Genomic DNA, 123592 nt, shown 5'->3' with positions numbered 1-123592 from the left:
TATATATATATATATATATATATATATATATATATATATATATATATATATATATATATATATATATATATATATATATATATATATATATATATATATATATATATATATATATATAATATAAATTTTCACCACCATAGCCTTTATATTAAGGGGCAATTGTTTAAGCATTGTAGTTCTGATGAAGTTATGGGATAAAGAGAATAAAAAAGTGACTTGAAACACGTCTCAACACCAAATAATAAATCGAGAACATAAATACAGTTTTCCTGTTAACTTGCAAATTATCTGGAGCTTATATTTTCTGGAAATGTTGTCTTCACTTTTTAGATGCCACTAAGATATAATCTATAATATATATATATATATATATATATATATATATATATATATATATATATATATATATATATATATATATATATATATATATATATATATATATATTATATATTTATACACACACACACACATATATATATATATATATATATATATATATATATATATATATATATATATATATATATATATATAGATATATATATATATATATATATATATATATATATATATATATAGATATATATATATATATATATATATATATATATATATATATATATAAATTGTATATGTATATATATATATATATATATATATATATATATATATATATATATATATATATATATATATATATTCACAGATGGGAGCAACAGCAAGCACCTCCCTCCCTTTAAATGCTCTTCTTTTATGACCTTTCAGCTAGGAAAAATATTAATCACTTTCAAAACATTTTATTTGTTTCTATGCAAAATGCAAACCATCATACTTAAAGTAAGTTAACTCACTAATTGGTAGGTTGGAAGACCTCCCTAGAATTAAATGGGTTAGTTCTGTTTTTCCCTGTAAATGTTAATTTATCTGGTCTCATACGGGAGCAAAGGGATTACTCCAGCAACCTCCTATCCATCTATCATTTGTATTGCAAGGCTGATAAGACCTTGCCTGTCTAAAATGATTGGTATGTGGTTAAAGGAGGAATCCCTTCCCCCGAAAGGGATAGCAGTCCTGAACAATATGCCTGATGTATAATGACCTACAGATTGGTATATATTCCACCATCCTCCCCTTCTGATGAGGAAGAACTTCTCTAAGGTCTAAATAATAGGGCTCAGTGCAGTTTACCAACGTTATGTCAGATCTAGCGAGTAACACTTCCATCAATAGAGAGGCAAAAAAATGGAGAAGAGCTAGTCATTCTGCCTTCTTTCCAGACTACTGGGATATGTTAACATATACAAGATGTTTATCGTCTCACATGGGAGCTGGGCTTGTTACACAACTACTTGAGCAGCCACCACAAAACCAAACACAAATGCATCAAGGGAAGTTGAGGCACTCCTGGAGATTAAAGGGCATGAAGATGGTCTGGTTTATATACACCCCAACCTTCAACACTTAGACAACTGCAAGATATCTCTTGAATGCAAGAGTGAGTCCTAGACCAACTTCACGAGTTCCAGTCCTAGATGGTACCTTAATCTTCACAGCAATCATGATTTATGCATTACGGTTTGACTCACAAAGTATGAAGAAATTGTCTTCCAGGCACTTACTAGGTTCTGTCAGTGCTAGGGAAGAGTGGCTGACATGTAGGTCTGAGGTGTCAGGACTTCTTCATATACGACAAGAGCCCTCAAAAAACTTAAAAGCATTTCCTTTCCTTTCCATCAGTAGCTTTATGTAAAGAGGAGATGGAGAACGGCTCAAAGCTGGGGTTGTGCCATAGCAGGTTCTGAGTCTGGCCATGTGACATGGCAACAAAGTAAGAAAGCTCCCTTCACTGCTAGGAGTGGGAGACTAAAGCCAAGAGACTATGTAAGTTGCATAAACTCTTTGTTGGGGGCCAGATCCTTGGCTGAGGCCTTCTAAAAGGCTCAGACAGATACAAGTGAGAGCCTTGAGAATGAGGGACATGTCCCCTTCTGGGGCCTAAGGTACCAAGATCAGCCAACTGTTCAATGTTCCTCACGAGCACAGGCAACTCCTACAAGGAGGACTAGAACAGGGGAGAAAACATGGAGAGCTTCCTGTTTGGTTGTGTGGTGAGCAGATCAAACCCCAGAGAACCTCATGAATCAGAAGCCTCTTCATTATACAGGGATGTATGGCTCACTCTAACTTACAACCCTCACTTGGTGACTAAGTGTGTCAGCTAGTCCATTCCTCTTGCCAAGAATGTATTTGGCTGAAAACTATGGCATAGAATGCCTTCGCAATGTATATCCGCTTCGTCAGCTTACAAGGGAGCACACCTTGCCATATGTAAGCCATTATGGTGTTGTAGCACTGACCCACCAAATACCTCCTCAATGCTCTTGGAATGCTAGCAGCTCTAGAAAACCTGCTAGCCTCAGAACTTCGATAAGAAGACGATGCTTTTTCTGACCTCTCCCCTGAAACGACCAGGTCATTAAGGTGTGAGCCCATCCCCTCTTTTGACACATCTGAGCACAATTGCATATCTGGAGGCAGAGTCAATAGCCAACATTCACTTTTAAAAAAAAAAAAATAAAAAGAAGTCTAAGGGCACAACAATACTTCTCTGTTCATTGTGGCCCAAACAAAGTGAAGAATTTTTTATATTTTAGGGGCCATGGCCCCTCACCCTCGCACTCACTTGTCACTAAATTGCCTTGTTAAACAACTCAATGGCCATTCAGCTCACGTTGAAATCATATTCTCTACTTTAAGGACGATGGTTTGTATTACTCAAAGGAACAAAAACCTTCCAGTATGCACTTCTGAGTGCCTTTTGATATTTTGCAAATACACTTTCTCAAGTTTTACATATAACATAGGCTAGATCTCTCGTGCTATACCTTTAGCACATTAACCTGGAATGAAACTTAGCTCATCATGTTCTGTGCTATATGACAGGCAGCTAAAGACCACTAAATTATAGTACATCATGTTACAGCAGATAAAATGCCTTTGTATTGTCACCAAGCAACATTTTCATCTACTGTTAACAGAACAAGTTATTACTTTCCTATTCTACATAGACACCTTCCCCAATCATAAAACCGATGTTACGTAAATGTCTCTTCTTGAAAAGAAAATAATGTGTGAAAATATGGTATTTCATGGTGATGCTCTTCAAATATTGTTTGTTTCTTCATTATACAAGTTTCAATACCAAATAATGTACTTGTTTGGTAATTAATACCAATAAAATGTTTACGTTAAAAAAATAATACCCTGTATTCTTAGATAAAGTGTCTAACGTACCTGTTATCTGCTAGTCAACAAAACAACCATAAAACAATGAAAGTATGACTTTTATAAAAATAAAAATCAAGGAAAGCAAAATTGCTGTAAAGTATTAATAAAATTTATATTGTGAAAAGGATATGACAAAATAAAAATTGCCTCAGATTCACTCTAGAGACAAAATGGGATGCGAACCAACTAGAAATTTTCAATGTAATCTTTATACTGTATAATACTTACTTGTACAGAAATCAATCTAAACAATTGATCTTTTTTTACAAACTACAGTAACTATCTAAGAATATAGTTTTGCATTTAGAAAACTACTTTCATTAGTTATCTTACATAATAGACAATTGTCTGTTGAATTTTACAACTATCTTGGGTGGGAATTTCAATTCAAGCAATAAACATATGTATCAATTTGAGAATTTTCAAAGACATCACTATGTTTATGTTAAAAATTTAACTATGGATAGAGAACCTACCACCTAATTTCCTTGGAGAAACTTCAGGTTGTCTTCTGTTCAGTATCCTTACTAGGCGTTAATTCTTTATGGCCATCTGGTACTTTTGAGATTTCCTGATTTTCCTTCTCTTCGTCATTTTTCAATACTTCTGCCTTCTGGTTTTTTTCCTCTTCCTTTTGTTTTTCTTTATCTATTTCCTCTTGGTCCTTTTTCTTTTCTAAATATATTTTTTCACAAAATTTCTTATGGATACCCCAATGCAATTTTTGACAAAGAGTAGTACAGTATCGAACGGTTTTACATCTGGAACATTTCTTGATATTTTTTGACTCGTCTCCACAGGCCATACACCCTTGTTCATCATGGAATGCTCTCTGCCCATTCACACAACCACTTAAAGTCCCTAATGCCCAAGAGTCACCCACCCTGGATCCCGAAAGATTTTGGACTAATTGTATAAATAAGGGCATTTCAGGATGAGGGAAAGACTTGATGGCATCCCTAATATAATATTCTAAGTGTTCTTCAAATCCATCTGAAGAACGTGCTCGAAGCCATTTTTTAATGATGCTTTCATAAACTGCTGTTTTCTTTTCTTCGTTCATTTCTTTTGTCATCTTCTTATTTTCTTTCTCTAAAGTCTTCAAGACATATGAAAGGTAATGAAGTTTGATGCAAATTATCTGGAAAGGAAGTAAAATATTGAGACAGTCCAATTTCGTTCATGATAAATTTTTTCTAAAAAACAGTCATGCCACAAGACCATTTTATCTTACAAATCTATACAGTATTATAAAACAATCCCAAATTGAATGTGATCTTAAAGTCAGACCAAAAGTCCAAATGACAAAATTTCAAAAGCAAAACTGAAACCTCTACTAATAAATAACCATTAACAAACATTTATTACAATGCATACCATTGTGAAACTTATGCCGATAGTTTATGAAAATAAAATTTACTTCACAGACAAACCATGTAAGAAAAGATGACCAAAATTAAATTTATTATTTCAAAGCAACTTATAAGGATTACAGGGATATACACAAGAAAATACCAGTACCACTTCACAATGAAGGCCAATTTTAAATTGAGAAGACCCCCTTCTGCCTTGGTCAACAATAATGACAATAAATGAACTATATAAAAAAAAGGTAGTATACTTTTAAACTTCTTGTAGTACAGAAGTGCAATAACACTTGCTATGTTATGGTGAAATGGCAAGCCTTAGATAAGGTGGAATATTTCATCTTACAAATCTATACAGTATTATAAAACAGTCCCAAATTGAGTGCGATCCTAAAGTCCTTAAAGACCAAAAGTCCAACTGACAAAATTTCAAAAGCAAAATTGAAACCTCCATAAATAAATAACCAGTAACAAGCATTTATTACAATGTATATTATTGTGAAACTTATGCTGATAGTTTACAAAATTAAAGCTTATGTCAAAGACAAATCATGTAAGGTAAGATTACCAAAATTAAATTCATTATTTTCATGCAACTTAAAAGGATTACAGGGATAACACAGGGAAACACCAGTACCACTTCACAATGGATGACAACTTCAAATTGAGAAGACACCTTTCTGCCTTGGTCAACAATAATGATAATAAATGAACTAAATAACAACAGAGGCAGTATACTTTTAAACTGCTTGTAGGACAGAAATGCAATAACATTTGCTATGTTGTGGTGAAATGACTGCTAGTCTACTCATGAATAAAACTATCCTATTAGAAAACTGAGTGAGAATTTATGTGTACATATAGCCTGTACAAAATGCAGGGGACAAGCACTTGCAAAGATTTTAAAACGGCATGATTGCAAAATACTGTGGCTGGAATTGACTGGATACCGCAGAAAAGTCATATTATGAATGAAGAGGTTGTACTGGTTATAACAGCAGGTAAACAGACTTTAAACTAAAAGTCTGAGATACTATAGGGGCAAGGAAAGAGACAGAAAATTTGTAGACATGGAAGTATCAAAGCATAGACCAAAAAAATCATGAATATTGTCCATGCATGAAGACACGAAATAAGATGGGAATTTACAAAGAAAGGGCAAAAGTCAGGAGAGAATTAATATCAACTTAGTATTATGAAGAAAACATTAAAACATAAAACACTTTGATAGGGATACTATGCTTACAAATCAAAGACTATATAATGGGTTACAGGCAGCAGTGAACCTTTGGAGATGCACTTTTAGGTTATACTTGAGATCTTTTCGTAGCCTCCCCTCAACTCCAGTGATAATACTTGTCATCTATGACTTCCCATATATTCCACAAACCCTCTGCTATTTATAGAGGTGACTTACTCTTAGGAGGGAGGAAGTCCTCTCCAACTGGCCTTGGTCATGAACCGGGGTCCTCTCTATTTTGACCTGTGATCGATAGTAGAAGGAACCCAACCCTCGCTAAAATCACGTACCAATATTAGGTAATGCCCTGATGGTGGCCTGCAGAAGCTTTTGTGTGAGTGGAACTAACATGTGGCTTGTCTTTAACATAGGAACTCGAGTACAAAACCTATTGTTCTTGAGACTTATCCAATACCCTCCCTCAACAAGGTATTGGGGACGTAACAAAGAATTATTCCATACTTAGGAGGCACATGGGAAATAAGTCTTACCTGCAGCGAGGTGAGGTCAGCTATGCTGAGGCTTGCCAGGGTATGGGGACGCAACAGTATTAACACAATACTAGGTACACAAGAGAGCATGGTTTACCTGCAGTGGTTTGAGGTCAGCTTGTGCAGAGAATCCAGGCTGCTGCTTTCCCCAAAAGAGGGGAGGATGAAGAAAAGAATAAGAGCCAGTCATACCTTTTCATTCACACAGACTAATCCTGGGTAACAGAGCCCTCAATCTTCTACTACTTGTCCAATAAGGAGCTTGATGTATTGGACCAGCTGTTATGAAGCCACCACAGGGCCGATAGAAAACATATCAAGCCTCTTGTGGGTCACGTCTTGCAGGTAGTGGGCTGTGAACATAGTCTGATGTTTCCATACCCCAGCTTGTAGAACATGCGTTACAGAAAAGTTTCTTTTGAAGGCCAGGGACGTAGCTACGCCCGTGACATCGTGGGCTCTGGGGCAACGTGAAGGAGGAGGATCTGGATTCAGGGCATGGTCTAAGACCCTGCGAATCCAAGCAGAGATGGTAGTCTTGGTTATCCTCCTCTTGTTCCTCCCTGTGCTGACGAATAGTGAAGGCACACAAGGATGGGCTGCTGCTGTTCTTTTGAGATACAGCCTCAAACGCCTCACTGGGGAGAATAAGAGATGGTCTAGGTCGTCTGTTACAGAGCGTACTCGAAATCTAGAAGGAGTCGAATCGGGGACCCGCCACTCCTGGATACCGAGTCTTGGCAGCAAACTCAGGGACGAAGCTGAACGTTACCTCTCCCCATCCCCTTGAATGGGCGAAAACAGTGTAAGTTGGGACCGTCGCAACCCAAGGACTCCTTGTAAATGGATATACAGCGTAAAGCAAGAGCTGGGACGAGCTGGGTGGAGAGAGGTAACTGGTGTGAAGCACACCCAGTGTAAAGGAGCGCGAGCCATATGGAATCATCGGGCCATGAGTTTTATATATTGCAAATACCCTGTATGTGATTTTTTATCTAACAGGTATGGCGGTTCTCTGTGTGGCGTGTAAGTGAAATCGCGAAGGGAGAACTCACTGCTTGGTAAAGTATACAATACAACACAGTTAATAAATTCTATTTAGAATATGAAATGGTTTACTTTTTTGTACATACAAAAGGACTATTTATCATGATAAAGTACTATATATGACTTTAAAGCTTATTTGTAAAATTTTTGAGGACAAGGATGATAAGTTAATGTCCAGTTTACTTATGTACATATTCATTTCCTTTTAATTTGTCATCCCTCTCTCACTGTAAATTTTTGTTCCTGTAATCCTGTACTGCAGACTATAATGCAGTAATGGGAAAATTTTCAAATATGTACCTTGTAAAACACTGTAGTGCAAATTTGGATTAGGTAATTGTGTTATAGGGCACTGTTGCCAGTTATGAGATTTTTTCGATGGGAGAATTTAGAAATAACCATGTTAATTTGGGGAAGTTACAAATTGTTTTCAAATGTAGTTTTATTACATTTTATATAATTATGTGCTGTAGAGTTTTACTAGATCACCCCTCCCCCCTTTAATAATGTCCAGGCAAAATGCCCTACTTTTTGTGGGTCCTGCAGCTTTGGTAACTGTGAAAAATGTTCTGCAGCAAATTAAAGAACCCAATCGTTTTGCTGTAATATTTTGAAGGTTATTGTGAAAAAAGTGTTTGTGACTGCATTGAGAACAATTCCCTAGAATAAGATGATCAATACTTGTGGTGATCTAGGGTAATGAATTTTTTTTTTTATTAAATATATATGTATATAATGGTACAATTAGCACTACTTTCGGTAAAGATCTGTTATGTTAGATCCAGACTCAGACTGAAATTTTAAACATTGTTTTGGAGCATCTAGGGGAATAAAGACAGATATTACTGTCGAGTGCTTCTGCCTTGGTCTTGTATATTATAATTTATATCACCAGTATGTAATATAAATTCAATATTACACTAGTCATGTCCACCTGTGCCAGGAACGTAGAGTGGAGGTAAGACACAGAACTTTGATGGGTGAGTGGGTTATTGTTATGTAATCCAAACCACAATTGCAGTATAATGCAAAATGTGTAGGCAACCTTTATTTATTTCCAATCTATAAGCCAATATTATTATTTTTTTTTCCTTTTTGATATAAATGTTTTTTTTTTCTTTTTTATTTATATTGTGTTTCCTTTCATAAGGTTTCATTCCTCAGCACTGTCATTAAATAATGTACCAAATTTAAAATATTAAGAAAGCCTTACCCGAGTTGTCACATTTGTTTGAACCTCTTATTTTGTAGTTGGGTTCCTCTTGCCCAGAAATAAAAAGGGGTGGTGCCCAGTGCCCATATCATTTCTATTTCTTTTCCCAGATGAATTTGTCTGTGGCCATTGCTTACAGCTGTATGGTAGTGGAATAAGGCCGGCATCCTAATGGACCGGCCGCAAGGTTTAAAAGTAGCAGCCCGCTAATCACTACAGCAAGAATCCTCTTGCTAAGTACCCCAGAGGGGTGAATGAGCTCAGTTGAAACTCTGCAGGAAACCAGCCTACAATTCCCCAGGTGGGTGAGGAATTGCAGAGGAAAGATCAAAATTGGGGCACGAGACCGACTGAAAGGGACCCCTCCAGCAGCTTGGTGGGGAAGGTCGTGACCGAATCCTGTGGAGGCAGCTGTCTGCTCATACAGTGCTCAAAGCTTCAACAACTTCACAAGGATATCCTTAGTGGGGGAACCAGAAAGCCCCATGTTAGGCCACAAATGATACAAATCAGGAAAGAGACTCTCCATGGGTGGAGGGTGCTGCTGTTCTGCTAGGAAAAGCAGTGGGGTTCTCCAGCCAGATGGTTGCCTAGGGGTCAAAAGGACACGGGTCTTACTCGATAGGCCCCGGGATGAAGCCGATTGGGAAGAAGGGAGGGTAAAAAGTGCCAGAGAAAGAAGTTGGGAGTTCTTCAACCTCGAAGAAACCTCAAAGAAGACCCTAAGGGTGAAGAATCCCTTCTGGATTTCTTCCGTCATCTACCGTACCGCTCCCACCGGGAGGATAGCTATTCCTGACGCTTGTCACATGGAAAAGCCTGTGTACATGAGTGTCATCTACACACAGAGCAAAGACAGTGAGGATCTGTCTCTATGGCAGACATAAACGTTTCGCAAGAGCGGCCTGCTATATCAAGGCAAACCCACATGGTCGCAAATCCTAAAGACCAATCACAACTGATAGACCAATCACACCTGAAAGATCAATAACACCTGTAAGAGAAAAAGGAAATTTTAAAAAGTTTACGGCCAGTAAATAATGGGTTAACGGGAGAGTGAGAGAGCACATCTTCACTCTAATGAGCCAAAAACAAAAGTGAGTTATCTCACTAGGGGTCTACCATGTTAACTAGCGGAGGGTCGTTGAAACCCGGCAAAAGTATGGCTAGATTCCTAGATTCCAGCTACGCTTAAAACATATGTACAAAGTAAAGAACAAAAGTTTCTTATTTGTGTTGGAACAAAAGGCTTTTATAAAACAATGGATACATTTCATAAATCTACTGTAGAATATTCAAGCATTTAGGAAAGCAGGAATAATTTTGCTTGTCATATTACCTCATTCACATTCTCAGGCCGCTTATTCTCTTTTTCTCTCATCAGGTTCAAGACTTCCACTGCCTTGGAAATGTTGATCTGTAAATCTTTGGATTTCTCCACAGTCAATGCAATTTTCACGGGATGTAAGTTCACCTGAGAAAATAAAACCAGAACTTTAAAAAGAAATCTGAATATTACACAGTATTAATATTAACAAAGAACCATAAAGTATTACTTAATAATAACTGAGAATGCTGCCAGAACTTAGTTGGATTAAAATACTGTATACCATAATACTGTACATACATATACCAAGGCACTTCCGCCAATTTTGGGGGGTAGCCGCCATCAAACAAATGAAACAAAAAAAGGGGACCTCTCCTCTCTACGTTCCTCCCAGCCTGTCAAGGGACTCGACCGAGTTCGGCTGGTACTGCTAGGGTGGCACAGCCCACCCTCCCCTGTTATCCACCACAGATGAAGCTTCATAACGCTGAATCCCCTACCCACCCAAACCTTGGCCTTCCTCTTGTACTTCTCCCATCAACTCTTGCATTCATCACCTTTTTTAGCAGACAGCCATTTTCCTTTCTTTCAACATGGCCAAACCACCTCTACACATTCATATCCACTCTAGCTGTCAACTCATTTCTTACACCCGTTCTCACCCTTACTTCTTCGTTCCTAACCCTATCTACTCGAGATACATCAGCCATACTCCTTAGACACTTCATCTCAAACACATTCAATTTCTGTCTCTCCGTCACTTTCATTCTCCACAACTCCGATCCATACATCCCAGTTGGTACAATCACTTTCTCATACAGAACTCTCTTTACATTCATGCCCAACCCTCTATTTTTTACTACAGTACTCTCCTAACTGCCCCCATCACTTTGCATCCTTCATTCACTCTCTGACGTACATCTGCTTCCACTCCACCATTTGCTGCAACAACAGACCCCAAGTACTTAAACTGATCCACCTCCTCAAGTAACTCTCCATTCAACATGACATTCAACCTCGCACCACCCTCCCTTCTCGTACATCACATAACCTTACTCTTACCCACATTAACTCTCAACTTCCTTCTCTCACACTTCCTTCCAAATTCTGTCACTAATCAGCCAAGCTTCTCTTCCTTGTCTGCAACCAGTACAGTATCATCCGCAAACAACAACTGATTTACCTCCCATTCATGGTGATTCTCGTCTACCAGTTTCAATCCTCGTCCAAGCACTCCGGCATTCACCTCTCTCACCACTCCATCAACATACAAGTTAAACAACTACGGCAACATCACACATCCCTGTTTCAGCCTCACTCTCACCGGAAACCAATCACTCACTCTATCCTAACACATGCTTTACTACCTTTGTAGAAACTTTTCACCACTTGCAACAACCTTCCACCAACTCCATATAACCTCATCACATTCCACATTGCTTCCCTATCAACTCTATCATATGTTTTCTCCAGATCCATAAACGCAACATACCCTCCATACCTTTTGCTAAATATTTCTTGCATATCTGCCTAACTGTAAAAACCTGATTCATAGTACCCCTACCTCTTCTAAAACCACCCTGTACTTCCAAGATTGCATTCTCTGTTTTATCCTTAATCCTATTAATCAGTACTCTACCACACACTTTTCCAACTACACTCAACTAACTAATACCTCTTGAATTACAACACTCATGCACATCTCCCTTACCCTTATATAGTGGTACAATACACGCACAAACCCAATCTACTGGTACCATTGACAACACAAAACACACATTAAACAATCTCACCAACCATTCAAGTACAGTCACACCTTCCTTTAACATCTCATCTCTCACACCATCCATACCAGATGCTTTTCCTACTCTCATTTCATCTAGTGCTCTCCTCACTTCCTCTCTTGTAATCTCTCTCTCATTCTAATCTCCCATCACTGGCACCTCAACACCTGCAACAGCAATTATACCTGCCTCCCTATTATCCTCAACATTCAGTAAACTTTCAAAATATTCCGGCCACCTTTTCCTTGCCTCCTCTCCTTTTAACAACCTTCCATCTTTCACTGTCTCTTGAATTCTTGAACCAGCCTTCCTTACTCTCTTTACTTCTTTCCAAAACTTCTTCTTATTCTCTTCATATGAATGACCCAATCCCTGACCCCACCTCAGGTCAGCTGCCCTCTTTGCCTCACTTACATTGCGCTTTCCTTCCACATTTTTCTCTCTATATCTTTCATACTTCTCTACACTATTACTCTGTAGCTATTCTTCTAAAGCCCTCTTTTTCTCTTCCACTTTCACATTCACTCCTCATTCCACCATTCACTGCCCTTTCTCATGCTGCCTCCAACAAACTTCTTGCCACACACATCACTTGCAATCCCAACAAAATTTTCTTTTATTACTAACTTCCACTCCTCTAAATTACCAGTTTCTCTCACTTTCACTTCATCATATGCCATTTTCAACCTTTCTTGATATTTACTTTTTACCCCAGGTTTTATTAGCTCTTCAACCCTCACTAGCTCCCTTCTACATCCACCTACTCTATTCCCCCACTCTTTCGCTACAACTAATTTTCCCTCAACCAAAAAATGATCCGACATACCGTTAGCCATACCCTTAAACACGTGCACGTCTTTCAATCTTCCAAACATCTTTTAGTTATCAACACATAATCCATTAATGCCCTTTCTACTACTCTTCCATTTGCCACTCTTACCCATGTATACTTGTTTTTATCCTTCTTTTTGAAAAAGCTAGAACTTATCACCATCTCTTGCTCAACACACATGTCTACCAGTCTCTCACCACTCTCATTTTCACCTGGTACGCCATACTTCCCAATGACACCTTCTAACTCTCCAACGCCCACTCTAGCATTTAAGTCACCCATGACAACTACATAATTCTTTCTACCCAGTCCTTCTACACACCTAGTTAATTCATTCCAGAATTCATTCCGCTCTTCTTCACTTTTCTCACAACCTGGCCCATACGCACTGACAAAAGCCCAACATTCCCTACCCAACCTAACTCTTACCCACATTAACCTAGATGATATCTCCTTCCATTCCACTACTTTACCTGTCATCCATTCACTCAGCAATAAAGCCACACCTTCTCTTGCTCTTCCCCTTTCAATCCCAGACACTCTACCAGACATTTCACCAAACATCACTTCACCTTTCCCTCACACAAAGCCAATATATCCATCCTTCTATTCCTAAACATACTTCCAGTCTCACATATTTTACTCTCTATCGTACTACATCCACGCACATTCAAACACCCCAAAACTAGTGCGGGGAGCAGTCACTCTCCCCCCAGCTCCACCTCTTTGATGTCTCACAGGATTATAATACAGGAGAGGGGGTTCCCAGCCCCCTCGTCCCATAATAGATAACATATATTCACAACAACAGCCACCCAGTATAGATCCAAATAACCAACTTATACAAGCAATTACAGTAATAAAAAAATTTTGTTAGAAAATATCATAACTGCATCCAAAACATATAAATATGTTATTTTTATTAATAAAATAAATTTTTGAATGTACTTACCCGGTGATTATATAAGCTGCAGCTCTGCTGCCCGACAGAAAAACTCTACGTTCAAAATACGCCAGCGATCGCTATGCAGGTAGGGGGTGTACATCAACAGCGCCATCTGTCGAGCAGGTACTCAGTACTCAATGTAAACACAGAACCAATTTTCTCCTCGGTCCACTGGGTCTCTATTGGGGAGGAAGGGAGGGTCCTTTAATATATAATCACCGGGTAAGTAAAGTATATTCAAAAATTTATTTTATTAATAAAAATAACATTTTTCAATATTAAACTTAGCCGGTGATTATATAAGCTGATTCACACCCAGGGGGGTGGGTAGAGACCAGCATTACTTGTTTACATTATTATGAGCTAAGTATTTTGTATTTCATTTTAGCAGTTATTCAAAATAACAAACATAAAATAAATAAGTACCTGGTAAGGAAGTCGACTTGAACAATTACTCTGCCTTTTTAAGTACGTCTTCCTTACTGAGCCTCGCGATCCTCTTAGGATGCTGAGCGACTCCTAGGAGCTGAAGTATCAAGGGTTGCTACCCATACTAAAGGACCTCATCAAAACCTCTAATCTAGGCGCTTCTCAAGAAAAGAATTTGACCACCCGCCAAATCAACCAGGATGCGAAAGGCTTCTTAGCCTTCCGGACAACCCAAAAAACAACAATAAAATACATTTCAAGAGAAAGATTGAAAAAGGTTATGGAATTAGGGGAATGTAGTGGTTGAGCCCTCACCCACTACTGCACTCGCTGCTACGAATGGTCCCAGGGTGTAGCAGTTCTCGTAAAGAGACTGGACATCTTTAAGATAAAAAGACGCGAACACTGACTTGCTTCGCCAATAGGTTGCGTCCATTATACTCTGCAGAGATCTATTTTGTTTAAAGGCCACTGAAGTTGCGACAGCTCTAACTTCATGTGTCCTTACCTTCAGCAAAGCATGGTCTTCCTCATTCAGATGGGAATGAGCTTCTCGTATCAACAGTCTGATATAATAGGAAACTGCATTCTTTGACATAGGTAAAGAAGGTTTCTTAATAGCACACCATAAAGCTTCTGACTGTCCTCGTAAAGGTTTAGTTCGTCTTAAATAGAACTTAAGAGCTCTAACAGGGCATAAGACTCTTTCTAGTTCATTTCCAACCAAATTAGAAAGGCTTGGAATATCGAACGATTTCGGCCAAGGACGAGAAGGTAGTTCGTTTTTGGCTAGAAAACCAAGCTGTAAAGAACATGTAGCCGTTTCAGATGAAAATCCGATGTTTCTGCTGAAGGCGTGTATCTCACTGACTCTTTTAGCTGTTGCTAAGCAAACGAGGAAAAGAGTCTTTAAAGTGAGATCTTTAAAGGAGGCTGATTGTAGTGGCTCGAACCTTTCTGACATAAGGAATCTTAGTACCACGTCTAAATTCCAACCTGGTGTAGCCAAACGACGCTCCTTCGAGGTCTCAAAAGACTTAAGGAGGTCCTGTAGATCTTTGTTGTTAGAAAGATCTAAGCCTCTGTGACGGAAGACTGTTGCCAACATGCTTCTGTAATCTTTGATTGTGGGAGCTGAAAGAGATCTTTCCTTCCTCAGGTATAATAGGAAGTCAGCTATTTGGGTTACAGAGGTACTGGTTGAGGATACTGATACCGACTTGCACCAGCTTCGGAAGACTTCCCACTTCGACTGGTAGACTCTAAGAGTGGATGTCCTCCTTGCTCTAGCAATCGCCCTGGCTGCCTCCTTCGAAAAGCCTCTAGCTCTTGAGAGTCTTTCGATAGTCTGAAGGCAGCCAGACGAAGAGCGTGGAGGCTTGGGTGTACCTTCTTTACGTGTGGCTGACGTAGAAGGTCCACTCTTAGAGGAAGAGTTCTGGGAACGTCCACCAGCCATTGAAGTACCTCGGTGAACCATTCTCTCGCGGGCCAGAGGGGAGCAACTAACGTCAACCTTGTCCCTTCGTGAGAGGTGAACTTCTGCAGTACCTTGTTGACAATCTTGAACGGGGGGAATGCATAAAGGTCTAGATGGGACCAATCCAGTAGAAAGGCATCTATATGAACTGCTGCTGGGTCCGGGATTGGCGAGCAATAATTTGGGAGCCTCTTGGTTATCGAGGTTGCAAAGAGATCTATGGTAGGTTGGCCCCATGTGGCCCATAGTCTCTTGCACACATCCTTGTGTAGGGTCCATTCTGTTGGGATGATTTGACCCTTCCGACTGAGGCAGTCCGCCATGACATTCATGTTGCCTTGAATGAACCTCGTTACTAGAGAAAGGTTTAGATCTCTTGACCAAGTGAGGAGGTCTCTTGCGATCTCGTACAACGTCATAGAATGGGTCCCTCCTTGTTTGGAGATGTACGCCAAGGCCGTGGTGTTGTCTGAGTTCACCTCCACCACCTTGCCTAGAAGGAGGGACTTGAAGCTTTTCAAGGCCAGATGAACTGCCAGTAGCTCCTTGCAGTTGATATGTAACGTTCTTTGATTCGAGTTCCAAGTTCCCGAGCATTCCCGACCGTCTAATGTCGCACCCCAGCTCGTGTCCGATGCGTCCGAGAAGAGAACGTGGTTGGGGGTCTGAACAGCCAGGGGCAGACCCTCTCTGAGGTGGATGTTGTCCTTCCACCAAGTCAGTGATGACTTCATCTTCTCGGAAATGGGGATCGAGACCACTTCTAGCGTCTTGTCCTTTTTCCAGTGCACAGCTAGGTGAAATTGAAGGGGACGGAGGTGCAGTCTCCCTAACGCGATGAATTGTTCCAGGGATGAAAGCGTCCCTATCAGACTCATCCACTGTCTGACTGAACATCGGTCCTTCTTTAGCATGTTCTGGATGCATCCTTGGGCTTGACTTGTTCTGGGGGCCGACGGAAAAGCCCGAAAAGCTTGACTGTGAATCTCCATCCCTAAGTACACTATAGTTTGGGATGGAACCAGTTGGGACTTTTCCATATTGACCAGGAGACCCAATTCCTTGGTCAGATCTAGAGTCCACTTTAGATTCTCCAGACAGCGACGACTGGAAGCAGCTCTTAGAAGCCAGTCGTCCAAATAGAGGGAGGCTCTGATGTCCGCTAAATGCAGGAATTTGGCAATATTCCTCATCAGTTTCGTAAAGACAAGAGGAGCCGTGCTTAGGCCAAAGCACAGGGCTTGAAATTGGTAGACAACCTTCCCGTAAACGAACCTTAGAAAAGGTTGGGAATCTGGGTGGATGGGGACGTGAAAGTAAGCGTCCCTTAGGTCTAAAGAGACCATCCAGTCTTCCTGCCTGACCGCTGCTAGAACAGACTTTGTCGTCTCCATGGCGAACGTCTGCTTTGTGACAAAGACATTCAGAGCACTGACGTCTAGCACCGGCCTCCACCCTCCTGTCTTCTTTACCACTAAGAAGAGACGGTTGTAGAAGCCCGGGGATTGATGGTCCCGGACTTTGACTACCGCTCCCTTTTCTAGTAAGAGGGACACCTCTTGCTTCAAAGCTAGTCTCTTGTCCTCCTCTCTGTACCTGGGAGAGAGGTCGATGGGAGACGTTGCTAGAGGGGGTTTGCGTACAAACGGGATCTTGTACCCTTCTCTGAGCAACTTCACAGATTGTGCATCTGCACCCCTTTCCTCCCAGGACTGCCAGAAGTTCTTGAGTCTGGCTCCCACTGCTGTCTGAAGAATGTGGCAGTCAGACTCTGCCCTTAAAGGACTTGGTACCTTTCTTCTTATTCCCACGTCTCCCTTCGGCACGAGCACCTCCTCTGCTGGAGGCTCTGCCATGAAAGGGCGGAATGAACTTGGACGCTGGAGTGTCCATCCTGGGTCTAGACACGGTAGGCAAAGGGGTGGCTTTGCGGGCAGATGACGCAACCAGGTCATGCGTGTCTTTTTGAATCAAGGAGGCAGCAATCTCCTTTATCAACTCTTCTGGGAAAAGGCACTTTGAGAGAGGAGCAAACATAAGTTCCAATCTCTGACACTGTGTTACTCCAGCTGACAAGAAGGAGCAAAGGTTTTCCCGTTTCTTGAGGACCCCGGAAACGAACGAAGCCGCAAGCTCACTGGAACCGTCCCGTATGGCCTTGTCCATGCAGGACATAATGAGCATGGAAGTTTCCTTGTCAGAAGGGGAGATCTTCCTGCTCAACGCTCCCAAACACCAGTCCAAAAAGTTAAAAACCTCGAAGGCTCTGAACACTCCTTTCATCAGATGATCTAAGTCTGAAGGAGTCCAACAAATCTTGGAGCGTCTCATGGCTAGCCTGCGGGGAGAGTCTACTAGGCTTGAGAAGTCGCCCTGGGCAGAGGCAGGAACTCCCAAGCCGAGAACTTCTCCCGTGGCATACCAGACGCTCGATCTGGAAGAGAGTTTCGCAGGGGGAAACGTGAATGCTGTCTTCCAAAGGTGCTTTTTGGACTGCATCCATTCTCCCAACACTCTTAAAGCTCTCTTAGACGAGCGGGCGAGGACGAGCTTCGTAAAGGCAGGCGCGGATGACTGCGTGCCTAAAGCGAACTCAGATGGAGGTGAGCGTGGGGCCGCAGAAACAAACTGATCAGGATACATCTCCCTGAACAGTGCAAGAACTTTCCTAAAGTCCAAGGAGGGTTGCGTGGTCTTGGGTTCGTCGATGTCCGTATGCGGGTCGTCAATGTGTGCAGCGTCGTCATCATCAGAGAGTCCATCATCTGAATACTGAGGAGGAAGCGGCAAAGGAGTAGGAGTTGGCTGGTCAGCTGAGTCCGGCAGCACGGGTGCATGTGTGACTGCACCGGACGCAACGTCATGGAACTGTTGCCCAGTCTGTGAGCTGGCAACTACCATAGCAGCGCGGGGGCGCAAAGCGTCTACTCCTGACTGTCTAGTCTGCTGTGGGCGAGTAGTGGTAACCACACTGGGTTGCGGAAGTTGACGCACCGCGTCAAAACAAAACAACTTAGGTTGTTGTTGTAACTCGCGAACGTCAACGGAAGGTTCCGTGTGTCGCTGAACGTCAACATGCGGCTGGCAGGGTACACTGGAACGCATGGGTGGCGGGACTCTCACAGCTGGAGTGCGGGAGAAGGTAGCCTCAGCGTCCACTGGACGCACAACCGTGGGTGGTTGTAGGCTAGCGGTTGGTGCAGCGTCAACCTTCTCCGCACAAAAGTCCTGCATTAATGACGTCAACTGAGTCTGCATGGTCTGCAGCAAAGACCACTTAGGGTCTACAGTAGCAGGTGCGGCAACAGACGGTGTTACTGCCTGATGCGGTACCGCTTTGCCTCTCTTAGGAGGTGTGCAGTCATCGGAAGACTGCAGCGAGTCCGAACTGACCCAGTGGCTACAACTGGGCCGTTGGACTTGCGCGGAAGGGACCGACTTGCGTTTAAGAGGCCGTGAGACCTTGGTCCATTGTTTCTGTCGAGAAACATCTTCCGCAGACGAGGAATAAATGGGCTCTCTTGTCTTCTTGTGGGTGGGACGATCTTGGATAGATACGTCCGAAACCACGGAGGGAACGTCTGTTCGCTGATTAAAGCCTCTCGAACCCTTTGGTCGTACGACATTGCTTCTCCCCTGGGCTTGGGAGCTTGCAAGAGGTCCCGGACTAGGAGGACGACAGGCACGAACAGACGAACCCTCAAGCGCAACACTATCCACAACACTTTCCACAACACTACCACTCACTTTGTCACTACCCACTGCACTCTTACCCTTCAACTCCTTGACGTCTGCCATGAGTTGGTTACGGTCACTCGCCAATGACTCGACTCTCTCACCCAGAGCCTGGATGGCACGCATCATATCTGCCATCAAAGGATGTTGAGTGCTAGAAGGGGGATCAGGAGCAACCACTACAGGGGAAGGAATAGGTTGTGGGGCATGAGGAGAGGAAATATCAACGGAGCGAGATGAACTTCTCCTGACTCTATCTCTCTCTAGCCTACGTGAATATTTCAGGAATTCGAGAAAATCGAATTCCGAAAGCCCAACGCATTCCTCACATCGATCTTCCAATTGGCAGGTTTTATCCCGACAATTGGAACAAACGGTGTGCGGATCGATAGAGGCCTTCGGAAGACGCCTTGAACAGTCCCTAGCACTACACTTTCTGTATTTAGGGACTTGAGAAGGGTCAGCCATCTTGAATTAGTCAAAGGGGAATTCAAAATCTATCCAAAGTCGTCAACAAATAATCCAAAATCAATAAAAGAAAGCAAGGATGTATTGAAGATAACCTCTGCAAAGCGAAAGCTAATAACTAGAAATGTGTACTTCACCAAAATCTGTGAAAACCAATCCAGTAAGCAACAGCGAATTTAGTAGGTCTTGCCGGTGGCACGACAGAGAGAAAATTGGTTCTGTGTTTACATTGAGTACTGAGTACCTGCTCGACAGATGGCGCTGTTGATGTACACCCCCTACCTGCATAGCGATCGCTGGCGTATTTTGAACGTAGAGTTTTTCTGTCGGGCAGCAGAGCTGCAGCTTATATAATCACCGGCTAAGTTTAATATTGAAAAATGGAATTTTCATAATAGAATTATTATCAATAATACTTAACTGTATAATTTAGCTAGAACTGAATCCCAAATACTGCCCATTTTTTTAACCAAATTGGCAACCTACACTGTCAGCTGAACCAAGAGGTCCCTCACTTTTCTCGTCAGTTAAGTAATACTATATGTGAGGTGGATGGATGGGATTATGTAAATTATACAGTAAGTATTATTAATATCAATTCCATTATGAAAATTCATATTAATAAACATTACTTTAGTATAATTTACCTAACCCAATTACTATATTGACAAGGAAGGAACTGGAAGAATTTCCTACTTTTTGGAACAGAGTAGGAGGATCGAAGAACAGAGTGAGAAAAGACACAAATTTAAACCTGAACAACTCTCAGCTGTCCAGCGTGTACCGTGAAAACAAACGGCAAGGGAGAACTGAAGGTCAGTTCGCAAGGTTTACGGCAGTAAAACCAATTCAGAAGGGGGGGACAAGCCTAAGTCCAAACCACCCCACTGGTAGATATGCTAAATACCCCTGACAACAAACCGAAACCAGGAGAAAAGAAGCAGAGAGGGACACTCACCCCGTTGCCAAAGAAGAAACCGAAAAAGACAATCCCCTCGGTACCTCACCAAGCGCCGACCAAAGGGAAAGCAATCGGGTTTCCCCATGGTGAAAGAACGAGGCCGCATGTAGCCCAGTTCCCTCTCCCCTGAGAAAGAACAATGCCCAGAGACAGGGGACATGTCAACCAGAGACAGAGACAAGAGCCGAACCCATTCCCCCTAAAGAAACTAAGGCAGCGAAACACACAAAGGACTCAGATAAAATCAATTTTGTTAGCTAATGAGAAAGGAAGAGACATGCCCCGATAAACTCCACAAAAAATTGAGCGCTATCGATTGTTACCCGCCTGACATGTCTAGCAACATATGCAAAGTTAGTGTTGGAGCTTACCCTCCCTTTTGGGGAGAGAGAACTAGGACGTCTCGCCTTCCCTCTCGGGCAACTCCCTGCAGACCCTGTCAGGACCCCAGGGGATCACCAGCACAAGCGTCTGATACTGCTTCAGTCAATGATGGGGCGGGTTATCACACCACATCCCAAAGACACCGACCAAGAACTACTAAATGCCATCCACTCTTGAGAACTGACCTCAAGAGAACTCAAGTGGGAAAGAGTTACTACTCCCAATAATTGAAGTTTGGATGGGCTAGATATCTTAGCATTATAATAAGTTACATTACTATGAATATACAGTATATCGCAGTTCCTAATGCATTAGCAGATAGGACTGAGCAAGATACTCGTGTAAATTCCTATACAAAGAATATAAAAAATTTGGAAGTAACTTGCATTTTTCTAATGTACAAACCTTTAGCTATTTAATAAGGATTATCTTTTGGCAGAGCTGGAAGACTAGCCATTAAGAATTTAATGCGAGGTGGCAACCACCCAACCACTAGTTAATGGGAGGGTGGTGGGGATACTGTTGGTAACCAGGTAACCCCACTCATTTAAATAGTGGTAGTATCTTACCACTTTTGACTCTAAGCAGGACTTATGGGGGACAGGTGATGGAGGGACAATTCTATTAAATAGCTAAAAGTTTGTACATTAGGAAAAATGACAAATTCGTAGATAATTTGTATTTTTCCTAACGATACAAACCTTAGCTATTTACATGGGGTAATTACTTCGGCGCAGCCGATGACGAGCCATAAAGTTTTAACGAGGGTTTCCTACCCCACCGCTAGTTAGCGGGGAGGTAGGGAGGGGTAGCTAGCTACCCCTCCCCCCTCACACACACCGGTGATTAGCTCACTTTACTTAGAGGTAGGACTTATCTTGGGGGACAGGGCTGGCGGGCACATAACTGTAAATAGCTAAGGTTTGTATCGTTAGGAAAAATACAAATTATCTACGAATTTGTCATTTGTTCCGTAACTGAATACAAACCACGCTATTTACATGGGGTGACTTAACCCTTAGGAAGGGAGGTAAGTCCCCTGCCATACCCGGGGGGCCCCGAACCCGAGTTCATAAAGCAACACAAGGGTTGGGGCCCCTGCACCTCGCAGGCAGCTGAGGGGCTGCTGCGGCCTACGTAAGTTGTGTGTGAAGGTGAGCAGTGACACGTCCTAGGAAGTTGACCTGGAGTTCTTTAGAAGGAAATCTAGGCTAGGACTACCCAATACCACCTAATCAGGGTATGGGGACATGACAGTATTACAAATTAATACTAGGAATACAAGGAAATATGGCTTACCTGCAGAGGTTCGAGGTCAGCTGTGCAAAGGACCCAGGATGCTATTTTTCTCCAAGGGAGGAGAGGATGAAGAAAAGAAAAGGGCCAGACAGATCTTTTCATTCACACAGACTAAAACCAGGTAACGATGCCCTCAACCTTCAACTACTTGTCCAATTAGGAGCCTGGGGTTAGACCAGCTGTTGTGCAGCCACCACAGGGCCGATAGAAAACGTATCGAGCCTCCTGTGTGTCACGTCTTGCAGGTAGTGGGCCGTGAAGGTGGTCTGACGCTTCCACACCCCAGCTTAAAGAACCTGCGTCACCAAAAAGTTCTTCTTGAAGGCCAGGGACGTAGCCACGCCCCTGACATCATGCGCCCTAGGGGGCCGTGACGGAGGAGGGTCAGAACTCAAGGCTAGGTGGATCACCTTGCAGATCCAGGCAAAGATGGTATTCCTGGTGACCCTCGTCTTCATTTCCCCGGTGTTAACAAACAAGGCTCACACCTGGGGGTGGACTGCAGCTGTTCTTTTAAGATACAACCTCAGACTCCTGACTGGGCACAGTAGGAGATGGTCTGGGTCATCTGTTACAGAACGAAGACTCGAGACCTAGAAGGAGTCGAACCTAGGGTCCGGCACTCCCGGGTTCTGAGTCTTAGCAACAAACTCAGGGACGAAGCTGAACGTTACCTCCCCCCATCCCCTTGAATGGGCGACGTCGTACGAGAGACCATGCAGTTCGCTGACTCGCTTGGCCAAGGCCAAAGCTAGCAGGAACACCGTCTTCCAGGTAAGGTGGCGATCAGAAGCCTGGCGTAATGGTTCGTAGGGAGGCCTCTTAAGAGACCTGAGGACTCGAACCACGCTCCAAGGAGGAGGTCTCACTTCCGACTGAGGGCAGGTAAGTTCATAACTTCGTATGAGAAGAGACAGTTCCAGCGAGGAGGAAATGTCCATTCCTTTGAGCCTGAAGGCAAGACTTAAGGCTGAGCGATAGCCTTTCACTGCCGAGACTGAAAGGCGCATTTCTTCCCGCAGATACACAAGGAACTCCGCTATTGCTGGTAAAGTGGCATCGAGGGGAGAGATACCCCTTCCACGACACCAACTACAGAAAACTCGCCACTTCGCCTGGTAGACTCCTGCGGATGACCTGCGCAGATGGCCAGACATCCTTTCCGCAACTTGTTGCGAAAATCCTCTCTCTTTGAGGAGATGCTGGATAGTCTCCAGGCGTGAAGTCGAAGCGAAGCTACGGCTTTGTGGAAGATGTTGCAGTGTGGTTGTTTGAGTAGCTCGTGACGTGGAGGGAGCTCCCTCGGGATTTCCGTGAGGAGCTGCAAAAGATCCGGAAACCACTCTGCATGATGCCATAGCGGAGCTATCAAGGTCATCGAGAGATTGACCGATGTTCTGGTCTTGTTGAGGACCCTCCTCATCAGACAGAACAGGGGAAAGGCGTACACATCGACGTTGTCCCACCGTTGTTGGAAGGCATCTTGCCAGAGGGCCTTGGGGTCCGGGACTGGGGAGCAGTACAGCGGAAGCTTGGTGTTCAACGCCGTAGTGAACAGGTCCACAGTCGGGGAACCCCACAAAGTCAGGACTTTGTTGGCTATCCGAGGATCCAAAGACCACTCGGTACTCACTATCTGCGTCGCTCTGCTCAGACTGTCGGCGAGCACATTCCTCTTGCCTGGAATGAAGCGAGCCGCAAGTGATATCGAGTGGACTTCGGACCATCTCAGGATCTCTATTGCAAGATGGGATAGCTGTTCCGAAAAGGTACCTCCCTGCTTGTTGATGTAAGCCACTACCGTGGTGTTGTCGCTCATCACCACTACGGAATGGCCCGCTAAGACTTGGTGGAACTTTTGAAGGGCCAGGAAAACGGCCCTCATCTCCAGCAGGTTTATGTGAAGGTACTTTTCTGATCCTGACCACAGGCCTGAGGCCTGTGGTTCAGAACGTGGGGCCCCCACCCCTTGTTTGATGCGTCCGAAAACAGCATCAAATCCGGGGTAGAGACGAGAAGATCCACTCCCTTTCGTAGGTTCTCGTCTGCCACCCACCACCTGAGGTCCGCTCGTCCTGCAGATTCCATGGGGATCAGGATGTCCGGGGAGTCGAGTCCTTGACTCCACCGAGACTTCAGTCGCCACTGAAGGGATCTCATCCTGAGGCGACTGTTGGGGACGAGACGGGTCAGAGAGGAGAGGTGGCCGAGGAGACGAAGCCACGATTGGGCTGGGAGTTCTTCTCGATTGAGGAAAGGTTTCGCAACCTTCCTCAGCCTTGCTATCCTTTCGTCTGATGGGAAGGCTTTGTGGAGATTGGTGTCTATGATCATGCCTAGATATACCAGTTTCTGCGAGGGTTGCAGAGAGGACTTCTCGAGGTTTACCACGATCCCCAGATCCTGGCAAACTTCGAGGAGCTTGTCTCGGTGGCGAAGAAGGGATGCCTCCGAGTCTGCCAGGATCAGCAAGTCGTCCAGGTAACGAAGGAGACGGATGCCGATCCTGTGAGCCCATGAAGAGATGATGGTGAAGACTCTGGTGAACACCTGAGGCGCTGTGGAGAGACCGAAACACAGCACCTTGAACTGGTAGATCTTGTTGTCTAGGCAAAATCTCAGGTACTTCCTTGAAGACGGATGGATTGGGATCTGGAAGTACGCGTCCTTCAGATCCAGTGTGCACATGAAGTCTCGTGGTCTCACTGCAAGTCTGACCGTGTCTGCCGTCTCCATACTGAATGGAGTCTGTTTGACAAACCCGTTCAGTGTCGAGAGGTCGATGACTGGTCTCCAGCCTCCAGACGCCTTTCTCACAAGAGAGTCGACTGTAGAAGCCTGGGGACCCGTCCACAACCTCCTGGAGAGCGTCCTTCTCCAAAATGGTCTGGACTTCGGCACGAAGGGCCTGCCCTTTTGCCGATCCCATGGCAAAAGACCTCAACGACACTGGATTCGCTGTCAGGGGAAGGAGAGATGCTGTGAACGGGACGCGATACCCTAGAGAGATCACGGAGACCGTCCAGGCATCTGCCCCGAGTTGCTGCCACCTTGCTGCGCAACTCTGCAGGCATCCCCCCACTGGTGGACACGCAGGGGGATTGCCAACCCTAGCGCTTCCGACCTCGGCCGGTGCCTCTAGGGTTCTTGCCTCCCCTGGAGGACTTCTTTCCCCTCCTGCCCTTGGCAGGAAAGGGCTTAGACACCTTGGGCTTCGCTGCTATGGTCGTCGTCTTCGTGTCCTTGGCAGGACGGGGCTGCTGGACTGCCGGAGGCTTGTAGGGCTTCGATGTCAGGGCCCTATGGATGAGGGAATCCTGGTTGGATCTCCTACACCTCTCGGCAGTGAGCTCCACGTCCTTAGGCTCGAACAAGCTCTTACCGAGAACGGAAGAGTGTCTGAGCCTGCAAGACTCGGCGCTGGGAATCTTATGATGGAACCTCTCGGCAACAGCGTCCCGGCGCTCGAGGATCGTGTTGGCCCACAAGCTCGAGACTTGGTGGGACAGAAACTCAATGGTCCGAGTGCTCGAGAGGAGAAAGGTTTCCAGCGCTTTCCTGGTGCTTTCCTTGGAGAGGTTCTCAGATCGCACCAGGATGCCCAGAGACCCCAGCCAGATGTCGAGCCATGAAGTGGCTTGCATGGCGCACTTGATGACCTTCTCCTGGCTCTGGATCTCAGTGGCTGAGAAGGACACGTGTCGGTTGGAGAGTCTCTCAAGAGGGACTCCCCCTGTGAGTCCTTCCACGGAGTGATGCAAGGGAAGGCTCAGCGAAGACTCCTCGAGGATCTCAAAGTGCCTCCTCTGATGGACTCGAGGAGGAGGGAAGAGCTTATTCCCAGCACTGGATCTGCTGGAGGAGGCAAGCTCCGCGAGCTGGCCCTCGATCTTGTCTCTGGCACTCTTCTTCCCTTGAGACCAGGACAATGCTGCGCTGGCCCTAGAGGGTTTCTGAGTGCCGTAGACGCGATCCAGGACCGTGTCCTTACCTTCACGAGGTGGGACCTCAGGGTCTGGAATCCCATTAAGGATCCTCATGAGAGTAAGGACTTGCCAGAACGCGTGTTCTGACTCCTGGTGCTCGCCTCCTGTCGGACTTGCAGCGAAGTCTCCGGACCCCAGAGGCTCTTCCTGGGGGGGGGGAGACGTGGACATCCTCGACGGCTCTGGGCTGTTCCTGTCTGATCCTAACTGACGATTTGGGAATTGTCTTAGAGTCCTTAGGTTCCCTCCTGGGCGGGATACAGGACTCTAGAAGCGAAGGAGGCAGGTCCTTCTCCACCTCGGGATGAGGAGACCTCTCGGGAAGAGGAGGAACGTCCTCCATCGGTGCGATGGGGGAGTATTCCTGCTCGACCGACTCTCCTGAGGAGGGGTAATCCTCCTCCGCAGGGGAGGGCGAGAAGGTCTGAGGGGGAGTAGGAGCCTTGCGTAAGGATCTGCGCGGGGACAGCACAGGCCTTGGAGGAGGATCCACGGGAGAGACTCCTCTCTTCCTCTTCAGGGGGAAGAAGCTGCCGCTGGCTCGCGACCCGAATCAGAGAAGGCTGGCTTAATCGCCTGCACGAGAGCTCTGAGTAGGGTGTCGAACCAGGGCTGTCGACTGACAGTAGCGCTGTCTGACACTCCCTCTGGAGGGAAAGGGACCGAGGATCCCTAAGAGGAGTCGACAAACGAGGGTTCGCCTGCAGGGCTGTAAGAGAAGAATCCCTAGACCTGTCCAAGGAGCGTTCCCCCTCTGGCGAGCGCGCTGGTCTGCGCTTGCGGGGAGGGGAACGCGACAAGGAAGAATCCGCCTGTCGGCGATCGCGCTGGGGCTCATGTGTCGGGCCCTGAGCAGGGTTGCGCGCGAAAGGAGGGCCCGAAGCTGGGAAATCGTGCGCGTGCGCACCTGCGTGGGCGGGGGCGGGCGCGAGGGCGCACAGGAGGGTGGTCAGGAGCGATGGCGACAGAACGGGAGCGTGGGCGCTGGGGCGCACAGCAGCTTGAGCGGGAACATTGTCGCGAGAGCGCGTAGGCGATGGTGTAGGCGTGCGGTGATCAGGAGCTGGAACGGGAGGGCGAACGCGCGGGCGCGCAGCAACCTGGTGCGGCCCCGGAGAGCGTGATATAACGGGAGCGCCCGAGCGCGTGTCCGGGAGAACCGGCCGAGGGCGCGTTAGCACTGGAGCAGGGTCGCGAGCGACCTGGGGGCAAGAGGTTTGGCAACGGTCTGGCAAGACCGGTCTACTCGCCTGTGGAAGCGCTGGTTTCGCTGGCGATCGTGGGCGCGCATAAGGGACAGGTCACACCGGGGTTCGCTGCTTTGGAGGTCGCGTGGTGCGAGCTGCGTGAGGCCGCTCTGGAGTTAGTTGAGCAGCCATCGCTGTCTTAAAGACAGGCACGGGGCGTGTAGCAGGAACAGGGCGCGATTTTGGCGCGTCTGGCACGATCGTATCTGCAGTAGATACGCGCGGTTCCAGAGGCGGCCGTGAGCGCCCGTGCGCTAGCTTGGCAACCTCTGGGGCGACGAGCTGAGTCGTCGCGACGCGTGGTCGCGTTGGTGCTGGAACAGGAACTGCGCGCGGGCGCGCATCGCGAACCTCTCTCGTATCGCGAGCCTCCCTCGTATCGCGAACTTCCCTAGGTGGGCGCGATGGGTCCAAAGCGACACATGGGCGCGTTGGAGTGCGCGTGAGCGCTGGAGCTGGAATCGCGCATGGACGCGTATCGCGTCTCTCCCCCGCAGGGCGCGACGAGTCCGCAGGAACCTGAGGGCGCCTGTGCGCCAACTCAGGAACCTCCTGGATCGCGCGCGATGAAACAGGAACAGGGGGGCGGCGGAGTGCTGGAGGGCGTGTGGGCGCAGGATGCCGCTGGGGCACCGGTGGACGCGTAGGCGCCATATCAGGAACTGGCCACGAGTGCGCAGGTGAGCGCGGCGGCACTATATCAGGAGCAGGGCGCGTCTGCGCAGTTGGGCGCTTGCGCGCTACTTCAGGAACTGCTGGAGGGCGACGGGGCGCCGATGGGCGTGGGCCTGCAGGGGAACCCTGGCGTACAACAGGAACAGAGGCGCGAACGCCTAACGGTGAGCGCCGAGACGCTTTGTCAGGAACATCAGGAATAACAGCAGCAGAAGGGAGCGCAGGCGGAGCCTTACGCTTAGGGGCGAGAGGCACAGTTTCGCGCTCAAGACCCTGAGACCCCGAAGGGCCTGGAGATTGCGCAGTGCCAGTCTCAGGTGGCGCGTAAAACGCGTCAGCAGCTTTAGATGTTGAAGGTCTGGGCGACAGCTCACCTTGTCCCGAAGGACGACCATCTTCCAAAGGGGATCGCGAACGATCCCCGGAGAGGTCAAGGTTGGTAGCAGGCAGGTCAGGAGAGTGGCGAGTCGTCTCCTCCGCAGAGGACTGTGGTGACGACGAGCCGAAGAGGCGCCTCTTAACCCCTTTAAAGGGGGAAGGAAGGCCTCTACGGCGAAGGGGAGGACGAGCCTTCCGCCTTATACGCCCACGAGGGGCCGTGGGATCAGCAGGCTGACCATCAATAGGATCAGCAGGCTGACCATCAATGGGCCTCTGAAGAGGCGTCTCTACCAGAGAACTCCCCCGAAAGGGAGTCTCAATGGAAGGAGAGACCGTGGGACTAAGCTCCTCCCTCGAAGTATGTTCGAAGGGGGAGACAGAGCCTTCCGCTACCGCAGTCACAGGAACGGGTGTTTGGCCAGACCCACGGGATGTTTCCGACACAACATCATCAACCACAGACAGAGGATCTATCTCCGCTGAGGTTGACGATTGTTCGGCAGCCGCACCCTGATTGATCATGTCAAACAGGGCTTCCTTGGAGGGCAAACCCTGCAGCCCCAAGGAAGCCCAAAGCTGAAAAAGATCATTGTTAGAAACAACTACCTCCTCCGAGGGGGAAGGGGCAGCCGCCACGCTATGGGAGGCAACGACCTCTCCCTCACCACGGGATCGGTTAATGACATCAACAACATTACGATCTACGCTACCACTCGCCGGCCTCTCGGAAGAGGCCGCCCGAGCGGGAGCTTCGGAGGAGGAATGGGCGGTGGAAGAAGAAGACTTGGGATTTTCTCTCTTCCGAGAAGCCTCGGTAGGAGAAAGATCCTTTTTAGCCTTCTTCTTACGTCGCCGGGCAAACCTCTCCCACTGGGAGGTAGACCACTCCCTACACTCAATGCACAAATTAGAACTATCACATCATTGGCCCCTACACTGAGGGCATAAGGAGTGAGGATCCGTTTCCACGGCCGAAATAAAGGTCCCACAAGGGCGGCCGGGAAGTCCAGGGCACGTACGCATAAGGAGAAATAGAGGCCAACTTCATACACACACTGAAAAGAAAATGCAAACAAAATCATGGCAGTCAACAAAGAGGAGAGCGGTGACAGGTCTGTCGTCTCTCCGAGCCAAAAGTAAAGTGAGCTAATCACCGGTGTGTGTGAGGGGGGAGGGGTACCTAGCTACCCCTCCCTATCCCCCCGCTAACTAGCGGTGGGATAGGAAACCCTCGTTAAAACTTTATGGCTTGTCATTGGCTGCGCCGAAGTAATTAACCCATGTAAATAGCGTGGTTTGTATTCAGTTACGGAACAAATACAAATTACTTCCAAATTTGTCATTTGTTCTGACACTGACAAACCTAACACTATTCAATAAGGATGACTTACACTTTAGGGGGCGGTAGTCCAACCTCTGGCTTGGTCATTGACCCAGGTATGAAAACTATACTAGGGTACACAAGAAAAATGGTTATTACCTGCAGATCGATGAGGCCAGCTTGCAGAGGACCCATGGTGCTGTTCCCCAAGAGAGGGAAAGATGAAGGAAAAGAAAAGAGCCAGTCATTCTTAACATTCATACAGACTAATTCTGGGTAACCAATACCCTCAAGCATCTGCTACTTGTCCAGCAAGGAGCCTGAGGTATTCTAAACCACCTGTTAAGCAGCCACCACAGAACCAATGGAAAAAGTATCCATTCTCCTACAGGTCCCGTCTTGCAGGTAGTGGGCGGTGAAAGTGGTTTAATGTTTCCAAACGCCCGCTCGCCCGCTTGTAGTACTGTACCTGCGTCATAGAGTAGTTGCGTTTAAACACCAGGGACGTGCTTATGCCTCTGACATCATGAGCTATAGGTCAACGAGTAGGAGGAGGATCAGGATTCAATGCAAGGTCGATGACCTTACGAATCCAGGCTGAGATAGTGTTCTTTTTTATCCTCCTCTTGACCCTCCCTACGCTAAAAAAAGGCGCTGACACGCGAGGCTGAGCTGCTACCGTGCATTTAAGATTTTATCTCAAATATTTCACTAAGCAGTTGATCTGGGTCATCATTAACAGAGTTGCCAAGGGAACATAGCCGAAACTAGTTACTGGGTTCACCCCGGAGGAATACCCCAACAAGTAACCCCGAGGGTGCTCATCTGCATTTGCTCACGTTTGTCCACAAATGCAGGCTGAACGTAAGGTGGGCAAGCAGAGGCTGAGGTCACAACATCCAGAAGCACAAGTGTTTACTTTGGTATAAGATCTCCGGAGTCTCAACCCCTGGGGAGGCATCTGTGGGCTCCCGCTGTCCCCTACAGACGTAGGACCCTGAGGAGCTATTCCTTGCACAGGGAACCTGTGAGCCCCCAAAAAATGCCAAAGCAGAACCACCGCTTCGGCAAAATAAGAACCCCCTACAACGGAAGTTGGCTCTTTTTCTCTAGGGGGAGCAAAGTTGACTTCTGAACCGATATGTTGTCCCGGGGTCAAAGGGCAGCTTCCGGAGGAGCCCAATTGAACAGAGTCAGATGGCGAGGTTTCTTCGCCTTCAAGAATGACCCTGAAGGAGAAGAATCCCTCTTTGCCTTCTTCCGCCACCACTGGAAGGGTGGCCACTAACAACACTCAACACAAGGAGACGCCTGCAGGCAGATATAATTTCTGCATGCAGGATCGGTCTCCAATGCTGACATAAAGCTGCTGCAACAGTGCCCTTCTAGTCCAGGATAAACCAGCACAATCGATCCTCACGTCAAGCACACCTGAAAGAAAAGAAAAGTTTCAAGTTTTAGGCCAGTTGTTTAATGTCAAGTTTGCGGGAGAGAACAATGTCTGTTCTCTTCAGAGCTGAAATGAAAAGTGACATATTGTTACTAGTGTGATTGTGAGTAGGATGGCAGGTCTAGCCCATGCTCCCCACCCCGGCTAACCTCGCTTAAATGTCTTATGGCTAGTTTCAACAGTCGCCAAAATATATCGACCTTGTGAATGGCAAAAGTGTTTGTATATAATGCCGGAACAAAATCGACTTAAAAGGTAAAATTTTTCATAGCATTGTGAAAGATTTTGACAAATTTAACTGCATTACAAAAATTATTTACAAAATCAAAATGAGCACCCAGTATTACCTGTAAAATTAGATCGTACAGAGGTTTCACCATAGTTGACATTAATTTGGGTTCTGTATCTAATCCCTGAGGAGAGGCATAATACGAAACATCCTTCAAAGGAATATAATTATTAATAAGCGCAACAACAGCATGATTCCCAACAAAAGCAGCCATTTGGGCAGCAGTCCTGCCTAGGGTATTGACATGGTATGGCCTTGCATTGTTCTCAAGGAGAAGTTGTACAGTCTCGATATCTCCCGACAGAGCAGCAAAGTGAAGAGGTGCATATTTATGATCATGACTATCATCATTTACATCTGCTCCCTGAAAGGAAAACAAAGTATTATTAAATTCATCTACTTGAGGCTACAGTGTTTCAATTGATTACTAATATTATCATTATTAATATAATTATTATTATTATTAATATTATAGTATATCAAAATATTTTGCAAATATATTAAAAAAGTTTCTTATTACAGAACACTTTAATCTTGAGGGGCATAATAACTTATATATCAGTCTATTAAAATATGAAGTATGTTTTTCACTCTAGGTCCATTGTGTACATCTGAGAGACTAAAGGGGACTTATTGCGCATGCATTTTTTCCCATGGTTTGGGAAGCTTTCTGTGCATTTACAATGACGTATTTGTCAGGTGGTTTTTTTAAACCAATCAACAGCTTACAAGTACTTCTTCATAAGTTCCTGGATGTTGTTCTAAAAATGATATTTTCATATTAAAATAAATTTTTGAATATACTTACCTGGTGGATATATATATAGCTAACGTCTCCGACGGTCCGGCAGCCGATTCAAAACTCGTGGGCGATCGAGGGGTTGGATTGCTGGGTGTACACTAGCGCCACCATTCGGCAGGATACCATCACTATTCCAAAGTTCTCCAGGTCTTCTCTGCCCGTAGGGTCTCAAGAGGGGCGGAGGGGAGGGCGTTAAATTATATATATCCACCGGGTAAGTACTGTATATTCAAAAATTTATTTTAATATGAAAATATCATTTATAAATATCTAACTTAGCCGGTGGATATATATATATATATATAGCTGATTCACACCCTTGGTGGAGGGTAAGAGACCAGCATTAAACATTGTAGGAATATAGCTCAAGAGTTTTGATACAAAACAAACTTAAGGGTTCATACCTGATAAGGAAGCTGACTTTAATGATACTTTGCCTCATTAGTCCGCTATCCTTATGAAGCCCAGCGATCCACTCAGGGGGCTGAAAGACCTCTAGGAGCTGTCATATCTGGGGTGAACACCCCTATGACAGGACCTCCACCAATACCCTTGATCTGGGCGCTCTCAAGAAACAAGCTTGACCACCCGCTAAAATCAAATGATTGCGGAAGACTGTCCCAGTCTCCACATACAACCAACAAGATAATAGTTTCAAGAGAAGAAAAAAGGTATTAGGATAAGGGGAATGTAGTGGTTGAACCCTCACCCACTACTGCACTCGCTGCTACGAATGGTCCCAAAATGTAGCAGTACTCGTAAAGAGTCTGGACATTCTTTAAATAATGTGAAGTGAACACAGATTTACTCTTCCGGTAGGTTGCGTCCATAATGCTTCGTAAGGAACGATTTTGCTTAAAAGCCATTGACGTTGCCACAGCTCTGACTTCATGAGACTTTACTTTCAATAATCGAAGGTCAGTCTCACTGCAGTGAGCGTGAGCCTCTCTAATTAAGAGCCTGAAAAAAATATGATAAGGCATTCTTAGACATCGGTAAGGAGGGCTTCTTGACCGAACACCATAAAGACTCGGATTCACCACGTAAATTTTTGGTTCTGTCAATGTAAAATCTAAGTGTTCTCATAGGTCATAGGACTCTCTTTATCTTATTACCAACCACATCTGACAGGTTGAGGATCTCAAAAGATTTAAGCCATGGATGGGAAGGACGCTCATTCTTGGCTAAGAAACCATGCTGCAAAGAGCATACTGCCTTACCAGTACAGAAGCTGACGTTCTTACTGAAGGCATGAACCTCACTAACTCTTTTTGCAGCAGCAAGACTCACTAAGAAAAGTGTCTTGAGATTAAGATCTTTAAAAGAAGTTAAGTGCAAAGGTTCAAAATTTCTCAGACGAGAAATATGATATTTTGATTATAAAATAAATTTTTGAATATACTTACCCGGTGAATATATAGCTGCAACTCTGTTGCTCGACAGACAACTCTACGGAAAAACTCGCCAGCGATCGCTACACAGGTTGCGGGTGTGCCCAACAGCGCCATCTGTCGACCAGATACCCAGCTCTTATGTAAACAAAGACTCAATTTTCTCCTCGTCCCACTGCGTCTCTAATGGGGAGGAAGGGAGGGTCATTTAATTTATATTCACCGGGTAAGTATATTCAAAAATTTATTTTATAATCAAAATATCATTTTTAAATATTTAACTTAGCCGGTGAATATATAGCTGATTCACACCCAGGATGGTGGGTAGAGACCAGTAATATATGTTTACATTTTATGAGCTAAGAGTTTTTTATTTCATTTTAGAAGTTATCAAAATAACAAAAACAAAATAAATAGGTACCTGGTAAGGAAGTCGACTTGAACAATTACTCTGCCTTTTAAGTACGTCTTCCTTACGGAGCCTCGCGATCCTCTTAGGATGCTGATCGACCCCTAGGAGCTGAAGTATCAAGGGTTGCAACCCATACAACAGGACCTCATCAAACCCCTAATCTAGGCGCTCTCAAGAAATGACTTTGACCACCCGCCAAATCAACCAGGATGCGAAAGGCTTCTTAGCCTTCCGGACAACCCAAAAAACAACATTAAAAAACATTTCAAGAGAAAGATTAAAAGGGTATGGAATTAGGGAATTGTAGTGGTTGAGCCCTCACCCACTACTGCACTCGCTGCTACGAATGGTCCCAGTGTGTAGCAGTCCTCGTAAAGAGACTGGACATCCTTTAGATAAAAAGACGCGAACACTGACTTGCTTCTCCAATAGGTTGCGTCCATTATACTTCGCAGAGATCTATTTTGCTTAAAGGCCACGGAAGTTGCGACAGCTCTAACTTCGTGTGTCCTCACCTTAAGCAAAGCTTGGTCTTCCTCACTCAGATGTGAATGAGCTTCTCGTATTAACAGTCTGATAAAGTAGGATAAAGCATTCTTTGACATAGGCAAAGATGGTTTCTCAACTGAACACCATAAAGCTTCAGATTGGCCTCGTAAAGGTTTAGTGCGCTTTAAATAGAACTTAAGAGCTCTCACAGGGCATAAGACTCTTTCTAGTTCATTGCCTACAATCTTCGATAAGCTGGGAATATCGAACGATTTAGGCCAAGGTCGAGAAGGCAGCTCATTTTTGGCTAGAAAACCAAGTTGTAGCGAACATGTGGCTTTTTCTGACGAAAATCCGATGTTCTTGCTGAAGGCATGAATCTCACTGACTCTTTTAGCTGAGGCTAAGCATACCAGGAAAAGTGTCTTTAAAGTGAGATCTTTCAGGGAGGCTGATTGTAGCGGCTCAAACCTGTCTGACATGAGGAATCTTAGTACCACGTCTAAATTCCAACCAGGTGTAACCAAACGACGCTCCTTAGTGGTCTCAAAAGACTTAAGGAGATCCTGAAGATCTTTATTGTTGGAAAGATCTAAGCCTCTATGCCGGAAGACCGATGCCAACATGCTTCTGTAGCCCTTGATAGTGGGAGCTGAAAGGGATCGTCCTTTTCTCAGGTATAAGAGAAAGTCAGCTATTTGAGCTACAGAGGTACTGGTCGAGGATACAGAGACTGACTTGTACCAGTCTCGGAAGACTTCCCACTTCGATTGGTAGACTCTAAGGGTGGATGCTCTCCTTGCTCTAGCAATCGCACTGGCTGCCTCCTTCAAAAAGCCTCTAGCTCTCGAGAGTCTTTCGATAGTCTGAAGGCAGTCAGACGAAGAGCGAGGAGGCTTTGGTGTACCTTCTTTACGTGTGGCTGACGTAGAAGGTCCACCCTTAGAGGAAGACTTCTGGGAACGTCTACTAGCCATCGAAGTACCTCGGTGAACCATTCTCTCGCGGGCCAGAGGGGAGCAACTAGCGTCAACCTTGTCCCTTCGTGAGAGGCGAACTTCTGCAGTACCTTGTTGACAATCTTGAACGGTGGGAATGCGTAGAGATCTAGATGTGACCAATCTAGGAGAAAGGCATCTATATGTATTGCTGCTGGGTCCGGGACTGGTGAGCAATAGATTGGGAGCCTCTTGGTCAGCGAGGTTGCAAAGAGATCTATGGTTGGTTAGCCCCAAGTGGCCCAAAGTCTCTTGCATACATCCTTGTGGAGGGTCCATTCTGTTGGAATTACTTGCCCTTTCCGACTGAGACAATCTGCCATGACATTCAAGTTGCCTTGGATGAACCTCGTTACTAGTGAGATGTCTTGACCTTTTGACCAGATGAGCAGGTCCCTTGCGATCTCGTACAACGTCAGTGAGTGGGTCCCTCCTTGCTTGGAGATGTACGCCAAGGCAGTGGTGTTGTCTGAGTTCACTTCCACCACTTTGCCTCGAAGGAGAGACCTGAAGCTTTTCAAGGCCAGATGTACTGCCAACAGCTCCTTGCAGTTGATATGCATGATCCTCTGACTCGAGTTCCACAGTCCTGAACATTCCCGACCGTCTAATGTCGCGCCCCAGCCCACGTCCGATGCGTCCGAGAAGAGAACGTGGTTGGGAGTCTGAACAGCCAGGGGAAGACCCTCTCTTAAGATGGTACTGTCCTTCCACCAAGTCAGACAAGACTTCATCTTTTCGGAAATGGGGATCGAGACCGCTTCTAGCGTCTTGTCCTTTTTCCAGTGAAAAGCTAGATGGTATTGAAGCGGACGGAGGTGTAGTCTTCCTAATGACACAAATTGTTCCAGGGATGATAGCGTCCCTACCAGACTCATCCACAGCCTGACTGTGCAGCGTTCCTTCTTCAGCATGTTCTGGATGCATAACAGGGCTTGACTTATTCTGGGGGCCGACGGAAAAGCCCGAAAAGCTAGACTGTGAATCTCCATCCCTAAATACACAATAGTTTGGGATGGGACCAGTTGTGACTTTTCCAAATTGACAAGGAGACCCAATTCCTTGGTCAGATCTAGAGTCCACTTTAGATCCTTCAGACAGCGACGACTGGAAGAGGCTCTGAGAAGCCAGTCGTCCAAATAAAGGGAGGCTCGGATGTCCGATAAATGGAGGAATTTGGCTATATTCCTCATCAGCCTCGTAAACACGAGAGGAGCTGTGCTTAGGCCAAAGCACAGGGCCCGAAACTGGTAGACCACCTTTTCGAAAACGAATCTCAGAAAAGGTTGGGAGTCTGGGTGGATGGGGACGTGGAAGTAGGCGTCCCTTAGGTCTAAAGAGACCATCCAGTCTTCCCTTCTGACTGCTGCTAAGACTGACTTTGTGGTCTCCATGGAGAACGTCTTCTTTGTGACAAAGACATTCAGAGCACTGACGTCTAGCACCGGCCTCCACCCTCCTGTCTTCTTTGAAACCAAGAAGAGGCGGTTGTAGAATCCCGGAGATTGAAGGTCCGAGACTTTGACCACCGCTCCCTTCTCTAGCAAAAGAGACACTTCCCGTTTCAAGGCTCGTCTCTTTTCTTCCTCTCTGTACCTGGGAGAGAGATCGATGGGAGACGTTGCTAGAGGGGGTTTCCGTACAAAAGGGATCTTGTACCCCTCTCTGAGCAACTTCACAGATTGTGCATCTGCGCCTCTCTTCTCCCAGGCCTGCCAGAAGTTCTTGAGTCTGGCTCCCACTGCTGTCTGAAGTTGCGGGCAGTCAGACTCTGCCCTTAAAGGATTTGGATCCTTTCTTCTTCCCTCGCTTCCCTTCGGCACGAGCACCTCCTCTGCTGGAGGCTCTGCCACGAAAGGGCGGAATAAAGCGAGACGCTGGAGTGTCCATCCTTGGTCTAGCTGACAAGGTAGGCAAAGGGGGAGCTTTGCGAGCTGAGGACGCAACAAGATCGTGAGTGTCCTTCTGCACTAACGAAGCGGCTATTTCCTTTATCAGGACTTCTGGAAATAGGCACTTGGAAAGAGGAGCAAAGAGAAGCTCAGATCTCTGGCACGGTGTAACTCCAGCAGAAAGGAATGAGCAGAGAGATTCTCGCTTTTTTAGGACTCCGGACACAAATGATGCAGCAAGCTCATTAGACCCATCACGGACGGCCTTGTCCATGCAGGACATAATGAGCAAGGAAGTCTCTCTATCTGTCGAAGAGATCTTCCTGCTTAGGGCTCCTAGACACCAGTCTAAGAAGTTAAAAACTTCAAAGGCCCTAAAGATTCCTTTCAAAAGGTGGTCCAGGTCCGATGATGACCAACAAATCTTTGAGCGTCTCATGGCAAGGCGGCGGGGAGAGTCTACAAGACTTGAGAAGTCGCCCTGGGCAGAGGCAGGAACTCCCAAGCCGAGAACTTCTCCCGTGGCATACCAGACGCTCGATCTAGAAGAGAGTCTAGCAGGGGGAAAAGCAAATGCTGTCTTCCCTAAACTCTTCTTGGACTGTAACCAGTCTCCTATCACCCGCAAAGCTCTCTTGGACGAGCGTGCGAGGACGAGTCTAGTAAAGGCAGGTGCAGTAGAAGGCATGCCTAAAACAAACTCTGAAGGCGGAGAACGAGGAGCCACAGAAACAAACTGGTCAGGAAACAGCTCTTTGAAAATAGCCAAAACTTTTCTAAAGTCCAAAGAGGGTTGAGTAGACTTAGGCTCGTCCAATTCAGATTGTTGTTCATCTTGATGCGTAGCAACATCATCATCAGAAAGTTCCTCATCCGACAACTGATGAGGAAACGGCAACGGAGTGGGTAACGGCTGCTTCGCTGAGTCCGGTCGCACTGGTGCATGCGTGACTGAGCCGGACGCAACGTCATGGACCTGCTGCCCAGTCTGTGAGCTGGCAACAACCATGGTAGCGCGAGGACGCACAGCGTCTACCCCAGACTGTCTAGACTGACTGGGTTGCGCAGTGGAAACCACACTGGGTTGCGGAGGTTGACGCACCGCGTCAAAACAAGGCAACTCTGAAGGTTGTTGAACATCCAGAACGTCAAAGGCAACCTCCGTGCGTCGCTTAACGTCAACATGCGGCTGGCAGACCACACTGGAACGCATGGGTGGAGGAACTCTCTCAACTGGTGTGCGTGAGAAGGTTACCTCAGCGTCCACAGGACGCACAACCGATCGCTTGGAGGGTTGTAGGCTAGGTACTGCACTAGCTGGTACGGCAGCAACCTTCTCCGCATGAAAGTCCTGCATCAGAGACGTAAGCTTAGACTGCATGTCTTGCAGTAAAGACCACTTAGGGTCTACGGGAGCAGATGCGGCGACAGACGGTGTTAGTGTCTGAAGCGATACCGCTTTGCCTCTCTTAGGCGGTGAGCAGTCATCGGATGACGGCAACGAGTCCGAACTGACCCAGTGGCTACAACCGGGCCGTTGGACTTGTGCTGAAGGGACCGATTTACGTTTTAACGGTCGCGAGACCTTGGTCCAAAGTTTCTTGCGATAAACACCTTCAGACGACGAGATATAAATGGGCTCTCTCGTCTTAGGTAGGTAGGAGCGATCTTGGGGAGATACGCCCGATACCACGGAGGGAACGTCTGTTCGCTGATTAAAGCCTCTCGAACCCATGCGTTGTACGACATTGCTTCTCCCCTGGACTTGGGAGCTTGCAAGAGGTCCCGGACTAGGAGGACGACAGGCACGAACAGACGAACCCTCAAGCGCAACACTGTCCACAACACTATCACTTGGCACTTTAGCACTTCCCACTGCACTTTGGCACTTAAGCTCCTTAACATCCGCCATGAGCTGATTACGGTCACTAGCAAGGGACTCAACTCTCTCACCCAGAGCCTGGATGGCACGCATCATGTCAGCCATCGATGGTTCCTGAGTGCCAGGAGGGGGGTTAGGAGCAACCACTACAGGGGAAGGAATAGGTTGTGGGGCATGAGGAGAGGATACATCAATAGATCGAGAAGAACTTCTCCTAACTCTATCTCTCTCTAGCCTACGTGTGTACTTTTGAAATTCGATAAAATCGAATTCCGAAAGGCCAACGCACTCCTCACACCGATCTTCCAATTGACAGGTTTTACCCCGACAATTGGAACAAACAGTGTGAGGGTCGATAGAAGCCTTCGGAAGACGCCTAGAACAGTCCCTAGCATTGCATTTCCTAAATTTGGGAACTTGTGAAGGGTCAGCCATTTTGAATTGGTCAAGGGAAAATTCCAAAAAACGATCTAAGTCATCAACAAAGAATCCGATACAAAAAAGAGTTCAAGGATTTATTTGAAGAAAAACCCTGCACAGCGAAAGCTCAAAACTAGAATATAGTACTTCACCAATTAGATGTGAAAAACTCCAGTTTAGCAACAGCGAGTAAAGTACAGTACGTCTTGTCGACACGTCGACAGAGAGAAAATTGAGTCTTTGTTTACATAAGAGCTGGGTATCTGGTCGACAGATGGCGCTGTTGGGCACACCCGCAACCTGTGTAGCGATCGCTGGCGAGTTTTTCCGTAGAGTTTGTCTGTCGAGCAACAGAGTTGCAGCTATATATTCACCGGCTAAGTTAAATATTTAAAATTAAGGACACATCCAGGTTACAAGCTGGCGTCATTACCCCATGCTTCTTGGAAGTCTCGAAAGACTTGAGAAGGTCTTGAAGGACTTTATTGCTCGAGAGATCTAGGTTCCTGTGTCTGAACACTGCAGCTAACATGCTCCTGTAACCTTTAATGGTAGAGGCAGAAAAGTTACGTACATTCCTAAGGTGTAGCAGGAAGTCAGCGATTTGAACTATAGAGGTATAGGACGAGGAATAGGAGGTGGCCTTGCACCAATCTCGAAATACCTCTCATAAAGACTGGTAGAACCTGATGGTAGAGGATCTCGTTGCTCTGGTAATTGCTCTAGCTGCCTCCTTCGAAAAACCCTCGAGCTCTAGAGAGTCTTTGATAGTCTGAAGGCAGTTAGATGAAGCGTGTGGAGGCTTTGATGGAACCTCTTCATTGAGAAGATCCAACCGCCTTGGCAGGCTTCTTGGAAAGTCCACCATTCACTGATGTATCTCGGTGAACCATTCTCTTGATGGTCAGAGGGGAGCAACCAACATCAACTTAGTCCCTACGTGAGAGGCGAACTTCTGTAGGACTTTGTAAATGATCTTGAATGGGGGAAACGCATACACCTCCAGGTGAGACCAGTCCAGTAATAACTAATCGACATGGACTGCCTCTGGATCTGGAACTGGAGAGCAGTAAGAAGGAAGCCCCTTCGTTATTGAGGTTGCGAACAGTTCTATGGACGGACGTTCCCATATCCGTCATAGTTTCTCGTACACCTCCTGATGAAGAGTCCATTCCGTGGGAATGACTTGGCTTCTTCTGTTTAGGCAGTTTTCCATCACGTTCCTTTCTCCCTGAATAAACCTTGTAAGTAAGGTGATGTTTCTTTCCTTCGTCCAAACTAGGAGATCCTTTGCAGTTAAGTAAAGGGACTGCGAGTGGGTCCCGCCTTGCTTAGCGATGCAGTCTAACGCTGTGGTGTTGTTTGCGTTCACCTGCACCACTTTGTTTTGAATTAGTCTTTGAAACTTTGCAGGGCCAAAAGAACTGCTAGAATCTCCTTCTAGTTGATATGAAGCTTTACGTGGTCTTTGGTCCAAAGGCCCGAGCACTCTAGAGTGTCTAGTGTTGCTCCCCACCCCGCGTCCGAAGCGTCTGAGAACAACACATAGTCTGTGTTCTTGTGGGCAAGAGAGAGGCCTTCCTGAAGTCTGAGATTAACATCCCACCATTTCAGGCAAGTCATGATCGTTTCTGGAAGTGGAATGTACACTTCTTCTAAGCCCTTCTCCCTGTCTCAATGGTGGTTGAGGTGAAAATGGAGAGGGCGTAGATTGAGTCTTCCTAGGGAGACAAACTGCTCCAGAGACAAGTGTTCCCAGTGGACTCATCCACATCCTTACAGAGCAACTGCTCCTTTTTCGATAAAGATGAATCTTTAAGAAAGCTTGCTCGAGTGTTGATGGTGATGGAAAAGCCCGAAAAACTAGACTCCGTATCTCCATCCTCAAATAGAGAATAGCTTGAGATGGGGTCAGTTGAGACTTCTCCTTGTTACTAGGAGACCTAAGTCCTTCGCTAGGGTCAAGGTCCATCTGAGGTCCTTCAGACAGACATCTAAGTAAAAGGAGGCTCTGACACCTGTCGAGTGCAGGAAGCTCGCCACGTTCCGCATGAGCTTCGTGAACAGAAGAGGAGCAGTGCTGAGACCGAAGCACAGAGCTCGAAATTGGAACACTTCCTTCCCATACACAATCCTTAGATATAGTTGGAAGCTCGGATGGATAGGGATATGGAAGTAAGCGTCCTGGAGATCGAGTGAGGCCATCCAATCGCTTTCCATTACTGCTGCAAGCACAGACTTGGAAGTTTCCAAAGTGAACTTTGTTTTCAGGATAAACACATAGAGCACACTCACGTCCAGCACTGGTCTCCAACCTCCTGAGTTCTTTGAAACTAGCAGAGGAGGTTGTACAAGCCTAGAGACTGAAGGTTTAGAAAACTTCACCACAATTCCCTTCTCTAACAAGAGAGACACCTGTAGGTGCAAAGCTTGTCTTCTTGCTTCCTCTCGGTATCTGGGAGAGAGATCTATCGGCTTTTGGACAAGACGAGGTTTCTTTACAAAAGGTATAATGTACCCTTCCTTCAACAAGAGGACAGACCATTGGTCTGCTCCTGTTCCTTCCTAAGCCTGCCAGAAGTTCTTCAATCTGGCTGGAGGGAAAGCAAAGATTGACTTGCTAAGACTTCTTATAGTCTTCAACCATTCTCTCAGCAAACGTAAAACTCTCGTAGAATACCGAGAGAGCACGATTTTAGAAAAAGAGGGAGCTGTAGCAGCCAACCCTAAAGTGAATTCTGAAGGAGGCGAGCGTGGAGCAGCAGGAACAAAATGCGAAGGAAAAACTTCCTTAAAAAAAGGCATGATCTTCTTAAGATATAAAGATTGTTAGGCAGATCTAGGTTCCTCTACTTCAGACAAGATACCCAAAGGTACAGCTGGAAAGGAGAAATATCCTCTTCATCCGGAAGTCTAAGTCTCTAATTGGTTGAGAGCCATTAAGAAGTTGCGATGGAAAAGCTTGACAACTAGCATCAACCTGTCGATGAAGAACAGGTAGAGGTTGAAGGACGACATCATGTCGGGACTGCATCGACATCACGTCGGAACTGCATCGACGTCACGTCGGGACTGCATCGACGTCACGTCGGGACTGCATCGACGTCACATCGGGACTGCATCGACGTCACGTCGTGACTGCGGCGTCTTAAGTTCGATGTCACGTCGTGACTGCGGTGTCTGACATTCAACATCACGTCGTGACTGCAGTGACTGCAGCTCGACGTCACGGTTGGACTATAAGGACTGACGTTCGACGTCACGGTTGGACTATAAGGACTGACGTTCGACGTCACGGTTGGACTATAAGGACTGACGTTCGACGTCATGTCGAGATTTACGATCAGTACCTCACTTGACAGCAAGGTTAATACTAGGGCTCACGTCAGCGTGACTTAAAGCCTCACGCTTAGATTATTGATGAACTGAGTCATGCTTAGCGGAACCGTAACGCTCCGCAAGTAAGGGTTCCTGTCAAACAGGAGCAGGACCGTAGGACTGCATTAAGGTGGACAGCTAAGACTGCATGTCCTGCAAAACACTAAAGTTAGGATCTTGAACACAAGGATCAGACCGTGACGTCGGGAACGTCAGTTCGTGAACGTTAGCACTAATAACGGGAGTAGCAGCACTCGTCACGTCTGGAACAACCAGATAATACAACGGCACCGTGACTCTTTGCAGGGGCCCCCGGAGCCACAAAATCTGACGTTAAAAAAGAACGTTTAGCAGGCGAACCTTCCTCTGATGAAGGTATACGTTCCGGGCTGCTCCAGTGACTCCAGCTAGGATGTTGACTTTGTTCTGAAGGAACCAATTTCCTCTTAAGAGGCCGTGAAACCTGACGTCAGAATTTCTTACTAAGATGAACGTCATCGGAGGACGAGGAGAACTTAGTCTCGTCTCTCTTATAATAAGGACGATCGTGAGGAGCAACGACTGCAGCTCGTGAGGGAACGTCTGTTCATGGTTTAATACCTATCGCTCCCTTTGGTCTTGTGACATTCCTTCTCCCAGGGGTTGGGGAGCTTGAAAGAGGTCTCAGACTGGGTGAGCGGCAAGTACGAACAGACGAACCCTCCGCAACACTGAACTTATTTTTCGCACTTTTTTCACTGACACTCGCATCTTTTAATAATTTTACATCGGACATGAATAAAGCTGATTTCTATCTGTAGCAAGCAATTCTTCCTTAAGCCAAAAAGTTAGAATTGCGAAATATGTCCTTTAGTGTAAGCTCATTAGTACATAATTGTATCACACATGTAAAAATGAATAAACATATACATATATATAAATAAAAGTGAAATATATAAAGTAAAAGTTAAAAAGGATCAGTGACTTGAGACGAGACTAAAAAACTAGATCGCTAAGGACTACGTTTTCTCTCTTTCTCTCCCTGTACAGTGACTTGGGACGAGAACAACAAACTAGAATGCGAAGGACTACGTTTTATCTCTCTCTCTCTCTCTCTGTACAGTGACTTGGGATGAGAATAAAAAACTAGATCATGAAGAAATGACAAATTCGGAGATAATTTGTATTTTTCCTAACCATACAAACCTTAGCTATTTACATAGGGTATTACTTTCGGCGTAGCTGAATGACGAGCCATTAGATTTTTAACGAGGGTTAACTACCCTCTCGCTAGTTAGCGAGGGGGTAAGGGAGGAGTAGCTAGCTACCCCTCCCCCCCTCACACACCGGTGAACTGATTCACTTCGCTTAGAGGTAGGACTTCACGGGGGACAGGGCTGGCGGGCAAATATGTGTAAATAGCTAAGGTTTGTATGGTTGGGAAAAATACAAATTATCTCCGAATTTTTCATTTGTTCCGTAACTGAAATACAAACCACGCTATTTACATAGGGTGACTTAACCCTTATGTAGGGTGGAAAGTCCCTGCCTTACTGGCTTTGGCTTTTGCCTGGGGACTCAGAATCCGAATGAGTAGCACTCGAGAAAAGGAGTCCCTGCACCTCGCAAATTCCTTGCTCCGCAAGGAACGTGCGGCCTACATAAGCTTGTGTGTGAAGGAATGAAGTGTGACTCGTCCTAGGAAGTTCACCCGAAGTCCTTTAGATGGAATTCTAGGCTAGGACGTTCCCAATACCACCTCGTCAGGGTATGGGGGACGCGACAGTATTATATTAATACTAGGAACACAAGGAAGCATGGTTTACCTGCAGTGGTTTGAGGTCAGCTATGCAGAGAACCAGGATGCTGCTTTCCCCAAGAGAGGGGAGGATGAAGAAAAGAGTAAGGGCCAGACATACTTTTTCATTCATGCAGTCTAAAACCAGGTAACAATGCCCTCAACCTTCTGCTACCTGTCCATTAAGGAGCCTGAGGTTAGACCAGCTGTTGTGCAGCTACCACTGGGCCGATAGAGAAAGTATCCAGGCTCCTGTGGGTCACGTCCTGCAGGTAGTGGGCTGTGAAGGTCGTTTGACGCTTCCAGACCCCAGCTTGTAGCACCTGTGTCACAGAGAAGTTTCTCTTGAATGCCAGGGACGTTGCGATGCCTCTGACATCGTGTGCTTTAGGGCGACGTGACGGAGGAGGGTCTGGATTCAGGGCATGATGGATGACCCTTCGAATCCAAGCTGAGATGGTATTCTTGGTGACCCTCCTTTTCGTCCTTCCTGTGCTCACAAACAGGGTTTGCACGCAAGGACGAACTGCAGCTGTTCTTTTAAGATAACGCCTCAGACTCCTTACTGGGCATAGATGGTCTGGGTCATCTATTACAGAACGAAGCCTCGAAATCCTGAAGGAGTCGAACCGTGGGTCCAGAACTCCAGGATTTTGAGTTTTAGCAACAAACCCAGGGACGAACCTGAACGTTACTTTCCCCCATCCCCTTGAATGGGCGACGTCGTACAAAAGACCATGAAGTTCACTGACACGCTTGGCTGAAGCCAGAGTGAGCAGGAACACCGTCTTCCAAGTCAGGTGACGATCAGAAGCCTGGCGTAATGGTTCGAACAGAGGTCTCTAAAGAGCCCTGAGAACCCGAACCATGTTCCATGGAGGAGGTCTCACTTCCAACTGAGGGCAGGTAAGTTCGTAGCTTCGTATGAGCAAAGAAAGTTCCAGCGATGAAGAAATGTCTATTCCTTTCAGCCTGAAGGCCAGGCTTAAGGCTGAGCGATAGCCTTTCACCGCCGAGACCGAAAGGCGCATTTCCTCCCGCAAATATACAAGAAACTCCGCTATTGCTGGAATAGTGGCATCGAGGGGAGAGATACCCCTCCCACAACACCAACCACAGAAGACTCTCCACTTCGCCTGGTAGACCCCTGCAGATGACTTTCGCAGGTGTCGAGACATCCTCTCCGCAACTTGTTGCGAAAAGCCTCTCTCTCTGTAGTCTCCAGGCGTGAAGTCGAAGCGATGCTACGGCTTTGTGGAAGATGTTGCAGTGTGGTTGCCTGAATAGCTCGTGTCGTGGGGGGAGTTCTCTCGGGAGTTCCATCAGGAGCTGCAGAAGGTTCGGGAACCATTCCGCCTGATGCCATAGCGGAGCTATCAAGGTCATTGACAGGTTGACCGATAGTCTGATCTTGTTGAGCACCCTTCTCATCAGACAGAACGGTGGGAAGGCATACACGACGATGTTGTCCCACCGTTGTTGGAAGGCATCTTTCCAGAGTGCCTTGGGGTCCGGGACTGTGGAGCAGTACAGCGGCAGCTCTAAGTTCAAGGCTGTCGCGAACAGGTCCACTGTTGGGGAACCCCACAAAGTCAGGACTTTGTTGGCTACTAGACGATCCAAAGACCACTCGGTACTCACTATCTGCGAAGCTCTGCTCAGACTGTCGGCGAGCACATTCCTTTTGCCCGGAATGAAGCGAGCTGATAGTGGTATCGAGTGGACTTTGGTCCATCTCAGAATCTCTACTGCAAGATGGGATACGTGTTGTGAAAAGGTACCTCCCTGTTTGTTGATATAAGCCACTACTGTGGTGTTGTCGCACATCACCACCACATCGTGACCCGCCAGGGTCTGTTAGAACTCTTGCAGGGCCAGATATACGGCCTTCATTTCTAGCAGATTGATGTGGAGGTACTTTTCTGATTCTGACCATAGGCCTGAGATCCTGTGGTTCAGAACGTGGGCCCCCCACCCTTCTTTTGACGCGTCCGAGAACAGCATCAAATCCGGGGGGAGGACGAGAAGATCCACTCCCTTTCGAGGGTTTCCGTCAGTCAACCACCACTGCAGGTCCGTCCGTTCCGCAGGACCCATAGGGACCAGAATGTCTGGGGAATCGTAGCCTTGATTCCACCGGGACTTGAGCCGCCATTGTAGGGATCTCATCCTGAGGCGGCCGTTTGGAACTAGTCGGGCCAATGTGGACAGGTGACCTAGGAGACATAACCTAGATTGGGCTGGAAGCTCTTCTTGTCTGAGGAAAGGCTCTGCGACCCTCCTCAGCCTTGCTATCCTGTCGTCTGATGGAAAGGCTTTGTGGAAACTGGTGTCCAATATCATGCCTAGATATACCAGTCGTTGAGATGGAAGCAGAGAAGACTTCTCGAGATTTACCATGATCCCTAGATCTTGGCAAAGTCCCAGAAGCTTGTCTCGGTGTCGAAGAAGGGTCGACTCCGAGTCTGCCAGGATCAGCCAGTCGTCCATATAGCGAAGGAGACGGATGCCGATCCTGTGTGCCCACAAAGAAATCAGGGTGAACACTCTGGTGAACACCTGTGCTGCTGTGGAGAGACCGAAACACAGCACCTTGAACTGGTAGATCTTCTTGTCTAGGCTGAATCTCAAGTACTTCCTGGAAGACAGATGGATTGGGATCTGGAAGTACGCGTCCTTTAGATCCAGTGTGCACATGAAGTCTTGCGGTCTCACTGCAAGTCTGAGCATCTCTGGTGTCTCCATGCTGAACGAAGTTTGTTTGACAAACTTGTTCAGGGCTGAGTGGTCGATGACGGGTCTCCAGCCTCCAGACGCCTTCTTTACAAGAAAGAGTCGATTGAAGAAGCCTGGGGAGCCGTCGACGACCTCTTGGAGAGCATCCTTCTTGAACATGGTCTCGACTTCTGCCCAAAGGGCTAGGCCCTTTTCTGATCCCATGGCATAGGAGCTCAACGACACTGGATTCGCTGTCAGGGGAGGTAGAGATGTTCTGAACGGGACGCGATATCCTTGGCTGGTCACGGAGATCGTCCAGGAATCGGCCCCGAGTTGCTGCCACTTGAACGCGCAACTTTGCAGGCATCCCCCCACTGGTGGACATGCAGGGGGATTGCCAATCCTAGCGTTTGCGGCCTCGGCCGCTCCCTCTAAGATTCTTGCCTCCCCTGGAGGACTTTCCGCCCTTCCTGTCTTTGACCGGATAGGGCTGCTGTTTGGACACCTTTGCCTTTGCTGCCGGAGCCGGTTTCAATGTCCTAGACAGACGAGGCTGTTGTTGTTGAGGTGCTGGAGGCTTGTAAGGTCTGGATGTAAGAGCCCTTTGGAGGAGAGAATCGTGATTCGATTTCCTTCACCTCTTAGCTGTCCGTTCCACATCCTTGGGCTCAAACAGGCTCTTTCCAAGGATGGAAGAGTGTCTGAGCTTGCAGACATCCACGGCTGGGACCTTCAAGTGGAACCTCTCGGTCACCGCATCACGACGCTTCAAGATCGAGTTTGCCCACAAGTTCGAAACTTAGTGAGCTAGGAACTCGATGGTGCGCGTGCCCGAGAGGAGGAAAGTCTCCATGGCCTTCCTAGTGCTCTCCTTGGACAAGTCCTTGGATCGCAACAGGATGCCCAGAGACCCCAGCCAGACATCCAGCCACGAAGTGGCCTGCATGGCACACTTTGCGACTTTCTCCTGGCTCAAGATCTCTGTAGCCGAGAATGTCACCTGCCGGGCGGAGAGTTTCTCAAGAACCCTGGAAAGCTCTTCCACAGAGGAAGAGCTAAAGAAGACTCCCCCATGATCTCAAAGTACCTCCTCTGTTGTACACGAGGAGGTGGGAGGAATTTGTTACCGGCAGAGGAACGGCTAGAGGAGGCGAGTTCGGAGAGCTGGCTCTCAACCTTGTCTCTGGCGCTCTTCACCCCCTGGGACCAGGCCAGAGCCGCACTGCCCTTTGGAGGTTTTTGAGTGCCGTAGACTTGGTCCAGGACCGTATCCTTGCCTTTGCGAGGGGCGGTCACCGGATCCTCGAACCTGTTGAGTTGCCTTATCAGATTCAGGACCTGCCAGAAGGCATGCTCTGACTTATGCAGCTCTCCTCCTTGTGGACTGGCAGCAAAGTCTCTTGTCCCCAGCTGCTCTACTTGGGGGGACACGTGGACGTTCTCCTGGGGTCTTGCTGGCTCTGGTCTAATCCGGGATGAAGACTTTGGGACGGTCTTCGAGTCCTTGGGCTCCCTCCTAGGAAGGATACAGGACTCCAGTAAAGAAATCTGAGGGCTCCTCTCTGCCCCCACACGAGACGATTCTCCTACTCGAGGTGGGGTTCCTCCCATTGGCGCCGTGGGAGAATGTCTCCCCTCGCTGGATTCTCCTAAGGACGGAAAGGCTTCGTCCACAGGAGAAGGAGAAAATGACTGAGGGGGGGAAGGGGCCTTCCTGACGGACTTCTTGGGAGCCAGTTTAACCCTAGGAGAAGTCACCACGAAGTCTACTCCTCTCCTTCTCTTCAGCGGAGACGAGGCTGCCGTTGTTTTGAGGCCCAGATACGCGAGGGCCGGCTTAACAGCCTGGACGACCGCTTTGATCAGGGACCCAAACCAAGGCTGACGGCTGACAGACGCAGTGTCAGCGAATCCCGCTGGAGGGAAGGGGATCGGGCGATCCTTAGGAGTAGACACCACAGGGCCTGCCTGAAAAGAAGAAGAGTGTTGCCTAAACCTCTCTGAAGATTCTTCCTCCTCCTGCAAGTGCGCTGTTCTGCGCTTACGGGGTGGAGATCGTGAAGACGATGATCTGGAAGTACGTGCTCCAGAAGACTCGCAAGGTTGCCCGTGCTGCGAAACCCGGCGGGAATCGCAGTCGAGATCGCGCTCGCGCGATGGTAAAATCGCGGGTTTGCGCGCGGGCGAACGATGGCGCACATGCGCGCGAAGATGAAAACGCGGATGCGCGTGGGCGAGAAGGTGAAAGTGCATGTGGGTGCGCAGGTGAGGGTGCGAGCGGTTGTAAGGGTGAGCGCTGGCGGCCGGGAGAACGACGGGGCGCAGGGAAGCGATGGCTCCTTGGCGAGCGATGGCGCGTAGGGCGAGAAAGCGACCGACTGCACACAGGCGAGTTAGCGCGTGGGGGCGTAGGAGACCTTCGGCGATCTGAAGTATGGGCGCGCGGGCGCGTTAGAGAGCGCTTGCGCGCAGGCGAAGGATTGCGCGGGTGCGCAGGAGATCGTTGGCGCGCAGTTGCGCGGTCAGGAGATATCAGGTGAGGTGCAGGACCAGAAGGTGTAGTGGCGCGCAAGGGCGAACGCTCGTGGGCGCGCGGGCACGCAGAGACTCGTACTAGTCTAGAAGTGCGCACAGGTGAATGCGCGCGATGGCTGGCGCGTGGGCAAGTTCTGAGGGAGCGAAGGAGATCGTTGGCGAGGAGGCGAAGGAATAATCTCCTTGCCTGCGCCCAGATCCGGGGATCGTGAGCGTGCGGGCGAACGTTGGCGTGCATGGCGCGCATCAGGAACAGGTCGCGCAGATGTGCGCTGGTGAGTAGGCAATCGTGGGCGCTCAGGAGAACGTTGGTGCACAGCAGGAACAGGGCGCGCAGATTTCGGCTGGCGAGCAGGAGAGCGCTGGCGCACGGGAGATCCCTGACGAGCAGGAGAGTACTGACGCGCAGGTGAGCGCTGGCGAGCAGGAAATCTACGGCGAGATGACTCAGCTACAGGAGATCGCTGGTGCGTTGAGTCCGAAGAGATCTGATCCACAGCTACAGCAGAAGGGCGCTTGTTCGCTACAGCGGAGACCGTGGGCGCGCAGGCAAAACCTGGCACTTAAGGGACTTACAGTACTCACATTGTGAGATAAGCCCTTTTGCCCCGAAGGGACCAGTGCCCGATGGAAAACGGGGTGCGTTGGCGCCCACTGCGCATCTGCGTCCAGGAACGGAGAAGGAAGACTAGCAGGTCTGGCAGGCGTAGGAGATCGCGAACGATCTACTGAGAGGTCCAGCGATGCAGCTGCAACGGTCTGCTCACGTCGAGGAGGATCCTCTGCGGGGGACGTCGAAGACGATGAACCGAAGAGGCGCCTCCTAACTCCCTTGTAAGGAGAAGGAAGGCCTCTACGGCGAAGAGGAGAGCGAGCCTTACGGTGAAGACGACCTCGAGGGGCAGCAACACCATCGTCGGTCCTCCGAAGAGGAGTCTCTGTCAGTGAACTCCCCCAAGGGGGAGAATCACCCGCAGGAGAGACCGTTGGACCCAGCTCCTCCCTCGAAGGATGTTCGGAGGGGGGAACTGAGCCTTCAGCAACATCCGCAACAACAGCAGGGGTTTGACCCGACCCGTCGGAAGCCTCTGCCACAACAACGTCGACAAAAGACAGAGGATCTACCTCTCCTATTACCAGCGACTGTTTGACAGCTGAACCCAACCGGATCAGGTCAAACAGGGCTTCCCTGGAGGACGAGCCCTTAAGCCCCAAGGAAGCCCAAAGCTGCAAAAGATCATTGTTAGCAACAGAGTCATCAATATCAATTATCCTCCCCCAGAGGAGGAGGAGGAGCTGCCTCGCTATGGGAGGCAACTGCCTCTCAAGAACCCCTAGGTTGGTCAACAAAAGAAAGGCCTACGCTACCAATCGATGGCCTCTCACGAGAGATCGATCGAGTGGGAGCTTCGGGCAACGGAAGAAGAGTCTTTGGAACCTTCCTTCTTCAAGGAAGCCCTTGAAGGAGAAAGGTCACACTTAGACTTCTTACGTCGCCGGGAAAACCTCTCCCACTGGGAGGTAGACCACTCCCTACACGTTTTATCCTCATCACACCGTTGACCTCTGCAGTACAGACACAAGGTGTGGGGGTCCGTCTCGACCGCCGACATGAACGTCCCTCAAGGGCGGTCGGGTAGTCCAGGGCACTTCCGCATGATAGAGAGAGGCCAACTTCCAAACACACGAGCTGTAAGAAAAAGCAAAAAAATTAAGGCTCTCAAAAATGCGAGGGTGAGACAGACAGGTCTGATCATCACACGAGTCAAAAGTGAAGTGAATCAGTTCACCGGTGTGTGAGGGGGGGAGGGGTAGCTAGCCACCCCTCCCCTACCCCCTTGCTAACTAGCGAGAGGGTAGTTAACCCTCGTTAAAAATCTAATGGCTCGTCATTCAGCTACGGCGAAAGTAATACCCTATGTAAATAGCGTGGTTTGTATTTCGGTTACGGAACAATTACGTTTTCTCTCCCTCTCTCCCTATACAGTGACTTGGGACGAGAATAAATATCTGAATCGAGAAGAACGTTTCTCACTCTCTATCTCCCTGTATAGTGACTTGGGACGAGAATAAAGATTTGGATCGTGCGCTCTGTCTTCTCTCTCTCTCTCTCTCTCTCTCTCTTGTTACGAGAGTACTGGCTCACTCACTCTCCGTCAAGAAAAGCTTATTTGACTAAAGAAAAAATACTAAAAGGACTAAGAAATTGCAAAATAACTTGTTCCTTATATTTATTATTTAAAAAACTTCAGTTTGTAAGAAGAATGAACTAAACGTCAAACTCTTATGCAAAGTGAAATCGTGATTCTCTCTCTCTATCGTAACGATAGAGTGCACACTGCGTACCAAAAATAAACTTAACGTTAGTTCATCTTTGAAAACAGATCGAAAACTATTCAAAGAAAATTTTTTTTAAAAAGACAAAAATTCACTTAAAATATTTTCTAAAAATATTCATCCCATCGATCCATAAAAATACAAAATTTCTCTCAGTATTTAGTACAAATGGAGTGAGAATCGATGAGACCTAAGTAAGGAGGGTGATATATAAAAATATCGAGGTAAATCTATAAATATCAACAAGAATTTATAAAGTGATAAAATAAATATGACAAATTCGTAGATAATTTGTATTTTCCTAACGATACAAACCTTAGCTATTTACATAGGGTAATTACTTTGGCGACAGCCGATGACGACCCATAAAGTTTTAACGAGGGTTTCTTACCCCACCGCTAGTTAGCGGGGGGTAGGGAGGGGTAGCTAGCTACCCCTCCCCCCTCACACACACTGGTGATTGATCCACTTTACTTAGAGGTAGGACTTATCTTGGGGGACAGGGCTGGCGGGCACATAACTGTAAATAGCTAAGGTTTGTATCGTTAGGAAAAATACAAATTATCTACGAATTTGTCATTTGTTCCGTAACTGAATACAAACCACGCTATTTACATGGGGTGACTTAACCCTTAACCCCTGCCATACTGGCTTTGGCTTGCCCAGGGGCCCCGAACCCGAGTTCATAAAGCAACTCAAGGGTTGGGGCCCCTGCGCCTCGCAGACAGCTGAGGGGCTGCTGCGGCCTACGTAAGTCGTGTGTGAAGGTGAGCAGTGACATGTCATAGGAAGTTGACCTGGAGTTCTTTAGAAAGAAATCTAGGCTAGGACTACCCAATACCACCTCGTCAGGGTATGGGGACATGACAGTATTACAACTTAACACGTTGACTGCGATGTGCTCCACATATGGTTCACCGGGGACTCTCTGAATGAGCGATGTGTACCCTATGTGGTACACATGCTAAGAATTAAATATTTTTTTTCAAGTATCCAAATTTTATCAAAATGGGCTTTTTTTTACCAAAATATTATTGTAATATATTGGAAATTAATTAAAATCAACTAAAACATTAACTAAACACTTAATTTATTACTGAAAATAATCTTCACATGCTGGCAAAAGGGGCATATTTTTTTTTCTAATTCTTTCTTTCTTTCAGTAAAACAATAGAAAACATTATCATTAGATCAATAAAAAAGCTATCCTTTTAACCCTAGATTACATTTATATAAATTCAATAGAAAAATAAATCAGTTTGGTAAACATTTTACTTCTGAAAAAAAAATAGTATCCTTTTCTTGGTGAAAAAAATATCCATGTATGATGAAGGATATCGTGGTATTTAGAGTACAAGTATAAAATTAAGATTTTTTTTTTCTGTGTTGCTTCTACATAAGAAAAACCAATAAAATACACAAATTTATATTCTTCAAACTGAATGTTTCAAGTTGAAACAACTGAGACAAAGGAAAGGTTTACCCTCACAATTCTCACATTATGTGTTTACTCTTCGTGCTTTCTTTTGAGCTACAGAACTTCCTTTATTTTGTGACAGTATCTCATAACAGGAACGACAAAGCCTTCTTTTCTTGGCTTTGGGGCCAGGAGCTTCAGTCAGGGAATTTTTTCTGTATGCATATGTACGCTTTTGTGTGTATACAGTGTGTATATATATAATATAAAGGAATAAGTAGAAATGACAAAGCAAGTAATACTTACATACATACATACATACACACACACACACATACATACATACACACACACATACATACATACACACACACACACACACACAAATATATATATATATATATATATATATATATATATATATATATATATATATATATATACATACATACATACAGTAAATATACATACATACATATGGTACTAAAAGGAAGGCAAGAATTCAAATATTTTCTGGGATGTTAATTTTTCATCATATTGGGACAATGGGTAATTTGTATATTAGTCTGTTTATGCAAGTGTATATATATATATATATATATATATATATATATATATATATATATATATATATATATATATATATATATATATATATATATATATATATATATATATATGTATATATAAACTACCAATTTTGTGTGTATGTGCCATTCCTTTTTCTGTTACTTCCTTTATCTTATTTTCTAATATTTTATATTATAATATATTCTCTTATACAGACATAAGGAAGAGTTCTTTTCCACATTTTATTCCTCTCTTGCATAAGTGTGAATATATGTATGTATGTATGTATGTATGTATATACATGGAGAGACAGGTACAAAAAGATGGGCTACCATATACAGATGGACAGATATATACTGTATGAATAACTGAAGACGACCTAAATAATTTACTTGTATGTAAATACGTTTATCTATGCAAAATACAAATTTATATTGCCAAAAATACAGCCTTTATATATGTTTCCTAATGTGTGTGTCTGTAACATGTATGTACATCTTATATATATTATATTCAAGTGAATGTTTATATATATTCCTATATACACACGTGTGTACTACAAATTTTATTTGCACATATGAAAACATACAAAGGTGTTATATATATGTGTGTGTGTTTGTGTGTATGCAATCATTCAGGGCGATGTGTGCCTTTTAGTCACACTGAGTATGAGCCATGTCTGGTACATGTTGCATACGGTAATTCCCTAGATCAGTCTGAGCGATATGCACCATAACTGAACATCCAAAGTGTGACCATATTCGGCACACAACGCCAGTAGAACTATCTCTAATCATTTTGGGCGACATGAGCCATATATGACCACATCTATTATGTCCATATTAGGTACACAACGCCTGTAATGAAGACTTTTATTATGTCAGGCGAAGTGTACCACATAAAGTCACGCTTTTTACACTGGCTGAGCACTCGGCTTACCTCACGGATACACCATAACAATTCTCACGTCAATAGCTAGCTGGTTACTGATTTTAATTGGTGTTAAAGAGAACGCCCATTGGGCCGTTTCACAATATTGCCAATCGCAGTCAACGTGTTAATACTAGGAACACAAGGAAGCATGGCTTATCTGCAGAGGTTCGAGGTCAGCTGTGCAAAGGACCCAGGATGCTGTTTTTCTCCAAGGGAGGAGAGGATGAAGAAAAGAAAAGGGCCAGACAGATCTTTTCATTCACACATACTAAAACCGGGTAACAATGCCCTCAACCCTCTGCTACTTGTCCAATTAGGAGCCTGAGGTTAGACCAGCTGTTGTGCAGCCACCACAGGGCCGATAGAAAACGTATCGAGCCGTCTGTGTGTCACGTCTTGCAGGTAGTGGGCCGTGAAGGTGGTCTGATGCTTCCACACCCCAGCTTGCAGGACCTGCGTCACCGAAAAGTTCTTCTTGAAGGCCAGGGACGTAGCAACGACCCTGACATCATGCGCCCTAGGGCGCCGTGACGGAGGAGGGTCAGAACTCAAGGCCAGGTGAATCACCTTGCGGATCCAGGCCGAGATGGTATTCCTGGTGACCCTCCTCTTCGTTTCCCCGGTGCTAACAAACAGGGCTCGCACCTGGGGGCGGACTGCAGCTGTTCTTTTAAGATACAACCTCAGACTCCTGACTGGGCACAGTAGGAGATGGTCTGGGTCATCTGTTACAGAACGAAGACTCGAGACCTGGAAAGAGTCGAACCTAGGGTCCAGCAACAAACTCAGGGACGAAGCCGAACGTTACCTCCCCCCATCCCCTTGAATGGGCGACGTCGTACGAGAGACCATGCAGTTCGCTGACTCGCTTGGCCGAGGCCAGAGCTAGCAGGAACATCGTCTTCCAGGTAAGGTGGCGATCAGAAGCCTGGCGTAATGTTTCGTAGGGAGGCCCCTTAAGAGACCTGAGAACCCGAACCACGTTCCAAGGAGGAGGTCTCACTTCCGACTGAGGGCAGGTAAGTTCGTAACTCCGTATGAGAAGAGACAGTTCCAGCGAGGAGGAAATGTCCATTCCTTTGAGCCTGAAGGCAAGACTTAAGGCTGAGTGATAGCCTTTCACTGCCGAGACTGAAAGGCGCATTTCTTCCCGCAGATACACAAGGAACTCCGCTATTGCTGGTAAAGTGGCATCGAGGGGAGAGATACCCCTTCCACGACACCAACTACAGAAAACTCGCCACTTCGCCTGGTAGACTCCTGCGGATGACCTGCGCAGGTGGCCAGACATCCTTTCTGCAACATGTTGCGAAAATCCTCTCTCCTTGAGGAGATGCTGGATAGTCTCCAGGCGTGAAGTCGAAGCGAAGCTACGGCTTTGTGGAAGATGTTGCAGTGTGGTTGTTTGAGTAGCTCGTGACGTGGAGGGAGCTCCCACGGGATCTCCGTGAGGAGCTGCAGAAGGTCCAGAAACAACTCTGCATGATGTCATAGCGGAGCTATCAAGGTCATCGAGAGATTGACCGATGTTCTGGTCTTGTTGAGGACCCTCCTCATCAGACAGAATGGGGGAAAGGCGTACACGTCGACGTTGTCCCACCGTTGTTGGAAGGCATCTTGTCAGAGGGCCTTGGGGTCCGGGACTGGGGAGCAGTACAGCGGAAGCTTGGTGTTCAACGCTGTAGCGAACAGGTCCACAGTCGGGGAACCCCACAAAGTCAGGACTTTGTTGGCTATCCGAGGATCCAAAGACCACTCGGTACTCACTATCTGCGTCGCTCTGCTCAGACTGTCGGCGAGCACATTCCTCTTGCCTGGAATGAAGCGAGCCGCAAGTGATATCGAGTGAGCTTCGGACCATCTCAGGATCTCTACTGCAAGATGGGACAGCTGTTCCGAAAAGGTACCTCCCTGCTTGTTGATGTAAGCCACCACCGTGGTGTTGTCGCTCATCACCACCACGGAGTGGCCCGCCAGGACTTGGTGGAACTTTTGAAGTGCCAGGAACACGGCCTTCATTTCTAGCAGGTTTATGTGAAGGTACTTTTCTGATTCTGACCACAGGCCTGAGGCCCTGTGGTTCAGAACGTGGGCACCCCACCCCTTGTTTGATGCGTCTGAAAACAGCATCAAATCCGGGGTAGAGACGAGAAGATCCACTCCCTTTCGCAGGTTCTCGTCTGCCACCCACCATCTGAGGTCCGCTCGTTCCGCAGATCCCATGGGGATCACGATGTCCGGGGAGTCGAGTCCTTGAGTCGCCACTGAACGGATCTCATCCTGAGGCGACTGTTGGGGACGAGACGGGTCAGGGAGGAGAGGTGGCCGAGGAGACGAAGCCACGATTGAGCTGGGAGTTCTTCTCGATTGAGGAAAGGTTTCGCAACCTTCCTCAGCCTTGCTATCCTTTCGTCTGATGGGAAGGCTTTGTGGAGATTGGTGTCTATGATCATGCCTAGATATACCAGTTTCTGAGAGGGCTGCAGAGAGGACTTCTCAAGGTTTACCACGATCCCCAGATCCTGGCAAACTTCGAGGAGCTTGTCTCGGTGGCGAAGAAGGGATGCCTCCGAGTCTGCCAGGATCAGCCAGTCGTCCAGGTAACGAAGGAGACGGATGCCGATCCTGTGAGCCCAAGCAGAGATGATGGTGAAGACTCTGGTGAACACCTGAGGCGCTGTGGAGAGACCGAAACACAGCACCTTGAACTGGTAGATCTTGTTGTCTAGGCAAAATCTCAGGTACTTCCTTGAAGACGGATGGATTGGGATCTGGAAGTACGCGTCCTTCAGATCCAGTGTGCACATGAAGTCTCGTGGTCTCACTGCAAGTCTGGCCGTGTCTGCCGTCTCCATACTGAACGAAGTCTGCTTGACAAACCCGTTCAGTGTCGAGAGGTCGATGACTGGTCTCCAGCCTCCAGACACCTTTCTCACAAGAAAGAGTCGACTGTAGAAGCCTGGGGACCCGTCCACGACCTCCTGGAGAGCGTCCTTCTCCAACATGGTCTGGACTTCGGTCCGAAGGGCCTGCCCTTTTGCCGATCCCATGGCAAAAGAGCTCAACGACACTGGATTCGCTGTCAGGGGAGGGAGAGATGCTGTGAACGGGGCGTGATGCCCTAGGGATATCACAGAGACCGTCCAGGCATCCGCCCCGAGTTACTGCCACCTTGCTGTGCAACTCTGCAGGCATCCCCCCACTGGTGGGCACGCGGGGGGAATGCCAACCCTAGCGCTTCCGGCCTCGGCCGGAGCCTCTAGGGTTCTTGCCTCCCTTGGAGGACTTCTTCCCCCTCCTGCCCTTGGCAAGAAAGGGCCTAGACACCTTGGGCTTCGCTGCTACGGTAGTCTTCTTCGTATCCTTGAGGGGACGGGGCTGCTGAACCGCCAGAGGCTTATAGGGCCTCGATGTCAGGGCCCTATGGATGAGGGAATCCTGGTTGGATTTCCTCCACCTCTCGGCAGAGAGCTCCACGTCCTTAGGCTCAAACAAGCTCTTACCGAGGACGGAAGAGTGTCTGAGCCTGCTCGACTCGGCGCTGGGAACCTTATGGTGGAACCTCTCGGCAACAGCGTCCCTGCGTTTGAGGATCATGTTGGCCCACAAGCTCGAGACTTGGTGGGACAGGAACTCGATGGTCCGAGTGCCTGAGAGGAGAAAAGTTTCCAGCGCTTTCCTGGTGCGTTCCTTGGAGAGATCCTCGGACCGCACCAGGATGCCCAGAGACCCCAGCCAGATGTCGAGCCATGAAGTGGCTTGCATAGCGCACTTGATGGCCTTCTCCTGGCTCTGAATCTCAGTGGCTGAGAAGGGTACGTGCCGGTTGGAGAGCCTCTCAAGAGGGACTCCCCCTGTGAGTCCTTCCACTGAGTGATGTAAGGGAAGGCTCAGCGAAGACTCCTCAAGGATTTCAAAGTACCTCCTCTGATGGACACGAGGAGGAGGGAGGAGCTTATTTCCGGCACTGGATCTAGTGGAGGAGGCAAGCTCCGCGAGCTGGCCCTCGATCTTGTCTCTGGCGCTCTTCATCCCTTGGGACCAGGGCAATGCTGCGCTGGCCCTAGAGGGTTTCTGAGTGCCGTAGACGCGATCCAGGACCGTGTCCTTACCTTCACGAGGTGGGACCTCAGGGTCTGGAATCCCATTAAGGTTCCTCATGAGAGTCAGGACCTGCCAGAACGCGTGTTCTGACTCCTGGTGCTCGCCTCCTGTCGGACTTACAGCGAAGTCTCCGGACCCCAGAGGCTCTTCCTGGGGGGAAATGTGGGCATCCTCTACGGCTCTGGGCTGTTCCTGACTGATCCTAGTAGACGATTTTGGAATCGTCCAAGAGTTCTTAGGTTCCTTCCTGGGAGGGATGCAGGACTCTAGAAGCGAAGGGGGCAAGTCCTTCTCCACCTCGGGACGAGGAGACCTCTCGGGAAGAGGAGGAACATCCACCATTGGTGCGATGGGGGAGTATTCCTGCTCAACCGACTCCCCTGAGGAGGGGTAATCCTCCTCCGCAGGAAAGGGCGAGAATGTCTGAGGGGGAGTAGGATCCTTGCGCAAGGATCTACGCAGGGACAGCATAGGCCTCGGAGGAGGATCCATAGGAGAGACTCCTCTCTTCCTTTTCAGGGGGGAAGAAGCTGCTGCTGGTTCGCGACCCGAATCAGAGAGTGTTGGCTTAATCGCCCGCATGAGAGCTCTGAGTAGGGTGTCGAACCAGGGCTGCTGACTGACAGCAGCGCTGTCAAACACTCTCTCTGAAAAAAGGGGATCGAGGGATCCCTAGAAGGAGTCGACACACGAGGGTTCGCCTGCAAGGCTGTAAGAGAAGAATCCCTAGACCTGTCCGAGGAGCGTTTCCCCTCTGGCGAGCGCGCTGGTCTGCGCTTGCGGGGAGGGGAATGCGACAAGGAAGAAACCGCCTGTCGGCGATCGCGCTGGGGCTCATATGACGGGCCCAGATCAGGGTCGCGCGCGAGAGAAGGGCGTGATTGTGCGCAGGAGGATGGTCAGGAGCGATGGCGAGCTGGAAACAGAGCGGGAGCGTGGCCGTGGGGGCGCACGGTAGCCTAAGCGGGAACATGCCTGCGAGCGCGAGTGGGCGATGGTGTGGGCGTGCGGCGATCAGGAGCTGGAACAGAAGCGGCCGAACGCGCGGGCGCGCAGCGATCTGGTGCAGCCCCTGAGGGCGAGCGATAACAGGAGCGCCCGAGCGGGTGTCCGGTAGGACTGGCCGAGGGCGCGATAGTGCGGGAGCAGGGTCGCGAGCGACCTGGGAACGAGAGGTTTGATGACGGTCTGGCTGGACCGGTTTACTCGCCTGTGCAAGCGCTAGATGCGCTGGCGATCGTGGGCGCGCATGGCGCGTATCAGGAGCAGGTCGCGTCGGGGTTCGCTGCTTCGGAGGTCGCGAAGTGCGAGCCGCGTGAGTGCCTTCTGGAGTTCGTTGCGCCACCACCGCTGTCTTAAAGACAGGCACGGGGCGTGAAGCAGGAACAGGGCTCATTTTGGGCGCGTCGGGCGCGATCATATCAGTGGTAGATTCGCGCGGTTCCAGAGGTGGCCGTGAGCGCCCGTGCACTGACTTGGCAACCTCTGGGGCGACGAGCTGAGTCGTCGCGACGCGTGGTCGCGTTGGTGCTGGAACAGGAACTGCACGCGGGCGCGCATCGCGAACCTCTCTCGTATCGTGAGCCTCCCTTGTATCGTGAACCTCCTTAGGTGGGCGCGATGGGCCCAAAGCGGCACGTGGGTGCGTTGGGGTGCATGTGAGCGCTGAAGCTGGAATCGCGCGGGGACGCGTATCGCGTCTCTCCCCCGCAGGGCGAGACGAGTCCGAAGGAACCTGTGGGCGCCTGTGCGCCAACTTAGGAACCTCCTGGATCGCGCGCGGTGAAACAGGAACAGGGGCCGGTGAGGTGCCGGAGGGCGCGTGAGCACTGGAGGCTGCTGGGGCACTGGTGGACGCGTAAGCGCCTTATCAGGAACTGGCCGCAAGCGCGCAGGAGAGCGCGGCGGCGCTATAACAGGAACAGGACGCACTTGCGCAGTTGGGCGCTTGCGCGCTACTTCAGGAACTGCTGGAGGGCGACGGGGCGCCGATGGGCGTGGGCGCGCAGGGGAACCCTGGCTAGCAACAGGAACAGTGGCGCGAACGCCTAAGGGTGAGCGCCGAGGGGCTTTGTCAGGAATGACAGGAACAACAGCAGCAGGGTGCGCAGGCGGAGCCTTACGCTTAGGGGAGAGCGGCGCAGTTGCGCGCTCAAGTCCCTGAGACCCCGAAAGGTCAGGAGGTTGCGCAGTGGCAGTTTCCGGCACGTAAAGCGCATCAGCAGCTTTAGATGTAGATGGTTGAGGTGACAGCTCACATTGTCCCGAAGGACGACCATCCTCCGACGGGGATCGCGAACGATCCCTGGAGAGGTCAAGGTTGGTAGCAGGTAGATCAGGAGAACGGCGAGTCGTCTCCTCCGCAGAGGACTGTTGTGACGACGAGCCGAAGAGGCGCCTCTTAACCCCTTTGAAGGGGGAAGGAAGGCCTCTACGGCGAAGGGGAGGGCGAGCCTTCCGCCTTATACGTCCACGAGGGGCGTCTCTACCAGAGAACTCCCCCGAGAGGGAGTCTCAACGGAAGGGGAGACCGTGGGACTAAGCTCCTCCCTCGAAGTATGTTCGGAGGGGGAGACAGAGCCTTCTGCTACCGCAGCCACAGGAACAGGAGTTTTGTCAGACCCACGGGATGTTTCCGACACAACAACGTCAACCACAGACAGAGGATCTATGTCCGCTGAGGTTGACGATTGTTCGGCAGCCGCACCCCGTTTGATCATACCAAACAAGGCTTCCTTGGAGGGCGAACCCTGTAGCCCCAAGGAAGCCCAAAGCTGAATAAGGTCATTGTTAGAAACAAATACCTCCTCCGAGGGGGGAGGGGCAGCCGCCTCGCTATGGTAGGCAACGACCTCTCCCTCACCACGGGATCGGTTAATGACGTCAACATTACGGTCTACGCTACCTCTCGCCGGACACTCGGAAGAGGCCGCCCGAGCGGGAGCTTCGGAGGAGGAATGGGCGGCGGAAGAAGAAGACTTAGGATTTTCTCTCTTCCGAGAAACCTCGGAAGGAGAAATATCCCTCTTAGCCTTCTTCTTACGTCGCCGGGCGAACCTCTCCCACAGGGAGGTAGACCACTCCCTACACTCAATGCACAAATTAGAACTATCACACCGCTGGCCCCTACACTGGGGGCATAAGGAGTGAGGATCCGTTTCCACGGCCGACATAAAGGTCCCACAAGGGCGGCCGGGAAGTCCAGGGCAAGTGCGCATAAGGAGAGTAGAGGCCAACTTCACACACAAACACTGAAAGAAAAAGCAAACAAAAATTATGGCAGTCAAAAGAGAGGAGAGCGCTGACAGGTCTGTCGTCTCTCCGAGCCAAAAGTAAAGTGGATCAATCACCGGTGTGTGTGAGGGGGGAGGGGTAGCTAGCTACCCCTCCCTACCCCCCCGCTAACTAGCGGTGGGGTAGGAAACCCTCGTTAAAACTTTATGGCTCGTCATCGGCTGTCGCCAAAGTAATTACCCTATGTAAATAGCGTGGTTTGTATTCAATTACGGAACAAACTAAAAACTTAAAGCCTTTCACACACTTCCCATACACTGGGGGAAGGGTCGGCCATATTCTCTCTCTCTATCGTGGAAAATCCAGAGAGATAAAAAAAGCAAGGGTAAAATTTTCTCTCTAAGATCTTTATTGTTTGAGAAAAAGTTGAAAGAATAACCAACCAATCGAAAGCCAAAAACCAAAACAAGTACTTCACCAAATTGTAGAAAACTTGAGGTTAGCGCAAGCAAGGAATCAATGTTTACACTCGACTCGGCAAAGAACAACTGAAGAACTTTGGAATAGTGATGGTATCCTGCCGAGTGGTGGCGCTAGTGTTCACCCAGCAACCCAACCCCTCGATCGCCCGCGAGTTTTGAATCGGCTGCCGGACCGTCGGAGACGTTAGCTATATATATATCCATCGGCTAAGTTAAATATTTAAAAAAAGCCATTTTTTCCCACCTTCGTCTTCAGTTTCAACTTATCCAACATCTCGTATAGACGTCTCCAAGAGGGAACTTAAGGGAAGCACATCAATCTATTTCAAAATTTAGTGTAATTTTGTTTATGTCAGCAATTGATTATCATATGATGGAAATGCTCTTCGTTCACTGTAAAGCTACTGTTACTCATGTGTAATTAAAAAATAACAGAGAAATAGTGCCTCAATGGTCCGATTCTGAGTTAATTTTCATGGAAGGCCAGCACATTTTCTACTGCAAAGCTTATGAAAAGATTGCCCCCCCCCCCCAAATAAAATTAAATAAAAAAAAAAAAGGCGACGGTGTCAATCATTAGGTAAGGAATTACTTGTGATTTACTTTATCATAATGTAATGATTTATTTGTGATTTACTTCAAGTTTGTGACCTGGGAATGGGGGGTCCGGATAGCGGTTGTGACCTGGGAAAGGGGTACGGGGGGCTTGCCCCCGGGCTAGGGGTTGTGACCTGGGGACTACTAGGTTAGTTTAGGTGGATTTGTTAGGTTTTGTACCCTTTTACAAACCTCATAAGTTAAATAATCACATTTTGCCTGTTTTCAGCCATTTACGTGAACCATATATTTTTCCAACTGGTTATCTTGCGCTTATTTTGCATTTCTGACCATAATCATTGCTGCAAATCACTCGTTTATGACGTTTCCCCCAGCCAAAAAACCCCGGTTTCCCACTGGGGTCCTCCATAATTGTCCTTAAGAACGGGTGGTTTGCCCCAATAATCAGGGTCAGAAATGCATAAAACACAAGATAGCAAGTAGGAAAAATATATGGTTCAAGTATTTGGCTAGAGATTAAAGTATCATATATTTACCAAAACGGGGAAATAAATACTCATTTTGAATGCACGGGGGAGGACCAGTCTGTCATTATACAAAGGCTCCGAAAAGATTATACCAGGACTGAGAAATTACAATTCAGAATTGTGTTAGTCTATTTTAGTGGGACGGGTAAAATTGCCTCTTCTTTAACATTCAATCAACTCGGGTGTAACGGTCTGAACGATCCCCCAGTCTCAGAATTCTCCCTGATAATCTGCGCATGCGCGAACATTACCGATTGCCAGTGCATACGAGGTTGATGTTTTATTTTCCTGTAATGTTAGCGTGCACAGCTCAACATTACCGCTTGCCAGTACATACGAGCTTGATGTTTTATTTTCATGCGAGCGAAGCGAGCTAATGGCGGAAAAGAACCATTATACAATGTCAAGAAGAATTCTGAGACTGGGGGATCGTTCAGACCGTCACACCGGCACAAAAGCTAAGAAAGTAAAGGTAGGCAGTTTCTATTCATCCCATTATTACACGAGTTGGTAATCGCTTTCCATAATGGGAAAAACTAGTCATCATGACATAGCCATTGGCATGACAGCCTTTTTATAGCGAAAATTAACACATAAAAGGTATACCTTACAAGTAAGTACGTGTCAACTTACGTGGTCCAGGAACAGCTTGCAAAGTTCCGCATTTCCCTTAAACGCAGCATGATGCAGCGGTGTCATCCCGTTAGTATCTACATCGGTAACTTTGCCTTCACCCTTCAACAGAAGGGCTTTGATATTCTGAATTTCATTGGTTGCAACTAACCCGATAATTTCCGGGGGAGGAATCTTGTCAGTGACTTCGGACATGATGTTTGTTTACGTCTGGAACATTCCCCTTCTCCTCTTCTACTTGGATGTAAGAAGACCGCTGGGCACGGGAAGTCGGTAACTCCCTACACTTATTACAGTGTTCGCCTTAAAAAAGAAAATAATAAAGTTTAACCGAACAGTACTCTGCGTATGTTATCAAGTCCATATGAAGTTAGCAAAAACTATTATTCCTTATATGAAAGGCTCTCGCAAAGTTGCTTTAGAGTGATGTGCGATGCCCCCAACAATTATGATGAAAGACATGACATCACTCAGAACGATATCGATTTTCGTGAAACTTAGAATAATTATGATGTATAGTATTACAAATATCAACACTTTGCTTAGCCGCTTGATGCTAAATATGAAAAATCTAACAAATTTTGACGTTAGTCAGACACGTATTATCCGGAAGTAAACTAGTTAAACTCAGTGTCAGTGAAGGCTTTATGACTTGAGCAACAGGTTCCGGGAGCCATGTATCATGGATTTATTGACATTCTTCATTGGCAAACGCTGTGGCCCATCCTTAAAGACCCAGCCTCCCTTTATTTCAGATAACACCATGACAACTGCAAGGCACGTACGTATACATTTCATCAATATATCGATTGCTGAAATTGCCTAATAAATTTGTTCACTACAAAATCACATGCAATATCGGTTATTGTGTTACGGGTTCAGGATCGTTAAGCTGCTCCAGTCAGTCTGGAATAATTATTTGCTTATTAAGAAGGTTAAGATTCTATTATAACATTCCTTATTTCCCTTCTTGTATGCTGACCTTTTCCTGATGAATTCCCCATTTTACATTTCATGTTTGTTTGTCATTTTTGCTAACGTTGCTCAAATACTGGTTCTGTAGCTGATTGTTAGAAATATTAAGTACTTCAGATAAATGTCAGAGACCTTTGGTTAATTCCTTTGCCCTTATGGGTCATTTATCTATTCAAGAATTGATTTGGTTAACTGTAATATTTTTATCGGGATATCGCTTCAACTGGTTGGTATAGTGGCAAAACCAGCATAAAACTAGTTAAATCTATTAACCATTTCATTAAAATATGTTGACCATAATAGAATAAATATAAATTATAGAAACAGGAACGAAAATTATAGGCTTTGTGAGTTATGCAGAGAGGGAGAAAATACCACTGAGTATACTGTATGTTTCATCATCATTTCAGCCTTCAAAAGTCCTTTGTTGGATGTAGGCCTTCCCCAGGTTTCTCCACAGACTTCTATCGCAAGCTATTCTGTGCCACTGTTGCTTATGTTGGTCTAAGTCATCTCGCCAAGACATGTTTAGCCGTAAAGAATTAAGAACATTAAGGAGCAGTGACAAAAAATTAAGAAAATTAGGATCGCAAACTAAAGAAGTTTCTTGATATATTAAAAAGGTTATGGAAATTAAACATAAAAGTATGCAAGCAGTGTTGTGTGTGCAGACGGAGGAAACTAATGGCTATCATAGATATACTATTCCTATGATGAATGACGCATAAACCGAGCCCACATGCAAGTAGACGACAGCCATCTTACCACAGAAACTTGTCGAGGTCACTCGATAGAAATTTAGTTCTCGCCGTTGTTTATGTATTGTTAGTTTGCTGGAGTTTTGTGCTGCCTTTAGCTGCACCAGCAAACGTATACCGTAATCGAGCCAACTAATGATATATTAAAGAGTAAACACAGAGAAACAAACTCACATAATATATATATATATATATATATATATATATATATATATATATATATATATATATATATATATATATATATATATATATATATAGGCCTATGTATATATATATATATATATATATATATATATATATATATATATATATATATATATGTGTGTGTGTGTGTGTGTGTGTGTGTGTGTGTGTGTGTGTGTGTGTGTGTGTGTGTGTGGAGAATTTTATATCTGAATGGTTGAGTGGGAACTTAGTCCAGGAAAGTCTCCCTACAGCAATTACCCAAAGCTCAACAGGGGAGGATAATGAGCACTTACTCTCGGGACACAAACGCCCTGCTAATACTTTACTGCCATAGTTCACTAACCTTTCACTCTTAAATACAAAAGGAGGCAATTTTACTGTCCAGAGGCCGGAGAACTCCACACGTTAATTTGGAAATAATTTATGGCCTACTCTAGCTTTGTCAGGGCTAGAGTCATCTCACTCTAAGGCTCTGTTTCGACTCCGTCCCAGTGACCCCAGTGAGATGCTGTACAGGTATCTTACGTTACTGCAATTAGAGACAATAAAAAAAAGGGGGAACAGTGGAGTATAAAAGTATAAAGTAAAGTTAAATGGGGATCTTCACCTTCAAAGCACTAAGTTAAAGAGCGCACACTCGCTGATACCAACTTACCTTTGTCTAGAGTAGGTTACTCTCAACACCTTGGGTACTTCTGACCCGTCCCATAGCATAAATGGGTAAAATTCATATGCGGTTAAGGATACCAAAATGTGTAATCTATTCCAAATGATTTATTACAGAAAAAAGGTATGGAAATAACTCGATGATTTTAACACAACAAAATTAAAAATTGGAAAAAATATCAGTAACTCAATTATAAGTTTTACATATGATAAAATGAATTAAGTAAATTTACAGCACAAAAAATTGAAAACGTCAAACGGAATTAACTCGTGGATTGAACCTCAAACAGAATAAAGAAGAGTCAAAGAATTCTGATCAACAATTTGTGCGGTAGGATGCTGAGAGGTCCCAACATGTGGTCAGTGACCTCAACCAATTACCAAGATCAAAAAAATATGAATACATTAATTTCCATGCACGCAGCCCGAAAGATGTAATGCCAAAATAATACCTAAACTTAACTTATGAGAAATTGAAACTTATCTAAAGGGGGAATGGCCATTAGTTGAACTCACAAGATTTTTTTTTCTGTTGTGGGCGCCCGTGTCCTAAATGTGGCGGTCTTCAGTTTGCTCACTAGGCCTGCAGCACTTAATTTGCAGAGTCAACGGCCCACTCCAAGTTCTCCAACTAGCCCCCAAGACTGGAACCGACGTGCTGTAGAATTAGCAGCTATGCACTAACACTGGTCATCTGCTTGACCTCTTCTACGTATTCTTGGTTAGTTATTGTGTAAGGGGACAGGCTAGTGATGGAGAGTGGGAGCACGAGGTTGACATTGGAGCCTGGCTGGGCAGCTCCGTTTCGTACCGTGGCCTGTATGTTTGTGAGGTCGAGTTCAGGTCAGCTGCGTCCTCCTGCCTTCCCAAAAAAAAAGCGTATCTTGGTGCGTAGGCCTACGATCTTGAGGTGCCAACTCTCATTTAGGACAGGCTCAAAAACCTTGTGCCTTGTGAATTTCAAGCAACACACTTATTTAGAATACAAGGAGAAATCTTGCAACTCCAGGGGGCAAAGATAATCCTAATTCTAAACATCTGGCATACAGAATAAAAAATGAAACTAAAAGGTAATTTAGCAAGTCGGGCTTACGTGTGTGGACAACCATACCTCCTAGACTAGCAGACTTGAGTTGTAATTAAGAGATTTAAAATACTGTACCTAAATACTTACGGTAGAATAATGTATACATAAAACAACAAAGTATTAATCTTGGGACACTCGCTTAAGAAAGACACATTACTCACATTTTTCCCTGCCGTGACGTCACGAACAATAACAAAGTCTACGTATAAACTATGAAGAAGAGTAGTGAAGAAAATTCTTCACAATATATATATATATATATATATATATATATATATATATATATATATATATATATATATATATATATATATATATATATATATCATCTCCCACTTCACGCTTCATAGCTCTCAGCCATGTAGGCCTGGCTCTTCCAACTCTTCGAGTGCCTTGTGGAACCCAGTTGGAAGTTTGGTGAACTAATCTCTCTTGCGGAGTGTGAGGAGCATGCCCAAAGCATCTCCATCTACCCCTCACCATGATCTCATCCACATATGACACTCGATTAATCTCTCTTATAGTTTCATTTCTAATCATGCCCTGCCATTCAACTCCCAATATTCTTTTGAGAGCTTTGTTCTCAAATCTACTAAATCTCCTGTTGGAGATTGTTTCATTGTCATACCACGACTCATGTCCATACAGTAACACATATCTCACTAAACTGATATATAGCCTGACTTTTATTTGCAATTTCAGGCGATTTGATTTCCATATTTGACATAACCTAGCCATTGTCTGATTTGTTTTCTTCAAACTTTCACTAAACTCTAATTCTAATGACCCTGCATTGGAGATCATAGTTCCTAAATACTTAAAGGATTCTACCTCATTAATCCTTTTTCCTTCCAATGATATTTCATCTTCCATTGCATATTCCATTCTCAACATCTGTCTTTCTACTATTTATCTTGAGCCCAACCTACTGTAATATTTCATGCATTCTGGTAAGCAAGCATTGCAAATCCTGTTGTGTTCTGCTAACAAGGACAGCATCATCAGCATACTCTAGGCCTGCTAAATTCCTATCACCAATAAAGTCCAATCCTTCTCCGCCATCTTTTACTGTTCTACGCATCACAAAATCTATGAGGAGGATAAACAGCAGAGGTGATTACATATTCCCTTGGAGTACTCTGCTGTTCATTTGAAATTCATTTGATAGGACTCCACTAACATTAACTTTGCACTTGCAACGTTCATGAATAGACTTAATCAAATTTACATATTTAAGGGGAATTCCATAATAACACAGGACTCTACAAAATTGGCTGGTGTACACCATCGAAGGCTTTTTCATGGTAAACAAATGCCATCAAAAGTAGATTTCTATATTCTACGCGTTGCTGTACAGCATGTCTCAAAATGAAAATTTTGTAAGTACAACTTCTACCTTTTCTAAACCCTGCTTGTTCATCTCTCAGCTTTTCATCATTTCTTTCTCTAGTCTATTTAAGATAAGCATGCTGTATATTTCCATGGCAACTGGCGTAAGTGTGATGCCTCTGTAATTATTGCAATCAGACAGGTCTCATTTTTTTTTATCATTTTCACCAACAGTCCTAGGTCCCATTCATCAGATTTTGCCTCTTCATGCTACATTCTACAAAATAATTTTCTAAGTATTTTGGGGGTCATTTTATTTTCAGCTAGTATCATCTTGGCAGTTATTCCATCGCAACCAGGGGCTTTCCATCTCTTGAGTTTTCTAATAATAGCTTCGACTTCAAACACACTTAATTCATTCATGGGCACATCGAGGTCTTCCTCAGCTTCAGGTATATCAATCCTCTTTCTTCATCCTCTGTTGTTATAATAGATCCATGCCTCTTTTTGATGGGTATATGATTCTTTTTTACCCCAGTGGAGATTTCATTGATAATTCTACGAGCGATTCTTACACCATAGCCACTCCCTGAATTCCTAGCTTTGTCAGCCTCACCTACTTTCCTGTCGATATATTCCCTCCAGTCATTCCTGACTTTATTTTTGATCTCACTATCGATACTGGAATACTTAGCATACTCACCTTGTAATTTTAATTACTTCCACGAAAACTCTCAACCATCAATTTCTGTCTTTGTCTCTTTTTTATAGTATCCCACGTATCATTTGATATCTATGACTTTCTACTTGTAACTGCATGTCCTAAAACTTCACTACCAACTGACATATATGTTCTTAATATCACACTATTCTTCATTAATTGTCTGCTATTCGTCGTCTAAAAACTGCAAATTGATTCGTACATTCAATTGCTAATGTTTCTCTGTGCTCATCTTCCAGAAGTTTGGTTGTATCAAACCTAGATATTCTATCTACATTTCTGTTGGGTGCTTTCAGTTTCAATTTTAATGTAGCAATTAGAAGATGGTGATCACTCACTACCAATATCTGCACCTCTATAGCTTCTGACATTTCTCAGAGTCCTTTTTCTGTCCTTATTAATGGCTATGTAATCTATTTGATTTTTGTAATTACCACATGGTGAAGTCCATGTATATTTGAGGATATCCTTGTGCTAAGAAAAAGTGCCTCCAATGACAAGATTGTTTATTGAACAGAAACTTATGAAATGTGCTCCATTTTCATTTGCAACTTCACCAAAACCCTCAACACCCATCACATTCTCTACACCTTGACTATTCTTTCCAACTTTAGCAAGAAAGTCACCAATTGCAATCTTTATATCTTTTTCTTGGATCTCATCAATTACACTCTTCATAGTATTCACTTTTCCTTCCTTCAGGGGAATAATTTGTCGGAGCATAGCAAACTATGATACTCATATTGCACTTCTTTGATTTAACCTTTGCAAGTAACAAGCTACTATTTACAGCTTTTTACTCAGTTCATGCATTTCTGCTCTTTATGTCATCATCATTCCTACCCCTTCTCTTCCAACACCATCTACCCATCCTGAATATATATATATATATATATATATATATATATATATATATATATATATATATATATATATATATATATATATATAAAACCTTGGTCTAAGGTTTCCTTACCAATCTCCTTACAACGTATTTCACTTAGGGCCAAGATATCTAAAATATATTTCATAAATTTATTCTCCACTTGCTGTAACTTCCCAATCTGATTCATGGTTCTATCATTCCAATTATCAATTTTCAACTTTTCTTTAGTATTTATAAACCAGGAGATTCTTAGCACCCCGCTACACCTGGGACTGGGGGCCATTCTGTCATCTTCTTTTTCCATTAACTGACTAAATCCATAGAGGATTCATTGGCCAGATTCATCAAAGGATAGCTAGTTCCTTGTGATGTGCAATGCCTACCTAACTAAGACAAGTGACCCCTACTGGTCCTTACTAATTCCAGAGACGATCATCTGCTAGGTGTCAGGAATAAAAGTCAAAGTAACAGTTTGTCTATCGCCTTAAACCTAATCCATCACCCTGCTGCCAGTGACTTCTTCGACATTTAGGGGGGCATCTCCACATCCAAAGTTCGTGTAACTCCTTCAGGCTGCTCATCCGCTTATTTAACTGTTGGCAAACATGGATTTGCTAGGATATACCACCTAGTATATATATATATATATATATATATATATATATATATATATATATATATATATATAGATATATATATATATATATATATATATATATATATATATATATATATATATATATATATATATATATATATATATATATATATATATATTGTAAGGACAACGTCCTATAACGCTTGCAGCAATATCATCATCTTTGTATATATTTTTCTATACATATTATTTATTCAATCCGGCGCAGAATCATCTGCCCTTCCTTTCTATATACATTTCATTATCATATGTCAAGCATGGGGTTTCATATTTATTGTAATGTTAACTGTAGAAAACACAAATGCCCCGCATTTTTCACCGGTTCGCGGTCGGTCAGTCACCTTGCTACTTTGCCGTCCTCACAGGTCAATGTACTTTGCCTGTGTCAAAAATAAAGCAGCCTCACACGTCTATGGTCTGTCATCTCGAACCCTCACAACTGGTGACCCCGGAGTTTCCCTTAACGAACTTACACCGGCTATTAAAAAAAAAAAAATTGTTTGGGCTCGCGACTCCATTCACCTCAATGCCATTAACGGACTAATTATGGCGCAAGTTATTTTGCGATTTGGCATCGGCAAAACTTTGCTACGGAGTTTCCCTTAACGGACTTGCAACAGCGATTTTGACAGAAATTGTTTTAGGCTCGCAACTCCACATACTCCAATGCCACTAACGGACTAATTACGGTGCAAATCAGTTTGCATTCTAGCGTTTCCAAAAGTAGTTTTGGCACAGCAATTAATGGATACTCGACTGCTTGGAATTCATACTCCATTAGCAGACTTAATACGGCTCACTACTGAGTTTCGGAGTGTGGGGTCAGATGGCAGATTCAGATTTCGACAGTACCTTGCCCCTCGCAGCCGAAGGGCACAGCGCGATAACACAAACGGCCACACAAATGTTGATGGGATATAAATTGCAGTTGCCTCCCTTTACACCGGACGCATCAATGGTATGGTTCCACTTCAGGCCGGCAAACATTACCAATGAGATAAAAAAAGCAGATATGGTGATGGTAATGTTTACACCAGATGCTTTTAAACGGATTTCCCCCTGGCTGAAACAGAGGCCGGGACCCATGAGGTACAGCGACCTAAAAAAGAAACTGATGGAGATATTCGACCTTTCCGTACCCCTGAGGGCCCAGCGCGCCCTGGACCTGATGACAAGGCCCCTCGGCGACACCTGTCCCTCGGCAGCCTGGGACAAACTGACGGACCTCCTCCAGCTGAATGAGCTCAACAGCGATGGGCGGCCCAGGGAGATAAGCCTGTCAATGGAGATCTTCCTCCGTCGCCTTCACCAAAGCATCCGCGTCCAGTTGGAGGGCGCCGAGGACCTGGACATGCCGTCATTGGTTGAGAAGGCCAAGAAACTTCAGCGGGCAGCCCAAGCTGTTAGATAAGCCGCCACCGCCCCCGTCAACACCATCATGGAGGAGACTGAAGATTATCATGCAGAGCCAGACGAGGTGGGGGTTAACGCAGTCCACGGCGGGAGATTCCAGAACTCCCACTCTCGTCCCCCACCACATCGACAGCAGCAGCAACGCCAACAGGAACAATGGCACCAACGGGAAGACCACTACCATAAGGGTCCTGACTTTCGTAGATGGTGCAATTTCCCCCGAGTATTGGGAGAAAGAGGCACGGAAGTGCATCCAGCCATGCACTCATCCAAAAAACTAGGTGGGCGATCGTGTCTACAAGCAACCATGGAGCAGGCGAGGCACGATCACGCGGGCTTTTACATCCTGGACGTCAACTCAGGAAAAAGGTTCCTGGTGGATACTGGCGCTACAGTGTCGACTTTCCCACCCTCGAAGGATGACTGGGGCCACCCCTCAGACGACAGGGCCGCCCTGGTTGCCGCAAACGGCAGCCCCATCACCTGTTACGGGACGAGGACAATGAAAATATCCATCATGGGCCGGGATTACGACTGGCCTTTCCTGATCGCAGACGTCAAAGTGCCTCTCCTGGGTGCCAATTTCCTCACTCACCACGGACTGCTGGTAGATGTGCATCGCAAATGACTAGTCGACCAGGATTCATACCAGTCCCACCACCTCTCCAGCGGGCCCAGCCTTCCCAGGGTGTGTTCAGTCACATCCCACAAATACGGTCGCCTGCTGCAGAAATTCCCAGAGGTCTTCGTCTTCAAACCCGAGCTTCACCAACTAGAAGGGGTCCCCGCTAAGCATGGGATATTTCACCATATCTCAACAACGGGCCCCCAACCCATTGCAGGTTTAGACGCCTCCCACCGCAGAAGCTAGAAGACGATAAGCGCGCCTTCCAGGAGATGGAGCGCATGGGAATTTGCAAGAAGGCATCCAGCCCGTGGGACTCTTCGCTGCCCATGGTCAAGAAACCCGACGGGAGTTGGAGGCCCTGCGGTGATTATAGATGCTTAAATCTGGTCACGACGCCTGGCCACTACCCTTTGCTCAACATGCAGGATCTCACCAGGGCCCTCCACGGGACCACTATTTTTTTTTAAAATGGATCTCCTGGAGTCTTATTTTCAGGTCCCCGTGCATCCCGACTGTGAAGAATTTTTCTTCATTCTTCTTTCATTCGCATTTTTGACTCTCCTAATACAGTAGCTACCCCTTAAACGTTCTCTTCTATATCAAATTTCCTTTAACGAAACATCAGGAGACCTATTCTAAATCAAATAAACTTGACAGTAGTGTACGCCATGCTTGTGATGTCACAGCGTAGATACGCAGCCTTAGTAACCCTGGCGTATGTTGGTTATTTCCTTAAACTACGTGGGTCGAGATTAAATTCCTAAACTGATTTAAATATAATTTTCAATACTGCTGAATTAATGTATCCTTTATTTCTCAATACCAATTAAGGTTTGTTAATTTTAAGATGTATGCCCATCGCACCAGCCCATTGCTAATTAATCATTTAAACTATTAATCTTTAGCAAGCCAGAATGGGTAGGATTATTGTATGTATAAACTCCCTTAGAGCAGCAAGATTTCTCTAAAGTATTTAGTACAAAATCCTGCCTCCTATGCACTCCTTGCAACAGTATGTTGCCTTGTCCTAAAGTCCCGATATGACACCTCAACTGGGTTACCTTGCGCATAATGACTCTCACCGTCTGGAAAGGTGAAGCGAGGTGATCCCTCTCAACTTTAACCTCACCCCATTCGTGCAGAAGCAGTTGTGACCGACTGACCGGCCAGGTCAATGAACCCGTGCACCTCTGGCTCACCCCCACCCCCTCTCCCAAAACTTGACTCACAGAGGAGTCCTGTCGGCTAGAGACTGAAGAAGAATAACCTGGGAAACCCTACTACCACAAATGAAGATTCTTGGGGTGAGCCAGTCAAGAGTACAAAGTGCCAACTTGTGCAACCAGGTCAATAGTCACCAAAGGGCAAAGGACAATCTTCAAAGGAGTGCGGGTACTACAAAAGTGGCCACTTAGTTATTCTCCCATTTTTTAGTTTAGCTTAGACTAATTTTTAACTTGATAGGGCAACCTGGCAATTACATACTTTGGACTGTGTGCAGTGGGATTGTGTGTATATATATTTTTTATATCATTTTTGCTTTTGAGACTAGCACAGTCTCTGGGTCACGTGGGCAACGTGTCCGGCTCAATTTTGATTATTAATTATTGCAGACCACGTGTCTAACCAACCATTTTTATTATTTTGAATTGCTTTTATTGCATTCCTTTTTTTATACAATTTTGTGCTGTTAAGAGGTCCGTTTATTTTAATGTAAATTTGTGAAATAAATCAATATTAGGTTAATTAAACCTCCTTCGTATTTTTGCTCCCTCATTTATTTCAATGTGCAAATTATGAATATTTGATCACGGGACAGAATACCCAATATTTGAAAGGAGTAAGCCAAAGTAAGTCTATAAGTAGTTTCATTGAGGAACTTTGTATCAATATATCTACTTCGAAGGTAAAGATCCATATCTTTAAATTTTACTTTACATCACTGCTCCCATTTTTGGTTTTGTCTCTAATTACATTAACGTAAGATACCTGTCCAGCACCTCACTGGGGTCACTGGGACGGAGTTGGAATAGAGCCTAAGAGTGAGATGACTATAGACCTGACAAAGCTAGAGTAGGCCATAAATTACTTTTATTTTCACGTGTGGAGTTCTCCGGCCTCTGGACTTTAAAATTTCCCACTTTTGTATTTAAGAGTGACGGTTAGTAAACTGTGGCAGTAAAGTTATTAGCAGGGGTTTGTGCCCCGAGTGTAAGTGCTCATTATCCTCCCCTGTTGATCTTTGTGTAACTGCCGTAGGGAGACTTTCCCGGACTAAGTTCCCACTCAAACATCTAAACATAAAAATTCTCCACACCGACAACATCTCGAAGACGGCCATCATCACCCAATTCAGGTCCTACATTTTCTCCTACTCAACGTTCGGCCTGAGAAACCCTGGGGTGACCTTCCAGCATCTAATGGACAGCATCCTGGGAGACCTTCCCTTCTGCGCTGTCTACATTGATGACATCCTCGTGTTCTCCAAGGCATGGGAGGACCACCTGGGGCACGTGAGGACGGTTCTGAAGTGATTGCAGGAGAATGGCCTCATTCGGGGTAGAGAAGGTGGAGTTCCTGGGTCATGGACTCTCAAAAAGGGGCGTGCACCCCGTGACATCGATAACGACCACCGTGAAGTCCCTGCAAGAGTTCATTGGCATGGCTAATTACTACCGGAGGTTCCTGCTCAACATCCCCAGCATGATGACGCCTCTCCTCAACGTCCTGAAGGGGAAACCGAAGAAACTACAGTGGGGTTCTCCTCAACAAAAAGCGTTCGAGCAGACAAAGACTGCCCTCTGCAAGGCCATTTCCCTGGCCTACCAGGACCCCGGGTTAAATATGGACGCTTTTAAGTGGAAACTGGTGACTTTCTTATTCTGTGAGTGCTTCGATAGTGATGATTTAACAGTAAATGAGCAATAAGCGATGTGAAATGTTGAATACTTTCGAACGAAAATTGTAAAACAACTGTGGAGGTCCTGTAGAGTAGGGTTCCCCTGCTGTATAAGACTAGAAAAAAAAACCCTTAAATGAAATTAACTATTACTGCTTCCTTGGTGTTAAGTTCTCCTATGTAGTCTCTTCTGCCATTACTATTCACAAACCTCAGTTTGGTCATCTATGCTTTCTTTTCTTCTATTTTTCGTTTAATTTCATTTTCCACTTTATTTTTTTATTTTTGTTTGAGATTTTGCTTTTTATGCTTTTTTTATTTCTTCAATTCTAATATATATATATATATATATATATATATATATATATATATATATATATATATATATATATATATATATATATATATATATATATATATATATATATATATATATATATATATTTCTTTTTAGCATATTCCTATAATACTTCTTCCCCAACATGTCTCATATGGTTCTCCTATTTGGTCTTCCACTATCTCCTTAATTTGTCGTTTATCATCTGATGTTATATTGTTATGAAAAAGCATCACATTTTTATGCTCTATTCTATTTTCAACTGTTCCAGGTTCCAGGTTCCGCGTTGCTTTCTCCATAACGATTAAGTGCAGTAGGTGCAAAACGCTGCAATCTCTGCAGAAAATTCAATATCATTAGTTACCTTCTGCACAGACAGCACAGCTTGCATACTTTTATTTCTAACTTCAAGGACCTTTCTAATATACCGAACAACCTCTTTAGTTGGTGTTTCTAAATTCTCTATTTCTGTTATCATTTCTAAATTTTCTTAACTATTACAGCTAAACATATGCTCAGTAGTATCCTCTGCCTATCTACATAACACACAAAGCCTGCCCTTATCATTCCTGTTTCTATAATTTTTATTTTACTTCTTGCATATTCAACCTTGTTTTCATAACTATTACTGCCTCATTAGAGTTAAGTTATATGTAGTCTCTTCTGCCATTACTATTCACAAACCTCAGTTTGGTCATCTCCGGTGTTTTCTTCTATCTTTCTTTTAATTTCATTTGACACTACTTTTTATTTCATTTTTTTTTTTTTTTTTTTGAGTTTTTGCTTTTTCTACTTTCTTACTTCTTCGATTTCAATATCATATTCATTGCACATTTCTATGATAATTTTTCCCCAACATTCCCCATATGATTCTCTTATTATTTTGACCTTCCATCTGATGTTATGATGATATTTTACTCAGGTTCAGGTTCAGGTTCAGGTTCAGGGGTGAGGCATAGCCTTTACAACGAATGGGAAGAAGAGAGAAGAAGAAAATCAAGTTGACACTGACAGCTTGGTCCGACCCTGTATACTAAACAGCTGCTCCATATAAAATTAGAAACTGTCGGTCAACTGTCAAAATGATAGGAGAATGCAGTATTTTACTTCACACTTATAATATGCATGTCTAATCTGTAGCCTATCAAAGGTCGTTGAATTTAAAACAATCTCAGGTAAAGTATAGTAGATACTTAAAGCTCAGTTTCTAACCCAATAAAATGGTAAAATTATAGAATGGTGCAATAAAAGGTTTGTAAAAATTAGACTGGTTTGTAATGTATTTTGTGATGTTTGGGTGCTGTATGTATGATAATGACTTACTAAGAATACGGCAGTGTAAGGGGGGTTGCAGTGTGCGTTAGGATCCAATTAGTTAAGGCACGGCTCGTAGGTTAGGCTATGGAGGGAAGTTTAGGTTAGTTGGGGTCCATTTTTTATGCACGCTGGAGAAATGGCCTCTGATATACAAAGGCTCCATATTTTGAATGTTTTTGATGATTATTTCTGGTGGAAATTCATAGTTATTGAGTAATGATGGAGCAACTATAAATGAAAAGCTATGGCTTTGCGCTAATTATGGTCATCAGTTACGTTCGAAACACCTTAGGTTATAGTTTACTTGTCTAATTGCGTTGATATTTAGATTAACTTTTTTAAACTTTATGTCTGTCACTCATCGTCGTAAGAAAAATTGTCATCGTAAGGAGCCTTTGTATATCAGCGGCTAGTTCCTTTCGCATGCATAGAAAATTTGAATTATCTTCCCATTTTCTAGTGTATTTTCTGCAAAACCTCTACATAAGAACACCATCTAAACTAAACTTTCACCCACCTAACCTAACCTACAAGCCGTGTCCTTACCTGCTTATCTAACGGGAGGGCTAACGCTCCCCTACGACCACCCTTACACTGCTGTATTCTTATCTGTCTGTCATCACACATAGAGGTGGCTGCTATCATATATACATCCCTATCGTAATTAAAAAAGTTAGTGTAATCAAAACCAAGTAACGGTAACGAAACACTGTCAGACAGTGGAGCTTTTGTTTGCCAAGACTTCTGAACGTATGAAAAACTGGGGTTTCCATCATATTTTGTATGGAGTCGTTCGTAGCAGTGTTCATCGTATTACAAATACTTTCTTTCTTAATTGAGCTAATGTTTTAGTGGTTTTTGCTCTGCCGTATGCTCGCATCACTCGTTATTAAACATTATCTCACTGCTCCTATGTTCTGGCAAGCTGACAATGTTTCGCTATGCACGTTAGCCCTGTGGACTAGTATTTTGGTGTAAATTTTCAATTATGCATAGTTAAAGGGGTGAATTGTAGCTTCACGCTCCAGCATCTGTTCGACCAACTTGGATTCCATTTCCAATGATCAGACCAGATGTATCAAACACATATTTCTGCCCTAACCTTTCATTATTAACATGATCAATAGAATAAGATTTAAAATCATATTGCATATTTCAATATTGAAAATAAATAACAAAGAAGTTTAGAATATAAAACTGGCCCTTTATTCTGTTCGAACAAATAACTTATGGTGGAAGCACCACCTATCAGTGTTTCCCCTGAACTACTGGGTGGAAGGAGCCTCCAATATCTGCTGATGACAAAAAGAGCAAAACTGGTATTTTTTATTAAAATCTGTATCTTCGTTAATATTGGTTTCCGCCGGTAGAATATGGTATTCAAAATAGTTGATTTGCAAAGATCTATTCAATTATGCAAGTTTCAATGTCCTAACTAATATTGCACTATTCTATAATTGAACTCTAAAACAGAACAGAATACAATTCTCAAATTCATATGTATAAAACATTTATTGGTTAATATATGATACTTTAATTACTAGGGAAAGTGGAATTTGGTATAAGAAATGGACGAGAGCTGGCTAGTTTGGCGTTTTTCTCTATATGTTTAATGGGGGCTAGGGTATAACTTACGTATTTGTCGATTAAAATGTGAAGTCTTTTTCTCACTAACTTCATTGTTTGCATTTGGGAGACTGATGGTGAGTTATTGCGCATGCGTTCGCTTTTGCAGTTATTCTGTTTTTTGTGGGACATAATCCTTACCTGGCATTTTTTAACCCATTACGAACTTCCAGATATTTATGCAGAAGTTCCGGGATGTTGTTCGACAACAGCCATTTTTTTTCCACCCTCCCATTCAGTTTCAGCTTCACCATCACATAGACCTCTCTAAGAGGGAAGTACATTCTATTTTGAAATTTAGTGTAGTTTTATTTATGCCGGCAATTATGATGAAAACGCTCTCCGTTCAGTGTACTGTACAGTATAGCTACTGTGGCTGAGGTGAAAGTAAGAAATATCCCAACAATAATGACCCTTGGGGCTTGCAAGCACAGCAGCTCAACTTGCACCGCTTGCCAGAATGTAAGAGCAGTGATGTGCTGTAATGTTAAATTTGCGAGTGTAGCGAGCCATGCTGGAGCTAAAACCATTAGAAGGACATGAAGTGAATCTCAGATAATCGTGATACATGTACTTATTTCCAAGTGGTTATCTTGTGTATATTTTGCATTTTCACCATCTGCTATTGCTGCAAATCATTTGTTTTTGTCATTTCCTCACCTAAAAAACACTGGTTTCCCACTGCGGTCCCCCATAATTGTCTTTATATAAGGGTGTCCAAAAACTCAAAAACAGATTTATTCCGTAACAGGAATACAAACCACGCTATTGAAGAGGGATATTACTTTCGGCGTAGCTGAAATGACAAGCCATTAATTTTTAACGAGGGTTTACTACCCACACCGCTAGTTAGCGGGGTTACCCTCCTCCCTCACACAACTGTGGTTGAACTCACTTTGCTCTCGGCTCGGATGGTAGTCGGACGTGTCCGCTTTCATCCTCACCGTTATTTGGCAGCCATTTAATGCTTTTGTCTTTTTCTTTTTCTAGTTCTGTTGTGAAGTTGGCCTCTGCGATTATGGGCATCTGCCCTGGGTTTCCCGACCACCCATGTGGAACATTCATGTCGGCAGTCGAGACCTATCCTCACGCCCTTTGTCCTTCTTCATCTCCGCATGCACGCATGCGAACGAGATTCCTCCTCGTGAGGGCAAGGACACGGTCCTGGACCGAGTCTTTGGCACCCAGAAACCCTCTAAGGCCAGTGCGGCTTTGCCCTGGTCCCAAGGGGTGAAGAGTGCCAGGGATAAGGATGAGGGCCAGCTCGCCAAACTCGCCTCCTCCAGCCGTTCCACTGCTGGCAACAAGCTCCTCCCTCCTCCTCGTATCCACCAGAGGAGGTACTTTGAGATCATGAAGGAGTCTTGCTTAGCTCTTCCCCTGCACCACTCTGTGGAAGAGCTTACCAAGGGAGACCCTCTAGAGAGGCTCTCTAGCCGGCAAGTGACTTTCTCGGCGACAGAGATCCTAAGTCAGGAAAAGGTTGTGAAGTGTGCCATTCCGGCTACTTCGTGGCTGGACGTCTGGCTAGGGTCTCTTGGCATCCTGTTGTGAACTGAGGATCTGTCTAAGGAGAGCACCAGGAAAGCCCTGGAGACCTTCCTCCTTTCGGGCACCCGCACCATTGAGTTTCTGGCCCACCAAGTCTCGAACTTGTGGGCCAATTCCATCTTAAAACGACGTGATGCAGTGGCAGAAAGGTTCTTTGTTCCGTAACCGAAATACAAACCACGCTATTTACAGAGGGTTACCTTTTAGCGCAGCTGAAATGGCGAGCCATTAGAATTTAACGAGGGTGTATTACCCCCGCGCTAGTTAGCGGGGGGGTAGGGGAGTGGTAGCTAGCTACCCCTCCCCCCCCTCACACACAGATGAATGTTCACTTTCACTTTTGGCTCGGACTGTGACAGACGTCTCTGTCTTGGTCCTCTCTTGGCAGCCATTGTTTGTTTTGTCTTTACTTAATCGCTTACTTTTCATTTACTCAATATATATGTAAACATGTTTTCATGTTTGTATATATATTTGAGTATAGAAATAAGTAAGTTTCCTTTTCAGAGTTGTGTGTGTAGTGTACGATATCTACGTGGAGTCCTCGGCAGTTAGGCCACCACGGCGTAATTTTATGGGTGGCGATCGAGTTTGACTTCAGTCTTTCTCTCTCTCTCTCTTGAGGTCGTTCACCCTTTTACTACGTGTTACTATGCCCTTGTAGCTTCCTTTCCGTGTGGGGGGGTTGCTACGCTGTACGTTTGTCTCAATTAGTTTATGAATCTAATTGTAGTTGTTAATTTTTCAGCTTGTAGAACGATTCCTTTCGAGGTTTTCGTTCTTTCTTTAGTGTTCATTCATTTTTAAATTACATAATTACATAGTTTCATAATTATAATTGTTATAATTCTGTTTTGGTTACAGCTCTCCTTCCGTGAGTGTAAGTGGTTGTGAGGGCACGTGCCTGTTGTGTAATTCTTGTTTCCTTTCCCTCGGGATTCCTCTTCGGAGCCTTCCCGGGGGAATGAATGTGTACTAGGGATTTTTTTTTTTTTTTTTTACAGTTACCGATCTAGTTCGTTTCTGTAATATGGCAACGGTGTGAGCTGTCTTGTTGAGTCCTGGGGATTCGGCTGTTGCTGCCTCCCCCCTTGTATTTTCGTCAGGGGCGTGTCTCTTTCTACTGGAAGTACTCCCGTGACGACAGACAGCTCTCCAGTTCATTTTAGAACTCTCAGGAGGCTTGCCTCCTTGGGCGGGTAACTTTCCTTCTGAGGGAAGTTTTTCCTGTCCAGGCTTGAGTTTTTCCCCTCTTGGGGGGTTCTTCTCTTGCCTTTTTTTCGTGTGACTATGCTCTTGGTGCTGAGCGGTCACACCTGCAGTTTCACTCAAGGGGCTGGGCAACTGCAGGAGCTCCTCTTCGTAGGATTGCTCCTTTTAGGTCACTGGCTGACCAGTCTCTTCTACGAAGTGTTTCTCTTTCGTTCGCGAGAGAGTACACTCATAGAGACTCCTCTTCGGAGGTTTCTTCTGTTGCTGTTGCTGTTGGCCTCCCTCGCCGTAAGGCCCACCGTCCGTTTGAATCTCCGTTTGCAGCCTACAACTCCTTTTTCTCGATCTTCCGCCTTGGTGCAGATGGACAGCAGTCTGATCTCGTCTTCCGACGGGCAACGGTCTTCCCGACGGACAGCGGTTTTCCCGCCGGACAGCGGTCTTCCGACGGACATCAGTCTCCCGGCGGACAACGATCCCTTCGGGGCAAAGGGTTGCCTCCCACGGGGGTTCTTCCCTTGCGTGTCAGGGTTTCCCTGCGCGCCCTTCTGCTGTGTTCTCTCCTGCTCCTGCTCAGTGTTAGCGCACAGGCGCTCTTCTGCTCATCAGCGCTCTCCTGTTCGTCAGCGCTTTCATGATGATCATCCCTGCTGTTCCTGTTGGTTCCTGTTACGCTCCCTGTGCGCCCACGTTCGCCCTCGCGATCTAGAACTTCGGTTCAGGTCGGGGTCAAGGACTCTTCTTCTATACGCAGGCTTCCACGCGTAGCCTTCTGCTCGTCAGCAATCATCAGCTCGCCAGCGATCACCTGTCTCTCGGCGATCTCCGGATTGTCTGCGTGTGTTACAGCCGGTACGCCAACGTTCTCCAACACTTCTGAAGGAACATGGTTCGCCAGCTACTAGCTCACCTGCGCATGCTGATCGCCATCGCGCGACCCTCAACTGCGCATGCTGATCGCCTTCGCGCGACCCTCAACTGCGGATGCTGATCGCCATCGCGCGACCCTCAACTGCGGATGCTGATCGCCATCGCGCGACCCTCAACTGCGGATGCTGATCGCCATCGCGCGACCCTCAACTGCGGATGCTGATCGCCATCGCGCGACCCTCAACTGCGGATGCTGATCGCCATCGCGCGACCCTCAACTGCGGATGCTGATCGCCATCGCGCGACCCTCAACTGCGGATGCTGATCGCCATCGCGCGACCGCACACCTACGGATGCCGATCACCATCGCGCGACCCTGCGCATGCTGATCACCATCGCGCTATCGTCTACCCTGCGGATGCTACTCGCCATCGCGCGACCCTCAACTGCGGATGCTACTCGCCATCGCGCGACCCTCAACTGCGGATGCTGCTCGCCATCGCGCGACCCTCAACTGCGGATGCTGCTCGCCATCGCGCGACCCTCAACTGCGGATGCTGCTCGCCTGCGCATGCTGATCGCCATCGCGCGACCCTGGCATGCTGATCACCATCGCGCGACCCTGGCATGCTGATCACCATCGCGCGACCCTGCGCATACTGATCACCATCGCGTGACCCTGCGCATGCTGATCACCATCACGTGATCGCCCTTCTGCACATGCTGCTCGCGATCGCTCACCTTCGCATACTGCTCGCCAACGCACGATCGCTCACCTGCGCATGCTGCTCGACCATCGCATCGGCATAACACAACGCTCTATTGCCAACCTGCGCGTTAGCGCTCACCAGCTCACCACCGATCGCTTGTTGATCCATATCGCCAGCGGTCTTCCTTGCCCACGCGGCAGCGCGTTTCCTCGCCATCGCGCTAACGCTTGCGTTCGCCGCCTCAGACTCGCGCTCATCCACCTGCCCACCCTCACGACCGCTCGCCTGCGCGCCTGCGCGACCACTCGCCCGCTCTCCCGCGCGACCGCTCGCCCGCGCGACCGCTCGCCCGCTCGCCCGCTCGCCCGCGCGACCGCTCGCCCGCGCGACCGCTCGACCGTTCGCCCGCGCGACCGTTCGCCTTCGCGACTGCTCGCCTGCGCGACCGCTCGCCTGTGCGCCCGCGCGACCATTCTCCTGCGCGCCCATACGCCCACGTGCCTATACGCCCACGTGCCTGCACGTCTACGCTCATGCGGGTCCGCGCCCATGCTCTCCAATGTTCGCCCACGCGCGAACCAACGGTTTGCCATCGCGCGGACGGATGGTGTTCCGTCGCGCGAAACTACAGTGTTTCTTCGCACAAACGTCGGCTTATTTCTTGCAGTATCCATTGCTCGTCTATGGGTTATCGCTCGCCGACCACCAGCTCTCGCCCTTCCTGCCACGCTCGCCCTCCTTCTGCGCTCCTTCGCTCACCTTCGTTTGCGTTACCGTGCATGGGCGCTTCCACGTTCGCCCACGCGAAAATCTTTGAATTACCGTCGCTCGAGCTCCAGGGCGATTGCGGCCACGATTCCCAATGGGGTTTTCGCAGCATGGCCAGCCTGGCGAGTTCTTCTGGAGCGTATTTCCAGAACACGGCCTCACCCCGTAAACGCAGAGCATGGCACTTGCAAGAATAGGAGAAAATTAAGGGAGATCTGAGCAACACTCCTATTTCCTGAACCTGGGTTAGCCCTTCCCCGTCATTCCCTGGAAGGATTTTTGGCGGGGGGGCTTTCCGTTCGAGATTTCTCCATCGGAAGAGGGGTGACTGCTTACCCCTTCCTCTGGGAGCTTACCAGGTTCTTTCCCTCCTCGGTTACGGCCCGAGGTTTGGTTCAAGGAAGCTACAGGAAGATCATGGGTACTTTCCTCCTCTCGAGCTCAGGCACCTTGGCCTTTCGTCGTTAAGTATCTAACTTGCGGACAAGCTCGATGTTGTACCATCTGGACGTGCTGACTGAGGGCTTCCTTCGGGTGTCTCATCTGTGGAGGTCGACGACCTCAGACACCCTTCCATCCTTGAGAAGAGTTTGTTTGTGCCCAAGGACAGAGACTTAGACAGCGGCTGTGCGGAGGAAATCGACTTCCGTTTTCACTCCTCCAAGGCGCTTTCTTCCAGACTCTGCAGGGCTCCAGCGCCCTTTTCTTTCAACCACGTCGGCCTAAGTTATCGGCTACGACAACTGGGACAAGGTGTCCAATTGCAGTTTCCTCCTGTCAGGAACAAATGGCACGGGAGACTCCCCCGGGGGGGCATAGTCCTAAAAGGAGTTCACGAACTCTAGGATTGCAGGTTTTTCGCTGGGAGGATGCTTAAGGTTACTCATCCGAATGACAGCTTCCCGATGCCCATTCCCGCACAATCTCTGGGATCAGCCAAGGATATCGCGCCTGCCGTCTCTGTCAGCGAATTCAGTGTCTCTGAACCTCTATGCCATAGCGTCAGCAGAGTTGCCCGGTTGGGCAGAATGATCCATACCTTAGGCGAAGGTCTTCCTTAGGATCATCGACGGCTTCACCCCCGGCCCCTTCAGTCGATCCTTTCTTGTAAGGAAGGATCTGAGAGGGGATGTCCGTAGTCGACCTCTCAGCCCTGATCAAGTTTGTCGAACAAACTTCGGCCAGCGTAGACCAGCAGAATCGATCAGACTGGTAACGAGGCGACAGGACTCCTTAAACCCTGGATCGGAAGGACGGGTACTTTCAGTTTCCATTCCATCCATCTTCCAGGGTGCTCGTCGAATTCAGCCTAGACTGCAAGTATTCCTGCTTATGATGCAATGTGGCTATCCCGCCGTGGCATAGCAGGTTTGTTTCCCCAGAGAACTCTCCCTGCCTTCCTCTTGGCCGCTCAGGTGCAGGCTTCCGCCTCCTCTGCTGTTTGGAGGGCTGGTCAACTCCGGTAGGCTCGGGTTCGACCTTCTTCAGCGCCGGGACAAGCTTCTGGATGCTTACCATGAGTGTGGGCTCATGGTATTTTGCTTGGAGCCTTCTCTTCCTCTGCCTCAACATCTAGAGTATCTGGCCATGATATTGAGTCAATGGCCTTACCACATTGGAAACCCCGCTTCTCGTCCGTCCAGCGAGGTTAAGCAACGTCGGTACTTGGATGGGTGACCACCTGGGGACGCCAGATTCTGTTACCACTTCCTCCGAGCCTTCCTTTCGGTTGACTGTGGCAAGACTGAGGAGAGTCGCAGTACCTGTTCTCAGTCAAGCAGAGCTTTCAGCCCTACCTTGGAACGTTTCCTAGTTCTCCTTTCCTCATTGACCCGTCTATAGTCCGAACGGTCGCCTCAGGATAAGTTCCATGTGGGGCGATCCAAGTTCCGGTGGCTTCAAGCAATGTTTAACCAGACTTCCTGGCCCCTATGGGACCAGCGGAACTATTAGACCTGCAATGGGTGTTGACCTATGGAGCCTCTTGATGGTAGTGGATATTCTCGTCCTTTCCCCACATTCTTGATGCTGTTCTCGGACTCGTCAAAGGAAAAGGGGTGGGGGGCATGTTCCGGTCCAGGCCTATGGTCAAGACCTGAAGGATACCTCTCCATCATTCAGGCAGGCTTAGGGGCCTTAGTCTGGCCCCTCTACAGATTCTACAGCTCCTGCCGAGTCGCCCCGTGCGCGTCGACTTCATGATTCTGGCGTATTCTAACCAGCAGGGGACGCATTTTCACACCTTCACATCTTGCAGTAGAGATACCGGGATGATTGCGATTCTCTCAATACCACCATCGGCTCTCTCATTCCAGGCAGGGGAATGTTCTCTCCGACTATCCGAGCAGAGCCTCGTAGAGAGAGTGTACCTGGGGGTCTTTGACCTTGGGTAACCAGTAAGTACTGGTCTGGGGGACCTGATCGCGAAAGCTTGGAACCTCAAGCTTCCGCTATTCTTCCCCCCCGTCTCAGACCCTGAGACTCTGGCAAGATGCATTCCGGTGATGGTGGGCCAACTTTGACGCCTGCGTCTTCCCTCCCTTTTGTCTGTGGACAATGGGTCTCAACAAGACCAGGTTGTCTGTCAACCTTTCAATGAGAGAGCTCCACTGGGACTATGCGCAGAACGGTTTCTGGACCCTCTGCTTCCCCTGACGGAACTCCCGGGAGAGCTTCTCCCACGGCGCAGACTACTCAAACAACCACACTGCGACATCTCTCCCGAACCGGGGTGTCGCTTCGGCTTCATGCCTTGAGACACTACGCCTCCTCCTCAAGAAGAGACAACCCGCTACAGTCGCGGTACGGAGGTCGCATCATCTGCGATAGTCATCCACAGGGGTCTCCCAGGCAAAGTGAAGAGTCTAAGGTGGTTGGTGCCGTGGGAGATATACCTCTTCCCTTGAGGCCTCTTCTCCAGCAATAACGGTCTTATTGCCTTTCGGCGGGAGGAAACTCCTTTCCGCTCTCGGCAATGAAGCCTGTCGCTCAGCCTTTCCCTGACCCTCAGGCTTAAAGGAATAACTTTTTCCTGCCCGCTGGATCTATCCTCGCTCATGCGAAGCTACGATCGTCCCTGCCCTAGTCGGAGGAAGACCTCCAACTTGGAGCATGGCTCAGACTTTTAGTCCTTTAAGAGATCTTCTCAAGACCCTTTACGACAGGCCTTGGATTGTATTCCGCCTTGGGTCTCCTGCTCACTCTGGCCACGGCCAGTGTGTAAGCAATCTTCTTGGTCTCTTACGACTCCCCCCTTTCTAAGGAAGAGGGGAACGCAACATTCAGACTCGCTCCTGAGTTGTTGGCTAGACTCAGAATCTGGGGGTCCCGGCCCTTCGGTCCGATTCATTCAAGATTTCGAGTCTCCATTCTGTATCTGATGTCCCAAGACCTTCTCTTTCTTGCCAGTAAAGGAATCGAGAGGTTAGCGCTGGGAACAGCTGCAGTTTGTCCTCAGTTGCAGCCGATTTGGGAGCACAAGGAGGACATGGGGGAGAGTCACCAGTATACCTCTTCAGCCCGGACTCAAGGACATTCATCTCGACCTGTCTCCAGACCCTCCCCCGTCACGTTGCCCTACAGCACGATGTTGGATACATCGCAACGTCCCTCGCCTTCGAGTAATACTACTCTGTGACGCAGGTGCTACAAGCTGGAGTTTGGAAGCGTCTAATGACCTTCGCAGCCCGCTTCCTGCAGGGCGTGACCCACAGGAGTCTCGATACGTTTTCTATCGCTCTGTGGTGGCTACACAACAGCTGGTCTAACCTCAGGCTCCTTTTGGACAGGTAGCAGAAGGTTGAGGGCATTGTTATCAGGTTTTAGTCTGCATGAACGAAAGAAGTATGTCTGGCCCTTACTTCTTACTTCATCATCCCCTCTACGGGGAAGCAGCATCCTGGTCTCTGCATAGCTGACCTCGAACCTCTGCAGGTAAACCATGCTTCCTTGTGTTCCGAGTATTGAGTCAATACTGTCGCGTCCCCCATACCCTGACGAGGTGGTATTGGGAACGTCCTAACCCAGAGTTCCTTCTGGAACTCCAGGTCAACTGCCTAGGACGGGTCACACTTCTTCCTTCACACACAAGCTTACGTAGGCCACATGGTTCCTTGCGGAGCAAGGAACTTGTGAGGTGCAGGGACTCCTTTTCTCGAGTGCGACTCACTCGGATTCTGAGTCCCCGGGTAAAGCCAAAGCCAGTATGGCTGGGGACTTTCCACCCTACCTAAGGGGTAAGTCACCCTCTGTAAATAGCGTGGTTTGTATTTCGGTTACGGAACAAATGACAAATTCGAAGATAATTTTTATTTTTCCTAACCATACAAACCTTAGCTATTTACACATATTTGCCCGCCAGCCCTGTCCCCCAAGACAAGTCCTACCTCTAAGTGAAAGTGAGCATTCATCTGTGTGTGAGGGGGGGGAGCGGTAGCTAGCTACCACTCCCCTACCCCCCCCGCTAACTAGCGCGGGGGTAATACACCCTCGTTAAATTCTAATGGCTCGCCATTTCAGCTGCGCGAAAAGGTAACCCTCTGTAAATAGCTAAGGTTTGTATGGTTAGGAAAAATATAAATTATCTTCTAATTTGTCATATTCGAAGGTCCCAGCTGTCGAAGTCAGCAGACTCAGACATTCTTCCCTTTTGGGAAAGAATCTGTTTGAGCCTAAAGATGTGGAACAGGCAGCTGAGAGGTGGAGGAAATCCAACCAGGACTCTCTCCTCCAGAGGGCTCTCTCATCACAGCCCTACAAACCTCCAGCACCTCAACAACCTCGCCCGTCCAAGACGACAAAACCGGCAGTGGCAGTAAAGACGATGGTGTCCAAACAGCAGCCCTTTCCTGTCAAAGACAAGAAAGGCAAAAAGTCCTCCAGGGGAGGGAAAAATCCTAGAGGGAGTGGCCGAGGCCACAAACGCCAGGATTGGCAGTCCCCCTGCATGTCCACCAGTGGGGGGATGCCTACAAAGTTGTGCGATCAGGTGGCAGCAACTCGGCGCTGATTCCTGGATGATTTCCGTAATCAGTCAGGGATATCGCGTCCCGTTCACAACATCTCTACCTCTCTGACTGTGGATCCAGTGTCGTTGAGCACCTATGGAATGGGATCGGCAAAGGGGCAAGCCCTACGGGCAGAAGTCGAAACCATGTTAAAGAAGGATGCTCTTCAGGAGGTCGTCGATGGTTCCTCAGGCTTCTTCAGTCGACTCTTGTAAAGAAGGCGTCTGGAGGCTGAAGACCAGTCATCGACCTCTCAGCTCTGAACAGGTTTGTCAAACAAACTCCGTTCAGCATGGAGACAGCAGACACGGTCAGACTTGCAGTGAGACCACAAGATTTCATGTGTACACTGGACCTGATCACTTCCAGATCTCAGTCCATCCGTCTTCAAGGAAGTACTTAAGATTCAGCCTAGACAACAAGATCTACCAGTTCAAGGTGCTGTGTTTCGGCACCTCGGGTATTTACCAGAGTGTTCACCCTGATTTCTTCGTGGGCACACAGGATTGGCATCCGTCTCCTCCGTTATCTGGACGACTGGCTGATCCTGGCAGACTCAGAGTCGACCCTTCTTCGACACCGAGACAAATTTCTAGGAATTTGCCAAAATCTAAGGATCATGGTAAATCTCGAGAAGTCTTCTCTGCTTCCAACTCAACGACTGGTATATCTAGGTATGATCATAGACACCTATCTCCACAAAGCCTTCCCATCAGACGAAACGATAGCAAGGCTGAGGAGGGTCGCAGACCCTTTCCTCAGACGGGAAGAACTCCCAGCCCAATTGTGGTTACGTCTCCTCGGTCACCTTTCTTCCCTGGCCCGTTTAGTTCCAAACGGTCGCCTCATGATGAGATCCCTGCAATGGCGACTCAAGCCCCGGTGGAATCAAGGACACGATTCCCCGGACGTCTTGGTCCCTATGGGTCCTGCGGAACGGACGGACCTTCAGTGGTGGGTGACAGACGAGAACCTACGAATCTGCTAGAAATGAAGGTCGTATTCCTGGCACTAAAGCAGTTCCAACAGTACCTGGCGGGTCAGTCCTTGGTGGTGATGGGCGACAACACCACGGTAGTGGCTTACATCAACAAGCAGGGAGGTACCTTTTCAGAGCAGTCATCCCATCTTGCAGTAGAGATACTGAGATGGACCGAAGTTCACTCGATTCCACTATCAGCTCGTTTCATTCCAGGCAAGAGGAATGTGCTCGCCGACAGTCTGAGCAGGGCATCACAGATAGTGAGTACCGAGTGGTCTTTGGATCGTCTAGTAGCCAACAAAGTCCTGACTTTGTGGGGTTCCCCGATGGTGGATCTGTTCACGACAGCCTTGAATTTCAAGCTTCCGCTGTACTGCTCCCCAGTCCCGAACCCCAAGGCACTCTGGCAAGATGCCTTCCAACAACGGTGGGACAACATCGACGTGTACGCCTTTCCCCCGTTCTGTCTGATGAGGAGGGTGCTCAACAAGACCAGAATATCGGTCAACCTGTCTACTGTATGACCTTAATAGCTCCGCTATGGCATCATGCAGAGTGGTTTCCGGACCTTCTGCAGCTCCTGACAGAACTCCCGAGAGAACTTCCTCCACGACACGAGCTACTCAAACAACCACACGCCAACATCTTTCACAAAGCCGTAGCTTCGCTGCGGCTTCACGCTTGGAAACTATCCAGCATCTCCTCACAGAGAGAGGCTTTTAGCAACGAGATGCGGAAAGGATGTCTGGACACCTGCGAAAGTCATTCGCAGGGGTCTACCAGGCGAAGTGGAGAGTTTTCTGTGGTTGGTGTCGTGGAAGGGGTGTCTCTCCACTCGATGCCACTATTCCAGCAATAGCGAAGTTTCTCGTGTATTTGCGGGAGGAAATGTGCCTATCAGTCTCGGCATGAAAAGCTATCGCTCAGCCTTAAGTCTTGCCTTCAGGCTCAAAGGAATGGACATTTCTTCTTCGCTGGAACTTTCTCTACTCATACGAAGTTATGAACTTACCTGCCCTCAGTTGGAAGTGAGACCTCCTCCATGGAACGTGGTTCGAATTCTCAGGTCTCTTAAGAGACCTCTCTTCGAACCATTACGCCAGGCTTCTGATCGCCACCTGACTTGGAAGACGCTGTTCCTACTCGCTTTGGCCTTGGCCAAACGAGTTAACAAACTTCATGGTCTCTCGTATGACATCGCCCATTCAAGAGGATGGGGGGGAGGTAACGTTCAGATTCATCTCTGAGTTTGTTGCTAAGACTCAAAATCCAGGAGTGCCGGACCCTGGGTTCGACTCTTTCCGGATTTCGAGTCTGTGTTCTGTAACAGATGACCCAGACCATCTCCTACTCTGCCCAGCGAGGAGTCTGGGGCTCTATCTTAAGAGAACAGCTGCAGTTCGTCCGCGGGTGCAGGCATTGTTTGTTAGCACCGGAAGGACGAAGAGGAGGGTCACTAAGAACACTATCTCAGCATGGATTCGCAGGGTTATCCATCATTCCCTGAATCCTGACCCTCCTCCGTCACATCGCCCCAGAGCACACAATGTCAGGGGCATTGCTACGTCCCTGGCCTTCAAGAGAAACTACTCAGTGACGCAGGTTTTACATGCAGGGTTTTGGAAGAGTCAGACGACCTTCACAGCCCACTACCTGCAAGACGTGACCCACAGGAGGCTCGATACGTTCTCTATCGGCCCTGTGGGGGCTGCACAACAGCTGGTTTAAACCTCAGGCTCCCTAATGGACAAGTAGCAGATGGTTGAGGGCATTGTTACCCGGTTTTAGTCTGCATGAATGAAAAGGTATGCCTGGTCCTTATTCTTTTCTTCATCCTCCCCTCTCTTGGGGAAAGCAGCATCCTGGGTTCTCTGCACAGCTGACCTCAAACCACTACAGGTAAACCATGTTCCCTTGTGTTCCTAGTATTAAGATAATACTGTCACATCCCCATACCCTTACGAGGTGGTATTGGGAACGTCCTATCCTAGAATTCCATCTAAAGGCCTTCAGGTCAACTTCCTAGGACGAGTCACACTTCATTCCTTTGCACACCAGCTTACGTAGGCCGCGGTCCTTGCAGAGCAAGGCACTTGCGAGGTGCAGGGACTCCTTATCTTGAGCTCTGACACACTCAGATACTGAGTCCCCGGGCAAAAGCCAAAAGCCAGAAATGGCTGGGACTTACCACCCTACCTAAGGGTTAAGTCACCCATATTAAATAGCGTTATTTGTATTTCGGTTACGGAATAAATGACAAATTCGTAGATAATTTGTATTTTTCCTAACCATACAAACCTTAGATATTTAATCAAACTTGCCCGCCAGCCCTGTCCCCCGGGAAGTCCTACCTCTAAGCAAAGTGAGCTAGTCACAGGTGTGTGAGGGGGGGATAGGTAGCTAGCTACCCCTCCCTACCCCCGCACTAACTAGCGAGGGGGTAGTAAACCCTCATTAGTATTCCAATGGCTCGTCATTTCAGCTACGCCGAAAGTAATACCCATATTAAATAGCTAAGGTTTGTATGGTTAGGAAAAATACAAATTATCTACGAATTTGTCATATTTCTCCTTCGAAGGTTTCTTTGAAAGGAGAAAAACCCAAGGCCTCTTCCGTTGCCCAAACCTCCTCCGAAGCTCCCACTCGGTCGGTCTCTTTCAAGAGACCGTCGAGTGGTAGCGTAGACCGATGTACTGTTTACCAAACTCGGGGCTCGAGAGATGACGTTGCTTCCCCTAGTGAAGCAGCTTCACCTCTCCCCCCGGGAAAGGATATGTCACTAACTCCCCTTTTTTAAATATAAAACTTACCCGCTGGTTATATAAAAGAGCTGAAGTCCCTGACGCCAGGGCAGAAAATTCAAATCTCGCGTTATCGAAGATACGCCAGGTGTACCAACCGCACCCTAGCGGTAGAACAGGTGGAACTACACACCAACTCCAGTTCTTCTCTCTGCCGTCATAGCTGACTGACATACAGAAGTTCGCTCTCGTGTTTTTACCCTCTTGGGGAAGTTGTTCGGTGATGTACAACGTTCTTTTTTGAGTTTAAGCTATCGTTGATTAATTTTCCTTGGTTCTTATCTTGAAATCTTTTTGTTTGAGATTTTCTTTATTGTTTTTTCCCTTACTTTTTGCTTGTCGGTCTCTCACGTTAACTTTTAAAATGGCCGACTCCTCCCCTGCTCAGCGTAGGTGTGTTAGTGAGGGTTGTCGTACACGACTTCCTAATGGATCTATTGATCCTCATTCTATTTGTGTAAAATGTAGGGGTAAATTTTGTTCATTAGATGAGAGGGTGCGGGTACCGAAGAATCGTGACTCTCTCGGTGTTGTGACAAGTGTTGATAATGTGGTTAGTGTTGCGGAAGGTGCGTCGACACGAGTGTCTGATGTGGTACCGAAGAATCGTGACTCTCTCGGTGTTGTGACAAGTGTTGATAATGTGTTTAGTGTTGCGGAGGGTGCGTCGGCACGATCTTGTCGTTCACCTAGCCTTAGACCTCTTTCGAGCTCTCGAACCCATGGGAGAAGTAATGTCGAACGGCTTAAGGGAACGAGAAGCATCATCAATCGTGCAGACGTCCCCTCGAACGTTCCTGTTGCCGTAGCTCAGGTCGTTCACCCTCATCGTAGGAAAGGTGAGGTTCATACGTTATCCCCGTCTTCCGATGAAGGGTCGGGGAGTGAGATCTGGCGGCGAGCGTCGAGACCGCTTAAACGCTCCCATGTTGATTCACAGCGTCGGGAATCGCCTGTGCGGCCAGGATGTAGTTCGTGGGGTTCACCGGAACGTTTCCGTTCTCCCAGCGCTTGCACTCCGGCCAAACGTTCAGATCACCGTGTTCGTGTGGATATGATTCCTTCCGATTCGGACCTTGTAACTATTCATGCACCTCCTCTTCCATCGGATTGGCTTTCTTCCCCTGAAATGCGTGGTGACATTAGTGCGAATCTTCCTTCTAGGAGTTCTGTTGATCCGAAATGGACTGCGCTTTTGTCTATGAAGGAACAACTCTCGTCGTTGATGGATTCTTATCAACCAGGTGTTGACGTTGTGTCTGGGCGTTCGATGTCAGACCAGTTATCGCACAAACGTTCGATGGTATATGGCCTTGACGAGTTATCACTTAGACGGTCTCCCATTCACAGTGTTCAACGCCAGGTTGATTTTGATGAGTCGCGTCAGAGAGTTTTGGTTGACCAGTTTGCGTTTTCTGGTCGCGGGGAAGAGCATCGGCGTCGACAAGTGGACGAGACGCGGCAACAATTTGAAGTAGTGGATCGCCCGCGGCAACAACTTTTGGACGCGGCGCGTCAAAACATTGGTTTACAGCGGCGACATCCTGACTACTTTGATCGTTCGCAGCAACAGTCCTCGGACTTTACGCGACCTCGCGGCGATCTTCAACAGTTACCTTCTGATTTCAAGCGTTCTTCTGTTCAACAACAGTCGAATTCTAAGCGGTCTAAGCAGTTGTTGGTTGAGGATGATCGTCTACATGTCCGTGTTTCGCATCAATCTACTTCTACTTCTCCCCACCAAATTGACTCAGATGTTGGCCTTGACAGGCAGTCCCATCCAGACGTTGTTCCTTCGGTTCAGGCTGCGGCTGTTGCTGCACTGCCAGAAGACGAACCAGAGGAAAAGTCGGATGAGGATAATCCTATTGAGGAAGTCTCTGAGAATGAGGAGGAGAAGCATTATCAGCATGCTGTGGACCTTCGCAAGTTTATGCTTATTTTGACTGGAATTTTCCCGGATTCTTTTACCCCTGTGGCCCCTCGTTCTCCGCCTTCTGAATTCATCTTAGGTAAAGCTACTAAGGTTCCAGTTTACACCAAGATGGTTCTTTCTCGATCCTCTAAGCGGGCCTTGAAGTTAATGGGTTCTTGGTTGGACTCCAAGAAAGCTTTTGGCAAGACGGCCTTTGCCTTTCCTCCCGCTAGGTTAGCCTCTAAATCTAGTGTGTGGTATGAGACTGGTGAAGTGTTGGGCTTGAGTTTTTCTTCTTCTGCACAAGGGGATTTTTCAAGTTTGGTAGATGCTTCTCGTCGTCTTGCCTTAAGGAAGACGAAGATTTGGTGGTCCATTCCAGAGTTCGACCATTTGCTTAAAGGTCTTTTCAGGGCCTTCGAAGTTTTTAATTTTTTGGACTGGGCTTTGGGGGCTTTGAGTAAGAGGGTCTCTGATATGACGGAAACGGACACTAGTGGTTTGGTTCATTTGATGTCCTGCTTGGACAAAGGTGTGAGAGATGGCTCCAAAGAACTTGCTGCCTTGTTTACAGCTGGAATTCTCAAGAAAAGGGCCACGATGTGCTCCTTCCTCTCCGCAGGAGTGTCTCCCTATCAGAAGACAGGCCTTCTTTTCGCACCTTTGTCTAATTCTTTATTTCCTCAGGAATTAGTGGGCGAGGTGGCTACTACTCTCACTCAGAAGGCCACACATGACTTAGTTACTCATTCGACTAGGAAAGTTTTGCCTCCGTCATTCTCCTCTCGAAAACCTAAGGAATCTTCTTCTGGGTTTCGTCCTCAGTCCTTTCGTGGGAAGCCCTCTGGAAGAGGCTCTTTTAAACCAGAAGGAAGGAAACCTAGAGGCAGAGGGGGCAAGTCCGGCCGAGGTAAAGTCTGACTGCCCTCTCCTTCAGACAGCAGTGGGGGCCAGGTTGACTCACTTTTGGGAGGCTTGGGAGAGGAATGGAGCGGACCCCTGGTCCGTCCAGGTGTTAAAGGAAGGCTACAAGATCCCCTTCCTGACCAATCCTCCTTTAGTCACAGATCCAGTGGATCTTTCGCCCAAATACAGAGAGGGTCCCAAGAAACAAGCCATGCTTCTACAGATGTCTCTTTTATTAGAGAAACGAGCAATAGAGGAAGTGCAGGGTGTTACGTCTCCGGGGTTTTACAACCGCCTTTTTCTAGTACCCAAGAGTTCCGGGGGGTGGAGACCGGTTCTGGACGTAAGTGTGCTCAATGGTTACGTCCAAAACTCGACGTTCACTATGGAGACTCAGAAAACAGTTCTGGCAGCTGTGAGGAAGGACGATTGGATGGTCTCTTTAGATCTTCAGGATGCCTATTTCCACCTTCCGATTCATCCCAGCTGCAGACGTTATCTGAGGTTCATGGACGGAAACAAGGTCTTCCAGTTCAGGGCTCTTTGTTTCGGACTCTGCACGGCTCCTCTATTGTTCACCAAGATCATGCTGAACGTGGCAAGCATGCTGCATTCGAGGGGAATCAGGGCCTCTCTATATCTGGACGATTGGCTGATAAGAGCCTCCTCAGCCGATTGTTGTTTGAAGGACCTCAAGATGACTTTGGATCTCTCCAGAGAACTGGGTCTGCTGGTGAGCTCGAAAAAATCTCAACTCATTCCATCCCAGGAGATTCTTTATTTGGGGATGGAGATTCACAGTCGGAGTTTTCGGGCTTTTCCGTCGTCGGTGAGAATCCAAGCAGCCCTCCTAAAAGTACAAACGTTCCTGAAGAGAGATCTTTGCTCCGTCAGAGATTGGATGAGTCTTCTGGGGACTCTCTCGTCGTTAGAGAAGTTCGTGACTCTGGGGAAGTTGTTCTTGCGTCCTCTTCAGTTTCATCTCAACCGCCATTGGAAGAAAGGGGACAGCCTCGACAGGGATTGCATTCCCATCTCGACTTCCATCAAGTCTCATCTTCAATGGTGGAACAACGAGCCCAGACTGAAAGAAGGCTTGTCTTTACTTCAGAGGAACCCAAACCTCGTGTTGTGTTGCGACGCCTCCAACTCGGGGTGGGGAGCCACTCTAGAGAAGCAGGAACTTTCGGGGACTTGGACGGTGGAGCAAACCTCTCTCCACATCAATCAAAAAGAGCTTTTAGCTATTCATCTGGCTCTCATCGGCTTCGAAAAGCAGATCAGGGGCAAGGTAGTCCAAGTCAATTCGGACAGCACGACAGCTCTGGCCTATATTGCGAAACAAGGCGGGACCCACTCTTGGCCTCTGTTCGAGATTGCAAGACTGCTCCTCATCTGGGCGGAGGAAAGGAAGGTGACTCTTTTGACGCGGTTCATCCAGGGGGTCAACAATGTGAGCGCAGACAGACTCAGCAGGAAAGGTCAGGTTCTCTCCACAGAATGGATTCTGCACCCGGACATCTGCAAGAGTCTGTGGCGGTTATGGGGTCGACCTCTCGTGGATCTCTTTGCCACCGCGAAGACCAAACGACTAGAGTGTTACTGCTCTCCGGTTCCAGACCCCGAAGCTTTACACATAGACGCTTTTCTGATGAACTGGTCACACATGGAGGTTTATGCTTTTCCTCCGTTCAAGATCCTTTACAAAGTGATTCAGAAGTTCGTTTCACACGAGGAGACCAGAATGACACTGATAGCTCCGTTCTGGCCGTCAAGGAGCTGGTTTCCAGAGGTACTGGAATGGATGGTGGATGTCCCGAGAAGCCTTCCCATGAGACCCGATCTTCTCAGACAACCTCACTTGGCCCGAAATCATCAAAACCTCCGAGCTCTACGTCTGACTGCCTTCAGACTATCGAAAAACTCGCTAGAGCTAGAGGATTTTCGAAGAAGGCAGCCAAGGCAATTGCAAGGGCAAGAAGGTCTTCAACCATCAAGGTGTATCAGTCCAAGTGGGAGTTGTTCAGGGAATGGTGTAGAACTAACGCGATTTCCTCTTCCAGTACATCGCTTTCCCAAATAGCAGATTTTTTCTTGGACCTTAAAACTAAGCATAACTTCTCGTCATCGACTATTAAAGGTTACAGGAGTATGTTGGCGACGGTTTTTCGACACAGGAACCTAGACCTTTCTGATAATAAGGATCTACGAGATTTACTTAGGTCTTTTGATACGACCAAGAAGATTCAAACGGCTCCCATCGCCTGGAATTTGGATGTTGTCCTTAAATTTCTCATGAGTGACAGATTTGAGCCTTTACACTCGGCTTCATTTAAGGACTTAACCTTGAAAACCCTTTTTCTAGTTACCCTCGCCACTGCGAAAAGAGTTAGTGAAGTTCACGCTTTAAGCAAGAACATTGGTTTTCGGAATGGGAAAGCCATTTGTTCTTTGCAACTGGGGTTTCTGGCCAAGAACGAAAACCCTTCTCGACCATGGCCCAAATCCTTCGAGATTTCTAACCTTTCTGATTTGGCTGGCGATGAATTGGAAAGGGTTCTCTGTCCAGTTAGAGCTCTACGGTGTTATGTGGACAGAACTAAGAATCTGAGAGGTAACTCAGACGCTCTGTGGTGTGCAGTTCGGAAACCCTCGATGCCCATGTCCAAGAATGCCTTGTCTTTTTTCGTTAGATTGTTGATTCGAGAAGCTCATGCTCAGTGTGATGAGTCGGATCAGAGGCTCCTCAAAGTCAAGACACATGAAGTCAGAGCGGTAGCGACTTCAGTGGCCTTTAAACAGAACCGTTCTCTGCAAAGTCTGATGGATACAACATTTTGGAGAAGTAAGTCTGTTTTTGCATCCCATTATTTGAAGAATGTTCAGACTCGCTATGAGGACCTTTTTACGTTGGGTCCTTTTATAGCTGCTAATGCGATAGTAGGTGAATGATCTACCACTACGTTCCCTTTTTTCCTAATACCCCTTTTCTATCTCTTGGAACTCGTTTGTTATGGTTGTTTGTGGAGATTGGGCGTCAGTCTTCCGCAATCTTTGATTTGGCTAGGTGGTCAATTTGTTCCTTGAGTGCACCCGGAACAAGGGTATTGGTTGAGGTCCTGTCATGTTATAGGTGTTTGTACCGTTTGACAGCTCCTAGAGATTTTCAGCCCGAGTGGATTACTGGATCTCTTAAGGATAGCGGACGAAATGAGGCAGAGTATCATTGCTGTCAGCTTCCTTATCAGGTGAGAACTGCTTAAGTTTATTGTATGTAACCCTTAAGTGAATTTTCTGTATGTAGCTGTCTCTGACCCGCCACCAAGGGGTGTCAATCAGCTCTTTTATATAACCAGCGGGTAAGTTTTATATTTAAAAATGATATTTTCATAATAAAATAAATTTTTGAATATACTTACCCGCTGGTTATATAAATTTAACACCCTCCCTCCTCCCCTCTAGAGACTACCTATGGTATGGCTATGAGGCATGGAAGAACTGGAGTTGGTGTGTAGTTCCACCTGTTCTACCGCTAGGGTGCGGTTGGTACACCTGGCGTATCTTCGATAGCGCGAGATTTGAATTTTCTGCCCTGGCGTCAGGGACTTCAGCTCTTTTATATAACCAGCGGGTAAGTATATTCAAAAATTTATTTTATTATGAAAATATCATTTTCAGCTTTGGTCCTCCTTAGGACTTACGGGTTCGCCCTCCAAGGAGGTTTTACTTGACTACATCCGATTGGGTGCCGCTGTCAAGCAATCGCCGTCACCGACAGATGTTGATCCTCTGTCTCTTGTCAACATTGTGGTGTCAGAGGTAGGTATCCAATGCGGTATCACCCATCACCTCTGCCTCTTCAAACCCTTCGGTAGCTGACGGCTTAGTTTCTCCCATTCCTGTTCAACCAACGAGGGAGAAACTAAGTCCAACAGTCTCTCCTGCTAGTGTTTCTTTCCCTCGGGGTAGTTCACTTACAGAGACTCCTCTTCGGAGGACTGAAGAAGGTCAGCTCGCTGACCCTACGGCTCCCAGAGGGCGCATTCGTTGCAAGGCTCGCCTTCCTCTTCGCCAGAGAGGCCTTCCTTCACCTGCGGTGAGGAGGCGCCTCTTCGGTTCAACATCTTCGATGCAGTCCCCCGCAGAGGAGCCTCAACAACAATCACCGATCACTGTTCTTGCATTGGTCCTGGACCTTTCTGCAGATCGTTCCCGATGTCCTTCGGTGGAAGGTGGTCCTTTTAAAGGACACGTCGACCTTCCACCCAACAGACCTGCCGACCTGCCGTCACCCTTCCTGTATAAACCTAGCAAGGGTTCATCTGAGCACGCTAAGGTGCACCACCCAGATACGCGCTATGCGCCAACGAAACCTGACGAACGCGCTCTAGTAGCTCGTCAGGCCCCATCAACAAACCCTAACACAGGGCATCAAGGGCATATGCGCCAACACGCACATATGTCCCAACAGGAGCACAGCTCCACTACACGCTATGCACGTACTCACGCACATACGCGCCCACATTCTCCTGCGCGCCAGGCCTTGCCTGAACCTAAGCCTACGCGCCCATGCCCAGCTGCGCGCCAACTCTCACCTGAGCGCCAGCGCTCTCCTGCGCGCCGTCAACCTTCTGCACGTTGTCAACCTCCTGCGCGCTGTCAACCTCCTGCGCGCCGTCAACCTTCTGCGCGCTGTCAACCTCCTGCGCGCTGTCAACCTCCTGCGCGCCGTTAACCTCCTGCGCGCCAGCGCTCTCCTGCGTGCCGTCAACCTCCTGCGCGCCGTCAACCTCCTGCGCGCCAGCGCCCTCCTACGCGCCAGCGCTCTCCTGCTCACCAGCGATCTCCCGCGCGCCAGCGCTCACGCCCAGCAGTGAACTCTCCTGCGCACCAATGATCGACTGATCTGGGCGCTTCTGGGAAGTCAACTAGACTGACTTCTCCCATGCGCCAGCACTTGCCATCGCGCCAGCACTCGCCTTCGCGCCAGCTCTCGCCTTCGCGCCAGCTCTCGCCATCGCGCGAGCGCTCGGCAGCGCCCGCACGCATCCGCGAGGATACATGCACACGCACTCGCCTTTCCTCTCCTACGGATTCGCGCCCATATTCTGCCGCGCGCCCACAAGCAGCACAGGCTTCAACTGCGCGCCCACACGCTAGGGGTCTTTCTCCTGCTCGCGCGTGCCCTACGACTGATACAGGCAGTCGCGAACTCTCGCCCGCTCACTCAACGCCTTCATCCTGCGCGTCCGCATGCGCCAACAGTCTCCCGCATGCGCTCCTGTGCGTCCACAGTCTCCCACACGCGCTCCTGTGCGCCATCAGTCTCTCGCACGTGCTCTTGTGCGCCATCAGTCTCTCGCACTCGCTCCTGTGCGCCATCAGTCTCCTGCACGCCAGCAGTCCCCCGCGCGTGATTCCCGGTATTCTCCCTCGCGCGAGCGTCAATATCCTCCTGCGCGTGAGACTGCTGAACTACGCACGGCAAGGTCGCCATCGCCTCATTCCCCTTCCCGCAAGCGCATACCAGCGCGCATTGTGGGAGAAGGGAAACATCTAGAGGGATCCAGGATCCCAAAACCTTTTCAGGCAAACCCACCAATGATGAGAACTCCTCCCAGAGATCCTTCAATTCCTGTCCCTTCAAGGGGTATGTCTGACAGCGCGTCTGTCAGCCAACAGCCCTGGTTCGGTGCGCTGATCAGAGCCGTAACGCAGGCGTTCAAGCCTGTCTTCTCTGAATTAGGGCACAGATCCATGGCTGCTTCTACCCCTTTGAAGAGAAAAAGAGGAGTTCCAGAAGCGGTAACTTCTCCAAGGGCGAAACTGACTCCACGCAAGCCTTCGAGGCAGGTTCCTTCTTTCCCCTGGACTGTCTCTCCTTCCCTTTCGGATGAAGATTTCCTGACCTTGGGAATCACACGAGGAGAGACTTTCCCCCATCGCACCCATGAGGGAAGCCACTCCTCGCGCCGAGATGTCTTCTCAGGCGGGGACTGAAAGGAACATGCCATCCTCGTCAATGTTGGAGTCCTACATCCTTCTCAGGAAGGAATCTAAGGACTCTAAAACATTGCCGAAGTCCTCTACTAGGACTAGGATGGAGCCAGCTAGCCACTCGGAGAACGTCGGCGACTCTCCCCAAAAAGAGTCTTTGGGGACAGGAGACTTCGCTGCAAGTCCTAGATCAGGAGAAGACCAGCAAGAGTCAGAATATGCGTTTTGGCAAGTTCTGACTCTAATGAGGGCTCTCAACGGGTTCTCCGACCCAGAGATCCCTCCTCGTGAGGGCAAGGATACGGTCTTGGACCATGTCTTTGGTACTCAGAAACCCTCCAAGACCAGTGCAGCACTGCCCTGGTCTCAAGGGGTTAAGAGTACCAGGGACAAGATTTCTCGACAGCTCTCCGAGGTGTCCTCTTCCAACCATTCCAGTGCCACCAACAAACTCCTCCCACCTCCTCGCATACAGCAGAGGAGGTACTGTACTTTGAGATCCTTAAGGAGCCTTGTTTATCTCTTCCTCTTCCCCACTCGTTGGAAGAGCTTACCAGGGGAGTCCCTCTTGAGAGACTCTCCAACCGGCAGGTCTCATTCTCGGCAATCAAGATCCTTAACCAGGAGAAAGTTGCGAAGTGTGCTATGCAAGCCACTTCGTGGCTCGATATCTGGTTGGGGACCTTAGTTATCCTGATACGTTTTGAGGATTTCTCCAAAGAATGTACCAGGAAAGCTATGGAGACCTTTCTTCTCTCAGGCACTCGCACGATCGAGTTTCTGGCCCACCAAGTCTCGAACTTGTGGGCAAATACCATTCTGAAACGTCGGGATGCAGTAGCTGAGAGATTCCATAAGAAGGTCCCTAGCATGAGATCAATAGGCTCAGACATTCCTCTCTAGAGGGATCCATCTTGTTTGACCCTAAGGATGTGGAACATGCCGCTGAGAGGTAGAGGAAGTCTCATCAAGAATCCTTTCTTTATAGGGCTTTAACATCTAAGCCCTATAAGCCTCCAGCACCACAGCATCCCGTCCAGTCAAGACCGCTAAAACAACGACAGCAGCGAAGACCGTGGTGTCTAAGCCATTTCCTGTCAAAGAAAGGAAAGGCAAAAAGTCCTCTAGGGGAGGCAAGAATCTTAGAGGGAGCAGCCGAGGCCGCAAACGCTAGGATAGACAGGTTCCCTGCATGTCTGCCAATGGGGGGATGCCTACAAAGTTGCTCAAACAGGTGGAAGCAACTCGGGGCCAATTCCTGGACAATCTCCGTGATCAGTCTAGGAGATCGCGTCCCGTTCACAACATCTCTACCTCCCCTGACGACGAATCCAGTGCCATTGAGCTTCCTTGCCATGGGATCGGCAAGGGGGCAAGCCCTTCGGGCAGAAGTCCAGACCCTGTTGAAGAAGGGGGCTCTCCAAGAGGTCCTCGACGAATCTCCAGGCTTCTTTAGTTGACTCTTTCTTGTAAAGAAGGCGTCTGGAGGCTGGAGACCAGTCATCGACCTCTCGGCTCTGAACAAGGTTGTCAAACAAACTCCGTTCAGCATGGAGACGGCGGACACGGTCAGACTAGCAGTAAGACCGCAAGACTTCATATGCTCACTGGACCTAAAGGACGTGTACTTCCAGATCCCAGTCCATCCGTCTTCAAGGAAGTACTTAAGATTCAGCTTAGGCAACAGAAAGTACCAGTTCAAGGTGCTGTGCTTCGGTCTCTCCACAGCACCACAAGTCTTCACCATAGTGTTCACCCTAGTATCATCTTGGGCACACAGGATTGGCATCCATCTCCTCCGTTATCTGGACGACTAGTTAATCCTAGTAGACTCGGTGTCATCCCTTCTTCAACACCGAGACAAACTTCTAAGACTTTTCCAAGATCTAGGGATCATGGTAAATCTCGAGAAGTCCTCACTGCTTCCCACTCAAAGACTGGTATACTTAGGCATGATTATAGACACCAATCTCCACAAAGCCTTCCCATCAGACGACAGGATAGCAAGGCTGAGGAAGGTCGCAAGGCACTTTTATCAGACGAGAAGAACTTCCAGCCCAATTGTGGTTACGTCTTCTCGGTCGCCTTTCATCGCAGGCTCGTCTAGTTCCCAATGGTTGCCTCAGGATGAGATCCCTCCAGTGGCGACTCAAGTCCCGGTGGAATCAAGCGTACGATTCCCCCGACATCCAGATCCCCATGGGACCTGCGGAACTGACGGATCTCCAGTGGTGGGTGGCAGACGAGAACCTACTAACAGGAGTGGATCTTCTCGTCCTCCCCCCGGATTTGATGCTGTCTTTGGACGCTTCAAAAAAAGGGTGGGGGGCCCACGTGCTGCACCACACGACCTTAGGCCTGTGGTCAGAGTCAGAAAAGTACCTCCATATAAATCTCATAGAGATGAAGGCCGTCTTTCTGGCCCTTCAACAGTTCCAAGAGTACCTGGCAAATCACTCTGTGGTGGTGATGAGCGACAACACCACAGTAGTGGCCTACATCAACAAACATGCTTCATTCCGGGCAAAAAGAAGGTGCTCGCCGACAATTTGAGCAGAGCTTGTCAGATAGTGAGTACCGAGTGGTCTTTGGATCATCTAGTAGCCAACAAAGTCCTAACTTTGTGGGGTTCTCCGACTGTGGATCTTTTCGCAACGGCCCTGAACTTCAGGCTCCCACTGTACTGTTCCCCAGTCCCAGACCCCAAGGTTCTCTGGCAAGATGCTTTCCAACAACGGTGGGACAACATTGACATTTACGCCTTTTCCCCGTTCTGTCTGATGAGAAGGGTTCTCAACAAGACCAGAACATTGGTCAATCTTTCAATGACCCTCATAGCTCCGCTATGGCATCACGCGGAATGGTTCCCCGACCTTTTGCAGCTCCTAACGGAGCTACCGAGAGAACTCATTCCACGACACAATCTACTCAAACAACCACATGCCAACATCTTCCACAGAGCCGTAGGTTCACTACGACTTCACGCGTGGAGACTATCCAGCATCTCCTCTCTGAGAGAGGATTTTCGCAACAAGTTGCTGTCAGGATGTCTTGATACCTCTGAAAGTCTTTGGCAGCAGTCTACCAGGCAAAGTGGAAAGTCTTCTGTGTTTGGTGTCGTGGAAGGGGTATCTCTCCACTCGATGCCACTATTCCAACAATAGCGTAGTTTCTCGTGTATTTGCGGGAAGAAATGCGCCTTTCAGTCTCGGCAGTGAAAGGCTATCGCTCAGCCTTAAGTCTAGCCTTCAGGCTGAAAGGAATGGATATTTCTTCATCGCTAGAACTTTCTCTACTCATACGTAGTTATGAACTTACCTGCCCTCAGTCAGAAGTGAGACCTCCCCCATGGAACGTGGTTCGAGTTCTCAGGTCTCTTAAGAGACCTCCCTATGAACCATTACACCAGGCATCAGATCGCCACCTAACCTGGAAGACGGTATTCCTGCTAGCTTTGGCCTTGGCCAAGCGAGTCAACAAACTTCATAGTCTCTCGTATGACATGGCCCATTCAAGGGGATGGGGGGAGGTAATGTTCAGCTTTGTCCCTGAGATTATTGCTAAGACTCAGAATCCTGGAGTGGCGTATTCACGATTCGACTCCTTCCGGATTTCTAGTCTCCGTACTGTAACAGATGACCCAGACCATCTCTTACTATGCCCAGTAAGGAGCTTCAGGCTGTACCTCAAAAGAACAGTTGCAGCCCGTCCTCATGTGCCAGCACTATTCGTCAGCACAGGAAGGACTAAGAGGAGGGTCATCAAGAACACCATCTCTACATGGATTCGTAGGGTCATTGACCTGGCCTTGAATCCAGACCCTCCTCCGTCACGTCGCCCTAGAGCACACGATGTCAAGGGCACAGCTACGTCCCTGGCCTTCAAAAGAAATTTTTCAGTGACGCAGGTTCTTCAAGCTGGGGTGTGGAAATGTCAACATTCACATCCCACTACCTGCAAGACGTGACCCACAGGAGACTCGATACGTTCGCTATTGGCCCTGTGGTGGCTGCACAACAGCTGGTTTAAAACCTCAAGCTCCTTATTGGACAAGTAGCAGAAGGTTGAGGGCATTGTTACCCGGTTTTAGTCTGCATAAATGAAAAGGTTTGACTGGCCCTTATTCTTTTCTTCATCATCCCCTCTCTTGGGGAAAGCAGCATCCTGGGTTCTCTGCATAGCTGACCTCAAACCACTGCAGGTAAACCATGCTCCCTTGTGTTCCTAGCATTAAGGTTAATACTGTTACATCCCCATACCCTGACGAGGTGGTATTGGGAAAGTCCTAGTCTACAAGTTTCCATCTAAAGAACTTCAGAACAACTTCCTAGGACAAGTCACACTTCTTCATACCTTCACACACAGCTTGCATAGGCCGCAGTCCTTGCGTAGCTAGGTTCTAGTGAGGTGCAGGGACTCCTTATTTCTTGGGTGCTTACACACTCAAATAACGACCCCCCGGGCAAAGCCAAAAGCCAGACTGGCTGGGACGTCCACCCTTCCTAATGGATGAGTTACCCCTATTAAATAGCGTGGTTTGTATTCCAGTTACGGAACAAATGACAAATTCGTAGATAATTTGTATTTTTCCTAACTTTACAAACCTTAGCTGTTTAACCAAACTTGCCTGCCAGCCCTATCCCCCTTGAAGTCCTACCTCCAAGAAAAGTGAGCTCAAGCACAGGTGTGTGAGAGGTGGGGGGTTAGCAAGCTACCCTCCCCTACCCCCGCTAACTAGCGGTGTGGGTAGTAAACCCTCGTTAAAAATTAATGGCTTGTCATTTCAGCTACGCCGAAAGTAATACCCCTATTAAATAGCTAAGGTTTGTATAGTTAGGAAAAATACAATTTTCAATATTAATCTTACCCGATAATCATGTAGCTGTCAACTCCGTTGCCCGACAGAATTCTATGGAAGGGATACGCCAGCGATCGCTATACAAGAGGGGGGTGTACTCACAAGCGCCACCTGTGGCCAGGTACTGCAGTACTTCTTGTTGACACCACCTCAATTTTTCCTCTGTCGTGCCTCCGGCTAGACCTACATGGATACGCTGTTGATTCTGGAGTTTTTGCTCACGATTTGGTGATGTATTTGCTCTAGATTTTAGCTTTCGCTATTCAGGAAGTTTTATTATTAGCTTAGCTAGCTTTTGGAATTAATTTGATTAATTATGGTGACGAAGAGAGTATGAACTCTCTTTCACTTTTAAATGGCCGACCCTTCCCTTAGACGGAAGTGTTGGTGTCTAAGAGAGTATAGACTCTTTCTTAATTTTGCTTAACAAGAGTTATAGATTTATTTTATATCTCTCCGCCTTTTATAGGCCTCTTCGATTAACTTCCTTTTTTATAAACTTATTAAAATTAATTTTTATATTTGTTTATATTCGACCTTTCCTAATAGTAGGCGGTCTTTTCTTGTACCGAAGTTAATTAACATTGAGCCCGTCATTTCGGTTTTACCTGTTAACATATTATGCTATTTTAATGTTTTTGAAAGAATTTCTTTGATAGTCTCGTACTGTTTTCAAAGTTGAACTAACGTTTTGTTTTGTCTCTGCAGTTGTTGACGTTCAGAACGTTCAACTTGCGCTCTATCGTTACGACAGAGAGAGAATTTTCACGGTGTCACGTTGCAGTAAGAGTAAACCGTTTCTAGCGTTTTGTTCATTCTTTCTTAGCTTAATGGTTTTAATTCTAATAAAGGAACTTTTTATTTGGGAAATCTTTCAGTTTTTTTCCTTTAACAATAATATGTTTTAACGATATATAAGATTGGGCTCTTCTCTCAGGTTCTAAGTCAAGAGAGAGAGAGAGAGAGAGATAGAGACGGAGGGAGAGAGAGGAGGATAAACGTTTCGTTCAAGCGAGTAACGTTGTTATCGTTTTTGCTCTTCTCCCTAGTCTCTTTAGGGGAAGAAGGTAAACATTTCTAGAGTTTTATTCTTGTTCTCAAGCTTTATGCGGTGAGAGATTTTAAACGTAGTTTATTTGATCTAGTGTTTAGTCTCTTTCCAGCCACTGAATTATTTATCTTTCATTAGATTTTTCTGTTACATTGTAATTCTGTTTTCGCAATTATTAACTTTTAAGGAAGGATAGAATTGCGTGTTTCAGGTACAAACCACTTAAAGTTTCGAGTTCAGTGAAATAAGTGCAAACAGAAAATCAAAAGTGATAAGTGATAAGCGCAAAGTGTTACAGTGTTGCGTTCGAGGGTTCGTCTGTTCGTGCCAGTTGTTCGCCTAGTCTGGGACCTCTTACAAGCTCCCAAGCCCAGGGGAGAAGTAATGTCGAAGGACTTATGGGTTCAGCAGGCCTTGATCGACGAACAGACGTTTTCCCTCCGTGGTTTCGGGTGTATCTACACACGTTGCCGACGTGATCACCCCACCCACACAAAGACGAGAGAGCCCTTTCTTTCCTCGTCTGCGGTAGAGGTTTCTCGCAGAAACCATGGACCAATATTGCAGCTTTTAAGTGCAAGTCGGTCCCTTCCGCACAAGTCCAACTCCTAGGTGTAGCCATTAGCCCTGGGTCAGTTCGGACTTGCTGCAGTACGACAACTGCACACCTCCCAGAGAGGCAAGGTGGTATCGCAACAGGCAGTAGCTCCGTCTGTTGCCGTACCAGCTGTTTTAGACCCTCAGTCTCAACGGACAGTAGCTCCGTTTGTTGTTGTCTTTCTTAAACTCTAGTGGTCTTTGCTGCAGTCAATGCAGTCTCAGCTTGCGGTGTTGATGCAGGAGTTTCAGGCAGAGGAGGTTAATTCACCTCCTCCTGCGAACGCTCCTCCTCCTCTGCGCAGTACAATCTGCCAGACGTATGAGGTTGAGGTTCCTCAGGCTACCTCCATGCGTGAGCTGCCGCGTTGGGAGTTGCCAGTTACCAGCGTTGTGCAGCAACCTCCACCTTCCTTGAGGCAGGAATCTCTTACCACGCTACAACCTCCTCAACAATGGGGACAGGAGTCTTATGCCTTACAACCTCCTCTTCCTTTGAGGCAAGAGTTTCTTGCAGTAAGACCATCCTCGAGGCAGCAACCTCTTGAGGTACGACAACCTCTACCATCCTTGAGGCAGCCACCTCAGCTCTCGCAGCTACAACCTCAACTCTCGAGGCAAGCTCCTCAAGAACCTCAACTCGTGAGACAGGAGTCGCGTTCTGCGCAGCCGCCACCTCAACTCTCGCAGCTCACACCTCAAGAACCTCAACTCGTGAGTCAAGAGCCTCTCTCTGCGCAGCCACCTCAACCCTTGAGGCAAGCGCAACTCTTGAGGCAGGAACCTCATGCTATGAGTCAGCCACCTCAACGCATGCATCTGCCACTTTCTCCTCAGCTTGAGCCTCTTCCCATTCAACTTTGAAATAACAAATGACAATAATAACACCTCATTACTTTCATAACTTGCATTTGTAAAACATATACATGTATGCCTACACAAACATTATGATAATGGAGGTTATTCGTATTACTTAAAAAAAAAAAAAAAAAAAAAAAAAATATGTATTCCTTGCAGTATATTTTTAACAAAATCGCAAAAATATGGCAAAAATATCTTCAAAACAAAAATGAATCATGAGTTATGAATATAATGTAAATATTATGTTGATATTAAAACCCCATGCAAGCATGCATGAAGTAATGCAGTGTTGCCAACAGGGCGAGTTTCCCTTTCCTGAGGTGTAGTAGATTATAGTACGTATATTTAGTGCAGCTTAATTCTACGATTATCATGCCGGCTATCAAATTCATCAACAAAACAGTCTAAATCAATTCCCTCGGCACGTGCACTTTCAATGGACAGTAATGCGATATTACTCAATCTAGCACTGGTCATGGAATTTCTGAGAAATGTTACACGCCATGCAACATGCTCTGCTTACCTTACAGCATGCTCTACATACAGCATGCTCTGCATACAGCATGCTCTGCATACAGCATGCTCTGCATACCTTACCGCATGCTTCTCAGTCACACATCTTTGGTTGTTGCCAACTCACTAGACTGTCAAGCAGTTTCATAACGTTGCCTTCTAGTCTGCTGCTTTTGCACCAGTGAAACCCTCACTGAGAGAACTTAGCTTTTCTCGGATATGGTCCCTGTAGATGAGAAAGTGCTTTTCTCCCTCCTTCTGATATTCCCTTGAGGACTCTGTCATTTGGAGAGGAGCCTTTAGCTGCGTAGCCTCCTATGGACTTTTATTTAAGCATAACATGCTTCCAGGGAAGGTAATGGTTCCACTTCAGTCGCTAACCCCGTCTGTTACCACACCTGCTCCCATAGACCTTGAGCTGTGTTGCAAGACATGCAGTCCAAGCTTAGTCCTTGTTAGAGGATTTTTTGTTTACGGAGTCAGTGTGTCACTGGGAAGACGTTCAACAACCAGCAGAAGTGACTTGTTGTGACGCAGTGCGGCAACCTCAGCAACCCGATAAGGAGTTGTCTGTACGACCCAGACAGTCTAGACAGCTTCGGGTTGTCACTGTACTTCCTCGCTTCCCCATGGTTGACAGTTCACAGACTGTGCAGCAGTACCATGATCTTGTGTCCGGCTCCGTCAGACGACTGGCTTTTAAGAGCTCCCACAAGTCGTCGCTGTCTGGAGATTCTCAGATGGACTATGGATCTGACCAAGGAACTGGGCCTCCTGGTCAATTTTGAGGAGTCCCAGCTCGTCCCATCCCAGACCATTGTCTACCTGGGTATGGATCTTCAGAGTCGAGCTTTTCGGGCTTTTCCGTCGGCCCCAAGGATCTTCCAAGCCCTAGAATGCATCCAGAGCATGCTGAGAAGGAACCGATGCTCAGTCAGGTAGTGGATGAGTCTAACAGGGACACTTTCATCGCTGGCCCTGTTCATCGTGTTAGGGAGACTCCACCTCCGCCCCCTTCAGTATCATCTAGCTGCTCACTGGATAAAGGACATGACGCTAGAGACGGTCTCAGTTCCTGTTTCCGAAGAGAGGAGGTCTACTCTCGCGTGGTGTAAGAACAGCTTTCTTCTCAAGGAAGTCTACCTTTGGCTGTTCAGAAACCCGACCGCCGTCTCCTCTCGGACGCATCAGACACGGGCTGGGGTGCGACTTTGGACGGACAGGAATGCTCGGGAACATGGAATCAGGAGCAAAGGACACTTCACATCAATTGCAAGGAGTTGTTGGCGGTTCTTCTGGCCTTGATAAACTTCAAGTCCCTCCAGCTTAACAAGGTGGTGGAGGTGGACTCTGACAACACCACAGCCCTGGCTTACATCTCCAAGCAGGGAGGGACTCTTTCGTGGAAGTTGTTCTAGATCGCAAGGGACCTCCTCATCTGGTCAAAAGATCGAAAGCTCACGCTGGTAACGAGGTTCATTCAGGGCGGTATGAATGTCATGGCAGATCGCCTCAGCCGGAAGGGTCAGGTCATCCCCACAGAGTGGACCCTTCACAAGAATGTTTGCAGCAGACTTTGGGCCCTGTGGGGTCAGCCAACCATAGATCTGTTCGCTACCTCGATAACCTAGAGACTCCTGTTGTATTGTTCTCCGATTCCAGACCCAGCAACAGTTCACGTGGATGCTTTTCTGCTGGATTGGTCCCATCTCGACCTGTATGCATTCCCGCCGTTCAAGATTGTCAACAGGGTACTTCAGAAGTTCTCCTCTCGCAAAGGGACACGGCTGACGTTGGTTGGCTCCGCTCTGGCCCGCGAGAGAATGGTTCATAGAGGTACTGCAATGGCTGGTCGACATTCCCAGGACTCTTCCTCTAGGAGTGAACCTTCTACGTCAACCTCACGTAAAGAAGGTACACCCAAACCTCCACGCTCTTCGTCTGACTGCCTTCAGACTTTCGAAAGACTCTCAAGAGCTAGGGGCTTTTCGAAGGAGGCAGCCAGAGCGATTGCCAGAGCAAGGAAAACATCCACTCTCAGAGTCTATCAGTCTCAAGGGGAAGTCTTCCGAAGCTGGTACAAGACCAATGCAGTTTCCTCAACCAGTACCACTGTAACCCAGATTGCTGACTTCCTGTTACATCTAAGGAAAGTAAGATCCCTTTCAGCTCCTACGATCAAGGGTTACAGAAGTATGTTGGCAGCGGTTTTCCGCCACAGAGGCTTGGATCTTTCCACCAACAAAGATCTACAGGACCTCCCTAGGTCTTTTGAGACCTCAAAGGAACGTCGGTTGTCCACTCCAGGCTGGAATCTAGACGTGGTCCTAAGGTTCCTTATGTCATCAAGATTTGAACCTCTCCAATCAGCCTCTTTTTAGGACCTCACATTAAAAACTCTTTTCCTCGTGTGCTTGACAACAGCTAAAAGAGTAAGTGAGATCCACGCCTTCAGCAGGATCATAGTTTTCACATCTGAAACGGCTACATGTTCCTTGCAGCTCGGTTTTTGCTAAACGAGCTTCCTTCACGTCCTTGGCCTAAGTCGTTCGAGATCCCAAGCCTGTCCAACTTGGTGGGGAATGAACTGGAGAGAGTACTTTGCCCAGTTAGAGCTCTTAGGTACTATCTAAAAGGTCTTAACCTTTACGAGGACAATCAGAAGCCTTATGGTGTGCTATCAAGAAGCCTTCTTTTCCAAGGTCTAAGAACTCAGTTTCTTACTATTCAGGCTTCTGATTAGGGAAGCACATTCTCATCTGAAGGAAGAAGACCTTGCTTTGCTGAAGGTAAGGACACATGAAGTGAGAGCTGTGGCTACTTCAGTGGCCTTCAAACAGAACCGTTCTCTGCAGAGTGTTATGGATGCAACCTATTGGAGAAGCAAGTCAGTGTTCGCATCATTCTATCTCAAAGATGTCCAGTCTCTTTACGAGTACTGCTACACCCTGGGACCATTCGTAGCAACGAATGCAGTAGTAGGCAGGGGCTCAGCCACTACATTCCCATAATCCCATAACCTTTTAACCTTTCTCTTGAATACTTTTTATGGGTTGTACGGTCGGCTAAGAAGCCTTCCACATCCTTGTTGATTTGGCGGGTGGTCAATTCTTTCTTGAGAAGCGCCGAGGTTAAAGGTTGTGATGAGGTCCTTTAGTATGGGTTGCAGCCCTTGATACTTCAGCACCTTAGAGTTGTTCAGCCTCCTAAGAGGAACGCTGCGCTCAGTAAGGAAGACGAACTTATTTAAGGCAGAGTAATGGCTCAAGTCGACTTCCTTACCAGGTACTTATAATTTCATTGTTATTTTGAATAACTGATAATATGAAATACGGGATACTTAGCTTCTTGATATACATGTACACTGGTTTTCACCCACCTCCCTGGGTGTGAATCAGCTACATGATTATCGGGTAAGATTAATATTGAAAAATGTTATTTTCATTAGTAAAATAAATTTTTGAATATACTTACCCGATAATCATGATTTAATTGACCCACCCTTCCTCCCCATAGAACCAGTGGACCGAGGAAAAATTGAGGTGGTGTCAACAAGAAGTACTGCAGTACCTGGCCACAGGTGGCGCTTGTGAGTACACCCCCCTCTTGTATAGCGATCGCTGGCGTATCCCTTCCGTAGAATTCTGTCGGGCAACGGAGTTGACAGCTACATGATTATCGGGTAAGTATATTCAAAAATTTATTTTACTAATGAAAATAACATATTATCTACGAATTTGTCATGTTGTTCCCATACTAACAAACCTTTCGTTATTTATAGGTATTTCTTTCAGTGTAGCTGGAAGGTAGCCATTAGACTTTAATTGCCAGGTGACAACCCTGCCTAACCGCTTGAGCAGGTAGGCTGGGGGTTACCCAGCTGCCTCTATATATATACTCTCTCAGCAGTGAGAGACATCACTTTTTCTTCTGGCTCGATAGATAAAGGACATGTCCTCTCTCTTCCTGACTGTCATTGGACTTTTTGGTTTTCCTTTCTCTTTTCAGGTGTGCGTGTTCTCTCTATGACCGCCTTCTGCGAACCTGTCCAGGACGCGAGGGTGCCATATGCTGTACTTTCATGTCTTCGTTGGAGACCGACCTGCACTCTCTGTGTCCTTCGTGCAGAGGGCATCGCTGCGAGCAGGATTCACCCTTCGTAGAGTATAGGGAGTGGCCTGCCTCCCAATGGGAGAAATTTGGGCGTTGCAGGAAGAAGGCGAAGAGCGATCTTTCTCCCTCAGGGGTGAGAAAAGCATTTTCTTCTTAGCGCACCCCCAAATCTCTTTCAAAAGCTCCTTCTCGCTCGCGCTCCTCCGAGGGACGATCGAGTAGGAGCGCAGACTGACTAACTCCTAGGCAACCTCGGGGTACTGGGGGGGGTTGTTGCTTCCTCCTCCATCGTAGATAATTTGTCACCTCTCGGTTGATAGGCAAAAGGGCTTCTCCTACTGAACTTCTCTCCTGTTACTTGCGGCCATGTTAACCCCACTTCTGAAGTTAATTAAGTGCCTGGCACATCGGCACTTGGTGTGGGGCCTCGCCCCAGGATGGGGGAGAAGGGAAAATCGTTCACTGCGGTTACTAAGAGGAAAGAGCGCGGTCTTCTAACTCACAAGCATCTTAAGTGGTAATTACGTCACATCGTGTGACTATTCTTGTGTTTTATTGGTCCCCTCTTCTGACGTAATGGTGACGTCATTGTTACTGGCTTTCTTGGTGGCTGGCGAACACTGCATGTCAATGACTCACCCATGATTAATCTTTCTCACAAAGGATGTTTGGGCTTTCAAAACTACAACATCAGCTATTAGAGCGCACAATACCCTTACACTCCTCTCTCTCTCGACGCTAGTCTTTATCTCTCTTTATAAAATCAACTAATATTATTTGTCTGTATCGTTTAATTAACGAACAAAACTTATGAAATAGCTAATCACATGCATATATTAACTTATTGAATGTTAAATTCTCTCCCTACATCACACGGAAGTTCATTTGGTAACTATCAGCTCGCTTCATTCCCAGCAAAAGGAATGTGCTCGCGGACAACCTGAGCAGAGCGACTTAGATAAGAGGTTCCGAATGGTCTTTGGATCATGTAGTAGCCAACAGTCCTGACTTTGTGGGGTTCTTTGATGGTGGATCTCTTCGCAACAGCCCTGAATTTCAGGCTCCTGTTGTACTGCTCCCCAGTTCCAGACCCCTAGGCTCTCTTGCAAGATGCATTCCAACAACAATGGGGCAACATCAACGTTTATTCATTTCCCCCGTTCTGTCTAACGAGAAGATTAGTCAACAAGACCAGAACATCAGTCAATCTCTCAATGACCCTCATAGCTCTGCTGTGGCATCACTCAGGATGGTTCTCAGACCTTCTGCAACTCCTGACGGAGCTTCCAAGAGAACTTCCTCCGCAACGCGACATACTCATACAACCACATGTTAATATCTTCCACAAAGCCTTAGCTTTGCTACGTCTTCACGCTTGCAGACTACCCAGCATCTCCTAATTCAGAAAGGATTTTTTTGCAACGAGGTGCGAAAAGGATTTCTGGACACCTGCAAAGATCGTCAGCCTCAGTCTACCAGGCAAAGTAGAATGTCTTCCATGGTTAGTGTTGTGAAAGCAGTATCTCTCCACTCGATGCCTCTGTTCTAGCAATAGTGGAGTTCTTTGTGTATCTGCGGAAGGGAAAGCTCCTCTTGGTTTTCAGTAAAAGACTATCTGTCAGCCTTGAGTCCCGCCATGAAACTGAAAAGGGTACACATTTTCTCTCCGCTGGAACTCTTCTCAGCAATGAAGTGTCACCGCTATTCCTTGAGCCTCGCCTTCAGCCTGAAAGGAATTAACCTTTCTTCCATGTCGGCATCTTCCCTCATATGGAGCTTAGAGCCTACAAACCCTGAGTCAGAAAGGAGACCTCGTTCCAGGATTTTAAGCAGCAGAGGTCTCCTTACCTTGATGACAGGCCTCCCTCTCGTATTGGCTTTGGCCAAGACAGTCAGTGTTAACCTCTTGGAATGCCCTTAATATCTCTTATTCACGACAATGAATCAAGAAATGCTCGACCTCGTTTCTGGCAGCTCAGATCCCAGAATCTGAACCCTTTGGTCTAGGAATCCTTTCCAGCATGACCAATGATCCAGATCAACAGTTACTATGCCAAAGAGAAACTAGGGTCCCTTCCTCAAGGAAACTACGAGAGGTCACCCCGAGTGTCATCACTTCGTCATCACGGGAAAGGTCAAGAGGAGGATCACGAAGAGCACCATCTCTGCCTGGATTCGCAAGGTCATAGGCCTTGCACTGAATCCAAATCCTCCTCCAACATGTCGACCAGAGCACTTAACGTCATGGACATTGCTACGTCACTGGCATTCAATCGTAACTACTCTGGCATGTGGAAGCATCAAATTACCTTCATACGGCAACTACCTGCAAGACGTAACCCACAGGAGACAGGATGCGTTCTCTATCGGTCCTGTGGTGGCTGTACAACAACTGGTTTAATACCTCAAGCTCCTTTATAGACAAGTAGCAGAAGGTTGAGGGGCATAGTTACCCAGTTTTAGTGTGAGTGAATGAAAAAGAATGACTGTCTCTTTCTTTTCTTCATCCTCCCCTCTCTCGGGGGAAATCAGCATCCATAGTCCTCTGCACAGCTAACCTTAACCTCTGTAGGAAAACCATTGTTCCCTTGTGTAACCTAGTATTGTGTCAATACTGTTGTGTCCCCATACCCTGGCGAGGTGGTATTGGGTATGTCTTGGTGACCTCAGACGATTCCTATGACTCAGAAGAGATCTTATCTTGACAGTCTCATTGCTAGTATCTCAACACACACAGCTTGCGTAGGCTGCAGACCATGCATAGCATGGTTAGCGAGGTGTCAGGGTTTCCCCTTTTATGTGCTAACACACATAAAGGGGAATAACCAGGTAAAGCCAAAAAGCCAGATTGGCAGGGACGTCCGCCCTATTAATGGGTGAATCATACCCCTATAAATAGCGTAGGTTTGTGTTCTAGTTACCAAACAAATAAAAAATTTGGAAATAATTTGCATTTTTCAATATTAAACTTAGCCGGTGATTATATAAGCTGCAACTCTGTTGCTCGACAGAAAACTCTACGTTCAAAATACGCCAGCGATCGCTATGCAGGTAGGGGGTGTACATCAACAGCGCCATCTGTCGAGCAGGTACTCAGTACTCAATGTAAACACAGAACCAATTTTCTCTCTGTCGGGCTACCGGCAAGACCTACTAATTCGCTGTTACTAACTGGATTTGTTTTCACAACTATTAGGTGAAGTACACTATTCTAGTTTTGAGCTTTCGCTATGCAGGTGTTTTATCTTCATCTCAAAACTTGAACTCGTTTTGGATAGATTTAATTATGGTGACAAAGAGAGTATGGACTTTCTTTCACTTTTAAATGGCCGACCCTTCCCTTAGACGGAAGTGTGTTTAGGTTTTTAGTAATTTTGCTTAACACGTTATAGATCTATATATTTTATATCTCTCCGCCTTTATTAGGCCTCTTCGATTAACTTTCCATTTATTATAAACATATAAAAATAAATTTTTATGTTTTGTTTATATGCGACCTTTCCTGATAGTAGGCAGTCCTAACTTGGAACCGAAGTTAATCAACGTTGAGCCCGTTATATCGTATTTAGCCTTTAAAGAATTTAAAACTTTTTAAATTTAATGTTTTATGAAAGAATTTCTTTGATAGTCTTCGTACTGTTTTCAAAGATGAACTACGTTTAGTTTTTTAGACTACGCAGTTGTTGACGTTCAGGACGTTCAACATGCGCTCTATCGTTACGTTAGAGAGAGAGTGTATCACGGTTTCACTTTGCAGTAAGAGTAAATCGATTCTGACGTTTTGTTCTTTCTTTCTTAGCTTAAATGTTTTAAATTCTAAATTAAAGGAACTTTTTATTTGGAAAACCTTTCAGTTTTTTCCTTTAGTCAAATAACATGTTTTTTTTGACGATATATAATTGGGCTCTTCTCTTAGGTGCGAAATCAAGAGAGAAAGAGAGAGAGAGATAGAGACGGAGGGAGAGAGAGGAGAGAAAACGTTCCGTTCAAGCGGGTAACGTTGTTCTCGTGTTACTCTCGTCCCTAGTCGCTGTACGGGGAAGAAGGTAAAACGTTTCTAGGGTTTTATTCTTGTCCCCAGGCTATGTGCGGTGAGAGATTGTAAACGTAGTTTATTTGAACTAGTGTTTAGTCTCTTTCCCAGCCACTGAATTTTTTATCTTTATATATGTTTTCTGTTTTTTGCTAGTATTAATGAGCTGCATTATACGACTGATTTCGCAATTACTACCTTTTAATGAAGGGTAGAATTGCGTGTTTCAGGTAGAAATCAGTAAAAGTTTCGATTTCAGTGAAATAAGTGCAAAACAGAAAATCGATAAAGTGATATGCGCAAAGTGTTACAGTGTTGCGTCCGAGGGTTCGTCTGTTCGTGCCTGTCGTTCACCTAGTCCGGGACCTCTTGCAAGCTCCCAAGCCCAGGGGAGAAGTAATGTCGAACGACTTATGGGTTCGAGAGGCCTTGATCAACGAACAGACGTTTTTTCCCTCCGTGGTTTCGGGCGTATCTACCCAAGATCGCCCCACCCACACAAAGACGAGAGAGCCCTTTTATTTCTCGTCTGCGGAAGAGGTTTCTCGTAAGAAACCATGGACCAAGGTCTCGCGGCTTATTAAGCGCAAGTCGGTCCCTTCCGCGCAAGTCCAACGGCCCAGTTGTAGCCACTGGGTCAGTTCGGACTTGCTGCAGTCTTCCGACGACTGCTCACCTCCTAAGAGAGGCAAAGCGGTACCGCATCAGGCAGTCACACCGTCTGTTGCCGCACCTGCTGCTGTAGACCCTAAGTGGTCTTTGCTGCAGACCATGCAGTCTCAGTTAACGTCATTGATGCGGGACTTTCATGCGGAGAAGGTTGACACTGCACCAACCTCTAGCCTACAACCAACCACGGTTGTGCGTCCTGTGGACGCTGAGGCGACCTTCTGCCGCACTCCAGCTGAGAGAGTCCCGCCACCCATGCGTTCCAGTGTACCCTGCCAGCCGCATGTTGACGTTCAGTAACGCACGGAACCTTCCGTTGACGTTCGAGAGGTACAACAACAGTCTAAGTTGTTTTGTTTTGACGCGGTGCGTCAACCTCCGCATTCTAGAGTTGTTTTGACTGCTCAGTCTAGACAGTCAAAGCAGTCTCGAGTGGACACTGTATGTCCTCACGCACCTGTTGTGTTTGACAGTTCAGTTGTTGACAGTTCACAGACTGTCAAGCAGTTACATGACGTTGCCTTCTGGTCTGCTACTAATGCACCAGTGAGAGATTCACTGAGGTAACCTAGCTTTTATCGGACAAGGTTCCTGTAGATGAGGAAGTTGCTGTTCTCCCTCCTACTAATATTCCCTTGAGGACTCTGTCATTTGGAGAGGAGCCTTAAGCTGCTTAGCCTCCTATGGACTTTAATTAAATCATGATGATTTTTTAAGGATCTTCGTCCGGATCTTGTAACTGCTGCTCCTCGTTCGCCTAGACGTCAGAACTTACACTAGGCCTAGCTACTTCGAAGCCGTTGTTTTTAAGCTAGTGCTCTCTCGCTCTCCTATAGAGCGTTACGTTGGCTAGGCGACTGGTTTTTGCACCAGGAGGAGTTTTAGGGATACACCCTTTGATTTCCCTTCTTTTAAACTGGCTTATAGAGCGAGAGTCTGATAGGACACGAGAGAAGTTCTTGGCTTGGGAGTTCATGCCTCTGCCCAGATAGACTTCTCAATTCTGGTAGACTCGCCCTGGCGCCTAGCCAGGAGACGCTCCAAGTTGTTTACAGGTCAACTTCTCAACTTTTGTCGAGCCTTTGAAGTTTTGCTGTACTATTATGTCACACATAACAAGGCTTTCAGGGATGGTAAATGGTTCCGCCTCAGTCACTAACCCCGTCTGTTGCCACACCTGCTCCCGTAGACCCTAAATGGGCTTTGCTGCAAGACATGCAGTCCAAACTTGCGTCCTTGATAGAGGACTTAAATGCGGAGAAGAACCTTCTGGCCAACAACCTTCCAACCGGTCGGTTGTGCGCCCTGTTGATGCTGAGGTAACCTACTCGCGTCTGCCAGTTGAGGTGGTTCCTCCTTCTGGCCAACAACCTTCCAACCGGTTGGTTGTGCGCCCTGTTGACGCTGAGGTAACCTACTCGCGTCTGCCAGTTGAGGTGGTTCCTCCTTCTGGCCAACAACCTTCCAACCGGTCGGTTGTGCGCCCTGTTGACGCTGAGGTAACCTACTCGCGTCTGCCAGTTGAGGTGGTTCCTCCACCGATGCGACCCAGTGTGGGTTGCCAGTCGCACGTTGACGTTAAGCGACGCTCGGAGGTGGTTGTTGACGTTCAGGACGTTCAACAACCAGCAGAGGTGACTTGTTGTGACGCAGTGCGTCAACCTCAGCAACCCGGTAGGGTGTTGACTGCACAACCCAGACAGTCTAGACAGTTTCGGGTTGACGCTGTACTTCCTCGCGCACCCATGGTTGTTGACAGTTCACAGACTGTGCAGCAGTTCCATGATATTGCGTCCGGCTCCGTCACGCATCCACCAGTGCGACCAGATTCAGCGAGTCAGACGTTGCCCACTCCGTTGCCGTTTCCTCATCAGTTTCGGATGAGGAACCCTCTGATGAGGACGTTGCTGAACAAGACGATCAGCCCCCAGCCCTGCTATCCATCCAGAAGATGCTGAAGAAGGAACGCTGCCCAGTCAGGCTGTGGATGAGTCTGGTAGGGACACTCATCCGTGGATCAATTTGTGTCACTAGGAAGACTACACCTCCGTCCTCTTCTATACCATCTAGCTTTTCACTGGAAAAAGGACAAGACGCTAGAAGCGGTCTCGATCCCGGTTTCCGGAAAGATAAAGTCTTGTCTGACTTGGTGAAAGGACTATATCAACCTTAGAGAGGGTCTTCCCCTGACTGTTCAGACTCCCAACCACGTTCTCTTCTCGGACGCATCGGACGTAGGCTGGGGTGCGACATTAGACGGTCGGGAATGCTCAGGATTATGGAACTCGAGTCAAAGGACAATGCATTTCAACTGCAAGGAGCTACTGGCAGTGCATCTGACCTGGAAAAGCTTCAGGTCTCTCCTTCAAGGCAAAGTGGTGGAGGTGAACTCGGACAACACCACGGCTTTAGCGTACATCTCCAAGCAAGGAGGGACCTACTCTCTGACATTGTACGAGATCGCAAGGGACCTCCTCACCTGGTCAAAAGGTCTAGACATATCACTAGTAACGAGGTTCATCCAAGGCAACTTGAATGTCATGGCAGATTGTCTCAGTCGGAAGGGACAAATAATTCCAATAGAATGGACCCTCCACAAGGATGTATGCAAGAGACTTTGGGCCACCTGGGGCCAGCCAACCATAGATCTCTTCGCAACCTCGATGACCAAGAGGCTCCCAATATTTTGCTCACCAATCCCGGACCCAGCAGCAGTTCATATAGATGCCTTTCTACTAGATTGGTCACATCTAGATCTATATGCATTCCCTCCGTTCAAGATTGTCAACAAGGTACTGCAGAAGTTCGCCTCTCACGAAGGGACAAGGTTGACGCTAGTTGCTTCCCTCTGGCCCGCGAGAGAATGGTTCACCGAGGTACTTCGATGGCTAGTAGACGTTCCCAGAACACTTCCCCTAAGGGTGGACCTTCTACGTCAGCCACGCGTAAAGAAGGTACACCAAGGCCTCCACGCTCTTCGTCTGACTGCCTTCAGACTATCGAAAGACTCTCGAGAGCTAGAGGCTTTTCGAAGGAGGCAGCCAGAGCGATTGCTAGAGCAAGGAGAACATCCACCCTTAGAGTCTACCAATCGAAGTGGGAAATCTTCCGAACTGGTGCAAGTCAGTATCCGTATCCTCGACCAGTACCTCTGTAACTCAAATAGCTGACTTCCTCTTATATCTGAGGAAAGAACGATCTCTTTCAGCTCCCACTATCAAGGGTTACAGAAGCATGTTGGCATCAGTCTTCCGTCACAGAGGCTTAGATCTTTCCAACAATAAAGATCTACAGGACCTCCTTAAGTCTTTTGAGATCACGAAGGAGCGTCGTTTGGTTACACCTGGTTGGAATTTAGACGTGGTACTAAGATTCCTTATGTCAGACAGGTTCGAACCGCTACAATCAGCCTCCCTGAAAGATCTCACCTTAAAGACTCTTTTCCTGGTATGCTTAGCCACAGCTAAAAGAGTCAGTGAGATTCATGCCTTCAGCAAGAACATCGGATTCTCATCCGAAACGGCTACATGTTCTACAACTTGGTTTTCTAGCCAAAAA

General features: G+C 47.1%; 2 protein-coding genes across 2 annotated transcripts in view; one reads left to right on the top strand and one right to left on the bottom strand.

The window, feature by feature from the left end:
• Nucleotides 1-3386: 3386 nt before the first annotated feature.
• LOC137619507 (ankyrin repeat and MYND domain-containing protein 2-like) lies at nt 3387-65389 on the bottom strand. Its single transcript, XM_068349599.1, has 4 exons — nt 65133-65389; nt 31702-32007; nt 9989-10123; nt 3387-4432 (listed from the first exon to the last, which is right to left on the bottom strand). The coding sequence occupies exons 1-4, from the start codon at nt 65325-65327 to the stop codon at nt 3791-3793; spliced, it is 1278 nt and encodes a 425-aa protein (XP_068205700.1). The 5' UTR covers nt 65328-65389; the 3' UTR covers nt 3387-3790.
• A 13262-nt stretch (nt 65390-78651) lies between these two features.
• Nucleotides 78652-123592, top strand: part of LOC137619506 (GDP-Man:Man(3)GlcNAc(2)-PP-Dol alpha-1,2-mannosyltransferase-like) — a 68834-nt gene continuing 23893 nt past the window's right edge. Inside the window, exon 1 of the mRNA XM_068349598.1 lies at nt 78652-78853. The gene's annotated coding sequence lies outside the window, so the exon portion shown is untranslated. The remainder of the gene's footprint in view (nt 78854-123592) is intronic.

This window comes from Palaemon carinicauda, chromosome 26 (genome assembly GCF_036898095.1).
Source record: "Palaemon carinicauda isolate YSFRI2023 chromosome 26, ASM3689809v2, whole genome shotgun sequence".
NCBI lineage: Eukaryota > Metazoa > Arthropoda > Malacostraca > Decapoda > Palaemonidae > Palaemon > Palaemon carinicauda.
The sequence above is the reverse complement of the archived record's forward strand: the minus strand, read 5'-3'. Positions and strand labels throughout refer to the sequence as shown.

Excerpts from the sequence above, each read along its gene's own strand:
- LOC137619507 (XM_068349599.1), bottom strand. The coding sequence starts at position 65,327 with ATGTCCGAAGTCACTGACAAGATTCCTCCCCCGGAAATTATCGGGTTA. Across the intron at positions 32,008-65,132 it reads GCAAGCTGTTCCTGGACCAC|GGAGCAGATGTAAATGATGA; the intron begins GTAAGTTGACAC and ends TTTTCCTTTCAG. Across the intron at positions 10,124-31,701 it reads TGTACGATCTAATTTTACAG|GTGAACTTACATCCCGTGAA; the intron begins GTAATACTGGGT and ends TTATTTTCTCAG.